This window comes from Myodes glareolus, chromosome 19 (genome assembly GCF_982192425.1).
Source record: "Myodes glareolus chromosome 19, mMyoGla1.1, whole genome shotgun sequence".
Lineage (NCBI taxonomy): Eukaryota > Metazoa > Chordata > Mammalia > Rodentia > Cricetidae > Myodes > Myodes glareolus.
Genome location: NC_142044.1, coordinates 61,895,401 through 62,036,173, shown reverse-complemented (window position 1 = coordinate 62,036,173; position 140,773 = coordinate 61,895,401). Strand labels below are relative to the sequence as shown.

Sequence of the window (140,773 nt, the reverse complement as noted above, 5' to 3'; positions counted from 1 at the left end):
AAACCAACTCCCACAAGTTGACCTCTGACCTTCACACCACTCACACATAAATAAGTATAAAAAAAAAGGTAAAAATTTCTATGAATGGTCGTGTAAGACTTTTATGTGGGAATACCTTTGGCTGGAAAGAGAATCTCCCTCAACAAGAAATCAGGGTGTTACAGGACCTGGAAAGTCAGTGGTTCAAAATACTATCAGGAATCAATTACCTTTTTATTTTTCTGCTGTGTCATGGTTAAGATGTTAGCTTCCGTTTGTTCCCTTTTGGTCACAAGATAGTTGCAGCAGCAGCAAGCAGCTTGCACAAGTATCATACACCCACACGCTCTCCAAAGGTGCAAGCTAGAGAACCCTTCCTCTGGCTCCTTTCCAAGAACAAGATTCCTCCAGCCCCTCCCCCACACCAGTAGACATTACCTCATCTCTCATTTCCATAATGACATCACTTGCTGGTTGCTTAACCAATCCCTGGCAAGGGAACTAAAATTACCTTGATTAGTTTAAACAAAGGTTTACCCTGGTGGTGGGAGGCCCTGCCTCTGGCTCACTGAAGGTCTAGACCCTTAACAGAACCAGTTGTGTTAGTAATGAACAATGCCCTGGAGCCAGGCCAGTTAGCCCAGGTCTATAATCCAGGCACTCCAGAGACTGAGGCAGGAGGATTGCTGTGAATTCAAGGCCTGCGCTAGTGTGATACTCTATCTAAGCCTAAAACCAAACTGTATGCCTGCACACTCAAGTGTGTGTTCTCACAACACTTCTGTAGTGGATTCCGCTGCAGTGTGTAATGTTTGGGGCTTTGTCATTGCTTTTTGAGACAGGGTTTTTCTGTGTAGCCCTGGCTGTCCTGGAACTCACTCTGGACCAGGCTGGCCTCGAACTCACCAAGATCCACCTGCCCCTGCCTCCCAAGTGCTGGGATCAAAGCTGTGAGCCACATGGCCTGGCGACCTGGACTTTCTATGTACAACAGTCCCCTGCCCTGTTTCCAGAGGGCTTGGATGGCAGGCATATGGCTCCCCTTCTTTAACTTTTTAAAATTAATTTTACTTATTTATGTATTTTTTTTAGGTATGAGTGCACTGTCTGCAAAATGCCAAAACAGGGCATCAGATCCCATTATAGGTGGTTGTGAACCGCCACATGGTTGCTGGGACTTGAACTCAGGACCTCTGGAAGAGCAGACAATGCTCTTCACTGCGGAGTCACCTCTCCAGCCCCCGTGGCACCACTTCTGGCCCTCAAGTTTATTTAATTTCTTATCAGATAGGATGTTATTTTAGTCCAGGCTGGCCTGAGGTTCACAGCAATCCTCCTGCCTCAGTCTTCCAAGTGTGTGAGCCACCTTGCTTGCTGTCTGTACCAGTTATAAGAAGAAATCGTCTGGAGGCATGGGAGGTGGCTCCCAGGAACCAGTTGTCCTCTGACTGCCACATACTTGCCATCGGCACATGTGCCCACACACTTACATCACGCAGTCATACACATAGTTAAAAAGAAACAGCCAGGGCTGGGGGTGTAGCGAGTGATAAAACGATTGTCTAGCTGTGTGCTAGTTCTACATCCAGCACTATAAAAACAAGGAAAGTGGAAGAGAGGAAGGCGGTGGGGATGGGGAGGAAGGAAGGAAAGAAACTGGTGGTGGGACAAGTCTCTCAGAGCACTTTCCGTCTGTCTTAATGAGATGTGTCCAAGGGCCAGAGAGATGGCTCAGTGGTTATGACTCATTCGAGATCTCCTAGAGGACCCGAGTTCGGTTCCCGGCACCCACACAGGGTGGTCCACAGCCACTTGTTACTCTAGCACCAGGAGACCATCCGCCCTCTTCTGGCCCCCATGGGCATACACAGAACACACACACACACACACACACACACACGCATACACACACATGCATACACATAAATAATTTTTTAAAGAGATGCATCCTGTTCTGTAAGGCAGTAGATTCCCTGCCTCACCCAAAAGGGACGTGTCCAGTTCCGCCAGATGTTGGCTGTGACACTTCGCTCCAGCTGCAGACTTCCGGAGCACGGGAGGAGGAATGAACCATTTTTCCCAAACCTGCGCAGGGTTGACCAACTCTGAACACAAGTTCCCGGAATGAACAGGGTGGTGACAGATTGAGATGCCAGCAAAAGGGACCAGCAGCCTACTCCACAAGCTGCCCACAAGCAAACAGGGCCTTCAGCGTCTGCTGCCAGGTCTCCTGGATGTGCCCCAAGCACCATCTGCCAAGGTCATCCCAGGATGCCCCATCTGGTGACCCTGGCTAGGGCGATATTCTAGACCTGAGTGTCAGCGTGTCTGCTGTCTTTTCGGCAGCGGGCGTTCAGGCGGGTGTCAGAGTCCTCTCGCTAGAACACCATCTCTCCCGAGATCTGAGCATTTACTCACAAAGATTCAGAGACTAAGAAAACAAACCCTGCTCCCTGCGGAGGCTTCATCTCGGGTGTGGGCCCCTGGATTTACTGCTTTCTCTTCGCCTCTATCCTGCTGCCGGGGCTGCTGGGATGGACAGTGACAACCAATGACCAAGTTCAATCCAACACTCCAGGCTGTGACACTGTCCCCGACCTGGAAAGGCTGCTGGGTACAAGGATGACTTTCCCAGGTGCTTCTCAGAAGCTACTTCAGCCAGAGTTTTGAGGACAGGTGTCAGTTGTGTTAGTCGCTCTGCAGCTTCAGGCTAAATATTTAATCCCTCCGAGCTTTATCTATTTCAACCCTCGAAGTTCAGGTGAAGAACACCGAGGCTATGAATGCAGCCTCTCCGAGTCCCACAACCCCTCCGGGGTGCCACACAGAACATTCCAGAAGTCAGAGATCTGAAGACTAGTCTCTTCAGGCTGAATTTTTAATTTGAATTTTACATGCGTGAGTGTTTGTGTGTCTGGAGCCCACGGTGGCCAGGAGCCAGCCCTGGAACTGGAGTTACAGATGATTGTGAGCTTCCATGACGGGAACCAAATGCTGGTCCTCTGCAGGAACAGCAAGGGTCCTTAACTGCTGAGCCATCTCTCCAGCCCCGAAGCTGGATGCTTGGTTCTCTAACTTAGAGCATCCCATGACCCGACAGACCACTGGTGTACAGACGTTAGCTAGCAGCTTCCTGCACACTAGTGCGTAAGTGCACAGGCAGGTTCTCCCCACCCTTCCTCTTTCTGCTTCTCACATTAGTGTTTTGTCTCAGCCCACTTACCCCTCAGCCATCATGAGGGGCGAGCAGCAGGCCAGGTGAGGGTATGAAAACCCGGGTCCAGACGGTGAGGATGTGAGCCACAGCCCACCTCAGACACCAAACCAATTCATCTGTCCGTTTATCCCATCAGCCCTCCAAAGCAATGCTGAGACCACACTTTCTATTTGTGCTCAAGGGCAGATCATACACGGTGTGGCAGACCTTGGGGTATATTTGTTCTTGCTGCAGGCTAACTTCTGGGCACTCTCCCACCCACACAGGGGGAAATTATCATTACAAGGACAGATTCCTCCCCAACCGTGGCACTTTGCTCTTCAATTCCCCAGGCTCTCCTCTGAGACATTTGTTCCTCAGCAAAACTATCTTTCCCTCACCTTTCTTCACCCCACGGCCTCTGGCAGCTGAAAAGTTTCCCAGCTCCTTACATCTTGACTCATGTATAAAACTCATCCAAAGGCTTACTGAGGGAACTGGTAAGGGCTGCTCCTGGCTAGGGGTCACTGCTGGGCATGAGGGTGGGGGCTTCAGGCTTCACCAGGTCCTTCATAATGCTGAGGGGACCACATAAGGGCCTTTGAGAACTTCCTCCAGGCACTTTTAATGGGAAAGGCAGACTTGGAAAATGAACCTTTTAGGCAGGCTGGGGCTACCCTAAAATTGATTTATCTGTTCCTCTTACTGACTCTCCCATTCTCTCCAGTACAAGCATCTGGTTGTCATTGTAGCTAGCTCACCCACCTGTGCCCCCAAATTTCAGTCTGATAGGTCACGCTCAGCTCAGCAGTAGGCTTGCCTCTTGTCAACACACAAACCACAGATCCTGTGGTTTGTCATAGGGACGCAGCAAAAATGTCTCAGGCAGAGATAGATCAGGAACAGAAAAAAGCTGTGCTACCCTTCCCCACGGCTTGCACTGTGTTAGGGTTTTTAAAAGAGTGTGTATGAATGTGTGTGTGCAGGTGCCTGCAGAGGCCAGAAGGTGGCGCCAGAGTCCCTGGAGCTGGGGGTTACAAACCAATGTGCCATCCTTTTGGTGTGTTTGGGGGAGGCTAAGAGCTCACTTAAATGCCTTCGAACTCAGTAGTCTGTCTGCGTTGGCTTTGGATTCAGCCTCCAGTGCAGGACGGCAGACATGAGCCACCACCCAGCACATGAACAGCTTTTAAGGCATGCTTCCTCACAGGGCCATGGTAAGGCTTACAAAGATGCCTGGTGAAAGCTGGTAACCTGGTTCCAATGGAGTAGGTCACTAGACAAAGGTGGCCATACCAGCAAGTCCATCCCACCAAAATCAGTTCCTTTTGCACAAGGAATTTAATTCAAAACCTACCAACATGACTGGTCCCTGAATTAAAACCAGGTAGTACGACCCATACCCTCTTCATGCTGGGCAAGAGAGGAGCATGTGTTTCTAAGACTACCAGACTATTCAAACAACAAACCCCAAAGAGTTAAACTTCTGCTATATTATGAAAAGGGCTAGTCTGATGCCCTGCTGCCAGAACTCACCTTCCAGTTTCACACATTTCTCACAACTTACAGGACCACCTTGATAGCAGATGAGCTGGAACAATGTTGACCAGTCAATGATAGGTCAGTTAGTAGCTGGGTGGTAGTGGCACACACACTCGGGAGGCAGAGGCAGGCGGATCTCTGTGAGTTTGAGGTCAGCCTGGTCTACAAGGGCTAGTTCCAGGACAGGCTCCAAAGCTAGAGAAATCCTGTCTCGAAACACCAAAAATATGATGGATAGGTAAGCCAGTTAGTAATACCTTCTATTTAAGCCTAACCCCAGGGGCTCAGCCATCACAGGACCTGTTTATTTGCTCCTCTTCCCAATGTAGGAATATTGAATGTTTTGACTATTCATCTTTTAAGGCAAGGTCTCCTGTATCTAAGTTGGCTTTGGATGATCTTGAACTTCTTATTGCCCTGCCTCTACCTCCAGTATTGAGTGACAGGCAGACCTGAGGCTCTGTGCATACTGTCTGACCCCAACCATATTAACTGGAGTAGCAGGATCACCAGTCTAGATCATCTGGGTCCAGAGTGTAGTCTCTAGCAACCCCACCTTTCCAAGACAGTTTCTGTAGTCCTGGCAGTCCTGAAGGCCATCCACTACCTCTGCCTGCTAGGTGCTAGGATTAAAGGCACGTGCCACCACCATCTGACCTCTACTAACATTTTTCTGCTCAACACTGCTTGCTACAGTGGCTTGGGTTAGAGGGTTCCCCTCAAAAGTCCACAATTATGAAGGTCAAGCTCCATACCCTGCCAACCGGGGTAAAGATCGGAATTGTCTCAGCCAAACGTACCTTCCCCAACCAGAAATTATAATTAGTACATTTGTACTCCTAGGTTCTGGCACATGAATAAAAACCTAACAAGTCAAAAAAAAAAAAATTGGATCGTGGTGGCGCAAGCCTTTAATCTCAGCACTTGTGAAACAAAGGCAGCAGGCTCTAAAGCTACAGAGAAACCCTGTCTTGAACTCCCAAAACCAAACAAACAAGTCTTCTAGTAACTAGTAAAGCAGAGCCCTCAGAGCCAGTCATTCTGCACTTTAATATCTGTGATCCCATAGCTGCCCTTGAGTTCCAAGTGGCAGAGACTCTGACCTTTGACCTAAAATCAGAATTATATCTAAATGAAACAAAAACTGCTAAGCACAGAACACTAGGTAAGTACTTAAAAACAGTCAAGCTAACCTCAAATGGACCCACTAAAAGGGTCATGAATCTGCGATTCAAATCAGGGACAGTGACAGTTGTAATGACATCATGACAGCACTCATGGAGGCAGAGGCTGCAAGCCGAGGGAGAAGAAACTGAACCAAAAGCCAGTTTCCCACTTGCACTGGAAACATTTTTATTGACAGTTTAGGACAGTTACACACAGACAAAGAAAAGACAATGAAGGGTAGACAGTGCACCACGGGGGCTAATATTCTTCACCCTCATCATCTCCTTCAGCACTATCGGCCCCAACCTCTTCATAATCCTTCTCTAGGGCAGCCATGTCTTCACGAGCCTCAGAAAACTCTCCCTCCTCCATACCCTCACCCACATACCAGTGCACAAAGGCACGCTTGGCATACATCAGATCAAACTTGTGATCTAGGCGAGCCCAGGCCTCAGCGATGGCTGTGGTGTTGCTTAGCATGCACACAGCTCTCTGGACCTTGGCCAGGTCTCCACCAGGTACCACAGTGGGAGGCTGGTAATTAATGCCAACCTTGAAGCCAGTAGGGCACCAGTCCACAAACTGGATGGTACGCTTGGTCTTGATGGTGGCAATGGCAGCATTGACATCTTTGGGAACCACATCACCGCGGTACAGCAGGCAGCAAGCCATGTATTTACCATGGCGAGGGTCGCATTTCACCATCTGGTTGGCTGGCTCAAAGCAGGCATTGGTGATCTCTGCTACTGTAAGCTGCTCATGGTAGGCTTTCTCAGCAGAGATGACAGGGGCATATGTGGCCAGAGGGAAGTGGATGCGAGGGTAGGGCACCAGGTTGGTCTGGAATTCTGTCAGGTCAACATTCAGGGCTCCATCAAATCTGAGGGAAGCAGTGATGGAGGACACGATCTGGCTAATGAGGCGGTTAAGGTTAGTGTAGGTGGGACGCTCAATGTCGAGGTTTCTACGACAGATGTCATAGATGGCCTCGTTGTCTACCATGAAGGCACAATCAGAGTGCTCCAGGGTGGTGTGGGTGGTGAGGATGGAGTTGTAGGGCTCAACCACAGCTGTGGAAACCTGGGGGGCTGGGTAGATGGAGAATTCCAGCTTGGACTTCTTTCCGTAATCAACAGAGAGCCTCTCCATCAGCAGGGAGGTGAACCCAGAGCCAGTTCCCCCGCCAAAGCTGTGGAAAACCAAGAAGCCCTGTAGACCTGTGCACTGGTCGGCCTGTAAGAAAGAGAAAAGTTCATTTAATGTTGAGAGACTGGTGCAGGAGAATTATCTGTATTCTGTCAATCATATTTTAATAAAACGCTGATTGGCCAGGCAGGCAGTATAGGCAGGAAAGCCAGACAGGAAGTAGGGGTGGAGCAAAGAGACTGGGAGTATTCTGGAAGCAGAAGCTCTCTCTCAGCCACTCCTGCACAGATCACCGAAGAGGCAACATGTAAGCTGTCACACTGAGAAAGGTACAGAGCCCATGTGGCTAAAATAGATAAGGATAATGGGGTAATATATGTTATAAGAGCTAATAAGTAGCCTGACCAAATGGGCCAATCAGTTTATAACCTAATGTAGACTCCGTGTGATTTTCCTTGGGACTTGCTGGCTTGTTGGGGTACCGGGCGGGACAGAAACCCCAACAAGCCGGCCCTCGTACTACAAGAGACATCTTGTGAAAGTTGCCATGGGTGTTTACGAGTCTGTGACTAACTACTGATAAAGTTCTGGAATCAAGAGTAGCAGGCCAGAGCAGTAAGGAACTGCTCAGTGACTCAGGGACTTTGGGGGTTGAGGACACATTTCCTAAAACTGATTTTAAATCAACTACTTCCTTCCATCTTCATTAGGACAATTTAGATCTGAACAGACACACAGCAGAGGTTTTAGTTGCTGGGAAGCCTGGCTCTGGTGACCATGCTGTGGGTCAGATCACAAAGGGCACCTTGAAATAAGCTGGAATTTCCAGAGGGCTGGATTCAGACCTCATGTGTTGCCAAATCTGTGTGAAACATCTAAGCTGAAACACAGGATGGTCAAGTTTCACTACCGAGGGTAGTGTCAGGCCATAGGTGGGTGGGTCCCACCTCATGTGGGACAAATTAATCTATCTCACTTATTAAAATAGTGGCCTAGCTCAGGTTGCAAATTAAATGAGTACTGGGAATAATGCTCGGCACAGTCACCACTCAGTATGAGGGGGGATAAGGTGCGTCCCTTTTTATCAGCACTGCACTAGACCTAGGACACCAGGGCTCCCCTCTCCAGCTGGTCTATCTGACTAGCAAATTGTTATACAACAGCAGGCCAAATTTGACCCTCACACACTTTTTTTCTGGTAGTGGAGACAGACCTCGTACATACTAGACAAGTACTGTGCTGCTTGGCTCCCTCCCTGTGGCCTTGCAGATAAAGCAGGCCACTGAAACTCTTAAGTCTGCAGACATTTTACTGACCCATCCTATGGTCCCAGTCATACCCATCGTGCCTACAGACAGAGGCACCAAGGTCAAAGGCAATTCTAGTAGTGATCATCTCAGCAGGGTAGTGGCTTTCACTAGGTTTCCGTGCCCCTCAATAGCTACCCAAGTCAGTGTAGCTCAGACTTCATTTGCACTGGAACAATTAACCCAATCCCAAAGGGAAATCAAGAAAAGCATGACGTTGTGAGGCAAGCCCTGGCTTTTTAGAGACCAGTTGTGGTTGGACTTAGCATGTGATTTCCCCAGTAAACCAACTTGCTGGCCTGCGGGCCTGTATCTGTTAATCACTGACAAGCCTCACAAAGGGTGGTCATCTGATTAGGTGGCTCAATAAAGCACATTTACCAGCTTTCCTGATAGGACTAGAGTTGCTTAGTTCCTTTCAGCAGCAGCCAGTTGGCTGCCCTGAAAGCTAGGCAACACTTCTCTGGGATTACTGACCTTAGACCCTCAGGTTCCAGCAATTACCTGCTTCCCCAGTAAGGAATCTCTTGACTCCATCTCGAGCTTTGTTGGAGACTCTTCAGCAAGCTCTAATTTTACTTCAGGTGTGTGGTACCCACAGAGAAAAGAGGGCACCAGACTCGAGAGACAAGAGTCGCCCAGACTCTTGGACAATTGTGAGCCACTATGTGGGTGCTGGGAACCAAACCTAGATCCTCTCTCTGGACAAGCAAGCTAGTGCACATGGGCTTCTTAGACCTGAAACCTTGTTCCTTCTGTGATGAGGACTGAAACCAGGGCCCTTTAAGTGCCAGGTGACCCAGGGCTGCAGCCACAGCTGAGCCTTCACTGCTAACATGAAAGTCTACAGATTTCCAAATGAGCTTTATCAATTAGTCACATGGAAGTGTCAGCCACCTACTCAATGTGACTCAGAGGATCTGAAGATCCTCTGAACTGGGAACGTCTGAGCTGGGAACAGAAGCTTAACATAGTCCTCACTGTCGGAGGAATGAGAAAGTTGCTGGTTCTCTGGTTCTCACCTGGACAGCTGAGTGTCCTCACTGAATTAGCATTAACACCCCAAATCTTGGTAAAACCGTCCATAGAACACACTGTACTTACCAGCTTGCGAATTCTGTCCAAGACGAGGTCAATGATCTCCTTGCCAATGGTGTAGTGGCCACGGGCATAGTTATTGGCGGCATCTTCCTTGCCTGTGATGAGCTGCTCAGGGTGGAAGAGCTGGCGGTAGGTACCAGTGCGAACTTCATCTGGAAAAGGAGCACAAGTCAGCCACCCGCCACCAACACCAGCTCATTCATCCTTCAGTGTCTGAAGAGAGGTCTGAGGATGTGACCCAAGCAGAATGCCCCACGGAAGCCCCTGGTCCACTTACCAATAACCGTGGGTTCCAGGTCTACAAACACTGCCCGGGGCACATGCTTGCCAGCGCCTGTCTCACTGAAGAAGGTGTTGAAGGAGTCATCTCCTCCCCCAATGGTCTTGTCACTTGGCATCTGGCCGTCAGGCTGGATGCCATGTTCCAGGCAGTAGAGTTCCCAGCAGGCATTGCCGATCTGGACACCAGCCTGGCCGACGTGGATGGAGATGCACTCACGCTGTGGAAAAGGGAAAGAAAAAGTCAGAACAGGAGGGCTGGAGAGATGGTTCAGAGGTTAAGAGCACTGACTGCTCTTCCAGAGGTCCTGAGTTCAATTCCCAGCAACCACATGGTGGCTCATAAAAACCATCTATTATGAGAAATAGTGTCCTCTTCTGACATGCAGGTGTACATGCAGGCAGATACTGTATAATAAACAAATAAATTAAAAAAAAAAAAGTCAGAACAGGACCAGTGAGGAATTAGGGATGGCTCACATCTAAAAGACAAATTCAAAGACATCATTGCTCCTGTCTAGGACTATTCACAATCAAAAGATCTAACTCAGGGAAAAATGCTCTCAGGTAGGCATTAATGCTATTGACCTATGAAGCAAGGCCAGGCCTGTCCACTGACTGGATTCCTAATAGTTCAGTTCAGGGTCAGTTCCCACTGCTGTAAAATGGCACACAAGATGATGCTAGAATCCCCAGCTCCTGAAGCAGGCTGCTGAGTCCTTGAACCTAGGCAGAATCCGCCCTTCCAGGGCTGAGTCACTTGTCAGGTCACTCTGAGCTCATTGTGGTTCCTCTTTAATCCAGTTCTTTAGGAGACAAAACTTCCTCTCCGCTTTAAAACCAGCCTAAACCAGCCCCATGACTCACAGAGAAAATGCTAGATAGGCAGTTGACTCTGCGTTAAGTGTGGACAGTGGCAGCCTTTCCACACAGTGAGACTCTAATCTGTAAGGAAAGCATTTTTCCTCCACTGTCAACCCATCTGCTGGGAGGAAAAGATGCTGTAAAGGCCAGACGGCTCCCGAAATTTCACACTAAGAAATGAGGCTGGAGGGTGGGGAGAGAAAGGAGAAATTAGTCGTTCCCCAGGAGATGATGATATTGTACGTTTCTGGCACTATGGAAAAATTGTAAGAATTTAACAGTGGGGGAATATTTGTTTTTCATTCCTTCCTGATCACTGTAATTCTGAAGCTACCAAACCCATATTTGATTAGTCAGTGAGGCAGCCCTGGACTCATAGGATGAAGGAGGAACCCATGCTCATAATTCCTGAGAGGAGACTTGGAATCTGGCAGAAAACCTCATCGTTCCTACTAGGACTTTCATGCTTGTATTTATTTATTTTGGTTCTTTAGAAACAGGGCTTGTGTAGCTTTTCCTGTCCTGGAACTTGTTCTGTAGACCAGGCTGCCCTTGAACTCAGATCCATGGGACTCTGCCTCCTAAGTGCTGGGACTAAAGGTGTGTGCCACCACTGCCAGGCCTCTGGGTACTTCTATGAAGCCGTTTCCGGAAAGGCTTGACTGAGACTGGCTGGAAGGCCATCCTGGGTGGGTAACACCATTCTATGAGCTAAAATTCCAAATTAAATAAAAAGAAGAAAACATGCAAAACACCAGAGTCAACTCCCGGGCAGGAAAACGGTAAGTTTCACAGCCCAGGATAATGAAATAAGACATTACTCACAACCTTTGACCTGGCCTTTCCTTCTGTGTTTCCCATAAAACAATCAAGGGTTCTGACCACAGTGAGTTCAGTGTCTCCTGCCCTGAGGACTGTGGCGGAAGTGCAACTCTTGGTCAAATGACCTTCACCTGGACTTTTAGAACCTCCAACAGTTCCGGAAGCTAGAGGGAATTGCCTACAGGCCCAGGAAGCAAGGTCTGAGAGTCTTTTGGTCCCCAATCAGTCTGTACTGCCTCCAAGCCGAATGATCTGAGTTCAATCTCTGGGACCTACTTAGTGGAACAAGGGAACCAGCTTTCCCATGTGGCCCATTAACTCCACACGCAAGCTGTGGTGCACATACATCCACAGATAAATGCAAAACCTGGTCCTGGAAGCTGAAAAGGCGACATCACCGTCAGATGAGTCACTTGGCCTAGTCCAGCCTCAACTGGATAAGCAGCTTGTCTTTCACAAAGCCATTCACTTAAACAGTGCTTGCCCAACAGGTGAGCCCCAGGCTTTTCTGAATTGCATCTTTTTGGCCGAGCTTAGTCAGAAACATTCAAGCACCCAGTTACTGACTGAATCCCCCTTTTCAGGATACAATCTTAAAAAAAGTTTCTTCTTCGGGTGTGGAAGAGGAGCTGGCCCATTTGGTAAACGGGACTTACTTCGGAGCCTCAACCCCAGGGAAAGTCGCCCACTCCTGGTCCACAAGCTTACTGAGGATTCTAAAATCACAGCCACACAAGTTAAGTGAAACGAAAACCACCATCAGCTTTTGGGCTGGGGATTTAACTCAGTTGGAAGAGGTCTTGCCTCTGTTCCAGCTCTGCAAGACCTAGACGTGGTGGCACAGGCCTGTAATTCCAGCCCTAGGGTGACCTTCCCCTCCCCCAAAACTTCCATAGACCTTTCATTATCCCTGGGATGCGCTAAGAACCATACTTTGCCAGGCGGTGGTGGCACACCTTTAATCTCAGCACAAGTGGCAGAGGCAGGCCGATCTGAGTTCGAGGCCAGCCTGGTCTACAAGAGCAAGTTCCAGGACAGGCTTCAAAGCTACACAGTGAAACCCTAACTCGAAAAACCAAAAAGAAAACAAGAGAACCTGATGCCCCTGATGTAGTGGTGGGGCCCTTGACAGATTTTGTTTTGTTTTGTTTGAGACAGGGTTTTTCCGTAGCTTTTGGAGCCTGTCCTTGGATTAAAGGCGTGTGCCACCATCGCATGGCCTTGGACAGATTTGTTTTCAACTGGATTTGTCCTGCAACATAGACCAGAGATCTATGCCTCCCTCTGCCTCCTAAATGCTGGGGTTAAAGGCGTGTGCCACCACCTTTGACCTAAACAAGCTTTATGGGAAACGTGGGAAGGAGCTAGGCCAAAAAGTGGTTAATGGAGTTGTCACCCTGAATTATGAAACTGTGCCCTTCAAAAGCAGTACCGGTATGAACTTTTAAATCGTTCCCTTCTCTTCTAAGGTACTGAATATGAACTCGGTGCCTTCCAGGCTAGGCAAATGGTCTCCTAAAATATTAAACTTAGCAAGGAGGTTCCTTTTTTAAAGATTAGTTTACTGCAGGTCACACTAGCCTGGGACTCCCTAGGGAGCCTGAGAAGCCCCAAACTCATGAACAATCCCCCTGCCTCAGCTCCCCAAGTGTTCCAGAAACTACCCACTCAGGGTCTCACTGGCTGACCTAAACTCTGCCTCCAGAGCCCAGAGACCAGCCCCCCCCCCCGAGTTTCTATTTCTTTAAAACTGAACATGACCCATGAGCTACATGGTAACTTGATAATTGTTTAGCCCAGACTGGTCTTGAACTCACAGCATCTTCCTGCCTCAACTCTCAAGCTCAGATAACAAAAAATATTTGTTGAGCAGGGCGGTGATGGCACACGACTTTAACACAGCACTCGGGAGGCAGAGGCAGGCAGATCTGAGTTCGGGGCCAGATCACTTTTACAGAGGTAGTTCCAGGATAGGCTTCAAAGATACAGAGAAACCCTGTCTCGAAAAACCAATTAAAAACAAACAATATGTTTTTAATAGTACTTTGCTCTACCTTTATAAAAAAAGGTCTTATGGATGTGTTGAATTTAGCTTAATATACCACTGAACTAGAAATAGGCTGGATTAGGGGATATTTGACGGCTGACTGTTCCCTTTCACGGAGGAGCTCGCCTTCCCAGGTGCACAGCTGCAGCTGGTAGGTCCCGGGATTGGCCACAGGTGACTCAGCAGCGAGTCACAGGGCGTGGGGACGGTGCCCGGAAGTGTTTGCTCAGTCTGTCCGGAGCGCACGAGGTCCTCTGGGGTACCCCAGCAGCGAAAGCGACATCATTTGAAAAAAGGAGACCCTTTAGTCTCTCCACTCTCTTGTGGTCAATGTGAAAGCTCCCTGCCTTTCCAGGGACGGCCAGCAGACCAGACGGGACATTCTCCCAGTGCCGTCAAGAGGGAAGCAAGCGACTCCAGTCTGGTGGACTAGGCTTTCCCACTCCGGTCGCCAGAAACCAGCCTAACTGGAGGCGGCCGTCGGGGGCTGTCGCAGACACAGATCCCCGGGCAGTCCGCAGTTCCTGCGGTCCCTTCAGACGTTCCCATCCCTGCCCCACAGCCACACTCACCATATTTAGTCCTTGAAGTGGTCCGCGAAAACTGAGTCAGAGAGGGTGATAAGGACCTCCCACTAGCAGACTACCAAGGAGTCCGGGGGAGCAGCAGTGAGAGGTCCGCCTCCAGGAGAGGTCTTATATACCCTGGCCCAGACCACGAGCCGGGAAGGCGGACACCAGACCCCGCCCCGGGCCGCACCGAGGGCGATGATTGGCGAGTTCGAAAGTTCAAATCAAACTCTGTAGATGGTGTTGGAAAGGAGGAGAAGGGGTGGAGACGTGTAGGGTCGAGCCAGGGGCCAGGTGGGGCGGGGGCGGGGCAGGGAAGGCGATTGGACTTTGAAGGACAGGGAGATCTTTGTGTAGCTCTGACCGGAGGAAAGTCCCAGGTAGAGGGGGTGGCCAGGATCGCAGCCGGTCGCCCCACCCAGCCCTGGGAGTCCGGAAGAGTGAGCCGGCGAGCCGACCCGGAGATCAGCGGCCGCGGGCAGGGTGGTGACTGCGACAGCCTTGGGGGCCCAGGCTGGAAACGCCCAGTTTATTTGACGGCACAGTGGGAGGGGCGGAGCTGAACTTAGCGGCCGGCCGCCGAGGCCGCGTTACAGCTGCACCGGTGCGGCACCTGAAGACTATCTTGTTTCCTAATCTTACCGCCACTGGGTCCTAAATACTTCACGCATCCTCCCTCCCTTCTCCCTTCTCCCTTCTCCCTTCTCCCTTCTCCCTTCTCCCTTCTCCCTTCTCCAAGTACTGAATTTCTGCCCGCGCAACCCCAGCGCCCTTTCCACAAGTTTTATTTTGAAGACCGAGTCCGCCTCAGCCTTCAGCTCTATGTTCTCTTGAAGTGAACCCTCCGGGTCTTAGAGCCTTAACTTCGTAGGTATAAAGAATTATTCGGTCCATTATAAAAGTGACTTCTGAGCCGAGCACAAATCCCAGTACTCGGGAGGCAGAGGCATGCGGATCTCTGTGAGTTAGAAGCTAGCCTGGTCTACAGAGTGAGTTCAGGACAGCCAGAGAAACCCTGCCTCAAAAAACAAGCAAAAAAAAAAAAAAGAGAGATTTATGGGGCCTCAGGAGATGGCTCAGCGGTTAAGAGCACTGGATGCTCTTCCAGAGGACCCAGGTTCAACTCCCAGCCACCACGTGGTAGCTGACAACCATCTATAGCGGGATCTGTCATGGAGGCATACGCGTAAAGAGAGCGCTCACTCTCTTGAAGGATAGGCTCCAACTGTGGTGCTCAATCTGGTCTCAGGTGACCCAGACTAATTCCTCTCTCGGATTCTGTGGGATGCAGAGTTGACTGTTTACTCCGCATTACCCCATTCTATCTGGTCTAAGAACCTGGAGGCAGTTGTCACCATTGTACAGATGAGAGCTCAGGGAACTACGGTTGATTAGTAGCGCTTTCCTACAGCACTAAGCTGACTTCCGAACGACTCTGCAAAGCGGATTCTCAGAAGTACCATCTAGCCGAACCGAGGAGAAGTGTGAGGACCTGAATTCAGAACCCTGGCCACTGCAGTGGGGCCTGCCTGTAGCCCTCACACTGAGGAGTGAGAGGCAGGAAGACCCTGCAGCTCAGCGACCAGCTGGTCTTGCAGTATCAGAGGACTCCAAGTTCAGTGAAGGACCTTGTTCAAAAAATAAGGGTGAAGATTCATAAGAAAGACAGCACAGATTGACCTCTGGCCTTTGAATACACCTGTGCACACACACAAGAATGTCATACACTCACACACACATATGTATCACAAAGTTAAAAACCAATCTTTATTTGGGTGTGGTGATACACACCTGTATTTGGGCACTCAAGACAAGAATGGAAAATTCCATCCAGGTCAATGAACCCTATAGACTATTCTGTCTCAGACATGCAGGCAAACACCAATGTACATAAAAGTAAATCATTTTTTTCAAAAATGTTCTCGGGTGAACTCAATTGCTCCTTGGTTGCCCATGTTACTGATGTTCACTGCCAAGTGTGGTGATCTAAATTCAAACCCAGTACCCACATGGTAGAAGGACAGGCCATCTCCGGCAGTCTTTCCTCTGACCTCCACATCCACACTGTGGCCTGTGGGTTTCCAAGCACATACACAATAAATCAATAGGGAAATTGTTTAAACATAATCTTGTTTGTCATCCTAGTATGCAGGATGTGGAAACAGAAGGCTATCTGAATGTTCAAGGTTATCCTGGTCTGGATAGTGAGTTTTAGGTCAACCAGTGGTTTGCAGGAAACCCTGTCTGCCCCTCTCCAATACAAAACTACTCTCCCGCTGGGAAAAGATTGAGATACATGTTTAAATTTGCTGCCCCCTGCTGAAGATTTTTGGATATTGGCTGGTAGAGTTTTTCTTAGCATTTCTCAAGACTCTTGTTCCTCCACTTGGCCTTTTTCAGCTTCCCTAGGAGCTCCTCTCAGGTCCAGATATACAAAGGAGCAGCCTGGGAGCACCGAGCAGCATCCTCCCTGAGAATTCTTCCAGACACCAGATCTTCCCGTTCCTGCTGTTCTCATGGACAAGGTTGGGGACAGGCCTCACCCAGTCTTTCAAGAACCCCATTCCTCAATGTAGTGCCATTTCAACTGCATTTTAATAAATAAAGACTGCCTGAATATTTGTGCGTAAAACAATCCCACTGGTTAGCTTTACAGACCAGATTATGGTAATACACGTCTTTAAACTCAGTAGTCATAATGACACACACCTTTAATCCACACCAGACACACCAGTTGCCATAGAAACTAGGCGGTGCATGTCTTTAATGATGGTGGTGCAGGACTTTAATCCCAGCCCTAGAGAGGATTATAAAACGGGGAAGACAGATCTCAGACGTATCATTCTGAGATTTCTGGAGGCAGAAAAAAAAAATCACATTTCTCGCTGGGCAGTAGTGGCTCACGCCTTTAATCCCAGCATTCAAGAGGCAGAGCAAGGTGGATCTCTGTGAGTTTGAGGCCAGCCTGGTCTACAAGAGCTAGTTCCGGGACAACTGTCTCAAAATAATAATAATAATAATTTATTATGTGTAATGTTCTGACTGCATGTGTGCCTGCAGGCCAGAAGAGGGCACCAGATCTCATTATAGCCGGTGGTTGTGAGCCACAATGCTGCTGCTAGGAATTGAACTCGGGACCACTGGACTGTTGAGCAATCTCTCCAGCCCTCGCATAGATGAAGAACTAAGATTCCATCTTTAGGCAGCCAGTGGCTGGTCACCATCTTTGCTAGGGTTGGAGAAGATGGATGTCATGTGACTTCACCGCCATCTTAGTTAAAGGTGGCCAACATGGAATGGGCCTACCAAGGAGGCAGCAACAGGTCTCCAAGATATTTTTAACTAGGATAGATTTTTTTAATGATAATTCCTGTCTTGCAAACGAGGTTTATGAAAGATAGGATTTACAAACAATGTGTGTGTATAGTAAGTTCTTAAAGCTACACCTGCAGGCATTCCTATGCAAGAACGTACCTTGCCCTGGCTGTCGAACTTTGTAACATTAGGAGTCCTCTAGGTGAGATTGGTTTGAAGACATGAAGGCGGCATAGGAAACAGCCGAGGTCTGTTAGTGCCTGGCAGGGTTAGAGTTCCTAAAGAGAGACGAGTTACAATGAAGCTTCTAGCAGCTTTGAAGATGTTGCCATATGATTGTCATTACAAAAGCCAACCACACTTAAATGGAGCAGGCTGGGATCTAGAAGGCAGGCTGGAAATGCTGCCAAGGCTAGGGCCAAGGGTGACCTGAGCCCCTTGGGAAAGACTGTTTCCACTATTGGAGCTTGGTTTTGCCTGGTGTGGATTGTGGTCATGCCCTATGTTTTCCTATTGAAATGAAAAAAAGGGTGCTTTATTTTTGAGAGATTTTAAACCGAGACAGGGTTTCTCTGTGTAGCTCTGGGTGTTCTGGAATTCACTCTGTAGACCAGGCTTTCATCGAACTCACAGAGATTCCCCTGCCTTTGCCTCCCAAATGCTGGGATTAAAGGCGTGCGCCACCACTGTCCAGTTTAATATGTGATCTTGATTGACAGGTTGTTGTAACAGCAGCAAACACCCAGCTCCTTTCTCCCCACGGCTTCAGCTGCCTTCTCAAGTCTCTTCTATTTCTTTAACTCGCTTTACAATGACTATTAGCAGTAATCAACCACTTGTGTCTTATGGTAAAGTTTGTATAACATAAAGTCTAAGTTGGGAGGATCTAGAAAAAATGTTTTAGGGTCTAAGAAGGTGTTTTAAGGTATGTATAAAGGTCTGAGGACATGAAGAATGCGACTTAAGGTGTGAAAATGCAAGTTAGAAAGGTCTGAGGGCAGGAAAGCTTGCGCTGTGAGAATCTGAGAATTTTTTTGTTGTTGGCTTTTTGTTGTTGTTTGGTTGGTTTTTAGAGACAGCATTTCCCTGTAGCTTTGCTGCCTGTCCTGGAACTCACTCTGTAAACCAGGTTGGCCTTAAACTCATAGAGATCCGCTTGCCTCTGCCTTGCGAGTGCTGGGATTAAAGGCGAGCACCACCACCGCCCGGCCCTCACAATGTTCTGAGGTGTGTAAATACAACTTGTGAAGGCATAAAACATGGCTTAAGGTACACGAAAAATGGTTCAAATTGTTTCCACACTATGCTAATTTTACATTGGAACTTCAAACCTGGTAGATCAAGAAAGCAACTGAGGAAAGACTAGCTGACCTTCTCTCTTCACCTGCCTAGATCAAAAAGACAGGGAATCTCTCCAGGCCCCTCCCTACCTCTTCCTCTGCCTCTCTATCTCAGTCTTTCAAAATCTCTGTAACCAATTCCAGTCAGTTAGTCAAGGACTCCAACCCCTTGATTCAAAGTTGAATTTTATTAACAGTCTGGGTGTGTCACAGTACTATCCGACGTCCCGGACAGTCTTCTTTGCTTTGAGCGGTAGTTTGGGACCTGCCCCCTCTCATTAGGAATTTGTATAGACCATACTAGCTCTGGTCTTGAATTTGAGATGTTCTCGCCTAGGCCTCCCTAGTAGCTGTCCCACCAAGCCTGACTTTGCTAGCTCCATTCTGGACGATAACTACAGAAAACCAGTTTTCATCTTTGAGGACACAATGTCTTCTCGTTTCGTGTTCTAACACAGTAGACAAGCTTTCTTCCTCAGGACTTCTAGTTAGCATATAAGAAGACCTTAGGTTTAATCCTGAGAACTACTAACCACCACCACCAATGGGAACCCCTTTGACCCCTCATCCCTTTAGGCTGCATGGTTAAAATTCTTTTGCGGAAAGTTAAAAATACCTGCTCACATTTCTCAGTTAATCTGCATTATTATTCCAGTAAGTGTACTGTACCCTGGGGTCTGGAAACTTCCCTATTTATAGCAATGTTTATTTAATAATTGTATTTATTCCCATCTGTAGAAAGTACCCAGGCAGCCCAAAGTGGAATGCCCCTGAGGGTTTTTGTTCCTCGTATAACTGATCGATACCAACAGAAACGGGGCTGGTTTTGAGGGTCCTTAACTCTCAGGATAGCTTTCCCCTTTGTAGACACAGGAGTGTCTCAAAAAACTGTGCTTTGGCCAAAGGTAGTTTATTTCTGTGAACATTAGTGCCCAGTCTTGTAGACACAGGCTATTCTCAGCATCCAGGAGCCGCTTCTTAAGGAAAGTGGGTGTCTGACACTTGGCCCGGGCAGAGCAGCCCAGGGTGGGAATTTCCAGGAGGCCCCGTTTTATAGACAGCCTGGGCTGAATGCATGTCTTTCCCACAGCCTGAAGCCTCTGCTGCCCTCTTCACCCCCTCCCCAGGGGCCTAAGCCCCGGAGCCTTCTTTTAGTTCCACCATCTTTAGTTCGGCCATCTTGTTGCTCTCTGATTTTCATGCTTTGTTTCCAACCTTCGTACTTACTCACAAGTGTAAATAAAGTGTATGACCAACCCACCCACATCTGTTAATCCCTGTATTGTCAGTTCACCTCACAGCTTAAATTCTAGAACCTTCTGTAGGGAAAAGCAAATGAAAAAAATCCCTACAGCGAGCGTATCACTCTGCCCCTACTTCTACCCTTGACCAAGTTAGTTTATTCTTCTTAGTTCTTTTGCTATTTGCATCAGTGGTCTTTTTAGTTTCAAAACCTGGTCCTCTCACTGGCTTCAGGTTGAACCCCGTTTTCACAGCCGACTAAAACCGGAAGTCCAGGTTGCTTCCCTCCTGAAGTGGCTTCATCTTCTTAGCCCCTTCCTCCTAATCAGCTCCTTCGTGAGTGTGTTTTGGTTTTGGTGCTGGGCATTGAACCCAGGGTCCCCACATTCTAAGCATGTGTTTTGGTGCTGGGCATTGAACCCAGGGTCCCCACATTCTAAGCATGTGTTGCTCTGTCACTTTGCTGCTCCCCCTTCCCCCTAGCCCACCACAGTAGTGCTAACATCACCCCACTGGGCCTCTATGCCCCGATTGTTTAGATTGTTTATTCTCGTTTTATTTATTTTGGTTGTTTGCATGTTTGTTGACAGGATCTCGCGTAGACCAGAGGCTTGAATTTCTCAGTAGCCCACGATGACCTTGAACCCTGACCCTGCTGCTTCCACCTTCTAAATGCTGAGATTACAGGACTGGCCACCATACAAAGATTTTTTTTTCTTTTTCTTTTTTTTTTTAAAGATTTATTTATTTATTATATACACAATATTCTGTCTGCATGTAACCCTGTGGGCCAGAAGAGGGCACCAGATCTCATTACAGATGGTTGTGAGCCACCATGTGGTTACTGGGAATTGAACCCAGGTCCTCTGGAAGAGCAGTCATTGCTCTTATCCTCTGAGCCATCTCGCCAGCCCCAATTTTTTTCTTTTTTAAAATGATTCATTTATTTTTATTTTATTTGTATTGGTGTTTTGCTTGCATGTATATCCTCTGTGAGGATGTGAGCCTGGAACTGGAGTTACAGACAGTTGTGAGCTGTCATGTGAGCTCTCTTAATTGCTGAACCATCTCTCTAGCTACACCCCTTTTTCCTCTTTCTTTGCTTTCTTCCTCTACCCTTTACCTTTCTGGGGGTGGGGGGACAGGTCTTGTGACCTTGAACTCTAGACCCTCCTGCCCCTAGCTCTCAAGTTCTAGATTATTTATGATTGTGGGTCGCCACCACCATGTGGGTTTTTATTTGGGGGGCAGTCACTCATTGACCTTGAACTCACTATACAGACCATGCTGGCATTGAATTTGTGGTGATCCTCCTGCCTCTGCATCTTGAGAGCTGGAATTCCATACATGTGCCACACAGTGCCTGGCTGAGATCAGGTTTTCCTATGCAACCCTAGCAGTCCTTCTGCCTGAGCCCGTGAGCTTCAAGGAGTAAGCTAACACCCAGTGTGGGTAATGCCAGAAACGTAAGTGCAGGCAGGTGTAGTAAATGTGTCCCAGCATTTATGAGGTACATGCTGGAGGATCAGGAACTCAGAGCCAATTTTAGCTACATTGTGAGTGAATTCACGGCCAGCCTGGGAACATGAGGCTCTCTCTCAAAAACCCTAAATGAGTCCAGGAATATGGCTTGCCATAAAATCCAAAGCCTTGAGTTTGAGCCCCAGGACCCACATGATTAAAGGGGACGACCGACTCCCATAGTTTGTTTTTTTACTTCCACAAGGCGTGCTGTGGCAAACACACAGATATACCCCCCCACACACACACTTTACATAAATATATCAAAACAGTCAGGCGGTGGTAGTGCACTTGGGAGGCAGAGGCAGGTGGATCTCTGTGAGTTCAAGGCCAGCCTGCTCCACAAGAGCTAGTTCCAGAACAGGACAGGATCCAAAGCTACAGAGAAACCCTGTCTCAAAAAAACAGAACAAAACAAAATATATCAAAACAACAAAAAAACATTAGTATAGATCCAATTTTATATGTACAACTGTAACCACATCCATTTCCCCAATCATCCAAACCTAGAACGGTCCAGCCCCTCACAAGGTATGGTGAATGAAGGAGCCTTTACTTTGAAAACTCTTGGCTGTTTTATCCTGTATGGCAGTTTCCTTCCCCTTCAGTATATTTTGTTCCAACCGAGTCTGGAATATAAGCTATTTAGAAACACTGAGAGGTCTCATGTTTCCGGTAGATCAAGATTTCCTCATTTCCAATGCCATAGTTCTCTGTTTTGGTAAGCCGAGGTCCCTGGTGATCTGTAAATAGTTGATGTGAAACAGCTTGGAACCACGAAAATCAACTTACGCGGGTCCCTCGGCAGCTCCGCGTATTTGTATGGAGCCCAAGGGACAGAGCCTGGCTCACAGACTGTGGAGGGAGAAATTTTCTTTGTTTTCAAAACAAAGAAACAAGCTTAAAATTCAGGTTGCTTGGCCATCTCGCGCTTTGTCCTGACAGAGGAAGAGCAGTGAGTCAAGTTGTTTTATGGCGAGAAGAAAATGAACCTGGACTCTAGGCCACTGACAACCCTGCTTTCTTGGCGCTCATTCGCTCCTTTGTTTGGGGTCTTGACGGTCTCTCGGCCCACTGGCCCAACTCCAAGCACATTGTTAGGGAATTGTAAAAAGGGAAGGTTGATGGGGAAGGCTGCTTTCCCACCTGACTCTTCTGTCCCTGAAGACAAGGCAGGGACAAGCACTGTGGGGAAGAGAGAAAGGAAGGCAGAGCCAGAGGCCAGGGGAGGTGGCTACAGTGAACACTTTCCCAGCATGCATGAGGTCTTGGGCTCCAGCCAGGTATGGTGGCACACACCTGTAATTCCAACAAAGAGGCCGAAGCAGGAAGATTTGAAGTTCAAGGTCATCTTCAATTATATAGTGTATCCCAGGTCATTACACTCTCTCTCTCTCTCTCTCTCTCTCTCTCACACACACACACACACACACAGTGAAGAAAAAGATGGCTGAGCAGTATGTGAAAGAGAAAAGAAGATGATGGGGCCATGATTATGTAGATTCTGTGAGATTGGGGCATTTTCTGTCATAAAACCGGAATCTAGCTGGGCGGTGGTGCACGCCTTTAATTCCAGCACTTGAGAGGCATAAGTAGCCGGATCTCCGTGAGTTCGAGGACAGCCTGGTCTACCGAGTAAGTTCCAGGACAGGCTCCAAAGCTACGTAGAAACCCTGCCTCGAAAAACAAACAAAAAGACAGGAATCTAGTGGAAGGTTCTGAGAAAACACAAAGGCTGTTGTTTCAGCGAATTCACACTGATTTCTGCAGGTGTTCAAAATACCAGCAGACAGAAATCTGCTGTCTAGATTTAAAATTTAGAACACCTAGAACACCAGCACACAGGAATCTGACGCCTCTGGCTTCCGAGGCTCCTATGCTGACATGCACATTCTCATACTCATAATCAAAAACAAAAACAAGGGGCTGGCGAGATGGCTCAGCAGTTAAGAGCACTGGCTCTTCTTCCAGAAGACCCAGGTTCAATTCCCAGCACCCACATGGCAGCTCACAACTGTCTGTAACTCCAGTTCCAGAGGATCTGATACCTTCACACCAATGCACATAAAATAAAGTTAAAAAAAAACCAAAAAACAATGTTGTAACAGATGCAACAGATGCTCTAGCACCCAGGAAGTTCTGAGCAGTTTAGGAGTTCAGTACCAGAAACTTGGCAGAGAGAGAGATTAAGTATATATTTTCTTTCTTTTTCTTTTCTTTCTTTTTTGGTTTTCAAGACAGGGTTTCTCTGTGTAGTCATGATTGTCATGGAACTCAGGCAGGCCTTGAACTCACAGAGATCCACCGCCTCTGCCTCCTGAGTGCTGGGATTAAAGGCATGTGCCACCACCGCCCCGTACTTTTTACTGTGTTTTGTTGTTGTTGTTTACTTTTTAAATCTTTACTTATTTATTTATTTGGGTGTGTATGCATAACTTAAGTATGAATGTCATAGGGCAACTTGTAGGAATCAGTTCTCTCCTTCCATCAGGTGGATCTTAGTGATCAAACTCAGGCTTTTAGGCTTGGTGTCAAGTAAGCGCCTTTCTTTTTTTTCTTCTTTTTCTTTTTTTCATTCATCTTTTTAGACAGGGTCTAATGGTCTCCTTTTAGATCTGACTGGTCGTGAACTCTCAGAGATTGGAAGACCTGCCTCAGTCTTCCAAGTGCTGGACTGAAGACATGGAGCCAACTCTTTTTTTTCACTTTTTATTTGAAACAGGTTCTGATCAAGCACTCCTAACTGGATGTAAACTTACTGATATACCAGGCAGACTTTGAACCTGTGAAGCTCTTGCCTCAGTAGCCCAAGTAGACATGATTACATGCGACACCAGGCTCAGGATGTTTTTTTATTTTGTTTCAGAGATGGATGACTTGTCTGCTGTTCGGGGAGTCCTTCAACTCCTGCCTCAAGTGATCTTCCCACCATGGGTTTCAAATCATACTTTTCAGAGAATAGCCATAAACTCTCAAACCCTTGTTACAGAATGAACCAGACGTCAAGGGAAAGGTCATCTCTAAAAACATTTTCCCGTGTTTGTTGCCAAGCACAAATATCTGACTGTGAGTCCAGTTGCTGAACCTTTTACAGGGAGTCCTGCAGACGTGGTGCAGGGAGCACTCCTGGGGCTTCGGAGGGACAGTGATGGGCAGCTTGTGTGGGTGTGGTTTATTTCCTGGGGCATGTGAAGGAGAGTGACGGACATCTCCTGTGGGTATGGCTTGTTTCTTGGGGCATCTGGAGGAGAATGATGGGCAGCCCGTGTGGGTGTGACTTGTTTCCTGAAGGAGAGTGACTAGCAGCTCCTGTGGGTGTGGCTTATCTGATATGGAACAGAGATTTTGGAGGAATCCTTTTAAACAAGTGTGCTTGGGTCTAGAGGAAAGGAAGCCACACCCTAACTCCAGAGTCAGTTTTGTTTTTGGGGGTTTTTTGGGGGGGGTTTTTTGTTTGTTTGTTTGTTTTGTTTTGTTTTTTCGGGACAGAGTTTCTCTGTAGCTTTGGAGCTTGTCCTGGAACTAGCTCCTGTAGCCCAGGCTGGTCTTGAACTTATAGCGATCCACCTGCCTCTGACTCCCGAGTGCTGGGATTAAAGGCTTGAGCCACCATCACCCGGCCAGAGTCAGCTTTTAATTGAAGTGGAATAGCATAAAACGCTCTAATGCTACTCATTCCTAAAAGACACCCGAATCCAGTAAGCTAAGACCAAAGAAAGCTTAAAGATAGGAGATTTTAAGCCAGGCAGTGGTGGCACACTCAGGAGGCTGAGGCCGGTGGATCTCTGTGCGTTTGAGGCCAGCCTGGTCTACGGTGGCTAATTCCAGGATAGACTCCAAAGCTACAGAGAAACCCTGTCTCGAAAAACCACAGAAAAAAAAAATGGAGATATTTGAGCCCTAGACACAGACACTGCCGGAGGGAGCTGAGAGATGCACCAGCCAGAGAGGTGTGCCCCAGATGTGCACATGCACTGGCCTCCCCTTCTGGGTCCAGCTTCCCCCTCCCACTTTGCAACAAGTTTACAGATCCATCCATGGCAACTTAGTAAAAGATAAGTGCGTTGGGGAGGGGAGACAGGGAATGGGAAAGATCAGATAAAAAACAAACTGGAACCCGGCAGTGGTGGCGCACACCTTTAATCCCAGCACTCGGGAGGCAGAGACAGATGGATCTCTGAGTTCGAGGCCAGCCTGGTCTACAAGAACTAGTTCCAGGACAGGCTGTAAAGCTACAGAGAAACCCTGTCTCGGAAAAAAACAAAAAACAAACAAACAACAAAAAACAAACAAAACAAACAAACCTGGGCTTGGAGTGGAGAAAAGAGAAAACTTGAACATAGGGAATGGGGAATCTCTTTCCATTTTCCCAATCACTCACTGTATATATAAAAGTGCCGCTAGGCGACCATTTGGATTGATTATCTAAGGGTGCCGGGTGTAGAGGCTGGGGATTCCCTAAGCAGCAGCCCAAAGGGAAATGAGAGGGTATGGAAGACACGACCCGTGACAGAGGGACAGGAAAACGTGACTGAAGCATGTACTGGTGGATGTCCCCAGGACTCAGAGAGAACCAAATGATGACTAAGCCATTCAGTGGGTCAGGGTCTTACCTGACTCAGCACCTGGTATCAGGGATTTATAGAGACCAGAAGGCGTATACAAAAACCGAGCCCTCCGGAGGAGGGGAGATCTCATCCACAGGAAAGGGTCAGGCAGGAGGTGAGCTGTGAGATTGTGGGCAGCTCCAGGGGAAAGGTGGGAGAAGAGAGCAGGAAGGGGCACAATAGCCCAGTTGGGCCCAAAGAAACTGCAGGATTGCTGCTCCAAGGGTGGGGGATGGGGTCAGGTGACTAGGGCTGGTTGTACCTTAAAGACTGTGACTGGGGGTACCTCAGTAGCAGAGTATCAGAGGAATGTCCTCCCTATACTCAATGGTCACTTCCTTGGACTCAGGGAAACATTTATACTGACCAAAGGAGAAACTTACCCAATTGGTGAATGGGGTGCTGAATGATCAATGAGCCAGATGAGCCTGTTGCCAGTGAACTGGGGATGAGGGACAGGGTCCAAGAGCAGCTCAGACCATAGTGGGGAGCACAGGCACCAGGAGAGCCTATCAGACTCATGACACCAAGTGTGAGGACTGCAGCTCAGATGGAAAGGTATCCCAGCAGTCCGGAGCCAAGAAACACCACAGAGTCACTGTAAGTAAGGCAGCTGATAGCCCTGCTCCTCCAGGGAAAGGTTTCTGAGTCTGAGCCAGCCTGGTGTACAAATCAAGTTCCAGGACAGCCAGAATACCCATCTCAAAAATAAAGAAAGAAAGAAAGAAAGAAAGAAAGAAAGAAAGAAAGGAACAAGACGTGAAACTGGGTGATGGTGGTGCATGCCTTTAATCTCAACACTTGGGAGGCAGGTAAATTCTGCAAGTTCTGTAAGTTCAAGGCCAGCCTGGTCTACAGAGTGAGTTTCAGGGCAGCCGTGGCTACAGAAAAATCCTGTCTCCAAAAAAACTAAGAGTAAATACATTAAAAAAGAACAGGAGGGGAGCACACTCTCCTGCACACACATAAGGATGTCATGTACACACCCAATTTTTTTCTTTTCCTTTTGAGACACAGTTTCTCTGTGTAGCCATGGCTGTCCTGGAACTCACTCTGTAAACCAGACTGGCCTCAAACTCATTAGAGGTCTGCCTGTCTCTACCTCCTGAGTGCTGGGTTTAAAGACGTGTGCCACCACCACCCAGCCACACACAAATTTTTAACTGTAGCTTATTTCTGTCCTTGTGCAAAGCTACGACTCTCAGGAGACAAGAATGGTAAATTCCAGGCCAGTCTGGATTTGGCTACCATGTTATAAAAAGAAAAGTGAATAGAGTAGAAGTCAGTGGGCAAGAGCTGCAAGAGAACAGGCAGTCAGGACTAGCTGCGAAGTCGGAGATTCAAATAACAACTTGAAGGTCATGGCAGGGGGAGGAGACAATGTGATAGAAGAATAGACTCAGAAATCCCCAGTCACAAAGAAGCTTCTAGTTGTTCGTGATATAAAACAAGTTGTCTAGAAAAGATGAGCAGGCGGAAGCCGGGACCTGAGCCTGCCTTTCACACAGCTGCTCAAAGCCTGAGGCAGCCGAGATTGCGAGTTTAAGGTCAACCCAATCTAAGTGCCTGGAGTGGCCTCAGCCACTGTGTGTTGTTGACGTGAGCATGGCCACATCAAGGCTTGCCAACACCTTAGACCACTGGCATGGCAAAGGCTTCCCCTGGCTGGTGTGTGTACAGATGCATTAGCTGCAGCTTCTTTCTCCCAGGTGTTTGCGTGCCTCATTTGCAGGCTGCTGCTGGTGGTATAGGTCTCCAGCAGAGAGTCTGGCCCATTTCTTTTGTCTATATGTCTTTCTTCATTCCCTTGTCTCCCGAGTCAGGTTCCCAGGACCCATTTGGACAGGTCCAGACATTTAAAGAGATCCACTTGTGTGTGTGTGTGTAAGTATGCTATGTGTCTTAGTTACTTTCCTATTGCTGTGAGGAGACATCACAACCAAAGCAGCTTCAAAGGAAGGCAGTTAACTTGGGGTCTGCTTACAGCTCAGAAAGCTAGCTCATGATGTCATGGCAGGGAGCATGGCAGCAAGCAGGCAGGCGTGGCACTGGGGCAATAGCTGAGAGCTTACATCTGGTCTGCGAGACGATGGAAGGAGAGAGAGAGAGAGAGAGAGAGAGAGAGGGAGAGAGAGAGAGAGAGGCTGGCCTAGTTAGTATAGGCTTTTGAAACCCTGAAGCCCACTAACAGCGACACACCTCCTCCAACAAGGCCACAACTCCTAATCTTCCTAAACAATCCACCAGCTGGGAACCAAGTATACAAACGTCTGAGCCTGTGGGAGTTTTTCTAATTCAAACCACCACATCCCACTACTCCCTGGCACCCGTAGGCTTGTAGCTAAATCACAATCCAAAAAGGCTTTCAATCCAACTCCAAACGTTCCCATAATCCTTTACAGTCTCTATTTCAAAGTCCAAATCCTCTTCTGAGACTCAAAGCAATCTATTAACTGTAACCCCCAAGTAAATTCCATTCTGCCAACATACAATGGCACGGGGAGGAAAGGGGCACAGTGAAGAACTCCTGGGACTAAACCCAGCAGGGCACACTCCTGCACGGTTTCTGTTGCAGAACAAGCTGTTCCGTCCTCAGCAGGACAGTTGTGGCTCCAACAAGACTGCGCCAGTTTACACTGCCCCATCCAGACTTCGGTCTCGCACCCTCCTGGGCACCACCTCCAGCTGCAGGGGATGTGTACAGAAAATGAAAGGTTCACTGAAGCTACACAGCTTTCGGGAGGCTGGCTCAATGGGAGGTATCTTGGCTGGCTCAATGGGAGGTTTATGAGACCTTGAAGTTCCTCTCCAAAGTGACACCCTTCCTCCAATAAGACACACCTACTCCAAAACGCCACACCTCCTAATAGTGCCACTCCCTTTAAGGGTAATTTTCTTCCAAGCCAGAGACAGTCCTTCCTCTGCTTCCCAAGTGCTGGGGTCACAGGAGTGTGCCGCAAACCTGCATGGTTTTTTCTTTTTCCTTTTGTTTTTGAGACACGGTCTCACATAGCTGAGGCTGGTCTTCACCCTGCTGGGGTAACAGAGGAGGGTGCCACCGTACCCCTTTCCCCAACATTTCCTCCGTTCCCTTCTCCCCTCCCCTCTCATTTCCTTTCGTACGTGAGATTAGATCATAGGGCAGCTTCTGAGGAGCCTGGACAAGATTATAGGTCGATAAGATAAAATATAGGTCTGGTCGTGTGGAAATTCTTCTTTTAAGATTTAATTTGGGGTTGGAGAGATCTCTCAGTAGCTAAGAACACTAGCTGCTTTTGCAGAGGACCCAGGGAATGAATCCCAGTTCCCATATGGTGGCTCACAACCATCCTTAATTCAGTTCCACGGAGTTCAACCCCTCATCTGACTGCTCTGGCAACCAGGCACACACACGGTCCACATACACGCATGCAGGCAAAACACTCGTAGCATAAATAAATCTTTTGTAATAAAGCACTCTTATACTGTAAGACAAGTGTAAGCTTTGAGATCTATGCTTATGTTTGGCTGCCCCCTGCTGGAATCTTTTGGAAGAAAATTCCTGGTAGTGCATTCAGATAAAACTAACAGCTGAATTTTCCAGAACTCACCATAAGCCTGTTTGTTATTACCGAGATGGGAGACCTGCTCGTGTTTTTCACTTGACCTTTTCAGCTTCCCTAGGAGCTCCTGTCAGACCCGGGTTTCCACAGGAGCAACCTGATGGCACCGGGCAACATCCTCTCTGAGAACTGTTCCAGTCTGACATTCTGGGACACTGGGCCTTCCCGTTTCTGCTGTTCACATGGGCAAGGGTGGGAAGGGCTCATTAAGTCTTTGAAGAATCATACTCCTCATTAGGCAGTGGTGACCTATGCCTTTAATCCCAGCACTAGGAAGAGATCTCTGAGTTCAAGGTCAGCCTGGTCTACAGAGCGAGTACACAGAAAAACCCTGTTTTGAATACCTCCCCCCCACACTTAAAAAAAATATCATACTCCTCAGAAAACCCAGATAAGTTCTGGAACCTTCCAGTCTCTAGTGAGAATTCTGACAGACTTACTCTGCGCAGGTCCACAAGGCAGGGGAAAAGACTTTAAACCAATGGTTCTTGACCTGTGGGCCTTGACCCCTTTGGTGATTGAACGGTAGGTATTTATTTACATTACAATTCATAACAGTAGCAAAATTACGGTTGTGAAGTAGCAACGAAAATAATGCTATAGTTGGAGTCAGCATGACAGGAGGAACTGGATTAAAGGGTCATAGTATTAGGAAGGGTAAGAATCACCAGTCTAGAAAAAACTGAGACAGAAGGATCACAGCAAGTTCCAGGTTACCCTGGGCTGCACAGAGAGTTTGAGGCACACAGTCTGAACACACAAAACGAGTTTCTTCCAGCTGTCCTGACCCAGTGAGACTCAGGCCAAGCCCCTGCCTGGGTGGCCTACTAGAGACTCTGGAGGAGTCTGGGGACACCTTGGAAGACAAGGCCCAGGCCAAACAGAAAGGAATTATAGCCAAAACCCAGAAGTGTCTTTCAGAGACTTTCACCAAAACTGAAGGACAAGTTCAAGCCATTTTCTTCTAAGCACCTGGGGACCAAGACCTCCCTGTGCTGCTGAAAATCCCTCCTCGCTCCACAAAGGGGACAGAGCAAAAATAAATCAGATCTCTGCTGTCTGCAGTCTAGCTCCTGGTGCCTGAGTGTCCTGAGCTGGGACCCTATTGACAGAGAGCTGTGCTCATGTACAAGTTACCTGTCACAGCAAGGAAGGACAGGGACACCTGGGGAGTCACATGTCCAGATATTTGTTTTTTCTTTTGCTTTATGTGGTAGTTTGAATGTAACTGGCCCCCATAAGCTCATAGGAAGTAGCACTATTAGGAAGTATAGCCTTGTTGGAGGAAGTGTGTTACTGTAGAGGTGGGTTTTGAGGTCTCATATGCTCAAGCCTTGTCAGGTGTCTCAGTTCACTTCCTGTTGCATGCAGGCTCAAGATGTAACTGCTTCATTCAGCTCCTTCTCCAGCACCATGTCTGCCTGTATGCCACCATGTCCTGTCATCATAATGGACTAAACCTCTGAAACTGTAAGCCACTCAGTTAAATGTTTTCCTTCATAAGATTTGTCATGGTCATCCTGTCTCTTGACAGCAATAGAAACCCTAACTAAGATACTTTATTTCATATGAACATGTATAACAGCCAGGTGGTGGCGGTGCATGCCTTTAATCCCAGCACACACGAGGCCAAGGCAGCAGTAGGCATATTTCTGTGAGTTCAAGGCCAGACTGGTCTAAAAACGTGTAAAAAAAAATTTCAAGATATATTTTAAGTTAAAAAAAATCTGTGTATGAGTGTGTGTTTGTGGGTGGGTAAGTACTTGTGCATGCAGCAGCTGCGTGGGTCAGAAGAGGGCCCTGGATCCCATGGGACTAAAGTTACGGGGTGTGTGAGCTACCCTCATGGGTGCTGGGAACTGAGCTCTGGTCCTCTGGGGAGCAGCTGTTCACCTCTGAGTCATCTCTCCAGCCCAAGATTTATTTTGCTTTTAATTTATGTACCTGGGTGTAGGCATGTAGTCATGGATACAGAGGTCCTCAGAGGGCAGAGGCATCGGAGCCCCCGGATCCAGAGGTGGTGGTGGTTGTGAGCCATCTGATATGGGTGCTGGGAATGGAGTTTGAGTTTTTACAAGGGCAGCAATTGCTCTTAACTGCTGAACCATCTCTCTGTCCAAATACAACCAAATATATTCTATTCTAACAGTATATCCTTTTTTGTGTGTTTGGTTAGTTGGTTGGTTGGTTTTTCAAGACAGGTTTCTCTGTAGCTTTGGCCTACCCTGGAACTAGCTTTTCTCTTTTCTTTTTTTTTTGGGGGGGGGGGTTGAGACAAGGTTTCTCTGTAGTTTTGGTGCCTGTCCTGGAACTAGCTCTTTTAGACCAGGTTGGCCTTGAACTCACAGAGATTTGCCTGCCTCTGCCTCCTGAGTGCTGGGATTAAAGGCACCACCACCACCCGGCCCCTTGATGTTTTTTTTAATTGTTTGTTTGTTTTTGATAAACTCTCCTTAGACTTAGACTGGCCTCTAAGTACAGTAGATAGTGGAAGATGACCTTGGACTCCTGACCCCTCTGGCTGCCCCCCTAGCACCACAGGCGAGCACACCTTTCCACACCTGATTTATTTTGTGCTAAGGATCTAACTCTGGTATTTGATCGCCGAGTCACACCCTAGTTTTCCTGCTAGAGGGTTCGTGTTTGTTGCTTTGTCTGGAGTCTTCTTTTTTTTTTTTTTTTTGAAATGCGTGTGAGTGATTTGTTTGCCTGTGGGTCAGCACCATTTGCAATCGCTGTAAGAGGAGACCAAAACAAAGTGTTGGGTCCCTTGAAACTGGAGTCATGGATGGTTCCGAACTGTCTTGTGGGTGCTGGGAACAGAACTTGGGACCTCTGCAAGAGCGGCAAGTTCTCTTAACCATTTGCCATCTCTCCAGCCCCATGACAGAGTTGGTAGTTAGTAGCCTTGTTAGTAGCCCTGCCTGTCCTGGAACTCGCTCTGTAGATCAGGCTGGCTTCAAACTCATGGAGATCAGAATGTTGGAATTAAAAGTATGCATTTCTGCTGCCTTCCTAACTGTGACCCTTTAATACAATTCCTCATGTTGTGGTGACTCCCAACCATAAAATTATTTTTGTTGTTTCTTCACAACTGCAGTTTTGGTACTGTTACGAATCATTATGTAAATAGCTCATATGCAGAATTCACACTCACAACTTTCAAAGGGGTCACAACCCACAGGTTGAGAACCTCTGCTCTGCAGAAACCAGGGATGTGAAATACACAGTGTTAGCTCTTCTTTTTTTTCCCCCTTTCGAGACAGGGTTTCTCTGTATAGCCCTAACTGTCCTAAAATTCACTCTTTAGACCAGGGTGACCTCGAACTCAGATCCACCTGCCTCTGCCTCCTGAGTACTGGGATTAAAGACCTGCACCACCACTGCCCAGCTAGGGTTGTCTCTTCAAAAAAAGAGATTTATAAACTGTTTTCAGCCCAGAAGGCCGAAATGTTAACAAGGTGACCTCTGCCCTATCTGTATGACTGAGATCACACCAGATCCTCCCCAGCCTTTAGGATGTTACACGCAGTCTATCCATAGAACACATCCTTACCGTGACACGTACCTTGAAGAGTTTTATTATGTGCACAGAATTGTGTTACACCAGGAAATCTTTTTCTAAATTGTACTGTACACAAACATGCCTGAAATAAACTGCCTGGGGTCAGACTCTGGAAGTTTGAATCCTGCTAAAGCCGACTTTCTTCTTGCCTCCCGGGGACAGTGTTTGCAGAGACACCCCTCCCCCCAACACACACACCAGTTCATCATGTCCCACAAGTCCAGATCGCAGGAGCCTGAAACAGGGACATTGCATGCACAGTCAGGAAAGCGCAATGAATGCAGGCTGCTGTTTGGTTCCTTTTCTCCACTAACACAGTCCAGCATCCAGCCAGGGAATGGGACCACACACACACACGCATGCGTGCACACACACACACACACACACACACACACAGTGGGTTGGCCTTCCCACCTCAAAGCAACCAAGATAATCCTCCAGAGGCATACCAGCAGACCTATCTTTTAGGTGATTTTAGATTCTACCAAGTTGACAGTTAGCATTAACCATCACAATGACATTTGTATATTTATTTATTGTGGTACAAAGAATGTGTTTTATCAAAACCTCAGAAAACAAGTGGGCTTTTGTCCATCTTTCTTGTTTTTCTATTTGAGGCAGGGTCCCACTCTATAGACCAGGCTAGGCTTGAATTCACTCTGTAGCCAAGGACGGCCTTGAACTCCTTATGTGCCAGTGTACATGGCTTGTGTGATGTTGGGGCTCAAACCCACACCTTCCTGCATGCCAGGCAAACTCTCTACCAACTGAGCCCACATCCAGTCCACCCAGTAGAGTCCTTAAAAGTTACCATTTATAGTGGAGCAGTATTTGTTAGGAATTTGCATGGACCACACTAGCTCTGGTCTCTGTGGCCAGGCAGGTCTTGAATTTGAGATCTTCCTGGTTTAACAGGGCCACAGACCTTAACACAGTTGATTCCATGATGGAAGAACCATTCAGGCCAAAAAACTCAGCATATAGACAGTACCACCTGCCAAAACAAAAACAAAGACCTAATCTATCAAAGTCCATACATAGTTAAGTCTCTAAATGTATAATCCTTGTCTTTTGGCTTCTATAGTTCTGCTTCTGGCCTAACTATTCTTGTTAACTGAAGTATATCAACCTAGAACATGGTTTTTGTGCTCAACCATTCACCCTGAGAAAGGCTTGGTGCTACACAGGGATCCCAAACATCAAGTATGAGCCAGTGGTGGTGACGCACACATTTAATCCCAGCACTTGGGAGGCAGAGGCCAGCCTGGTCTACAAGAGCTAGTTCTAGGACAGGCTCCAAAGCTACAGAGAAGCCCTGTCTCGAAAAACAAAAACAAAAACAAAAATCCAGTATAGTAGCCAGGTTGCTAATAAAGATTTTCTATTGGCTTAAATCAATGTCTGAGCAGTATTCTCTGGTGGATACCCTGCAACACTGCCTCAGCCTCCTTAGTAGCAGAGACTAGAAGCCTGCCTAACAAGGCTTGGCTTCGCTAGCTCCATTTCAGAAAATAACCAACCACACAATCACCTTTCATCTCTGAAATCGCATGCTTTATTCCCAATGAGATGTCATTTGACTTAGTTCTGATCAGTCCTGTATCTCCCCAAAACTCGATGCTTTTGGATTCAGTCTACAGCGCAGTAGACAAATCTTCCTCAAACCTGACACCTTCCCTGGAATCAAGAAGCACTCCTGGGGTCTGAAGAGACAGTACAGCAGATAAGAGCACTGGATGCTCTTCCAGAGGACCCGAGTTGAATTCCCAGCACCCACATAGTGGCTCACAACCATCTGTAACTCCAGGCCTAGAGTGTTCAACGGGTGAATAAATAATAAAATGAAACCTTTAAAGGAAAAAAAAAGTCATTTCAGACGGAGAGAGGTCAGTGGCACTTGCTGATCATGTAAGGTTCCTAGGTTTGACCCCCACATCATAAAGAAACAACAAAATCCCTCTCCTCCCTGTCCCTTTAGGGCACAGAGGTAAGAGTGTTGAAGAAAACTGAAAACACCTCACGTTCTCAGTTATCCGCAGCATTATTCCAGTAAGTGATGAAACTATAGAGTCTGAATCCTTCTCTACTTATAGCAGTGTTTATTTATTCGTTTGTTTGTTTTGGTTTTTCGACACAGGGTTTCTGTGAGTAGCCCTAGTTGTCCTGGAGTTCACTGTGTAGTCCAGGCTAGCCTCAAACTCAGAGATTCACCTGCTTCTGCCTCCTGCATGCTGGAATTAAAGGCACGTGTCACCACTGCCTGGCTAGCAGTGTTTATTTAATAACTGCATTTATTCCCATATGTGGAAAGAACCCAGGCAGCCCACAGTGGAATGCCCCTGAGGGTTTCTGTTCCTCTTATAGCTTCTTGCTGTCCACGGAAACAGTACTGGTTTTCTGAGCGTCTCTGGCTCTCAGGATAATCTTTCCCCTTTCAGTTTTTCTGGCTACCTCTATCTGCTCCATACTCCCACGACACAAAACCAGCCACTTTCAAGCTCACTATGCGTTTGCTGTCCTCTATATCATACATAGAATAAAGAATTGATACAAGAAAGTATCAGTGCATAATTTATATAGTTAGACAATATATGTGCATATATATGTGAGATATGCATAAATACACATATGTATATTTGTGTCTGTATGTGTAGAATTTATGAGGCTGAAGCAATAGTGCCCCAAGTTTGAGGCTAGCCTGAGCTACACAGAAAGACCTTAAAAAACAAATGGGGGTGGGGGCTGGAGAGGTAGCTCAGCAGTTAAGAACACTGCCTGCTCTTCCAAAGGTCCTAAGTTCAATTCCCATCAACCACATGGTGGCTCACAACCCTCTGTAAAGAGATCTGGTGCCCTCTTCTGGCCTGCAGGCACATATGCAGACAGAATATTAAAAATACTAATACATAATAAATAAATAAATCTTAAATAAAACAAATGGGGGGAGGTGTGAAAAGAAGAGGAGAGGAGGGAGGGGAAACTGCAATCAGTATGTAAAATAAATGAAAAAAATGTTATTTAAATTTTAAAAAATCAACAAGGGGTGGAGATATGGCTCAGAGGTTCAGAGCACTGGCTGTTTCTTCATCTACAGTGAGATCTGGTGCCCTCACTTGATGTGCAGGCAGAACACTGTACATGCAAGTAAATAAATAATATTTTAAAAATCGACAAAACCATGCTCCATTTTCTGACGCAGTCCATCCAGGACTTTCTATAGGGGACTTTCATTTCTTTGTTTCCTTGGCTGCTATAGTATCTTCTCCAAGCACCCTGGAGACAGCTACCTCTTCTAGCAGTAGGACCAGACAGTCTCTCCCTGGAGGGCTTAGTTATTGAAGAAATATAGGAGGCCCTTAGAACACACTGACTGAATATGGAAGTCACCTGACATGGACCCCAAGGATTTTGTAATCAGCCAGGCTCCCATAGGTCACATGGTTGATCAAGCCCTTTCATCTCTTTCAGGAAAAACCCTGAAAGCTCATTCCAGAACACAAAAACTAGTTTTGTTAATAGCTCCGTGGGGTCAGAGCTATGTTTTGTTAATGTATTTCCATTACTAAGGCTTCTGCCGTGGAACCGGATTTTCCCAGGTGGGTGGGCCAGTCGGACTCTGGTCTTCAGTCTGCTGTTGGCCAGTTCCCCCAGAGACTTCAGAGTGCGGTGCGGGTTGTAGCATTGCTACAATGCTGAATGGACTGTTTCAATAACTGTTTCCAGCAAACAATGTTTTTTTGAAAGGACATCTATAAATGTGTTTGCAAATGGGGTTAGTCCCTCGTGTGAAAAGGGTCTGCAGGTGCTAAATAGAAAAACCTTCAAGTGAATCAGAAGTGACTGAAGAGGTTGGAAAACAGTGGCAGGGTTTCGCCATCTCATATCAAGCCTGCCAGGGCTACATCTGAACACCTTCCAGCTCCCAGATCGATTTTTGTTTCGGTCACCTTTCACCTTTTGAATCATTTCCAGTCAGCAAAAGCAGTCCGTTCAGGAGATGGACAAGGATAGTGTGGCTTCTGTTCCTGATACCCTGTGTGCAGTGATGGGAAACATTGTTTTAGTTTTTAGCTAGTGCCCAGCATGGTGTAGGTAATGAAGAGAATTCTGCCTTTCCATAGCAGACCTGGGCTTTCTGTGTGGCCATCAACCCCAGTTCTTTCAGATCCAAGTGCTTCTTCAACACGGAGACTCCTTTCTAGCAAGGGGTCTGTTTAGTGGTTTTTTTGCTTTTTTTGTTTGTTTGTTTGTTTGCTTGCTTGCTTGCTTGCTTGTTTTTTGGATGAGCAGATGGCATGTATTCTTGCCTTGGCACTAGTTCCTGGGCGAAAAGCTAGGTCCAACCCGGACACCTTTGTTCAACCTACGGGTTCCTGAAGTGTCTCCGAACGTCCAGCAGATGGCGGCGCAGCTGAATTTTCTGGAGGTCTTGCGCCTGCCACGCTGGCGGAAGGCCGGGGGAGCTGGGGGAAAACCAACAAAACAGGAAGAAGACTTTAAAAAAGAAATTCTAATTTTCGACATATATTGCCTGTTGTTGTGTCAGAGTCTCTTTTTATTAGAATTAGTGGAATTAAAGTTGAAGTCTTTAAAAAAGTTGATTACAACTCAAATATATGTGTAGGACCCAGCCAGGATGAGGTCAGTAGAGGCCCCTCTCAGTAGTTTCTTTTTGGGGGGGGGGTGTGGAAGCTCGAGACAGGGTCTCTCTGTAGCTTTGGAACCTGCCCTGGAACTAGCTCTTGTAGACCAGGCTGGCCTCGAACTCACAGAGATCCACCTGCTTCTGCCTCCCAAGTGCTGGGATTAAAGGCTGTGTTACCACCACCCGGTTCCCTCTTGGTAGTTTACCCTGAGGCAATACTGGTTCCAAGAAACATCACAAACTGAGGCCACCCAGGCACCACCCAGGAACAGACCATCCAAGGAAATTCCTAACATTTCAATTTTTGCAGATAGGATCACCTGCCAGCACATACCCATTGCTTTCAACAGGACATCCCGAGACAAATGTCAGCCAATCAGCGGTCCTGAACCTTAGAAATCCCTCACCCTGACCTTTGCTATTATGAAAACCCCAACTGAACTCAGGGCTCTCAGATCAAGCCAATAGGATGGACACACGCAGAGTCTGACTTCGACCTTGAATAAGAGTAAAGCTTCTTTGCTTTCACTTACAGGACTCCTAGTGAGTTTTGGGGGAACACTGTGATCTGGGCATAACAATATGCAGGCTAGTTTTGGTTTGTTTTTGTTTTTAAAACTATTAGCTCTTTGTTCATTAGGTTTTGCACTTTTTATAAAGGGATCTATTCAAAGCAACGCCCAACAAAATCCCAGCAAAATTCTTCAAAGACCCTGAAAGAACAATACTCAACTTCATTTGGAAAAGCAAAAAACCCAGGGTAGCCAAAACAATCCTGAGCAATAAAAGAACTTCAGGAGGCATCACATTCCCTGACTTCAAACTCTACTACAGAGCTACAGTACTGAAAACAGCCTGGTATTGGCATAAGAACAGACAGGTGGACCAATGGAATCGAATAGAAGACCCGGATCACACATCTTCGAACACCTGATCTTTGATAAAGAAGCAAAAAATATCAAATGGAAAAAAGAAAGCATATTTAACAAATGGTGCTGGCATAACTGGATATCAACATGTAGAAGAATGAAAATAGACCCATATCTATCACCATGTGTCCCGCGCTACCGTCTCGCCAGCAAGAACCACGCGGTACACATAGGATCCTTCTGCAGAAAAGCTTTATGTCTCTTGGGAGCTAGAGCATAAGCCACATGGCGGAGACCCAGATAAGATGGAACCCATCCCTTATAAAGGAAACAGACCCTGCTTCGGACGTGTCACTCTTGGATTGGTCCATTGTCCATAATCCCAGGTGAATGCCTCGGGAGTAGGCGGGGACTCAGTGGGAAATTACCGAGCACATGTGCGTTCACCTGGCGGTGAAGCCGGATGTCAGCGCCATCTTGATAATGGAGAATGTGGCTGCGGCCTTCTACAACCATGCACCAAATTCAAGTCCAAATGGATCAAAGACCTCAACATAAAGCCAGCCACATTGAACCTTATAGAAGAGAAAGTACACTTGAACGCATTGGCACAGGGAACCACTTCCTAAATAGAACCCCAGCAGTACAGACACTGAGAGAAACAATTAATAAATGGGACCTCCTGAGACTGAAAAGCTTCTGTAAAGCAAAGTACATGGTCAACAAGACAAAATGACACCCTACAGAATGGGAAAAGATCTTCACCAACCCCACATCAGACAGAGGGCTGATCTCCAAAATATACAAAGAACTCAAGAAATTGGACACCAAAAGATCACATAATCCAATAAAAAAAAATAGAGTATAGACCTAAACAGAGAACTCTCAACAGAGGAATCTAAAATGGCTGAAAGACACTTAAGGAAACGTTCAACATCCTTAGTCATCAGAGAAATGCAAATCAAAATAACTCTGAGATTCCATCTTACACCTGAAAGAATGGCCAAGATCAAAAACACTGATGGCAAATTATGCTGGAGAGGTTGTGGGGAAAAGGGAACACTCCTGCATTGATGGTGGGAGTGCAAGCTGGTACAACCCCTTTGGATGTCAGTGTGGTGATTTCTCAGAAAATTAAAAAACAACCTTCCTCAAGACCCAATAATACCACTTTTGGGTATATATCCAAAGGATGTTCAGCTGTGCCACAAGGACATGTGCTCAACTATGTTCATAGCAGCTTTGTCATAACCGGAACCTGGAAACAACCTAAATGCCCCTCAACTGAAGAAAGGATAAGAAAAATGTGATATATTTACACAATGGAGTACTACACAGTAGAAAAAAATAAATAAATAAAATAATGACAGCTTGAATTTTTTGTTGTTGTAAAATGAATTTTGCAGGAAAACGGATGGAGCTAGAAAACATTCTTTTGAGTGAGGTAAGCCAGACACAGAAAGACAATTATCACATGGTACTCACTCATAGGTGGTTTTTAAACATAAAGCAAAGAAAGTCAGCCTACAAACTACAATCCCAGAGAACTTAGACAACAATGTGGACACTAAGAGAGACTTACAAAGATATAATCTACATGGGAAGTAGAAAGTAGAAAAAGACAAGATCTCCTGAGTAAATTGGGAGCATGGGGACCTTGGGGGAGGATTGAAGAGGGAAGGGGAGAGTCAGGGAGGGGAGCAGAAAAAAATGTAGAGCTCAATAAATATCAATAAAATAATAATTTTTAAAAAAGGATCTAGCCGGGAGTGGTGGCTCACGCCTTTAATCCCAGGACTCAGGAGGCAGAGGCAGGTGGATATCTGTTGAGTTTGAGGCCAGCCTGGTCTACAGAATGAGACCAGGACAGGTTCCAAAGCTACAAAAAGAGACCCCGTCTCAAAAAAACATTTTTAAAAATTATTTATTTATTATTTTTATTTATCTGTACGTAACCCTGTGAGTTTATGTGTACTACCTGCATACAGTGCTTCCAGAGGCCAGAAGGCATTTGAAATCTTAGAACTGGAGTTACAGGCAGTTGTGAACCACGTGAATGTCGATGCGGGAATTAAACTTGGTCCTCTGCAAGATCAGTAAGGACTCTATACTGCTGAGTTTTCGCTCCAGTCCTAAGTTTCTCTCTTTTTGAAAAGCACCAACAGGCAAGTTTTAAATCTACCTGTCTGTCTATCTGTCTGTCTTATTAGGGTAGGCAAAGTACTTGCAATATCAGTAATCTCCTTCCAAGTGTATTTCAGGAATCAGTCTCAGTCAGCAGGCTTGAGCTGTTAAGTACTTCTATTCACTGAACCATTTGGCCTGCCCATGTTTTCAAATAGCAATCGCCATGAGAGCACAATGGGACTGGAGATACAGGTCAGTGGTAGAATCCTTGGCTCTGGTGAACAAGGCTCAGGGCTCAGGAGCTACAAAACCCACAAAGTAAATAAGATGAAAGGGAGATAATGGTGGATAGATACAACGAATACATGTTGTATAAATGTATGAAACGTTAAAAGAATAAAATGTAACATTTTTAAAAAGGCAGGCTGCTTCGGAACTAAAGAAAACGGGATAGTGACTTACAAGGCGTGGCGGCGGCGGGCTCACCCGCTGCGACGGAAATGGCCTGGGTGGACGCCGGGCGGTGGCCGCAGCGTCCGGACAGCGCCGCCTGCTGGTCAAAGCGGCAAAGAGCACCTCGCTGGGCAGATGCCCGCAGGGCGTAGACCCTGCGCATTCCAGAGAGCCCACTCTTCACTAAGCAAGAACATAAAAAGCTGGGGTCCTTCTGCCGGGAAGAGAAAACTGATGCCTGCTATAGTTTGGGAAGGCAATGTCTTAGGGCCTTAGCGGCTTTAATGCTTCCAATAGTTAAAAAGGATGGGTTTGATTTTTATGGTAACAGTGTCATTTTAGACAACTCTAGTGGAGAATGGAAAAACGGAACCTGATAGGGGTCTGTTTTAATTTTATTTTACTTTGTATTAATGGGACTTACTATTAGAAGAGGTTATAAGGCAAACTTGAAATATGAACAGGAGATGGCATTCTAAAACGTCGAAGCGCTAATCATTTCTGCCTGTCATCTTTATTCTAGGAACGGTGCGGTGAGATTTCTGGAGTCCCGCCTCCTCTCCCCACTTCCGTTTTCTCCTCACTCATTTGACAGGAGCCTCCGCACTCATCTCCTTAGAACACGTCATCACCATCCACTGGAAGACTGGATTGTGGTACCACCTTTTCCCCCTATGGCTGAAGCCGGCAGAAAGATGACAAGCTGCTATCTGCTCTTGAGCCTGCCTGGTTGTCGGGAACCCTGCCGGATGATGCCAAATGAGCTCTTCCTTCTGTTGCCGTCATTGAGCAGGTGCCATCTCAAGCACAGCTTTCGCCTGATCCAACGATTAAGTTTTCCTCAAAGCCTTCCACTAGGAGTTTTGAGTTTTAAGAACCTTACACAATTCCGTTTTAGTTCCAGTAAGAGAATGCATACACACAGATGGGCGCTTTCATAGGACACTAGAACCTGAAATCATCCACTTGGCCAGGTCTGTCAGCAATATACCAGGGATCCGGGGAGGCCCCTGAGGCCATACTTCCCTGCTGAACTCTGACCACAAATGCAGCCTGGAGGAGCGGCAGCGTTAGCTGTGTACCCACGCGGTCCACAGTGTTCCAATGAAAAGCAGCAAACGGTTTGGGTCGCAAAGGCAGCGCTGGTTAACCCAGTGGGCCAGAAAACAGAACCAATAGACAAAGGTGTGGGAAAGGGAGGGATTCTAGGGCCTGAGGGAAATCGAGGAGGTGAGGAGAACCTAAACAGGATACACTGTGTACATATAGAAAACTGGTTTTGTTTGAGACAGGGTTTCATCCTGTACCTCTGGCTGGCCTGGAACTTGGTATGTAGAGCAGGCTCAGGTTGAATTCAGAGAGATTAATGCATCTGCCTCTGCCTCCGGGAGTGCTAGGATCAAAGGCATGCGCCACCACTCCCGCGGTATGAAATAACTAAAGAACAAATTCAATAAAAGGAAAAAAGTAAAAAACTCCCCTAAAAACGGGGAAATAAAAGGAATGATGATGTGTTTCCCATCACAGTCCATCTACAAGCATTCACTATATAGGTTCTTATTCACAACAGCAGAGCCAGAAAAACCCACATTAGGAGCTCAGCAGCAAGACAAAGTTGGGTTAGTAGGTCCCCTAGGTGAGTGTCTTCCTTGGCTGCGCTATACGATCCCGATCCAACCAGGAGTCCTTTGTTTGGAGGACGAAAGTGGATATTTAGTAACTTTTAGTGAAAGGGCGGATAAACTTTTGTTTATCTGCAGAGAGGAAGAAGGGAATGCCTCCCTGTCACTCTATTGAAAGCGTCCTTCAGGGAGAAGACAGGAGAACAAGAGCAGCTAAAATCTCGAAGATAAACGCAGGCGCACGTCTCCTGATGTGACCCTGGACTACTGAACCAAAGGTCACTAAACTAAGGCAGGGACGCGGCTTGAGCCTCCCTGGAGGAGTCCCCAGAGGAAGTCGGCTCACACAAAGCCAAGCCCTTCTTCTCTGAAGCGGGGGAGGGCAGCTGCTTTTTCTTTGTTGTTGAAGAAGGTCCCTTCCAGGACACCCTGGTCTACAGAGCGAGCCCGAGGACAGCCAGGGCTATACCGAGAAACCCCGTCTGTCTCGAAAAACAAAAAACAGGAAAAAGAAAGAAAAAGAAGAGTTTCTTTCTTCTCTGTCTCTCTCTTCCTCCACCCTTCCCCCTCTCTCTCACCTCCTCCTCCTCCACCACCAGCTGCTCCCAAGAAGGAAGGCAAAATAAATTCCTCACTGATACCGCTCTGAGCCTCGAATCTTCCGGAGCTCTGAACTCTGACAAGCAAGGTCTAACCATATTTAGAATTCTAACCTGCTGTGAGTTCTGCTTTTCTCCTTCAGGAGTGCAAAACCCAAGGCCTTGTGCTCACTACGGCAATTTTAATCTCAGCTTCCAGGCAAATTTTTCTGTGTCCTTTCTCCTTAAAATTAAGTAAAATACAAAGCTCACCTTTAGGAAGAGGCAATTCAGCCTTGATCGTAACTTGTAGCCGCAGCAGGAGAGAAAGACCCCAGCTATCACACTCATTCCTTTCTCCATGTGCAAAATTAGTGTGTTGAGGCGTATAGGAGCCTAAGCGAACCTCAGAGTAAAACCTGTTACACCAGGGAGAGCTCTGCCGGCCGCAGAGTGGGTGGGGACCCTATACCACACAACTATTTTCTTTTTGGAAACAGGGGCTCTTTAATTTTTTTTTAATTTGGCTTATTGTTATTGTTTGTGTATGATGTGAATGTCAGAGTAAAAAAGAAAAAAAAAAGTTAAATCTCCAAAATCCCAGTTAGGGCTTGTCAGGTCATTTAGCCAAAAACCACTTCTTGGCCACACCTTAGCTGTGATAAAAAGACAGAAATCATAATTTAGTGAGAATTCATGTCCCTAGTGCAGAAGCTTGCAGGGTTGGGCCACCAGTCATGTATTTCTGAACTGTTCTTGAAAAGCTGCCGGACAGTTTTTAATACACCTTTAATCCCAGTATTTGGGAGACAGTGGCAGGTGAATGGATCTCTGTGATGTTGAGGCAAGCCTGGTCTACAGAGTGAGTTCCAGGGCAGCTGGGAACCCTGTCACAAAAATAGATAGATAGATAGATAGATAGATAGATAGATAGATAGATAGATAGATAGAAATTTAAAAATGCCCAGTGAACCATCTTCACAATCCTGGAGTAACTGGCAGCCCCTTTAGGGGCTCTCAATCTCCTTAATAAAATAACTTCAGAATGGACTCAATTGTAAGCTCGGGAACAGTTTTATTTGAAGTTACAACCGAAGCAAGGCCAGGCAGAGAAGTTGTAAATCTCCTGCCTAGAGAAGAATGGAAAAAAAAAAACAAGAAAAAAAATCCATTTGCGTTCAGCTGACAATGGAGGTCAGAAACAGCAGGGAGGCAGACACTTAGAGCAAGAGAGAGGAGAAGAAAAACTACCTTTCCTAAATTCAGAGAAGCAGGTAGGTTTTGAAAGGAAACGTGGCAGCTCAAAACCCCAAGACCAAGTTCTCAGCACAAAGGAGATTTGCCCCAGAGGGACAGAGGGCAGGGGTAAGGGATGGACAGGAGATACAGGGTAGGGGGATGGGGGGGGAGGGGTATTTATCCTGGAGGGGACAAAGAACTGCCTCTGGATAGAGAGGAAACTGGTGTGGCTCAAGGAAAATGACCCTTATAAAAGGTATGAGGGGAAACCCTGCCCCCTAAATGAGGTGTTTAATTTTAATTGGGCATGTTAATTAAGTGAGCCAAAGGGGACTTCTGATTGCTGGATTTCAATGCTTTGATAGCTGGACCTTGGTAGTCAGCCTCAGGAGGAAGGATTGGCCAAATAAGGGAATAGACCCTGAGGCTAGCTAGCTTCAGGAAGGTAATCTAAAGGGTTTTTAGCAACACAGAGGGAACTGGGGGAAAGGGCAAGCCTGCCAGAGCCACGTGCTCCTGTGGGATAGTGAGTGGGGTAGGAATTCTGGGAAGGAAAGGCACATTATCTCATTAAGGTATATTCCATCTTCTCTTTAGAATGGCCTCGGGTGACCTGCCTTCCTAGAGGTGGTCCTGGAGCCAGGCCATTGGCCCACTCAACAGAAAGGTCAGGTCTCCAGTCAGGCCAGAGATTTCAGCCTCTTTGGTTCTTTCTTATTGCTACCTCACTGCCTCAGAATGGAGGATCTCTGTATCCCCACATCCTTGATCCAGACTTAAATTCAAAATTGTCTCCCAGCCGGGCGGTGGTGGCGCAAGCCTTTAATCCCAGCACTTGGGTGGCAGAGTCAGGGGGATCTTTGTGAGTCTGAAGCCAGTCTGATCTACAAGAGCTAGTTCCAAAACAGGCTCCAAAGCTACAGAGAAACCCTGTCTCAAAAGACAGACAAAAAACACTGTCTCCCTAACCAGGAATGGGACATTATGAACAGACTGGTTAGCGTTCTCATGGTTATATTACACATGGGGATTTCCTGGCTTTCAGTTCTTCTCTGCTGGAGGAGAGGGTGTAGAAGCCAAACAATAACATCCACTTTCCTTTACCAATATCTTTGGAGTATAGAGGAATAAAGCATTGGTTTGTGGGCCTACGTACCTTACAGTAGTTTAACCCAGTAAGTACACTCTGTACACCTTGCACTTAAGAATCTATTCTTTCTAGATGTGTGGGTCAATTAAACTTGGCTGCTAAGAACTCTCTTCAGCTGGGATTGGTGGTGCATGCCTTTAATCCTAGCACTCGGGAGGCAGAGGCAGGCAGACCTCTGAGTTTGAGGCCAGCCTGGTCCATAAAGCAAGTTCTAGGACAGTTAAGGCTGTTACACAGAGAAACCCTGTCTCAAAATAACCCCCACCCCGCCAAAAAAAAAAAAAAGAAAAGAAAAGAAAGGAAAGAAAGAAAGAAAAAAAAAGAAAAGAAATCTCAGTGTAAGAAAGAGGCCCCTCTTCTCTCTTAGAAATATCACCACCTGGGTGGTGGCAGCACACACCTTTAATCCCAACACTCAGGAGGCAGAGGCAAGTGGATATCTGAGTGTGAGGCCAGCCTGATTTACAGAACAACTTCCAGGACAGCCAGAGCTACAAAAGGAGACCGTGTCTCAGAAAAAGAAAGAGGGAGATCCCCTTTTCACATTATAAGATTTTTTTTTCTTATAAAAGTAATTTAGGCCGGGCGGTGGTGATGCAAACCTTTAATCTCAGCACTCGGAAGGCAGAGGCAAGATATCTGTGAGTCTGAGGCCAGTCTGGTCTACAAGAGCTAGTTCCAGGACTGGCTCCAAAGCTACAGAGAAACCCTGTCTTGGAAAAAACAAAACAAAACAAACCAAGTAATTTAAACTGGGCATGATGGGGCACACCTGTACCAACACTCTGGGGGCCAAGGCAGGAGGACCTCAAGCCAACCTGACTACAAAGTAAAACCCTGTCAACAAAACAAAAGAACAGAGAGTGCTTGGTGGGTAGGACTGAGCTCAATCTCTAATACTTCAAATAAATAACACACAAAACCAAAAAACAAAACAAAAAGAAAAATTTAGCACTGCCCCTTTAAAAGAAAAGCATTCCACATTGTTTCTCTCTGAGCTAAGCCTGGAATTAAGGCAAACCGGCTGGCTCAGGCCTCGGGAGTCATCCATCCCAAGCTCTCTGCCCATCTGCTGCCTGACTGGTTTTCAGGCCGAAATTCACATGTGGCTTCCAACAGCTGAAGTGATCTTTTTTTTTTTATCGAATTGGAATTTCACTTTGGGGCTGGGATGAGTCCGCTTACACACATCCTAAAAACAGGTTCTGTAGGTTAGAGAAGGAGCTCTCTGGGAGGAGAGGGATAAGCAGCCAGTTGTGAAACCACACAGGTTAATTTCCCCGAACCTTACCCACAAATCAGGCTCTTTGCATGAATAACCCAGCTCCTTAATATAGTCTTCCTGGATTTCATCTGCCAGCTAAATATCCGCTTGTGTTGTGCTCAAAACAATGGGATATCTGCATACTGCTGGCAGGGCTGAAGGCGGGGACAGAGCAGATGCTTGGCAGCTGCCTCAGCCTCAGGCAGCCCCTGAGACCTGCTGGTTAGCCCTGGAGAGACCCTCCAAAGGCTCCCTTTCACGGTGAGGTTCAGCTAGAGCAACCGGGCAGATGTCATGGGTTTATATTTACCTTTGTAGTTAAAGGAAAAAAAATTTTTTTTTTTGTTTTGTTTTTCAAGACAAGGTTTCTCTGTAGCTTTGGAGCCTGTCCCAGAACTAGCTCTTGTAGACCAAGCTGGTCTTGAACTCACAGAGGTCCACCTGCCTCTGCCTCCCAAGTTTTGGGATTAAAGGCATGTGCGGATAGATAGATGGATGGATGGATATGGATGGATAGATAGATAGATAGATAGATAGATAGATAGATAGATAGATAGATGGATCCAGCCTGTGCTTTATATTTTGTACATATACAGCAAGGCATTAGATACACAGCAGGCACCCAAAGAATTTATGCTTTGTGAAGACACATTAGCCAGGTGTAATGGCACACACGTGTATTCCCAGCATTCAGGAGGCAGAAGTAGGAGGATCAGGAATTCAAAGACAGCTTCAGTCACTTGAGACCACGTCAAAAGAAATAGAGTAACTAACAAAAGCATTAAAGGGACCGTGAATGTGCTCTAACCCAGAGTTTACAGCACACGTCTGCGCAGCCTAGCAGCACATACATCGTTTACACCCAAACTGTGCTAAGTACTTTCCGTTCCTGTATCCTCTCTTTCAGAAATGCAGTCCACAGAGGGCAGCTGTGAGGGCTGAATGAGGTGGGGCTTGGAAAAGGCCACGCATTCCTGTTACCCTTATATTATACGAGACAAACATCACCCCGGCCACAGAGCTGATCCACAGTCACCGAGCTGCCAGTCTCTCGTTCCTTCAGTTTAGTTTTTGTTCGTTGCTGTTGTTCTTGCTGCAAGTGAGTGGCGTTTTGCTTGGTTTTGTTTTAGACACGGCTGGCTTCTTCGGTCTCCCTCTCCCGAGGGCTTGGGTTACAGGTGTGCATCACCAAGTCACCTTTCCAGGGCTTCCAGGCCACTGGTCACACCCATAGCTCCGTTTATTAGCCAGCCTTCTTTGAGCCACCTCCAAAGCAGTTCATTTGAATGGCCATCTCAAAAGAAGTGCAAGCATAATTCAGTACACCAGGCTTGCTGGTCTTTCTGGGTGCTGCTTCACGCCAGCTCCTCAACACCACCCTTGTGAGTCTATTACTAACGTCTCAAACATAAGGAATAAATGACTGGGAAGTGGTGGGCTAACGATTGGGAGGCAGGGGTATAACAAATGCACTGAGACCACAGGCCTGGGGCTCAGGGTGCTGAGATGGGTTCCTTCCGTTCTGGTCTGTTGCTAGTAACACTCCAATCAGCCACAAAGCCTGTTCCAACCTGCCCTGTGAATACAAACCCAGTTAGGTGTTGACTTACACCATGAAGTCATTTCAAGAGCACAGGAACAAGGTTGGATAAAACCAAGTGAGGGTGGCCACCGACACCCTGTGCGGCAGCCAGAAGGAAAGAGATGCAAACATCCCATGAAAGGATCTCCAACGGAGCAGACGGAAAAACAGCAAGTCAAACAGAAAGTTCGGCACGGAGCCATTTCTGTTTCTAAGAGTCACACAAAGCGACGAGGGCGCGGCACGTATGCACATACATCCTTGACTGCTGAAACCTGGACAGGCTTGCGTTTATTAATAACATTACGGCTGTGTAAAAGAAAAGGAACAAAGGATGGGGGTGGGGAGCAGACACTGTCAGAAAATAAAAGATCAAAATGCATAAATTCTAGTAAACTTTTTTAAAAAAGAAGATAAAAGATCACCCACACGCAGTAAAGGAAATGGTGTGAACACACCAGGCTAACAGCCTCTGCCTCATCCGTATCCATAGAGACCGAGAGACCAGAAGACAGATGTCAGGTTAGCACCTTATTATGAATTCAGTGGTTTTGAATATTTAGTGTTTCTTATCTGAACCGGAGGAGTTCTGACATTCTGGGCTCTAGGAACCGGAGGGCAGCCTGGCTGCATTTCTTTGTGTTGCTGGACTAATCTCCTTAACTACTGAGTGGAGAGAGCAGAAACACAGGCCACCGATGCCGTGACAATTAGCTGAGAAAATCGATAGGTAACAACAGGGACAGGCGAGTTCCAGTCTGCTGCTTACTCTTCCCGGCTAGCTCTTCCACCCCACAGAAAATTCTCTTTACCTTTAGGACACCTGTACGCCCCACACTACCCTATACTTTGCTCATTACTAAATTCCCACACCAAGGATGGCCACATTAAATTAGTAAAGCATTGGAATTTGGTATATTAGCTTAACAGACAGGCCTTGCTTATTTGAAATGTTAGATTGTGCAAATGTATATTTTTAAGCATAAATTGTCTAATTCATTTTTAATTTAAGAAAGACACTCAACGGGACTTTAAAAAATAGATCTCTCCACCCCCCATGAAATCCAGTTTTGATACAAGAGATAAATCACCCTGATGAGAGAGGCCATTTAAAGTACAAATCAAAACTACAATTAAATATGTTTGCATCTTACAATGTGTTTACTCGTGACTAATAAAATTTCAGATGGCTCTAAAGTTTCAGCAGCAGAATGGTAAGCCTCGTATTACAGGACTTCAAAGAGAGAAATGCTAACGTCACTGGGATACCTTCATACAAAGAAGAAACCAGCAGCGTGCACACATCGCCACACCCAAGCCACTCACGATGGAACCGAATCCTGCTTCAGCCTCACTTCGGAAACAGACCCAGGCTCTCTTCTACCTTTGCTGGACGCACACGAATTTAGAAAGCCAAGAGCGCTGGAGATTTTTGGTGCGGTAAATGAGAATCCAGTTAGAGATGTCTTACACATTGAGTTGAAGAAAGAATTGATCTGAAGGACCCACTTTCAAGCACACGAAACGCACATCCCACCTGACTCCTCCACCTCATTAAATGGACTGTCAGTTAGAAGCTGGGCACCATTGTTCGCTTTCTTCTCCTCTAACTAGATTTGACAGATTGCTCTTTCTGGCATGGCAGGCTGCTGCCAAGAACAGGGAGAAGAGACGGGGCTGACCCCGTCGTCATGTCCTTGGGATCAGAACCCCTCATCCTAGTCAACAGATGATAGAAATATCCCCATGGGCTTCCAACCTGTTCCCTGCTTTCTTTGGCTCTTTTTGTAAAAGCTCCTGGCAGTCTGAGTTTCCTTATCCTCAACATTGTGAAGCCGAGCGCCTGAACAGGCTGTGGGACTATTGTTTCATGATACTCTATGTTGTTCGTAGTTAACACTGTGACGTTTGCTTTTTTCTGCAAGCCTCCGAGGGAGTCGGTGGGCACACTCTCCCCGCTTCTCTTCCTTCTGTCTTTCCTTTCTTTGTGTCAGCAGGGTCTCCTGTACCTCAGGTTGATTTCCAGCACTGCGGCTGAGGACAACCTTGAACTGGGAGTGTATGCACCACATCCAGTTTTATTCAGGCCGGGATCTAACCTAGGGATTGACCATGCTAGACAAGCACTAATCTAGTCTCAAACCTGCACGATGGCTCAGTGGGTAAGGTCACTTGCCCAGACCCCACATGACGGAAGAAAGAAAAGAGAGAGAAAGAAGAAAAGAAAAAGAAAAGCAAACAAAGAAAAACCTCAGGAAAAGGAGATCGGTGAAAATCTGAAAAGAGTGGAGGGGTCTGACTGGGGCCTCATAAGAAGCAAACAAGTAGATGATCCAAACTGGTTGTTTGGTTGTTTCCTTTCTTATTTATTTTGGGGGGTTGTTTTGTTTTGAATGTCCTGGAACTCACTCTGTAGACTAGGCTGGCCTTGAACTCGAACTCACAGAGATCCTGTCTCTGCCTTCCGAGGGAAGGGATTAAAGGATTGTGACGCAACACCCAACTATAGTTTTTTGGTTTTGTTTTTTACTTTTTTCCCTATTTTAATCTATGTGAATAAATGTTTTGTCTTCATGTATGTACGTGTACCATATGTATGTCCAGTTCCTTGGGAGGCCAGAAGGTGCATCAGATCCCTTAGACAGCAGTTAGTAGCATATACCACCATGTGGGTGCTGGGAACCAATCTGGCTCTTCGGTGAGAGCCCGTTCTCTTAACCATGGGATCATCTCTTCAATCCTTTAAACTGCATTTTTAAAAGTGTACATTTGTTTATTATTTTAATTTAATTTTATTTTATTATGTGTATATGTATGTGTGCATGTGTTTATGTGCATCACACATATCTGGGAACCCTTGGAGGTCAGAGAGGTGTTGGGGGATGGGAGAGATGGTTCAGCAGTTAAGAACTGGTTCTCCCAGAGGGCCTGAGGTTCATTTCCCAGCACCCACATAGTTCTGAAGGACCTGAAGCCCTGTTCTGGCCTCCACAGGCACTACGTACATACATGCAGGCAAAACACCCATACACATAAAAACAAATATATATTTGGCTTTTGAGACAGGGTTTCTTTGTAGTTTTGGAGCCTGTCCTGGAACTAGCTCCTGTAGACCAGGCTGGCCTCGAACTCACAGAAATCTGCCTGCCTCTGCCTCCCAAGTGCTGGGATTAAAGGCGTGCGCCACCACCACCTGGTTTGTTTGTTTTTTGTTTTTTGGTTTTTTTTAAAGAATGAAGACGAGCCATTTAATCCTCCGGGACTGGAGTTAGACAGTCCTGGAAACCAAACCCAGGTCTTCTGCAAGAGCCTTTCCTGCAGGCCCTGAAGATCACATCTGTTTCTCTGTATGTGTGTGCACAGCATATACCACAGTACATGGAGGTCACAGAACTCCCTGAGGAAGTCAGTTCTCTCCTCTAAACATGTGGAGCCCAGAGAATGAACTCAGGTCATCAGCTTTGGTAACAGAGCTTTTATGTGCCGAGCTGCACATAAAACTGCACCAAACTGCATTTCAGAACATTCTGGCGGTAAGGCAGGCCATGGCTTAGGAGCCTGGCCAGAAAGGGACAGCCACAAGGCAAAGACTGAAAGAGAACAATGCCGAGATAACTTTTCTATTTTCTTTTCTTTTCTTTTCATTCTTTCTTTCTTTCTTTCTTTCTTTTTTTTTTTTTTTAGATGAGAGTCTTACTGTGTTGTTCATGGTATTCTTGAACGCCTGGGTGCAAATGACCTTTCCCTTCTATTTACCAAGCAACAGGGACAGCAACCAATGCCACGTGCTCAGCTTTGATACCACCATTTTTGTTTTATCTGTTGAGACAAGAGTCAATCTGTGTATCCTTGGCCTGGAACCTGATATGTAGACCAGGCTGGCCTCACATTTGCTGTGTTCCTGTTGCCTCTGCCTTCAGATCACAGGCCTGCACCATCATGCCTCGTTCTGACTGAGGAGAAAGAGACCTGAGAGTGGCTCAGTGGGTAAAATAATTACCTAGCAGGCACAATCTCCTGTTGCAGAATATTCTTTGTGTGAAGATGTGTCATTGTGATTGGTTTAATAAAGGGCAGAATGGTCAACAACTCGGTAGGAAGACAGAAAGGACTCTGAGAAGAAGAAAGGTGGAGTCACCAGCCTGGTGCCGAGGAAGCAGGGCATGCAGGAGGAGAGGTCAGAGGCAGGAGCCACACGGCAGCACAGAGATGACGAGAAATGGGTTAATTTAAGTTCTAAGAGCTGATGGGACAAGCCTAAGCTATAGGCTAAGCTTTCATAGTTAAAAATAAGTCTCCATATCATTTTTTTGTGAGCTGTTGCCCCCCCCCCCAATCCATCTACGAGCCAAGCAGTGGTGGCGCAGGCCTTTAATCCCAGCACTTGGGAGGCAGAGGCAGGCAGATTTCTGTGAGTTCGAGGCCAGGCTGGTCTACAGGAGTTAGTTCCAGGACAGACTCCAAAGCTACAGAGAAACCCTGTCTCAAAACAAACAAACAAAAACAAAAAAACAAAACAAAACAAAAAAGTCCATCTACAATCCCTAGTACCACATGAAGGTGTGACAGTAAATTGTAACCCAGAATGAATAATTACATTGGGTTCAGAAGTCTTAAGATACAGTTGTTCTATGACCTCTGCATGTACACTATGGTTTACATGTGTTTGCATGACACACACACACACACACACACACACATTGTAATATTAAATACTGTTCTGGGGCTGGAGAGATGTCTTTGAGGTTAAGAGCACTGGCTGTTCATCCAGAGGTTATGAGTTTAATTCCCAGCAACCACATGGTGGCTCACAACCATCTATAATGAGATCTGGTGCCCTCTTCTGACCTGCAGGCATGTATATATAATAAATTAAAAACATTAAATTTAAAAAAAAAATAAACTATTTTCTGGCTGAGGTCTTCTACCTAAACTCAATTATTTGTACTTAGGTATCTTTCTCCCTCTTCCTGTGCCCTCAGCAACAGATTGATCTTCTTGAGCTCAGCCTGGCATGCAGGATTCTCTCTAACACCAGACCCAGTGCCTGGGCCAAGGTGACGACATTCACTAAGAAAGCCAATTGTGTCAGAGACCAGCTCGTGTGTCACCTCTTCAGGGCCTTTCCTTTCCCCCACTCTGTGGTTTCAGGCTGGCCTCGGTTTGCAGCAACCCTCTTGGGTCAGCTTCCTAAGTGCTGGGTTACAGCTCTGAGTCACCAAAGCCAGCACACAAACCCCCTCTCTGTGAACACCCTTCTGTCCCTTTGCTCCACTGCTCCAGGTCTCTAATGACGGTTTTCTTGTTGGTACTGTAAGCTTAAACTCTGCCTTAAAGGCCTTCGAAGCCGGAGCAGCCAGTCCCACCAGCTTCCCCCAGCCGGGCAGGATGGCAGGATGGCTGCTTCATCCTCTACGACAAGGTCCTGGTCACTCCTCTCCTAACGCTTTCTTCAAGTACAGCTCAGAGGTCATTCAAAGCCAGCTTCAAGGTCATTCCTCCCTAAGATCTTGTTTTCCCAGTCCACGCCTCCATGTTCTCCTGAAGCGCTCAGTCGACAGCATCTAATTTAGCACTTAATTATATATATATGCTTATGTTACATAATTTACTGGGCTTCTGAAAATGTGGCTTAGTCATGTTTCCCTCAACTAGATTATACATTTATTGAGAGTAGGAACATAATGAAGTCATCTTTAAGTCATAAGTTCTGGAACTCAGCTACACTCGGGTCCCGGCTATTCCACAGAACTACTTCTCCGTCATCAAGCAAATGGCTCACCTCTCTTGTCCATGTCTTAACACCCAAAATTAACATAGAAATAAAATTTCAAGCCAGCCCAGGCTATATGGTGAGGCTCTATCTCAAAAAGAAAAACTAACAGAAACATAAAAAAATGTCAAGTGTCTGCTCCTTATGAACGGCATGTAGTGCTTTAGAGAGGTCCCAGGACAGTCCCAGGCCAGCCTGGGCTACAGTGGGAGATTCTGCTTCAAAAGGCAAACTATAATTTTCAAAGTAATAACAGCGGAGTATATAGCTCAGCGGTAGAAAGCTTGCTTAATATTTTTGAGGCCCTAGGTTCAATCCCTAGGATTACACAAAACACACACACACACACACACACACACACACACACACACACACACACATAGTAATAAAAATGACAGGTTCTTTTCAAATAAGTAAGAGATTTGGAAACTTGGCTTGAAGCAAGTTAGTGTATCTGGGGGCTGAGGATCTAGACGACTTAGCTGTTAAAAGCACTTGCTACTTCAGAGGGCCCGAGTTTGGCTCCCAGCACCACACCAGGAGATTTACAACTGCCTGTAACTCCTGCCAGGGGCTGGCAATTCAGATCTCACTTCTGGCCTCTTTGGGGACACACATCCAAGTGCACAAAAGCACACACTCACACACATACGTACACACCCACACAAATAATAAAATCTTAAACAAACAAAACCCTAATGTGTTTACATAGATAATTATTATAAAATATTTACTGGGAAAATTAGACTCCCCAACATTTGAGAAGCACCCTAGAACTTCCTGTGGAGCCCAGGTGAGGAGCCATGAGGGATCTCTTTGACAGTGTGGGTCACCAGAAACAAGCACTGATGAAAAAACAGAACAGAGGCGCCTCATCTGTGTGCTGCTACCAGTAACTTGCCAAGAACCAATAGGAGAAAATCCCCGTGGCTCAATGGCCAGGCGCACTGGCTGCTTTTTCAGAGGTCCCAGGTTCAATCCCCAGCACCCATGTGGTGGCTCACCACTGTAACTACAGAGACCTGATGTCGTCTTCTGACTTCCTCAACGACCTTGCATACACATGAAGCACACACGTACAGCAGGCTAAACACTTATACACAGAAAATAAAACGTTAATAAACCTTTTCACAAAAAGTTCCCATTTGCGTGTTTTTTCTGCCTTTGAATGCATGTTCTCAAAGGACAAACAAAATTCCTGCACCCAAAGCTCCGTAGCTGAGGCGACAGTGTGTCTAAGACAATAATAAAGGTGAAGAGAAAGTAATTAAAGACCCAAGGCCAAGCTCCAGACACCCTGTTATTACATTTTACATTAAGACAGTTACCATGGCCCTCTCCTTATTACTTTAAGTGGCGTCAACCAGCTTGTTATGAAGGGCAGAAGTCTTTGTGTCCCATGTGGTTCCTGGACTGTATCCTACGAAAATCTCTGGGTCTCCGGGGTTGCTGTGGAGAAGAAGAATGACTGCTGTCTCCAGGAAGATGTGACTGCGGCAGCTGACAGTGCCTAGAAGGCCGTCAGGCCGTGCAGCACCCACACCACCATAGGACTATAGGAAGCTACTTGCTTATCTGTGTGATAATCCACCCCCATGCCTACTTTCTAGTATGCTTAAATATCATATTTCCAAAGGAAAGATTAAAAATTAAGAGCTGATTGAGAAACAGAATGAATGTGTGGTTTTAGGATGGGCAAGACATTGCACTGAGTTCCAGCATTCCCTGCTCTGTGATTTCCTTTGTCCAGACCTATAGCATGCTGTAGCGAGTCAGTTACAGCTGAAGAGCGAACATGCCTTGCTTCCAGTCTCTCTCTGTCACCACCAGATTCCATCTCTTTGGACTCTGCTTTTCTGATCTAAGATTTCTCATTGATAAGATGACCACTGAGGATTAGTGAGGAAAACATCTCGAACTCTTTCTTCCTTGCCCTGTGTGCCCACCCACCCTTGCCTCTGACTTTCAGTTCTGGCTATACAAAAACAATGGTGTGTGTGTGTGTGTGTGTGTGTGTGTGTGTGTGTGTGTGTGGTGGTTTTTAAGACACGGTTTTCTGTGTATCTGTGGCTGTCCTGGAACTCCTGTAGACAAGCTTACCTTGAACACAGCCAGCGATCCACCTGCCTCTGCTTCCGGAGTGTTGGAATTAAAGGCATACACCGCCACCGCCCAGAAAAGCATTGTTAAACCTAAATTTGCTGACTAAAACGATGTGTTCTTTATATCTTCCCCACCCCCATGAAGTATCTAGGAAGCATTTGGGGGTGTTTGGATCCAAATCAGTCATTTCAAAGGCACAGAGAGAATGGTGACAGCGAATGTCTGGCCATGCGGAGCTGTCTCAAGAAATGTCCCACCCAAGCCAAACAGTCCTTCCACAGAGAGCCGATGGATATACCACCTCTCTTTCCCTTCTACTATTTTCTCAGAATTCAGATTGCTCTGGAGTCACCATGATAGCTTTAAAGCATACTGGGCCTTTCAATGCAGCCCTCCGCTAGACCTTCGGAGCCAGCAGTCAGCGGTAAGAAAAGGCTAGGTCAGCTCTCTGTGTGCTGGTTGCTTGGCAGCACCGTTCCCCTGGGACGTCTCCTGGCACCCACCCAGCCTCGCTCTCAACATCAATCTGCTCTCTGTGCTTCCAGTAAGTTATACGTAATCCTCTCCCTTGCACCTCTTTTCTGGGAGACCTTCGCCCACGCCTCTCAAGCCACGATGGAAAGGAAACACACCCGAAGCTTTAAGAAAACAAATTTTAAATGCCCACCAAATAATTGTCTCTTTTCATTGTTCCCAACTCACACCATTTAGAGCCTAATTTGAACTATGGCCCCTTCAGTTTGTGAGGCTTCCTTACATTATGTTAATTGCCTTTTTAAAGCTGCCCAGCCCTAAGCGACTGGCCTCTGTGGAGAGAGTATTCTGTTGAGGAATGGAGGGAAGGTATGCCATTCCTGGGGCAATGCCACATGAAGGGTACTGGTAGTGACTTGTCTGGCTGTGGCTGCAGGAACTCAAACAATGTCCCCCAAAGGCAAAAGGACCAGACTGTCCGAGAGTGCCAGGCAACAAGTCAGCACTAAAACAGAGCAAAACAAAGTTCCTATTTAACCAAACAAGAGAATAGTTAACCTGGATAGCAGTCCAAACAGACACGATATTGCTGACAGGAAAACCTCTGAAACGCCGGGCCTCTAGTTACAGTCCGAGGGAACACAATCCCACCTCCCAGAAATACGCAGGATGAGGTCAAGCATGGTGTTTTCTATGGCAGTCACCATTCCAGTCACAGCCGCAAGTGTCCTAGGGCTTTAAAATTAAAGTAGGGATTTTCCCTCTCATATTCTACTGGTGGAGAAAGAGACCCGGAAGGGCCAGAAGTGAGTACAACCAGAAAATCTCAGGCTTTGACTTCGGTCCCTGTCAAGCAAGAGAGGTTCCTCTTTGGTGATAAACGCCTGTAATATCAGAACTGGAAGCCCAGGTATTCAAAGCTAGCACCTGCTTCATATGAAATTAGAACTAACAAGAGCTACGTTACATAAGATCCTTACTAAACACAAAAACAAAACAAGGGCGGGTGGGACGGTTCACCGGGTAACAGCTTGTGTCACAGAACTTGAGGAGCCGAGCTCCATGCCCAGAATTGACATGGTGGAGAGAACCAGTCCCCAAAATATGTGCATTTGAGATGAGGGCTCATTAAATTACCAAAGACTTGTCTTAAGACGCCAATCTTCCTGCTGCAGACCTCTGAGTACAGCGGATTGTACCACCCTGGGCCTGGCTGGCTGTTATCACACACAGCGGCAGGCATGGTAGGTAACAGACGTCAGCCCAGCCTCAACTTTACTAAGTAGCCGAGAACGACCTTCACTTTTGACCCTCCCATCCTACCTCTGAGTGTTTGAGCAACGCCTGGATTTGTGTGTGTGTGTGTGTGTGTGTGTGTGTGTGTGTGTGTGATAGGAGGTTGTTTTATTTTTTTGAGACAGGCGCACGCGGGGGTGGGGGGTGTCTCCAAGTTGGTGTGGTAGGTAGCACACATCATTAATCCTAGCAAGTAGGTGGCAGAGGCAGGCAGGTGCAACCTTTGCTACGGAGGAAGTTCCTGGACAGCCAGAGTTACTAGTAAAGAACACATGTTCAAACAAACAAATAAAATTTAAAAGGAAGGGAGAGTCTCTTCTTAGCCCCGGCTGTCCTGAAACTTACTGTGTAGACCAGGCTGGCCTCGAACTCATAGCTTCTGCCTCTGGGGTGCTAGGATTAGATGCATACACAGACCACCATTCTGTGCCTCATGCATACTAGGCAAGCACTCTACCAAATGAGCTACATCCTTAGCCCTAAATGTAAATCTTGAATTGAGTTTATTCTTTATTTAATATATTTAGGATTTTTGCTGTTGTTGCTGGTGGGTTTTTTCTCATTACCTCATCTTCAAACTCTTTCTTATACTTTCAGTTAAAGCCGGCAGCAGCAGAACATGTATCGTGTCTTAATCAATCTCCTTCCCAACATCTTCCTATCACTCTGCAGTGAGGACTTACATTAGGGACGAAGATGTTGATGAGCCATTTATGTGAAGCCACCGTTTTACACAGATTGTCAGTGAACACAAACTAGATGGCCCGCATAAAGCCACCGGGAATAACAGAAGCTGGATGTTTTGCAATGATTTTTATCTCTGGTGCTTCTGACACTGGCTCTGGGTTTAGGCAAACAGAGGCTCTGAAGGACCTTGCAACAGTATCCCAGAGCTTCCTGATTGCTAGCAACAGTAACTACAATAGAGCCCCAAAGAGCCAGTCTTTTACAGGGTACTAGAAAGTCTGGAGCTGGGTTTCTTATTTCAGACACAACTGAGGTAGAGCACAACAGCTGCTTCCTTCCTGTTTTCTTCGCATTCATTTGTTTACCTACTCATTTACTTAATTATTTATTCATATGTGTGGATGTGGAAGTTGAAGGATAACTTTGGTGAGTTGATGGTCTCATTCTACCACGTTGGATCACTGAATTGAGCAAAGGCTTGGCAGCAGGTGACTTTATCACTGACTGAGCCATCTTGATTTCCCCTACTCTTCTTTTTAATTTTAAATAGTTTTTTGCATATGATATATTTTGATCACGTTTTCCCTTCCCCCAGTTCTCCCCAGGTCATCCCTACCTACCCAACTTTATGTTATTTCTCTCTTTCCAAAACAAAAAGCAAATAAAACCAAAATGCCAAAACAAAACTATTCTATTTATAAACTTTATTATATTTATATACTTTATCATATTTATAAAGTGTCCCCCCACAAAAACAAATAGGAAGTCCATGTTGTGTTGGCTAACTATTTTTGGGCACCCTGAGTGTGGTTGACATACCCAATGACAGGCCATTGGAGAACACTGATTTTCCTTTTGCCAGCTATTGACCTTTGCAAATAGCTTCTTAGTTAGGGATGCCATCCAGTGTCCACACCCCCACCCCTCTCTGTGCTAGAACCCTGTGTGACTTGAAGCTATGCAGGCCCTGGGTATAGATAGTCACATGTTTCCCAGGAAGGTCTCAAACTCAATTTGTATCTGCACCCCAGCTACCTCCCCCCTCTCCTTCCTACCTCCCCCCTCTCCCTGCTGCCTCCCCCCTCTCCCTGCTGCCTCCCCCCTCTCCCTGCTGCCTCCCCCCTCTCCCTGCTACCTCCCCCCTCTCCCTGCTGCCTCCCCCCTCTCCCTGCTACCTCCCCCCTCTCCCTGCTGCCTCCCCCCTCTCCCTGCTACCTCCCCTCTCTCCCTGCTACCTCCCCTGCTGTCCCTACTGCCTCCCTCTCCTGGGTGTATCTTTAGTCTGGTTTAAATGGTGCTGTGGATTGAGCTGGTCAAGCAGTCCATGAGCCAGGCTGCAGCCTCTGGACTTGACTTGGGCTTTTTAAAGAACCGCGAACGCTTCTGTAACTGTCAGTCTTCCATGATCTCTACTCTCCTGTATACATTTAGGAATGGGAACTGGAAGATTTCTCCCACTTTCTTCCTAATTTGTTTTTCAGATAAGGCAGAAGTATGCAGAAGACGAAATTCAGAGTGGCAGTTTAAGGTTTTTCCATGACTCACGCAAGGAAATTGCACTGGAACCTCTCCGTGCAGCCCAGGCTCTCCCCTCCAATTCTCCCTAGCTGCTGCATTTCATTCCCAGGACCACCGGGCTCCCGGCTCTCCCTAACCTTTTTATCTGACATGAACTATTTTCTCTTTTGCCTGAAGCTGTCAAGTCAGGTGACAAGAAAGGTGGTGATTAAATTGAGAATTACCCCCAACCTTGCTAGCTCATCTCCTAGCAACTGTATGGTTCGTTGCTTAGCAACATGAGAGGTGAGAGAGCAACGGCTCTTACACATCTAAAAATACAGAAAGCAGCTTTTAAAAAGGTTCAACAGTGGGCTTCTTTACTAAAATATCCTGAATACAGAGACCACCTTAGGAGCTTGGCTGGGGAGAACCTCTGTGCCTCTTACGAGGTTCACCCTGGAACAATCTGCTGTTCACAGATGCAGGGGACAAACATGCAGCCATTTAGAGTCTCTCTGCGTCAGTGTGTCTGCAACCAGTGCTTCTGAGCCTGGGAGGGGAGAGCTGCTGAGATGGCTCCCAAGGTAAAGGCACTAGCCACAAACCAGAGAGAGGACCAACCCCCACAGCTGTTCTCGGATTTCTGTGTGGGTGCTGTGCTGTGGGACACACATGAAACACTAACACATTAATTAAATAAATTTATTTATTTATTTATTTATTTATTTTTGTGTGTGTGTGTTTTTCGAGACAGGGTTTCTCTGTAACTTTGGAGCCTGTCCTGGAACTCGCTCTGTAGACCAAGCTGGCCTCACACTCACAGAGATCCGCCTGCCTCTGCCTCCAAGTGCTGGGATTAAAGGCCTGTGCCACCAGCACCCGGCTTTTGTTTTGTTTTTAATTCAAGTTAGGGGGCTGTAGAGATGGCTCAGTGATTAAGGTCACTGGCTGCTCTGGAACCTGAATTCAACTCTTTTGTTTTGTTTTTTGTCTTCCGCCCCCCCCCCCCCCCTTGAGACAGGGTTTCTCTGTGTAGCCCTGGCTGTCCTGAAACTCACTCTGTAAACCATGCTGGTCTCCAATGTAGGAGCCAGCCGTGATAAACTAAATAGAAACAGACCGCCCAAAGGAAGTTCTTTACTTCCAACCATTATCACCTGCCAGTGTAGGACTCAGCCATCCTGAGTCTCAGTAGTTTATTTACCCTGAAGCAATACCTCCTTGCAGGAAGAACCACAAACTGAGATTACTCGACCCCCACCCAAGAACAGACAATTCAAAGAAATCCCTGGCATTCCAAGCACTGTAAATAGAAAACTGCCAGCATTTCACCAGGACACTCCTAGACAAATGTCAGCCAATCAGGGGTCCTAAACCTCAGAGACCCCTCACCCCCACCTTTACTACTATAAAAACCCAACCCTAACTGAGCTTGGGGCTCTCCGATTACTCCAATACATTGGACATGTGGGGAGGGGGAGTTTGCAAACTTGCATAAAATAAAAGCTCTTTGCTTTTACACATGGGACTCAATCTCCTTGTTGGTTTTTGGGGAACTTCAGCTCACTGAGATTCTTCTGCCTCTGCCTCCCAAGTGCTGGGATTAAAGGTGTGTGCCACCGCCACCACTGGGCCCAGCTCCATTCTTAATCTAAAAGAAGATGGAGAAATATTTTTCTTAAATATCCTCTTAAGCTGATGCAGTGACTCATGTCTATAATCCTAGCATTTGAGATGTAGAGGCAGGAGGGAAAGTGGTTCAAGATCAGCCTGGACTACATGAAACTGTGTCTCAAAAAAAAAAAAAATCAGGACCTGATATGTGGTTTAATAGGTAAAGAAACTGTCCATCAAGCCTCAAAACCTGACTTTGAGGTCCGGGACCCTGATAATAGAGAGAACTGACTCCTTAAGTTGTCCTTTGACTCCTGGAGAGCTCCATGGCATGTACATACACATGTAAACACACAACAAATGGATGCATGTAAATAAACAAGCCCCTAAGGCCAGCATCACTGGGAGTTGTAGATTATGGGACTGTTATCAAAAGGGGGCTGTAATGGTCTGCTCTGTCCCTTTAAGAGACAAGCCACGCCCACTCCCTCCCAGTCCACCAAGGCAAGGCTGATCTTCAGCTTCTAGTCTGAGTCCCTTCCTTTTCAGTCTCTCTCCCTGAGAGGTAGCTGCTGCTATGGCTCCCCACCACCCCTGTTGTTCTCTCTTTCTCTCTCTGCCCCTCTCTCTGCTCTTCTCCCCTTCCGCCCTTTCCCCTCTATAACCCACTAAATAAAGATCCAACCTCACTCTGCATGGTGTGCCTATCCGGCTGTCTCTCACCCGCCACATGGCTCCCTGCCGGATCAGCTGCCTTTGGAGTCCTATGGTGTGGTCTTGTGGTGGCGTGCCCATCTGTCTGTCTCTCCTCGTGGGACTGGCTGCCCCACCGAGGTCTCTCACCTACTACTCAGCCCCCTGCCTGGGACTAGTGGCCTGCTGCAGGCACTAGGGGACCTGCAGCATTTACTTAAACCATAACAGGGGCAATTTCCAGTCAATTTATCAAAGAATTAATCAGAGTTTAGAAACAACAGACAGACCCAGCTGGACAGTGGTGATACACACCTTTAATTACAAAACTTGGGAGGCAGAGACTGGTGGATCTATGTGAATTCAAGGCCAACTTGGTCTATAGAGTCAGTTTCAGGACAGCCAGGACTAAACAGTGAAACCCTATCTCTAACCACCCCTCCCCGCCAAAAGAAAGAAAAAAAACAGACCCATATCAATTATACCAAAACTTTAAAATTTCCAAGAGAGTAAGCTGCTAATTCTACTGTTAATTCTAAAAGACTCTGATTGGCTGAAATTGCTCCAGTGAGGAAGGACTGGCACTCTGGACCACTCCAACACCATTCAGAAGCTTGGCCACTGTTTGAATTTACATATTGGTGGAGGTTGGAATGACATCCAAAAGCCTCAGGTATTTGAACTCCAGTCCCCAGTGAGTTTGGCTTTGGCGCTATTTGGGGAGGTTATGAAAACTTTACAAGTATGGCCTTGCTATAGGAAGCCCCTGGGCTTTGAGCCTTGCCCCACTTCCAGTGTGCCCCGCTTCAAGTTTGAGGTTGAAAATGTGACTTCTCAGCTTTGGTGTCTGCTGCTATGCCTCCAGGTCACTGGGGCTCTTCCTCTGCAGCTAAACCAAAATAAACCCTTTTATCTATGTGTTACTTTTGGTCCTGGTGTTTTTTTCACAGTACCACAAAAGAAAACTAACACAATGTTTAAAGAGGTCAAATATTCCGCCACATCGCGTCTTCCACTGGGCCCTCTGACAACCTGGCACTCGCTCTGTAGACCAGGCTGGACTCTACCTCACAGAGATCCACCTGCCTCAGCCTCCCAAGTGCTTGGATTAAAGTTGGGTGTGCCACCACCACCCAGCTCCGCAAGTGTTCTTAAGGTGATCTTCAAATATAGCTGACAGAACTTAATGATTGGTTGGGATTAATTTAAACAAATAAAATGACATATTTTCCATAGTGCAAGGAAGGGGCTGGGGGACAATTCAGACAGTAATGTGCTTGCCACACAAGCATGAACACCTAAGACCATAAAGCCAGGCACAGTGGCACATGCCTGTAATCTCAGCACTGGGGAAGTAGACACACGGCAGGAGAAGATCTTTGGGGATCATTGACCAGGCAAAGTTTGGGGAGAAATGTGAGACACAGGTACTGGGTGTGTGGGGGAGGGGAGTCTGGCCTTGCCTTTGATTACGGTTAAATCCCTGTAGCCAGAGCACCATGGCAACCTTCCCAGTCTGCCACCTAATTTCCATCTGCTTTGCAGAACAAAGGGAGCTGGACAAAGGTGGTTCAACATACATTCTGCGAGAGTGTGCATAATTTAAGTCAATGAAGTGCGACTAAATTATAAATTGTGTTTTCCCAACTGGGATTCCAGCTGGCTGGGGAAGCGGCTCAGCTGGTGAGGTCCTTGCCTCTGATGCAGGAATCTCTGAATTTGATTCCCCAGCACCAAGTAAAACTGGGTGTGGTAGTACAAGTCTGTGATCACGGCACTCAGGATCAGGAGCGCAGACAGAAGGTTCAGAGTTGTCCTAGGTTATCCTCGGCAACACAACAAGTTTGAGGCTAGCTTGAGGTACGTGAGGCTTGCCAGAAGACAAGAGGGATGGAGAGGACAGAGAGGGAGGGGAGGAGGAAGAGAAGGAGGAGTGGTTTAGTTTATAAACCAAAAGAAAACAGGGAACAGTTTAAAAGAATAGAGTGGTTGCCGCCAGTAGTGCTGCGCGCCTTCAATCCCAGCCCTCGGAGGCAGAGGCAGGTGGATCTCAAGTTCGAGGCCAGCCTGGTCTACAGAGCGAGTTCCAGGACAGCCAGGGCTACACAGAGAAACCTTATGGGGTGAGGGGGGATTAGAGTGTAGTTCAGTACTGACTGCACCTCAGTAAGTGACTTTAAAAGAGTCTTTTTAATTTTTATTTACTTGTTTGTTTTGGTGAAAGGGTCTAGTCCAGCACTAGTATGATCCATAGATGACAGTTTCATTTTGTGCTGGGAATGGAACCCAGGGCATTGTCATGGAATATTAGCTGTTGAAAAAAAAAAATGAAATCATGAAATTTGAAGGTAAATGGATGGGACTAGAAAAAATCATTCTGAGTGAGGTATGTCAAACTCAGAAAGACAAATATGGTATGTATTCACTTATACGTGGATTTTAGCTATTAGGTCAATGATATTCAAGCTACAATCCAATCCACAGAACCACAGAGGTTAGGTATAAAGGACTAGAGGATGAGGTACAGACACATCTCATTAGTAAAGGGAAATAGAATAGTTGCCATGCGGGTGGTGGCACACACCCTTAATCTCAACACTCGGGAGGCAAAGGCAGGTGAATCTGTGTGAGTTCACGGTCATCCGGAACTACAGAATGAGTTCCAAGACTGCCAGGACTGTCACATAGAAAAATCCTGTCTTGGGCTGGAGAGATGGCTCAGAGGTTAAGAGCATCGCCTGCTCTTCCAAAGGTCCTGAGTTCAATTCCCAGCAACCACATGGTGGCTCACAACCATCTGTAATGAGGTCTGGTGCCCTCTTCTGGCCTGCAGGCACACACACAAACAGAATATTGTATACATAATAAATAAATAAATAAATAATTTTAAAATAAAAAAATAAAAAAAAAAAGAAAAATCCTGTCTTGAAAAACAAAGAACAAAAACAAATAAGAAGGGGCTGGAGAGATGGCTCAGAGGTTAAGAACATTGACTGCTCTTCCAGAAGTCCTGAGTTCAATTCCCAGCAACCACATGGTGGCTCATAACCATCTACAATGAGGTCTGGTGCCTTTTTCTGGCCTGCAGGCATAAACCTCTGTAGACATAATACATAAATAAATCTTAAAAAAAAAACAAATAAAAAGGATAGTTATGGACGGATGGAGGACAGAGCACGGGGTCAAGAAGGGAGGAGGAGGGGTTAAGGGAGATAATATGGGGAGAGGTAGCTAAAATTAAGGGTCATTTGAAGAGTAGTATGGATACCTAATACAGTAGAAACTTCCTAAAATATATACCTATATGAAGACAAGGTAAATGAAATCGCCATAAAGAGGGAGCCGACCTTCTACATGGATATCTTTTGTCACAAATGAATCGTCCAGTACCAGGACTGGGTTACATCTAACTGAGTTGTTGGTCAAAGGGGTTCCATGGGACTCCCCTTACTATGTGACTAAGACTGACGACGAGGTCCCATTGCTGAAGACAACACCTACACAACTCATTGAACATGGAGACGTCAAGCTGGTGCCTACATAGAGCCTTCATCCCTACGTTCTAGCATCTTTGATACAGGAAGGAACCCTTTACACTCTCAAAAGAGACATGAAAACACCAACTAGCGCCACAAGCCCTTTGATCTACAATGTTGTCCTGCCTGCAAGACAACCTCGCTAATGCTTCAGCCCTTTAATACCGTTACTCATGTTGTGGTGACCCCCAACACAGAATTATTTCTGTTGCTACTTTATAACTAATTAGCAACTATTATGAATCATAATGTAAACATCTGTGTTTTCCAATGGTCTTAGGTGACACCCCTAGGCAAGGATCATTTGACCCATGGGTTTAGAACCTCTGTGCTAGGGCAATAGTGTCACAAAGCTTGAGGAAGTATCCAACCAGTATCTGACTTTACTTAAGGTCTACTCCATGAGATGGCATCCATACCAGACACTGCTTAAGAAATCAAGAACCTGGGATTAGATAATCCAAGGATGTAGGGTAAAACCAAATACCACTGGTCTTGAACAAAACAAAACCAATAGCAATAAAATGACAGCTAATTTTGTCATTTGTTGGCACAAGCCTTGACTCCCAGCACTCAGGAAGCAGAGGCAGATGGATCTCAGTGAGCTCGAGGTCAGCCTGGTCTACACAGAACGAGTTCCAGGACAGCTAGGACTGTCACAGAAAAAAAAAGACCTCTAATGATACTTTGTTATATTCATACTCAGTGCCTTGCTCAGCCATCATCTGAAAAGCTTCCTCCTGCGGCTGAAGGGAACAAAGACAGACAGACATTTTGTGGATTGAGAGACCTAGGAACACTGAGTCAACAGGATATCTCCATGAACTCTGTCCCCTCAGGGAACCCCCACGGAAGAGGAAGAGAGAGAGAGAGAGAGAGCCCAGAGGGGATGATGGAGGACACCAAGAAAACAACGACCTTTAAATCAACATGACCAAAGCACACTGGAATTCAGGCAGAACTGCACAAATGCTGCTTATTGGCTTGCTCCTTCTGGCTCACTCACTTACCTTTCTCCTGCCGAGGAATGGGACCACCCACAGTAGGCATTAGCCATTAACTAAAGGCCTCACAGATATAGCCTCTGACCAATCTGATTAAAGCAATCTTTCAGTTGACATTTCCTCCTCCAGCCTGACTCTAAGTCTGTATAAGTTGACAGTTGAAGACAACTATGACCTTCCACCCCACTCTCATCCCAGTCAACCTTGACACACAAACACGTCACTTCAAACCATAACCTTTCAACACTTTAAAAGTCTAAGATCTCCAAAAGAGAAAAACAATTTTTAAAAAAAAAGCCCAAGATCTTTTTAAAATTCTAATGTCTTATGCTCAGCGGTGGGGGCACAAGCCTTTAATCCCAGCACTCCGGAGGCAGAGACAGGCGGATCTCTGTGGGTTCTAGGCCAGCCTGGTCTACAGAGTGAGTTCAAGGACAACCAGGGCTGTAACACAGAAAAACCCTAGCAAATTCTAATGTCTCTCAACTGTGGACTCCTGCAAAATCATAGAGAACAAAACGAAACAACAACAGCAAAAAATCAAGCCTCCTAACTCACGCCTTTAATCTAAGAATTTGGGAAGCAGAGGCAGGTAGAACTTTGTGAATTCAAGGCCAGCCATGGTCTACAGTGAATTCCAAGATAGTTAATGCTACACAGTGAGACCTTGTCTCAAAATGATATGCTTTCTTATTCTAACAGGGAAAAACAAGAGAAAATTATAATCAGAGAAACATAAAACCAAACCCCAACTATATAAAAAGCTCAGTGTCCAGGATCTGGGGCTCACTTATGAACTTCTGGGCTCCAAAGGGCTTGGGCAGTCTCTCTGCTCTGATTCTGCCATCCACAGCACACTGTGTCTTATTCAGGCTGGATCCATTCTGCAATTGCCTGCCACTGTCCTTGGTGAATGCCCCATGGTCCCAGCATCTCCAATACCTTGGAGTCTCCACTGCAACTGAGGCTGTGCTTTCACCAATGCCTATTCTGGCCTCGCACAGGGCCAAGTCTCAGATCCTTTCCACAGCTCCTTCAATTCTCCGTCCTCCACTGCACCTACCATTTTTCACACCAAGTTCTAGAACATTTATTTAAAATTGAGTGTAATTTAAACTCAGTGTGTGCAGCTAGGGATGCAGCTTTGTTGGTAGAGTGTTGGATTAGCATTCATGCAGCCCTGGGTTTAAGTCTCTAGCACCACTTAAAAACAGGCCTGATGAGCAGGGCAGTGGTGGTGTACACCTTTAATTCCAGTGCTCGGGAGTTCGAGGCCAGCCTGGACTACAAGAGTGAGTTCGGGGGGTTAGAGAGATGGCTCAGTGGTTAAGAGCACTGACTGCTCTTCCAGAGGACCCGGGTTCAATTCTCAGCACCCACATGGCAGCTCACAACTGTCTGAAGATCCAGTTGCAGGGGATCTGACACCTTCACACCAATGCACATTAAAAAAAAAAAAAAAGTTAAATAAACCTTTAAAAATATTAAAAAAAAAAAAGAGTGAGTTCCAAGACAGGCTCCAAAGCTACACACTACACAGAGAAACCCTGTATCAAAAAAACCAAAAAAAAAAAAAAACCCAAAAAAACCAACAGACAAAAAAAAAAAAAAAAAAAACCAACCAGACCTGGTGTTAAAGGCCTATTGTCTCAGCACTTGGGAGCAAGAGGAATGTTGAAGGTTGAAGGTCATTCTCAGCTGTATTGAAAGTCTGAGGCCAGACTAGAATCAATGCGACTTTGTCTAATAAATAAATTGTCTTGGGGAGATGGCTCAGTAGAAAAGATACTTGCCATGAAAGTGTGAGGACCCAAGTCTGGATCTCTAGAAACCACATAAACCTGGGAGGTTAATAGCAAACAAGACAGAAATCCTGTCCTAAAGGTGGAAGGTGAGGCTCTCACACTTCAGGTTATCCTCTGACCTCTGCATGCTTTTATGGGTCATTCTTATTCAAATCACCAGTCCAGTGTGTGTGTGTGTGTGTGTGTGTGTGTGTGTGTGTGTGTTTGGTAATTTCATACATGAGTACATTCCAACTCTGGAAAAATTGGAATTTCTTCTTACAAGTTCACACACACACACACAAAGAAATATGTATAATAAATGCAGTAATTTTTAATTGTGACAATATTTTCAATAAGGTATTTATCATGTCCTATCTTCTCTATGCCATTTTTTAAATGAAGCAGAGTTGGGTTTATTAAAGGGCTTTAAAACAGGTTTTAAACATAAGAGTAAGGAGAGAAGCAGAAGCAGTCAGAAAAATACCCAAGTGCATGGGTGTGGCCTTCTTAAGAGAGAGAGCAGGCTGTGAGCTGTGGGCTTCTCTAAGACACAGCTGCTGTCATTTAATTCTTATCTTTGCTAAATGTATTTACAGAGTAGAAGCAGTTAAATCGTCTTTGCTCCTTTTTCTTTACTAAAATACACTTTTATTTCCTAAAATGATGGACAGGGTGGGGGATTGTTTCTCCTATGAAATATGCAAGAAGTAAACAAATGATTTGCGTGTGGGTTTTATTGATATGGAGATTTCCACAATACATTCAAACAAGAAAAGCTGAGCTATGGAAGGCAGGCTGGAAGAATTCGCAGCCACCATTGTTACTTCCCAACCTGCAGCTGCTCTCTTCCCAAGGCTCCCTCCCACCCCTGCTCCTTGCCAGCCCAGCGGGAATGAATGGGCTCCATAGAGCAGTGGAAATGGTGCTGCGGAAAACCAAGGCTCCGCTACTGAAAACTAAAAGGGAAGTCATCTGTCAAAATCCAAATTTTAGCTTGGCGCCCAAACAAATATCTCTTTACCTCTTAAATTTTATCCAGCAAATGTTCAGTGGTCTGCAGCTCAGAGCCTTTCTATAGATGATCCTCGCTGATAATGGAGGCTTTCTAAATAGCAGAAGAATGCCACTGTAATCCATTTCCTAGGGGTGAAAGCAAGGCATTTTTGTCCCAAGAGGCGACTGAGCAACAACCACAGTCTCCAGTTGAATAGCAGTGGTGTGAGGAGGCTACTGTTCCCACAGTTGGGTTTCTAACCAACTGCAGAAGCGACTATTTACGGAATTTAGGGAACTACGGAAAAGGAACTGCAGTCGGGCTGACATTGCACAGTTGTCTGGGGATGGAAACCACGTTACAAAATGGTCTCCTTTTATATTATATAATTCTCGTCTTTTTAATTTGTTGTTTCAGCTATTTTTTTCTTGATATCACCCTTCCCGCAAAAAGAGCAATACAGAAATAAAAGCCCACATAAAGAAAGAGCTAGTTTTTAAACTCAATTCTTTCTCCTTATACTTTCTGAATCTTGTGTTAGAAAGAATGGCTCATTTCTAGGGATAAACCATCACAGGCTGGGGTGGGGGATGGGGTGGTGGGAGTGGGCATGGAGGAGTGATGGAATACTATCGGTAAAGAAAGTTCTCTAGTAAACTATTAAATTCTGTTTTGTATATTATTTCTGTTTTGTTCTCTTTTGCTTTTTGAGACATGATCTAACACTATAATCCAGGAGGGCCTCAAACTAGCTGCAATCCTCCAGCCTCAGCTTTCTCAAGGTTGGGATTTATATGCTTGAGCTGCTAAAGCCGGTTAGGATGGCCTTGAATTGCAGATCTCCCTGCCTCTGACGCCCAGGTGCTGTTGGGCTTACAAGCGTGACCTGTTCATACTGGGCTTCTGAATCTTGTTCAGATAACAGTGATAATTGTAAAAATCAGCATTTACCAGGCCATTTTGACCACCGTTCCCATCCTCTCTGCTATTTTTTAAAAAAGCAATTAAAGATATTGGATCCTGATAGAATGTAGTCAAATTTAGTGTACGATGAATGAAAAACTGGAATTTTCCATTAAAAAAAATCTCAATATAAATTATGTGATTAAGCGTTGGGAAAAACCTTAGATTATTTTAACTATAGTTTAAGGTTTAAACCATGTATAATCATCCAGCCCCAATTTTCTTTCTTCCCTTTCCTCCCCTCCCCAACCCCACCCCATAATGGATGCTCGGCTAGTTGCCTTTGCTCAGCCTTTGTCTGAAGGATGCAAAGTCTACGGATGCTAGGGGGAAGGGGTGGGGGAGAGATTACCTCATACCATGTCGCTTGCACCAATCACCACTCTCCTGTCACGGCTTCTCTGGGCAGACAGAGGGGTCTGGACCAACAGGAAAAGGCCAAGGCCCATCCCCATGGTGACTGAGCTGTATATAAGGAGCTGCATCCGCCCATGTGCCGCAGGTTCTCTTACATCGACCGCCTAAGAGTCGCGCTGTAAGAAGCAACACCTCCTCCTCGTCTCCGCCATCCTCCGGGAAGCCGCGAAGCAGCAACCATGGTGAGCCACCTTCCTTAACACTCGGTAGCGGGAGGGAGTCAGTCGCCCGAGATCTACAAGTAAAAGCCTAAACCTTTTGTCACTCCTGAGGGGAAGGTGGTCTCCACGCCTGTTAAATTGAGCATGGCACGGAGTCCGTAAGTCCCGCCGCCGCAGTGCGGGATAGGGAAACGCCCAGACCCGGGGAAGAACAAAGGCGCCGGCGAGTGCTGACTCGCACAGCCTGGGGTCGCCGGAGCCAGGGCTCAAGCGCGGGGGGTGCGCTGCGGCGGGCGAGTGGGCAGGGCGGCGGCCAAGCCCGCACTCCAGAAACGCCGCCCCACTTCTGGGAAAATGGTTAGTTTGCATCGGAGCCATGGCAGCCGGTGTCAGGGAGGCGCAGGGGCGGGGTTGTTTGTCTCCTGCTTCCGTGGCGTTTTGGGAGGGGTTCACCCTCTTTAAACTTTCCTCGGAAGCGGATTTGTATTTTTAGTTTTTAAAAAATTGTTGTGGAACTGTAGTCTTACAAGAGGTTTTGTTTGCTTGAGTATCAAAAGTATGATTTACTTAATAACGGGGACATCTCTCTTGGGGGAGGGGTCTGGATGGTTGGTGGAGGGACAAAGCCCACTTTGTGAAGGTTGGAGGACCCTGATTGTCAGAACCCAGGGAAACGCCCTTCCCCGCCCCCCCCCCCCCCCCCGGCCCACAGACAATGAAAGCAGTAGCTATAAAGGCGATAGAATAATATCTCTACAGACTGAAATAATAGTAATATTTTATGTGGTATGTAAAGATTAATCGAATAAAAATACCATTTCTAGTTTTAAATGTAATCTTTATCGTTGGCGCTTGTTATTAACTTAGCTTCAAGGATATTTCTGTTCTATACAGTAGAAAAGAATCTGAGAAGCCTTCAGAAAATGATGAAACTGCTGCAAAGAAAAAAATTATAGCTTGTATCCAACTGTCTTTTGTTCTAACACATTTCCACTAATTCATTAATTCAGGCAACTGGCCCAGACAGGGTCAGGAGGGCTAGGAGACTGAAAGCAGCGAGGATCGTATAGCTGCTGGAAATAGAGCTTTCTCTGTTAAATAATGAAACAAAGAGCGCAGACTAGCACCAGGCACAGAAAACGCGCAATGCAGAAGTCACACTTTATCTAGCTTCTAGCCTCTGATGGGTTCTGAAGATACTCTGCAGAAGGGCGTGGCTCCGGCCTCAGCCGCAGTACAGATTCCATGTTGAAACACCATACCCTATAAGACAAAACATTCATCTTTACTCATCAGGAAAAGAAGCAATTAAAGTAATTCCAGACAATAATCTCATTTTACAGAATCTGTACTTTTAATATTTTTAAGCTATGAAAACTCATCTATTCAAGTATGGTTGTGGGAACAATGGGTCTGCAGCACGTCTTAGACAATATTAAGGTGACATTACTCAGACCACACCCATTTGCATTGTTTGTAGCAGGTACTCTTATTGTTTCTGTTATATTAGGGATATGACTCCAAACAAATTTCAACACTATTTGTATTTTTAGAAACACTTTAGAATTCTATTAAAATCTAAAATAGAAATACAGTTTAATTTATTTTTTTTCCACAGCGTGAGTGCATCTCTATCCACGTCGGCCAGGCTGGTGTCCAGATCGGCAATGCCTGCTGGGAACTCTACTGCCTGGAACATGGCATCCAGCCTGACGGCCAGATGCCAAGTGACAAGACCATTGGGGGAGGAGATGACTCCTTCAACACCTTCTTCAGTGAGACAGGCGCTGGCAAGCATGTGCCCCGGGCAGTGTTTGTAGACCTGGAACCCACGGTTATTGGTAAGTGGACCAGGGGCTTCCGTGGGGCATTCTGCCCTGGTCACATCCTCAGACCTCTCTTCAGACACTGAAGGATGAATGAGCTGGTGTTGGTGGTGGGTGGCTGACTTGTGCTCCTTTTCCAGATGAAGTTCGCACTGGTACCTACCGCCAGCTCTTCCACCCTGAGCAGCTCATCACAGGCAAGGAAGATGCCGCCAATAACTATGCCCGTGGCCACTACACCATTGGCAAGGAGATCATTGACCTCGTCTTGGACAGAATTCGCAAGCTGGTAAATACCACAGATGGATACATTTAAGATGCAGTGAGAGGGTTGTGGTGTTGGGTGTGCCAGCCAATTCAATATCTTTTCTTTTGTTCTATAGGCCGACCAGTGCACAGGTCTTCAGGGCTTCTTGGTTTTCCACAGCTTTGGCGGGGGAACTGGCTCTGGGTTCACCTCCCTACTGATGGAGAGGCTCTCTGTTGATTACGGAAAGAAGTCCAAGCTGGAGTTCTCCATCTACCCAGCCCCCCAGGTTTCCACCGCTGTGGTTGAGCCCTACAACTCCATCCTCACCACCCACACCACCCTGGAGCACTCTGATTGTGCCTTCATGGTAGACAATGAGGCCATCTATGACATCTGTCGTAGAAACCTTGATATTGAGCGCCCCACTTACACTAACCTAAATAGGTTGATAGGTCAAATTGTGTCCTCCATCACTGCTTCCCTCAGATTTGATGGAGCCCTGAATGTTGACCTGACAGAATTCCAGACCAACCTGGTGCCCTACCCTCGCATCCACTTCCCTCTGGCCACATATGCCCCTGTCATCTCTGCTGAGAAAGCCTACCATGAGCAGCTTTCTGTAGCAGAGATCACCAATGCCTGCTTTGAGCCAGCCAACCAGATGGTGAAATGTGACCCTCGCCATGGTAAATACATGGCTTGCTGCCTGCTGTATCGTGGTGATGTGGTTCCCAAAGATGTCAATGCTGCCATTGCCACCATCAAGACCAAGCGTACCATCCAGTTTGTGGACTGGTGCCCTACTGGCTTCAAGGTTGGCATTAATTACCAGCCTCCCACCGTGGTACCTGGTGGAGACCTGGCCAAGGTTCAGAGAGCTGTGTGCATGCTAAGCAACACCACAGCCATCGCTGAGGCCTGGGCTCGCCTAGATCACAAGTTTGATCTGATGTATGCCAAGCGTGCCTTTGTGCACTGGTATGTGGGTGAGGGTATGGAGGAGGGAGAGTTCTCTGAGGCCCGTGAAGACATGGCTGCCCTAGAGAAGGATTATGAGGAGGTTGGTGTGGATTCAGTTGAAGGAGAGGGTGAGGAAGAAGGAGAGGAGTACTAAATTAAATGTCACAAAGGTGCTGCTTTTACAGGGAAGTTTATTGTGTTCCAACATAGAAAATGTGGTCTGATCAGCTAATTTGTATGTGGCAATATGTGCTTTCATACAGTTACTGACTTATGCTTTAAAATATGAAGGATTTGTCATAGACCCAAGCTGTCCATTTCACTGATGGATTTTAAATAAAATATTCCCTGTCTTAAAAGTTGTCTTGTGTTTTACATTTTGAGTGTGTCCTATTTTTCACTCTTGCTGAGATAAACATCTTGACCAAAAGCAACTTGGGGAGGAAAGGGTTTGTTGTCTCATACTGACCCTTAAGAGAAGTAGAGGCAGGATCTGAAGCACGGGCAATGAGGGCAATGAAGGGGTGCGGTGCTGCTTACTGGTTTTCACCCATTACTCTGTTGCTGGTTTATTCAACCCAAGACCCTCTGTTGGGGTGGCACAGTTTGCAGGGCCTCACCAGTCGGTAGGTAATCAAGAAGATGCCCTCAGATGACCTCTGGTGGAGGCGTCCTCTCTTCCCATGTGACTCCACATTGTGTGAAGTTGACAGATAACCACCACAGGGTATGAAAATTCAGTACTTTGAGAAGACAGAATAGTGAACAATATAAAAAAGATTTGGTATACCTTGCTCATCCTAGACAGAGGGGAGAGGGCCTTGGTCTTGCCTGGAAGTGAAGTGTCGAGACTTTGACTGCCCATGGGAAGGAAGCCTTACCCTTTCTGAGGAGTGGATGAGGTAAGGGGAAGGTCGGGGGAAGCGAGAGGAGGGGAGGAGTGGGAATGGGGATAGCTATGTCAAATGAGAAAAGGTTATATTAAAAAATTCTTAACAAAAAAAGATTTGGTGTAGGCCTGAAACATTAACACTTGGGCGGCAGAGGCAGGAGGACTAAATGGTGACCTGTATAACAATTGCAGGCCAGCCGAGCTCCATGAAACCTCACCAATAAGGTTGGAAAATATATAAAATAAAAACAAGCAGATGTGGTATACACCTTTAATCTCAACACTTAGGCAGAAACAGATGGGTCTCTGAAGCCTGCCCACTCTACCTAGCAGGTTCTAGGCCATCCAGTTCTGCAAATGAGACCTGACTTTTAAATATAAATGATAGAATTGCTGCTGGTATCTTATGTAAGTGCTACAGTTATTTTTAAGTTATCTTAATATAACATATATGTGTGTGTGTGTGTGTGTGTATGTGTGTGTGTGTATATGTGTGTGTGTGTATGTGTGTGTGTATGTGTGTGTGTGTGTGTGTGTGTGTGTGTGTGTGTGTGTGTGTGTGTAGTGATTACCACTAGAAGGGAAAGGAAAGGAAATAGCTAATTGGGAACACAGGGCAGCGAGAACAAAGTGTGTGGCACGTGATGATGAAAATGCCAGCAGCAGGCACACCTGGTGAGTTCAAGGTCAGCCTGGTCTACAAAGCAATTTTCAGGACAGCCAGGGCTGTTACGCAAAGAAACCCTGCCTCAGCGAAAAAGAAAGAAGGAAGGAAGAAACTAAAAATGCCATCATAAAGGTTAAAAGGTTATGATAAATAAAACATTGTTTTCACCATTTACATTTTCACTTCATTAAAGTTACATAAACCGGCAGGTTTGGTTTCTCCTCCCCAGTCATTCTAGGCAGCACAACTGTCCTGCAGGTGTAGGTCTGGACGCCTCAGGCGCCTCAGGCACACTCTCGAGCAGTAACTTTCTAAGTTGAAAGTTGCTAATTTACAGTCAAGGTATTTGGTTAACTGCTGACCTTATGCCACTAACAGATAAATAGTGACTTTTGCAAATGTGTCCTGGGGTTTTATAAGCTATTTTCCACACTCCCAGGATTCCTCAGCATGTGTCTAGTGCCACATGCTTCTGCTACCCACATTTCCCAGAAGACGCCTCTTCTCCAAGCAAGCGCCTCTTACATTTGACCCAAGTCTTTAATCTTTTTTTCCCAAACCCATCTCTAGCTGAATATCATGTTGAAAACCTAATGAATCTATTCAGTCTATTGTTAATTAAATCTGAATAACTCTCTAAGGATGTTCTTTTTGCAATACAGGCCAATAAATTCAAAGAAGAAAAGTACTGCGAAACTTCAGGCGTCAGCATCACCATCCCCAAACAGCTGTGTCAGAAAATGACATTTTATTCATTTTGTGTGCATGGGGCTGTGATGTTCATGGTGCAGCAATGTGGAAGAAGGAGTTCTCCCTTCCACTATGTGGTTCCAGGGATTGAACGCAGGTTGTTGGGCTTGGTGACAGACATCTTCATCTGCCGAGCCATCACACAATCCTAGAGACAGCTTTAGAGTAAGGATTTCTCCAAAAATTGAGCCCTACTGTCTGTCCAACTGGGCAGAAGAGCGTGCTATCCCTAATACTGTTACATTTCTTTCTGCCCTGAGATATCATTCAGTGGGAACAAAGTGTATTTTTGCATCAACTGCCTTTTTAATGTACTTTTATTTTGACTCTACCAACTAAGAGGGTATAATTGGTAACTACTGTTACTCAACTTCTCAGCTGTGTATTCATTGGTGAGCCCTTGGGGATCCAGTAGATAGCTGGATTTTGTTTGTTGGTTTGCTTGTTTTTATTTTCTGAGACAGGACTATCTTGAATCTCACTATGTAGAACAGGTTGGGCCCAAACTCACAGCTATCTGTCTTCCTCCACTTCCTGAATCCTGGGATTAAAGGTTTGTGCTACGATGTCCAGCCCAAAGGCTAGTTCTGAAGCAACAGTTATACAAATGGCCTTGGTTAACTTCAGTGGGACACAAAACACAACACATAGATGTGAATGTGAGGGCCAAAGAGGTGGCTCAGCAGGTTAAGGTTTTTATCACAACTCTGGTGGCCTATGTTCTTTTCTCAAGACCCATGTGGTGGAAGGAAAGAGCTGACTCCTGAAGATTGTCCTCTGACTTCCACACCTGCCCACATACACACAAAATAATTAAAGTGCAGAGAGGCTGAACATGGTGGCGCACACCTTTAATCCCAGCACTCAGGAGGCAGAGGCAGGTGGTTCTCTGTGAGTTCGAGGCCAGCCAGGTCTACATAGTGACTTCCAGGACAGCCAGGACTTTATAGAGACCCTATCTCAATAAAACAAACCAAAACAAAAAAAAATGAAGAACAATGAAAATGGGTTTGCTAAATGGATGTAGGAAAGGGATTTGAACAAAGAAAAAGGGATTGACGGGGTGGGAGGGAGGTATATGAGGGAAGAGAGTAAAGTAATTAGAATGCGTTATATACAAAGGACAAATTTATTGACACTCTTCTGAGAAGCCCACACCCACACTCTTGGGTGTGCCTTACTTTCTCTGGGAGCACCCTGTACTTGAATCTATGTTAAGGAAAAACCTCCTATTAATAAATTTCAGTTCTGTTTTAACAAAAAGAAAAAAAAAGAACAATTTTAATGTTGTTTGTTTTTTGCTCTGTTGTTGTTGCTTTTTTGAGGCAGGGTCCTACTAGGAAGCTCTGGCTGGCCTAGAACTTGGACCCTGGCTTGGACCTTACTGTTTGAACTAATAGAGATCCACCTGCCTCTGCCTCCTGAGTGCTGGGGTTAAAGGTGTGTGTCATCAAGCCTGGTAAGAACAATTTTAATAAACAACAACCAAAAAGGGTTTGTTTGTTTGTTTGTTTGTTTAAGCTGGGAATGGTAACACACTCTTTAATCTCAGCACTTGTGAGACAGGGGCAAGTTGTCTGTGAGTTCAAGATCAGTGTAGTGAATAAAAATAATATCAGTAACAAAAATGTAACATTACTCAAGTTTAAGTTTAATCTGTCAATATAAATATTGTAGTAGCCAGGTGTGGTGGTGCACGCCTTTAGTCCCAGCACTTGAAGGATAGAGGCAGGCAGATCTCTGAGTTCAAGGCCAGCCTACAGAGTGAGTTCCAGGACAGCCAGGACTACACAGAGAAACCCTGTCTTGAAAAACAAAGCAAACATAAAGTAATGCAGTCTAAGAAGTAGGCTGAAGTGAAGCGAGGTAGTGCTTGTAACTGTGTGTGCCTGGTACGAAGGAGAGCAGAACTGGAGCTAGGGATGTTTGTGAACCACCATGCAGGTACCGGAAACTGAACCCAGGTCCTATGCGAGAGCAACAGGTGCTCTTAACCTCTGAGACATCATTATAGCTCATCCAAAAAAATTCTCTTCTTTGTATGTGTGTGTGCCTGGTAAATGTGTACTACATGCATTCAGAAGCCTGGAGAGAGCAGGGCAGTGGTGGCGCTTGCCTTTAATCTCAGCACCTAGGAGGCAGAGGCAGGCAGATCTCTGTGAGTTTGAAGCCAGCCTGGTCTACAGAGTTCCAGGACAGGCCCCAAAGCTACAGAGAAACCCTGTCTCGAAAAACCAAATAAATAAAATGCGGAAGCCTGGAGAGGTCAGAAGAATGTATTGGATCCCCTGGGAAAGCAACGTTTGTGAGCCATCGTGTGTGTAATGGGAACCACATACTTCTTAGAGCAGTAAATTCTAAACTGCTGAGCCAACTCTCTAGACCCTTTTAAAATTTAACTTTGGTTTGTTTTGAGATTGATTTCATTCCTTTAGGCCAGGTTAACCTGGAACTCACTATGTAATTCAGGCTAGACTCTAACTGGAAGCAATCCTCTTACCCCCAATATCCTGAAATTAGCAAACTAAAAATTTTAATAGATATATGATAATTGTACATGCTTATTCAGTACAGTGTGATAGTAAAAGTCAAAAGTGGGCGTGACAGCGGTAATGCATGCCTTTAATCCCAACATTTAGGAGGCAGAGGCAGATGGATCTCTGTGAGTTCAAAATCAGTCTGGTCTACAGAGTGAGTTCCAGGACAGCCAGGGCTACCTACTGGTGGGGGGACAAAACCTGTCTCAAAAAAAAAATCAAAAACAAAAACAAGCCAATAAATAAATAAAAGTCAAATGTAGGACTAAGAAGATGTGGATAACATGCTTGTGTAAATATGAGGACTGAATTCAGATCCCTAGAACCCATATAAAAAAACTGGGTACAGTGGCATATACCTGCAATCCCATTAGATCCCTGAGTTTTGCCTGATGGCTAGTCAGTACAATGGAACCAAAGAACTCCTGGTTCAGCAAGAAGCCCTGTCTCAAAAACTAAGGTAAGAAATGCTAGTCATGGTTGTTTTGTGGATATGAGTACACTGTGTGAAGATGTGCTGCTGTGATTGGTGTAATCAAAAACTGAATGACCAATAGCAAGGCAGGAGATACAGGTGGGACTTCAGACAGAGTGAGAACTCTGGAAAGAAGAAAGGGGTCACCAGCTGGACAGAGAAGAAACAGAAGATGCAAGATGCAGGAGAGATAAGGTCACATTGCAGAATGTGAATTAATATAAATGGGTTAATTTAAGTGAGAAGAGCTAGTTGGGACAAACCTAAGCTAAAGACCAAGTTTTCATAATTAGTAATAAGTTTCCATTTCATTATTTGCAGACTGGCAGTTCCAATGAGAAAGTACTGTTGCACGTGGTGGTGAGGGCCTCTAATCCCACCACTATGGACTCAGAGACAGGTAGATTTCTGTGAGTTTCAGGCCAGTCTGGGCTACAGAGTGAGATACTGTCTTTTATTTTCATTTTGTGTGTGTGTGTGTGTGTGTGTGTGTGTGTGTGTGTGTGTATGCATTGTGGGCATATGAAAGCCTGCAGAAGGCAGATTCCCCTGGGATTGCAGTTACAGGTGACTGAGTCACCTTCTGGGCTATGGGAACCAAACCCAGTTCCTCAGCAAGAATAATAATTTCTCTTGATCACCAAGCCATCATCTGGCCCCATGAGAGCCTGTCTTAAACACACACACACACACACACACACACACCTGAATACACATAGGCAACAAACATACAGCTAACAAACTAAAAAGTAATGAGAAAAAGGGAGGACCATGGTTAAAAAAAAAAACTTCAGGATGTAACTTGCATTGCTGGCCACTCCCACATTTTGACTGTGGTTCCAGGAATCAAAGGGTGCTGTGGGTTGTTTTACTCTTTTGACTTTTTGGGGGGCCTGCCACCCAGCTCCCAAGTAAACACACACAGAGGCTTATTATTACTTATAAACTCTTAGCTCGGCATGTTTCTAGCCAGCTTTCCTTCCCAGCCTTAGCTTTACTTGCCGGCTTTACTTAAATTATCACGACTACGTTTTGCCTCTGGACTTTTCTCTTCCTCTGTTCTGTATATCTTTCTTCACTTCTTCCTCTGTGGCTTGCTGTGTAGCTGAGTGACTGGCCCCTGATGTCCTCCTCTCTTTGTTCTCTTGCTCTTCCTCTTCCTCAGTTCTTCTATTTATAGTCTCTGCCTGCCAGCCCTGCTTATCCTTGCTTCTGCTTTACTATTGGAAGTTTAGTTGTTTATTAGACCATCAGGTATTTAAGACAGGCAAAGAATCACGGTTTCCCAAGTCAAACAAATGAAGCGTAAACAGAAACAACACACCTTAAAATAATATTCCCCAACAGTAGATAGCATAGTTTTTTTTTATTTGTTTGTTTTTTCAAGACATCTTTCCCTGTGTAACAGCCCTGGCTGTCCTGGAACTCACTCCGTAGACCAGGTTGGCCTCAAACTCACTGAGATCCACTGGTATCTGTCTCCCAAGTGCTGGGATTAGAGGTGTGTACCACCACTGCCTGACTTGGATGCTGTTGTTTTGATTCGGAATGTCCCAAAAAGGTCTTGTGTCCTCAGTCCACAGTATAGGGAAGTAGTGCAAACCTAACAGGTCAAGAGGTATAAGAGGGGTTTTTGTTCTTTGTTGTTGTTGTTGTTGTTGTTGTTGTTTTGTTTACTATGTTTTTTTTTTGACATAGGGTTTTTCTGTGTAGTCCTGGCATTAGAGGTGTGCACCACCACCACCTGGCTTCTTGTTGTTGTTTTAATACAAAACATTAGTGCGGGGCGGGAGAGATGGCTCAGAGGTTAAGAGCATTGCCTGTTCTTCCAAAGGTCCTGAGTTCAATTCCCAGCAACCACATGGTGGCTCACAACCATCTGTAATGGGGTCTGGTGCCCTCTTTTGGCCTGCAGGCATACATACAGACAGAATATTGTATACATAATAAATAGATAAATAAATAAATATTTTTTTTAAAAAAAAAAAAAACATTAGTGCGGATGTGTTTGTGCACGAGTGCGGTAGCCATGGACACCAGAAGAAGATGTCAAATCCTCTAGATCTGGAGTTACAGGTGGTTGTGAGCTGCTCGGGGGGTGCTAGGACTCAAACCCATGTCCTCTGAAAGAACTGCAACTGTTCTTAACCAGTGAGCCATCTCTCTAGTTCCCTCTCCCCAAATAAGAGGTTTTATTAGTTGCTTTTCTTTGATGAAATATTTAACACAAGCACTTTAAGGGAAGAAGGATCCATTCTGGTTCACTGTTAACAGAAAAGTCTCTTATGTTGGGGAGACACTGAAGTAAATGCAGCTTGTGGCTGAGCAACAGAAGTGTGAGGCATTTGGTTAAATCACATGGATGATCAGAAAGCAGACATTGGGCTAAAATCAGAACCAGTTTGTATCTGCCAATTCCCACACCAACAGCTCCATGTCTGCTGGGCAGATGGGCCCTGCACCCAAAAGATTCCACAGTCTCCCATGAGGTGCCACCAGGTGGTGACCAAGTGCCCAAACATATGAGACTGTGGGGAACATTTTAATTCAAACTATAAGAAGGTGGCTGTGGCTGTGCCCTTGAAGGGAGTAATGAGACCTAACCCCTGCTTCTTTTACTTCCTAGCCATGAAGTGGAAAGTTTTGCTCTGTCTCAAAGTCACCAGCCATATGCTGCCTCACCACAGGCACAAAAGCAATGGGACAAGTGAAGGATGGCCTGAAGTCTTAAAAACTTTGAACTAAGGAAGTTATACTTACAGAGTTCAGTTTCAGACAGAGGGACTGGAGAGATGACCTAGGTTGGGTTCCCAAGCACCCATCTGAAAGTCACTTATGACAATGTTAAACTAAGAGCTAAAGGGTCACAGATAAGAGGGTTTGGAAGAACTTTCTGGCTAACCAATTGCAGAAATGGCAAGCTCCAGGTTCAGTGAAAAAATCTTGCCTCAAAAAACCAAAGTGGGGTGGGGGGGCTGGAGAGATGGCTCAGAGGTTAAGAGCACTGACTGCTCTTCCTGAGGTCCTGAGTTCAATTCCCAGCGACCACATGGTGGCTCACAACCATCTATGAGATCTGGTGCCCTTTTCTGGTGAGTAGGCTTATGTGCAGACAGAACACTGTGTACATAATAAATAAAAGCCTTTAAAATAATAATAATAATAATAAAAGCCAAAGTTGGGGGGGAGACTGGAGAGATGGTTCAGCAGTTAAGAGCATTGCCTGCTCTTCCAAAGGTCCTGAGTTCGATTCCCAGCATCGTGGCTCACAATCATCTGAATTGAGGTCTGGTGCCCTCTTCTGGCCTGCAGGCATACATGCAGACAGACTATTGTGTACGTAACAAATAAATAAATATATAAAAAAAACAAAGTTGGTTTTGACTCATATATTTGAATGCTTGGTCATTAGGGCACTATTTAAGAGGGATTAGAAGGTGTGGCCTACTTGGAGGAAGTGTGTCACTAGGAGTGAGCTTTGTGGTTTTAGAAGCCCAAGCCAAGCCTAGTGTCTCTCTCTTCCTGTTCCCTTGCAGATGTAGAACTCTCAGCTCCTTCTCTGTCTGTTTGTTGCTGCCATGCTTTGGATCATGCTGATAATAAATTAAACCTCTGAAACTATAAGCCAGCCCCAGTTAAATGTTTTCCTTTATAAGAGTTGTTGTGGTCATGGTGTGTCTTCACAGCAATAGAACACTGACAAAAGACATTTTTTCACCAAGATGGTGATAAAAGAGGGAGACTTGTGTTGCCCCACTGATCCCAGCCAAAGTTAAGCAGAAATTAAGACAGTGAAGGCAAAACAGACAGTGCAGAAAGGCATCCACAGTCACAAAGGATCCCCACCTTCTGGTGACTTACAGTCCTGTGACTTGAGAGACAGCCCAAATACCCTCACAAGACCTCGCAAGAGTATCCCAGAAAGACAGGACTGACCGCTATGTCATCACCAAGTTCCCCTGACCACTCAGCCATAGAGAAGACAGAAGGCAGCATGCTTGTGTTTATTGTGGATGTAAGGCCAGCAAACACCAGATCAAAGAAACTGCAAAATATCTGTGACACCAATGTGGCCAGAGTCTACACTCTGCTCAGGCCAATGGCCCCTGACTATGGTGCTTTGGATGTTGCCAACAATACTGAGATAATCTAAACCATAAACTAATAATAATAATAAATACAAAATTTAAAAAAAAAAGCCTTTAATCCCAGCATTTGGAAGGCAGAGGTGGCTCTCTATGACCCAAGTCTGGTTTACATAATGAGATGGTCTCAAAAACAAACAAACGAATAAACAAAGGCTGGAGAGATGGCTCATCCGTTAAGAGTACTTGTTGGGCCTGTAGAGGAACCAGGTTTGATTACCCACATGGTGGTTTAACTCCTGTTCTAGGGGGGTCTGATACCTTCTTATGACCTCCTTGACGACCAAGCACATACACTGCCCACATACATACATGCAGGCAAAACACTCATGCATATAAGACAAAAATAAATCTTTGATAACAAAGCAAGGTTGATGCAGGAGGTTGGCAAGCTGTCTCCGTGGGTAAAGGCCCTTACCTGCAAGTCTGATGACCTGAGTTCAATCTCTGGAACCCATGTAAAGGTGGAAGGAGAGAACCAGCTTCACAAATTATCCTCTGACCACATGTCCCCACACACAAACAGCATGTACACACACACACAATAATAAATTAGAAAAATAAAAATAAATAACTGAATAGAAAAAGAAAACAAGCAAACTAGAAAAGCAGAATCTATCCCTCTCTCTTTGAATCCAGACTACTTTGGAACATGGTGGCGCACGCCTTTAATTCCAGCACTCTGGAGGCAGAGGCAAGAGAATCTTTGTGAGTTGAGGCTAGACTGATATATATAGCAAGTTCTAGGCCAGTAAAAGTTACATATTGAGACACTGTGTCAAAATAAAGTAAAATCCACCTGCCTTTATGGTTGCTACTTTGTTTGCAGTTTCAGGGGCGGAGTCTCGGCTTCAGCAGCACCAACAAGCACAACACCCCTACCCGTCCCAATATGCCAACCAAAGTGACAAAGAATGTGAAAATCAGAGAAGAGACTTAATGGATGCATTGGGAAGAAGGAACAAACTTTTGGTTCAAATAGAGGAAGAACTGTTGGGCTATAAGCAAAAAGTATGATAATTAAGCAGTCTTGATGAAGGTGTGGCCCCATCTGTATCACCTTAGCTCCAGTCCAGGAGGGTGGTGGATAAACTGTTAATCTGCATCACTGTTTTTCACAAGATGATTATTTTTGCTCCAGAGTGCAGCTTACCCTTATAAGTAATTGCTCTCATCTGTGTAGAAGGGGAGCGGGGGTGGGGGTGGGGGGACTGTTATAATTCCCCTTGTGTTAGAACAGTTCTCAATCTCGAGGGAACTGGGATAGCCGCTAACCTGGCTCTCTTGGTTCCTTGGTGTAAGCAGAGACTGCTCATTTGTTTCCAGGCTTCCCAGACCCAAATAACCACACAGAAAGTATATTAATTACAACACTATTCGGCCAATGACTAAGGAATATTTCTAGCTAACTCTGACATCTTGAATTAACCCATTTCTATTAATCAGTGTATCGCCATGAGGCTGTAGTTTACCAGGTAAAGTTTTGGCGTCTGTCTCCTTCAGCAGCTACATGGTGTCTCTTTGACTCTGCCTACTCTCTCTCTATACTTCTGTTTGGTTTTTCTGCCTGGCTTTACTCTGCTAAGCCATTGGCTGAAACAGCTTTATTCATTATCCAATAAAAGCAACACATATACAGAGGGATCCCACATCACCTTTGACTGGTGATAAACTAGGCCACAAGGAGGGGACAGGTCACAGAGGCTGAAGCACAATAAGCAAATAAGAAAGTACTAATTACAGGAAGTAGAAACATAAAAAGATTTATTGTTCAATTTTGTATGATAAAAGTTTAGATTCAAGCTTGCCTGAGCAAGCTTACACGAGTTGCATGAACCAGGTATGACAGAGCCAGAGAAATGGCATTCGAGCCCCTTTGGAGCCCAGAGGACTGTGTGTGGGTCCCAGGCACGAAGACCGGAAGTTTACACGGTTCCTGCCCTGATTTCCCTGGATGACAGACTACAAGCGGTTGCCTTTGGTACCAGCATTTGTCACCGAAGTAGAAATGAAACAAGAGCAGCTGACTTATAGGAACACACGTGAAAGCTAGTAAAAGACAGGATCCGTTTCTTGCTCCCAGAAGATTGTATGGCCATGTGCGTCACAGCACCCACCACCGCAGAGCAAATGGTGAAACTAGGAAGAAGATGACAGGCGTCACCATCACCGATAAACAGTGGCTTTCAGGTTTTTCACGAGGAAGGAGGCTTTGAAATGAAAAATTAAAAAAAAAATTCAGATTCAGCCAGGTGTGGTGCTGCTGACACTCCCCTTTAATCCCAGCACGCAGGAGGCAGAGGCAGGCAAATCTCTGAGTTTGAGACCCATGCTCCCCAAAGAAAAGAAAGAAAGAGAGAGAGACCTAGCTGCTTTAGAGAGCATAAGATTCTAGTTTTATATCAGTGTCTGTCAGCACACACACACACACACACACAAAACAAAATGAAAACAGAGCTTCCACCTCAAAGTGAACAAGAGTTTATTCTGAAGCCAAATATGATCTATTATTGCACAGGAATATGGATTTAGGTTACCCCAAATACCACGTTCCAATCTGGTAACAGTATCGTCAAAGTTTTACAATAACACAACCAAAAAAGCCATAAATAGAGATTCATCCAGTCAGGTGGTGATAGTGCACACCTTTAATACCAGAACTTGGGAGGCAGAGGCAGGTGGATCTCTTATTTAGATGCCGGCTACAGAGTGAGTTCTAGAGCAGTCAAGGTTACACCAAGAATCCCTGTCTGGAGAACAAAAAAGAAGGAAAAAGAGAAGGAAGAAGTAGTCCCTATAATAAAAGTAGTGCTGACTGGGCCTGCCGTGTGTGTGTCTGTAAGGCCGCCGGCTCCTTTCTGTCTTGCTGAGCCAGCTGGAGAGTCACCATGAGCAAGGCCCACCCTCCCATACTGAAGAATGAAGTTAAATGGTGGCAGACATGTACAAGGAATACTTCGGGGCTTTGATCCTTTTATGAATCTTGTCACTGATGAGTGTATGGAGATGGTAACTAGTGGGCAACAGAATGACGTCGGCATGGTGATCATATGAGGAAAAGCGTCATCATATTAGAAGCCCTGGAAAGAGTCTAAATAATGGCTGCTCAACAGAAATTCACATCCTTCCCCAAAGAACTGTGCTTGGATGTAGAATTGGGCAATGTACATTTTCATTTAAAACAACAACAACAACAACAACAACAACATCTTTTTGCCAAATAAACTTTTGTGATACTCAAAAAAAAATAAAATAAAAGTGATCCCTACATCTGTATGGACCCATTCAATCGTCCCCAAGCATTTAGGACGACGTGTTACTAATGGCTTCGCTGCGAGGTATGTGACTCGCCCAAGCTGTAAGTGGGGTTTTAGAGCAGAAGCCTCGGCTCCAGCAGCTCTAACAAGTCAGGCTTGGTCACTCATCCCAAAGTAGCAATTAAGGTGGTGAACAAGGGTGTGAAGCAGAGCAGGAAGATTTCATCGCTCTTAGGGAAAGGAACACATAAAGGGGGCCATGGCTCCAAGTTCATCTTCAGGGTACTATAAAAGCTTTGCTTTAAACCGAGATCTGAGGCAGGAATAAAGATACATGCAGAACTAAGAGTCCTGGTCAGGTGTGGCCCTTGTCCCTCACTGTCTCAGCTCCGTTCCTACAAGACAATTGGTAAACTGCTAACCTGATCTTTTGTTGTTAATCTGTGAATCACGGGTTTCTATGAGATGATTGCTACCAGGAAGTAGCACTGCCCTCATCTGATCTGGCGGAGGGGGCTCATCTTCAACAGCTTTGTTCTTCCTGGAGCCCAGGGTGACTGCAGGTGTAGGACAACGACCATCCCTGTGCCCTCAGCCTTGAGTCTAACTTGAGCAAAAGCAGCTTCCAAGCGCTTGGTGCGCTTGACTTAGATGGCAGCAGAAGAGAATGTGTGCCAGATCCAGGTCAAGCCCCGAAGTCGCCTGGTGGCTTCATTTTCATTCTTTTAAAAGCAAGCCACCCTACAAAGAAGCTCCAGCTAGATTAACAATGGATAAAAGAACATGTGGAGAGAAAGAAAGGTCATGTGGAAAAGAAGCACCGTATCTCACCCAACAGAAAACAAAGCCCAAGCTGTCTGTCATTCTAGACCTCCCAGCCGGGTGCAGCTGCTGAGGAGGCCAGAGGACACCACGTGGAACCCAGAGAAATCAAACACTTTTTCTTGTTATAAATCATTGTTTGAAGTTGTAAGTTTTCGGGTGGTTGGTTACATACACAGACTAGGTAGCTGAAAAGGGCTTACACGCATGAGAAGAGACAATAAACACACTGATACCATAGGTTCTCCAAAAATTATTTCCACTAATCTAGATGGAAATTATTTAGAAAAGAACTCTTTAAAATGAAGTGCGCTCTCTCTCTCTCTCTCCCTTTGGTTTTTCAAGACAGGGTTTCTCTGTGTAGCCCTGGCTATCCCAAAACTCACTGTCTAGCCCAGGTTGAACTCAAACTCAGAAATCCATCTTCCTCTCCTGGGATTAAAGGCATGCAGTACCACCACCCAGCTTATATTAGTTTACGTTTTTGAACAATGCTTTATTTAATATTATATTTGTGTGTGCTTGTTTTAAGGGTTTTGCTTAGTTTCTGTTTTTTATTGGTATCAGGTCAGGGTGCAGAGGAAGATGCCTTTATTAATCCCAGCACTTGGGAGGCTGAGGCAGGTGGGTCTCTGAGTTAGAAGCCAGTCTGGTCTACATAGTAAGTTCCAAGACAGCCAAGGCTATAGATAGATATTGGCTCAAAAAAAATGTTGCAGCATGAATAATAAAAACCCAGAGATAGATATTGGGGTTCAACCTGAAGGTCAGACAAGCAAAACAGTCAGTCTCTGGCTCTTGCCTCTACCTCAGTCTGAAATGGTGATCCTGCCTCCAGGAATCTCTGTCCTGGACTAACTCTGTAGACCAGGCTGGTCTGGAACTCACAGAGATCCACTTACCTCTCTGTCCCGAGTGCTGAGATTAAAGGCATGCACCACCACTGCCTGGCTCTCCTCCCATTTTATATTCCTCTCCAGGGCTGGGATTTTCTTTCTTTTTCCTTTTTTTGGTTTTTCGAGACAGGGTTTCTCTGTAGCTTTGGAGCCTGTCATGGAACTAGTTCTTGTAGACCAGAATGGCCTCGAACTCACAGAGATTCGCCAGCCTCTGCCTCCCGAGTGCTGGAACTAAGGTGTACAATACTACTGATTGGTTGCTATGGTGTAACGCCTGCGCCTGTGTTACTCTCAGTACAGTCTGCGTGTCACTGTACCGTCTGCGAACTGGGCAAGGGCCTAGAGATTGAAAGAACACACAAAAGACCTGGGTCATTCCAAAGGAGACAGTCCAATGCCATTTATTCAAATTTAGGGAAAACCTTAAACACCTAGCGGCTGCACAATGGAATACTCCCAGGCAGGTGGGATATCACCACGCCCAAGGTGGAGTCAACAATGCCCTACAGCTGATCACCAGGTGTGGCAGAGGGAGCACAGGAATGAACAGGATGTTTTAGCTGGCTGACCAGAAACTGTCCTCAAGAAGAACCCCAAGAGCAGGGGTAGGGGTAGGACCCATGGGCCCTACACTATGGCAAACTAGTGTGGCTATGGGGATTAAAGTGTGCGTCATCACTGCCTGGTCTGCAAGACTGACCAGTGGGGCTGTTTTACTCTCTGATCTTCAGACAAGCTTTATTTGTTAAAATACAAATAAAATATAACTATACTATGCAGTTTTGGATGGCTAAGAATTATGTGACCAGCCTGGTTTTGAACTCATATCTATTCTCCTGCTTCTGCTTTCTCTGTGCTGACATGATAGAAATGAGCCACAGTGAACTATACACTGATGAATTTCAATTAACTACAAATAACAGAAACATACCCCCTCCCTCTCTCTCTCTCACACACACACACACACATACACGTCGGTAGTCTGGCAATGCAATGTCATAAAAATATCTTTTACAGTATAAGACTCAAACTTTGGTTGGATCTTACAACTAGAGTTAGTAACACACCTTGAGGTCACTTAAAACTTAAGTCTGACCCCCTGCTGTGAACTCAGCCTGTTTGCTTAACTGCCTTTAAGGAACAATGTTACAATCAAGTTTTCTTGCCTTGGACTTTCCATATGATCATTTTTTTACAACCTAAATCTTCAGTTATATGCTCTTCCCTGCTACTGATTCATGGATAATGCACGTGTGTGTGTGTGTGTGTGTGTGTGTGTGTGTGTGTGTGTGTTTTATAGTAATAAGTGCTGAAGACAGAAAATAGGCAGATGTAGCAGAAAATTTGTTTACACTGTAAAGATGTATCACTGTGATTGTGACTGATTTAATAAAGAGCTGAATGACCAATAGCTAGTCAGAAGAGAATAGGTGGGAACTGTGGGGAGAGAAACTGGAGGAGGAATCCAGGCACACAGAGGACACCAGGGAAACTTGGTACAAACTGACCGTGCAGAATGGAAAAAAGATAAAAAGCCACATGGCAAAACATAGATTAATATAAGCAGGTTAAGTTATAAGAGCTAACTGGGAACAAGCCTAAGCTAAAGGCCAGCTTTCATAATTAATTATAAGTCTCCTTGTCATTATTTCCAGGCTGGTGGTCCAAAGAAAGACTGACTACAAGCAGAAAGCAATTTTATTTATTGTTTTTGTTCCCACACAGAGTTTCTCTGTGTAGCTCTGGCTGTCCTGGAGCATGCTCTGTAGACCAGGCTGGCCCCACACTCAGGGATCCACATGTCTCTGACACCTGAGTACAGAGGTAAAGGTGTGCAACCCCCTCAACCTCCTAACCCTGGCTAGAAAGCAAACTTCACTAAACAAATACTCGCCATAAATGCTGAAGCAGCATATGGATACTGCTTGATAGCTAGCATTTATTATCTGGGTCAGTGATTTAATTCCTGTAACACTCTTAAAGGCTTCTGTGAAGAGCCCTTCATTCCTTTCCCATGTGATGTGATGTTGTCTGAGCAGGCCAATAAAAGAGGGAGTAAAGCCCTTTGTTAGGAACAAACACACATGGGCACACAGACACAGGGGCAGATCCCTGAATTAGCATTTCAGCAAGCACAGATTCAGTTTCATATGACAGATAAGGTGTTTTTTGTTTGTTTGTTTTGGTGGTTTTATTTTGTTTTGTTAATTAATTAATTAATTTTGTTTTTCAAGACAGGGTTTCTCTGTATAGCCTTGGCTGTTCTGAAACTCAATCTGTAGGCTGGTCTTGAACTTCCACAGATCCATCTGCCTCTGCCTCCCGAGTGCTGGGATTAAAGGTGTGGGTCACCACTGGCCAGCTGCATTAAGGTGTTTTGTCATCATGGCTGTCATTGCTCCACATTCTAGGCAAGAAAAAAGAGAGATATGTGTTAGAAACTTTTTTCCTTTTTGTTGTTGTTTTTTTTGAGACAGGATCTCATTACATAGCCCTAGTTGTCTTGGAACTTGCTGTTGTCTTGGAGCCAGACAGAACTATATCTGCCTCTGCCTCCCTCCTAAGTGCTGGCCACCCTACTTGGCTCTCAAAATTTTCTTTTTCTTTCTCTTTTTTTCCCCCTTCTTTCAGAGACAGGGTTTTTCTGTGTAACAGTTCTGACTGTCCTGGTACTCAATTTGTAGCTGAGGCTGGCCTTGAACTCAGAGATTCACCTGTCTCTGCCTCCTGAGTGATGGGATTTAAGGTGTGTGCCACCACAGCCATCCTCTCCCTTTCTTCTTACTTACTTCTGACTTTTCAGTTCTGTGTATGCATGTGTCTCTGTGTGGGTCTAGACACACGAGTACAGGTGCCTTGGAGGCCAGAGGCATTGGACCACATGGAGCTGGAGCTATTGGGCAATTGTGAGCCACACTCAGGTTTTCTTAACCACTGAGCCATCTCTCCAGCCCTATCATTATTTTTTAGGCAAGGTCTCTCACTGAACCTAGAATTCATAGATTCAGTTAGTATGGCTACTCAGAGAGCACTAGAGAGACTTCTCCCCCAGTTCCTGCTCCCACGCTGGGGCTTTCAGATGCATACTACCAGGTTCAGCTTCTATATGAGACTCTTAGAGCCTTATGCCTGCTGAGCCATTTCCAGGGTCAGTGCACTTTACTTGAAATACATACATACACACACACACACACACACATATATATATATATACTTTATTCTATGTGCATTGGTGTAAAGGTGTCAGATCCCCTGGAACTGGGGTTACAGACAGTTGTAAGCTGCCATGTGGGTGCTGGGAATTGAACCTGGGTCCTCTGGAAGAGCAGCCAGTACTCTTGACCACCGAGCCATCTCTCCAGTCCCTGAAATATATATTTTTTAAAACATTTATTTAGAGTCTGTGTGCAAGGGAACTCCAGGGAGCAGTTTTTGTGGGACTTCTGTACTTGTGTGTGTGTGCAAATGCTTCAGTCGTCAGTGTCTGGAGCTAGCAGAAGTAGCTCATGGCAGTCAGGAAGTGGAAGACACAAAGCCTATGTCCTACTATCCACTTCACAGACATGAAATTTCCTTCCACGAGTTCCTACCTCCTGAAAGTTCCACTACTACCCCATGCTGCACTGTTGGGGATCAAGCCTCCAGCACAGGTGCCTGGGGGACATTCAAGGTCTAAGCCACTGCAAGCATCTATGATGACCTTCTTCCCATTCTTCCAGTTGAGAGACAGGTACTCAGTGCTCATTCCCAGGGGTAAATTTAAAGCAGACCCTTCCTCTCCCAGCACTTGCCTTTCTAGCCCCCTTCAGACTTGAACCTGACTTTGACCAATGGGATATAAAAACAAGTCATGGGGGTGGAGTTTCTGATGTTTCCCCTCCCTGATGGTGATTGTTCCTGTAAAGGACTCATTTCACCCCCCCCCCTCCATTGATTTTGGTCACTATATTGCTTAGGCCGGTCCCAAACTTATTATCTCTCTGCTGTAGCCTTCTAGGAAACTGAGAATAAAAGTGTGTAACTGGTCCTCTCACTGGGCCAGGAAAGACTCGGCCTGACCTGAGTGGGGTAGTGGTGGTGCTGCTCTCTGGTTTGCATTATCTCTCCTGCTTCACCAATGGGTCATGATGCTGCGCTGAACGATTCTGGCAGCATAACAAGGAGGACATGCTTCCCCTTCTGTCAAAGAGAAGGGTTTTGGAGGGGAGAAGTCTGATTAAAAAAATATGCTTTTAATCCCAGCACTCAGGAGGCAGAGGCAGGGAGACCTCTGTGAGGCCAGCCTGGTCTACAAGAGTTAGTTCCAGGACAGGAACCAAAAGCTACAGAGAAACCCTGTCTCAAAAAAAAAAAATGCAGCTTGCATGTATTTGTTTATTCATTTGTGTGTTTTGTCTTTTGCCTGCATATCTGTTTGTGCACCATGTGCATGTCTGATACTCCTAGAGGTCAGAGGGCACCAGATCTCCTGGAACTAGAGTTGCAGATGGTGATGAACCACTATGTGAATGCTGGAAACTGAACCAGGATCCTCTGCAAGAGCAACAAGTGCTTTTGTTGTTGTTTTATTTTTCTGTTTTTCCAGACAGGGTTTCTCTGTGTAGGTTTGGAGCCTGTTCTGAAACTCGCTCTGTATGAGAGAAAAAGGAAGAAGAGAAGTGAAAGGAAGCAAGGGAGTCGGGGTGTTGGGTCATCTCGTAACCCCAGCTCTGGGACACACCCTTACAAAATGCACACATGAGCCGGGTGGTGGTGGCGCACACCTTTAATTCCAGCATTTGGGAGGCTGAGGCAGTTGGATCTCTGTGAGTTCCAGATCAGCTTGGTCTACAAGAGCTAGTTCTGGGACAGGCTCCAAAACTACAGAGAAACTCTGCCTCGAAAAAACCAAACCAAACCAAAACAAGCCAAAACAAAAAAAACCCAAAATACACACATGTATCAACAGTATAAGCTTGTTGTTTATATGAAGCAATGGGTGAAGACTTCACCAAATCTGAATAAAGTAACAACTTAATATGAACTAGAATTCTTTCTGTTATATTTACCCTTTTAAAAAAAAGATTTATGTATTATGTACACAGTGTTCAGTCTCCATGTATGCCTGCAGGCCAGAAGAGGGCACCATATCTCATTACAGATGGTTGTCAGCCACCATGTGGTTGGTTGCTGGGAATTGAACTCAGGACCTCCTGTACTGAGGAGGTCAGGAGTGCTCTTAACCTCTGAGCCACCTCTCCAGCCCCTATACCACCACTTTTGAGGAAGGAGAAAAGACAGGAAAAGGTTAAAGGGATATAGGAAAGAATTTTTCATCCTTTCCGACATGAACCTAAAGTCTCTATATGACTAACTGGAGACTGCCCTAGACAGAAACTTTTCTCACTCGTTTTATGTTGTTTTGTGTGCATGCATGTCTATGTGATGGTGTTGGATCCCCTGGAACTAGAGTTACAGACAGTTGTAAGCTGCTATGTGGGTGCTGGGAATCGAATCTGGGTCCTCTAGAAGAGCAGCCAGTGCTCTTAACTGCGGAGTCGTCTCTCCAGCCTCCCTACATAGCAACTTTACACAGAAATTATATTCCCTTCCTAAAAACATAATGAAAAACATATTAAGACAGACAAAAAAGGGGCTTGGAGGTTAAGAGCACTGGCTGCTCTTCCAGAAGTCCTGAGTTAAAATCACAGCCACCACATGGTGGCTCACAACCATCCATAATGAGATCTGGTGCCCTCTTCTGGCCTGCAAGCACACATACAGACAGAATACTATACACATAATAAATAAACCTTTGAAAAAAAAGATAGACAAAGAATCCTGCTCATGCTCAGGACCACAGATAACGACAGGAGTAAGGCACGCCGGAACTGCAGAGCCTCGGGGGCATGGGGTACGGTCCAAAGTCTGAGTGTCGATTGTGTATGCAGAAAATGTCCAACACAGCTTCTTCTACCATGATATTTATGTCCTAAAGACTGCTCCCTCCAGATACTGCTCCTATGAGATTAGCTAAGCTTGTCTCCTTGATCCAGCTGTACAGCATAGACCCTGCCCCTTGTCACCTGTACGTAATAACTCAAATACTCTGTTCATCTCCAGAGTGCTGCGGTTTCTCTAGCTAAGAGCCTACACCATCCAGTCACAGCTTTCTATGTATGTCTTTGCCCCAGTCAGGTCTGTCCCTGGAGCTATGTTGGATGTGGCACAGCAGGATGATCAGCCATCTGCCAAACCTAACAGCACCTGCTGCCAATCCTAACTTGAGCTGGATCCTGGGCACTACAAGGTAGAAGAGACAGTAGATTCCTGCAAATCTCCACAGTTCTGTGGCACACACCACACATACAAATAAATATAATAAAAAGTTGTTTAAAAAGCTTGCCTTTGCTGGGTGGTGGTGGTGCACGCCTTTAATCCCAGCACTAGAGAGGCAGAGGCACGCAGCAGATCTCTGTGAGTTCGAGGCCAGCCTGGTCTATAAGAGCTAGTTCCAGGTTAGCCAGGACTGTTACACAGAGAAACTCTGTCTCAAAAACAAAAACAAAAACTTACCAGGCTGGAGAGATGGCTCAGAGGTTAAGAGCACTGACTGCTCTTCCAGAGGTCCTGAGTTCAATTCCCAGAAATCACATGGTGGCTCACAACCATCTATAATGAGATCTGGTGCCCTCTTCTGGCATGCAGGCAGACATGGAAGGAATGTTGTATACATAATAAATAAATAAATCTTTAAAAAAATGTTAAAAAAAAAACAACTTACCTTTGAGCTGGGTGCAGTGTATGCCTTTAATCCCAGTACTTGTGAGTTCGAGGCCAGTTAGCCAGTTAGGGCTACACAGAAAAACCCGATCTCGAAAAAAAGAACAAAACAACAAAAAGTTTGACTTGGTTAAGATAGTTCAGAGGGTCAAACATTTCCTTCATAAACCTGAAGACCTGAATTTGCTTCCTGGGACACACAGAAACCTGGAAAGAGAGAACTGTTTCCCCAAAGTTGTCCTCCATCTGCCACACATGCACTGTGATATCTGCACATGCCCTACCTGTTGTAGAATATTACTTCAGCTATGAGAAGGTGTGGTACATTTCCGTTACAGACTATTACTTCAACTATGTAAAGGTGTAGTACAGTTGTTTCCACTACATTTGTTTAATTATATAAAGATAGCTTGTTAATTTACTTTTCCTGGATAAGGCACCTGATTGGTCTAATAAATAGGTAGAAGGCCAATAGCTAGGCAGTAGAGGGAAAGGCAGAGAGAATAAGTAGGAAAAGAGAGGAGATGAGAGGAGAACAAGAGAAAAGAGAACGAGGGTGAAAGGGGGACACCCAGGGTCAGCTAGGCAGTCGGCAGACGACACAGTAGAACATACAGAATGAGGAAAAGGTAAAAATCCCCTCCCTGAGGCAAAACGTAGATGAAGAGAAACAAGTTAAATTAAATTACAAGAGCAAGGGATATAAGCATACACTAAGGCCAAGCAATTGTAACTAATAAGTCTCCCTGTCATATATTTGGGAGCTGGTTGATGGCCCAAAAGAAAGCCTACCATTCTGACCCCATAGTTAAATTTAAAAAAAGTTTCCAAACAAGGTAGCAGATGCAGATTCTCAGTACCTGGGAAGCAGAGGAGGCAGATCTGTGAATTTGAGGCCAGCCTGGTCTACATGGCTAGTTACAGGAGAGTTAGCACAACATAGTGAGACCCTGTTGAGAGAATGAGAGAGAGAGAAAGAAAGAGAGAGATCAGTAACCACTATCCACACTTCCCAGATAGGATTTCTCTGTGTAGCTCTGGTTGTCCTGGAACTCGCTCTGTAGACCAGGTTGGCTGCGGACTCATCTGCCTGCTTCTGCCTCCCAAATTCTGGGATTAAAGGTGTGCGCCATCACACCTGGCCAAACACCCTTCTTTCTACAAGGAAATGAGATAATGAGATCATATTTTCTTCTCCCTTAACTTTAGTTACATATTACATTTTATTTATTTTAGTGTATGTATATGGCTGTGTACATGGGCACATAAGTGAGCACACGTGTGTATGAGCATGTATGTGATCAATTTTCAGAGTTTTTTGGTTTTGTTCTAAATTTATCCCATTTATTTATGTGTGGGTGTATTTTTGTGTCCACCTTGTTTGTTTTTGATATATATGGCTTCACTAACCTGGGATTAGCCCAGAAAGGTCATTCTGGGTAGCCACTAAACCTCACGGGCCTGCCCAGATTACCTCTTTGAAACACTGTAACTTCAAGAGTCCCCCTCTCCCTCCCCGCCCCCATGACCTACACAGTAGCTGCGGCTGAAGCACTTCCGGGCCTTCGTTTTCTAACACTAGGCACCTCACCTCAAGTGTTTGCTCTTTCTCCTGATAACTAACTAGCTGAGGCATTCCTTCACTGGGACTCTTGGAATCTGCTCAGCCGCACTATGTCAAGAATCCCGGGGCACCTGACTAGGAGGCGCCTGAGGCTCTGAAAGGGGGAGTCTCACACTGAGCAGCCTGCACAGGATCTGTGTTCCCGGCCACCACTGCCAGGAAGACATTTTGAATAGTTTGGTAATTGCAATCCGTTCAGTGAGGCCATTTTAAAGCCACATGCTAGCCCTTGTACCGTTAACGTTATGGATTCCTAAGGTCAGTAGTAATTTATGGCCCCGGAATAAAAGGGGAGTTTATTGGTTATAACCTGGTCATCACGGAGCTCAACACAACGTCACGCGGTCCTTTCAGAACACTTGCACGGCACGAGAAACCTTGTTTCCTAGATTCTTCAGTGAGACATTTTGCTTTTAGTTTCTCCTCACTTCAATTCTAGTTACCATTTCATACTTTTAAAATCTTTTGAAAGACGCCTTACTTAGGGTTATTCCATCAAGCTGGTAGCTTAAGGCTAAAATGGGGCCTAGTCAAACTTATTTTAACATTTGGATGATTCAAGTTGCGTCCAGCACTTGCTTGGTACCTTTAGTTTTGAGAGTGAGCCATTACAACATATCCAGTACAGCTACTGGGCTTTAAAAAGGGCTTTCACAGTAGCCGGTAAGGAGGGAATGCACAGACGTTAAAGCAAGGAGAAAAGCAAAACTCACACATCAAGTGTGGTCACAAGAATAGAATCAGCTGGGCTATCCGGACCACACGTTTCTGCATTTTAGGATGCTTCACCTTGAAAACCGGGTACCTCGCAAGTCCCCGGGTTCGCCCAGATTGCACCAATTGCCCCAAGCTCCCACAACCGTTCGTCTGGGGCAGGGCCCGCTCGCATCCCGCAATGCAGCGGCGCGCCCAGTCTGCAGCACCCGCGCGCGCCCAGGCGGCGGGCCCGCCCCCGCGGGTCCACGCAGGGAGGGGACGGCGAGCCAAGCCCGCCTCTGCGGCGGTCAGGCCGGGCGCCCAATGGACGCGGCCCGCCGGGGGAGGGACCGTGGTCACCCGGCCGCGCCCGCCCCTCCCCGGCTGCTACTTAAGAAGCTCCGGAGCCGCCTCCTCCGCCTCATTGCGTTACTTACCTCGACTCTTAGCTGTCGGGAACGGTAACCGGGACCCGCTGTCCGCTGTCACCCTCGCCTTCTAACCTGTAGCTACCATGGTGAGCGCATCGGTGTGGGGTGGAGAGGAGAGGAGAGGAGAGGGGCGGCTCTCTGGGGCCTGCGGCCAGGGCGTGTGCGAACGGGAGAGCTTGGGGCCCTGACTGCTGGGGGCGGTCGGGGTCTCGGGGAAAAGGGGCTCTCCCGGGTCGCCCTAGGCGAGCGTGAGAGCGTGGTGCTCTGGCTGCCGGGGTCTTGAGGAGAATGGGGACTCCTTGGGTGAGAGTGGGGCTCTGGCTGCCGGAGTCTCAGGGAGAAGGGGGTCTCCCTGGGTGAGCGTGAGAGCGTGGGGCTCCGGCTGCTGGGGTTTGGGGAGAAGGGGCTCTCCAGGGTCTCCCTGAGCGAGCTAGAGACCGCCGTGGTCTGGGGGAGTAGGGGCTCTCCCGGGTGCCCCTTGATTTCCGTCTGCATCCATCCATATCTTGCACAAGACCTACAGCATGGCGCTTTAAGACTACAGTCTTCCCGCGCCCGCCCTTCCCCCATCCCTCCCTTGCTTTCTGCTTTCCGGGAGCGCGCACACAGCCTTTTCCCCGCCCTCACTTCCTCTTTAGTGCGGAAAAGGCGGGGGCGGGGAGACAAAGACGCATGCGCGACCGTTACATTCCCGCCTGAGAAAGGCGGGAACAGCCTCTGCAGTTTGCGCGTGCGCGCTGAGGCACTGCGGGTTTAGGGTGTGTCTCCTGTTGGGCCTTGTATTTTTTTGGGGGGCGGGGGGGGGGGGCGACTGAGAGTCAAACCCAGGGTGTCGCGTTCTAGGCCAGCCCTCTACTAACGAGCTACAACCTCAGCCTCGACCTTCCTTTTACTTTTAGTGAAGGCAATAAAGGATAAGGGGAAGATTTCCTCAACTGTGTTCCAGAATATGTAACTTACCAACCGCATGGATTCCCAGCTGTCTTGTGTGGGACCAGGTGGTGACATTGACTGGTTTTTGAGGGAAATAGAAATTGGATCTGGGCAGTTTATAATCCCCTGCTGAACCCGGGCAGGTGCAGATGAGCTGAGCTCAATGCCTACAAATAGAGAAAGTGAAACTCGATCCGGGTGCCTCAGGGTCGATGCTGCCCATTATCATTCAACAGAGCCCTGCCCCTTGTCTCTGCAGTGAGATGGCTCTCCTCACTGTCCAAGTCACGTCCTTCCTTTGCTTAGAATGGTCTGGAAATCAGAACACAAATCAAAAGTAGAATTTGAGGGAAGTGGGTAGGTGAAGGGCCTTGGTTTTCAAAGAAGGAAGTATGACTAAGTACTCCTAGGTGTGAAAAGCCTAAGTTAGTTATTCTTTTTGTTTTAAGAAATGGGAGTTTTAAGGATTTGTCGCATTGGGCACTGAAAACTCTGACTGCTTGTTGGCATTTACTATTTTTTTCCTCTTTCCACAGCGTGAGTGCATCTCCATCCACGTCGGCCAGGCTGGTGTCCAGATCGGCAATGCCTGCTGGGAACTCTACTGCCTGGAACATGGCATCCAGCCTGACGGCCAGATGCCAAGTGACAAGACCATTGGGGGAGGAGATGACTCCTTCAACACCTTCTTCAGTGAGACAGGCGCTGGCAAGCATGTGCCCCGGGCAGTGTTTGTAGACCTGGAACCCACGGTTATTGGTAAGTGGACCAGGGGCTTCCGTGGGGCATTCTGCCCTGGTCACATCCTCAGACCTCTCTTCAGACACTGAAGGATGAATGAGCTGGTGTTGGTGGTGGGTGGCTGACTTGTGCTCCTTTTCCAGATGAAGTTCGCACTGGTACCTACCGCCAGCTCTTCCACCCTGAGCAGCTCATCACAGGCAAGGAAGATGCCGCCAATAACTATGCCCGTGGCCACTACACCATTGGCAAGGAGATCATTGACCTCGTCTTGGACAGAATTCGCAAGCTGGTAAATACCACAGATGGACACATTTAAGATGCAGTGAGAGGGTTGTGGTGTTGGGTGTGCCAGCCAATTCAATATCTTTTCTTTTGTTCTACAGGCCGACCAGTGCACAGGTCTTCAGGGCTTCTTGGTTTTCCACAGCTTTGGCGGGGGAACTGGCTCTGGGTTCACCTCCCTGCTGATGGAGAGGCTCTCTGTTGATTACGGAAAGAAGTCCAAGCTGGAGTTCTCCATCTACCCAGCCCCCCAGGTTTCCACCGCTGTGGTTGAGCCCTACAACTCCATCCTCACCACCCACACCACCCTGGAGCACTCTGATTGTGCCTTCATGGTAGACAACGAGGCCATCTATGACATCTGTCGTAGAAACCTCGACATTGAGCGCCCCACCTACACTAACCTTAACCGCCTCATTAGCCAGATCGTGTCCTCCATCACTGCTTCCCTCAGATTTGATGGAGCCCTGAATGTTGACCTGACAGAATTCCAGACCAACCTGGTGCCCTACCCTCGCATCCACTTCCCTCTGGCCACATATGCCCCTGTCATCTCTGCTGAGAAAGCCTACCATGAGCAGCTTTCTGTAGCAGAGATCACCAATGCCTGCTTTGAGCCAGCCAACCAGATGGTGAAATGTGACCCTCGCCATGGTAAATACATGGCTTGCTGCCTGCTGTACCGTGGTGATGTGGTTCCCAAAGATGTCAATGCTGCCATTGCCACCATCAAGACCAAGCGCAGCATCCAGTTTGTGGACTGGTGCCCTACTGGCTTCAAGGTTGGCATTAATTACCAGCCTCCCACTGTGGTACCTGGTGGAGACCTGGCCAAGGTCCAGAGAGCTGTGTGCATGCTGAGCAACACCACAGCCATCGCTGAGGCCTGGGCTCGCCTAGATCACAAGTTTGATCTGATGTATGCCAAGCGTGCCTTTGTGCACTGGTATGTGGGTGAGGGTATGGAGGAGGGAGAGTTCTCTGAGGCCCGTGAAGACATGGCTGCCCTAGAGAAGGATTATGAGGAGGTTGGTGTGGATTCAGTTGAAGGAGAGGGTGAGGAAGAAGGGGAGGAGTACTAATCTGTTCTTTCAGCCCCTGGATCATGTCAAACTCCCAGAATGTCAGCTTCAACGTTAGCCGACAGTCATTGATGCTTTCGTGTTAACATTGTTCTGTGATCATGTCTTTTCCATGTGCCCCTGTATGGTTTATTTCCATCATGTCTCAAAGTAAAAGCTTTAAGAAAAATTGTTTCTGTATGCTTTTTTTTGTTTGGGATAATTCTCCTGTATCCCAGACTAACCTTTACCTGACCCTTCAGTCTTGATGCCCTGGATAATAAAAGGTGATTCTTGTGTGGTAGAGGAGCACTTAGACAGGAATGAGCAGTTTTCCCTAATTTAAAGCTGTCTTGATTATAATTCATCAAATGATTGAGGCTATTTTGATAATTATTTAATAATTATACTGAGGATGCAAAACCAATCAGGTCATTGGAGTTACAGGCCAGCCTGGGTTACATAGGGCTGGGAGGCTCTGTGTATGTATGGCCTGGGAATGTTTTAGGGTGCTATGGCAGCAAACAAAAACCCAGACACTAGAGACCTTTTGCCAAATCTTAAGACAGGAAGGGCAAGTTCTTTTCCTCATATTCCCCATACTCCTGTCTCCACCTCCTCAGTTTAAAGATTTGCGACTCCCGAACACTAGGATTAAAGAAGTGAACCACCACTACCTGGACCTGTTTCTGGATCGATCTTGTGCAGCCCAAGGTAGCCTCGAACTCAACAGAGATCTGCTATCTCCTGAGACCTGGGATTAAAGGTGTGGCCATCACTGCCTGGCTTCCAGTGGCTTAGCTTTGTACTCTGGTCTTCAGGCAAGTTTTATTATTAAAATGCAAATATCACTATTCAATGCTCAGTGCCAAAGTCTACAGAGGTAGAATTTAACTGCTCATTTCCTACTAAGAAAGAAACCAAAGAAGAATACAGAGTCCACTTTGACTGTTAAGGATTGCATTGCAGGAAGTGGGAACAATTGTTAAACGTTAGAAGGATTCAGTTTGCACCACTAAGCATGAGGATGATAGGTGCTTGAGATTGAGCAGAAGGACTCAGACACGCTAGACAAAGGATGTACCACCGGTACACTCCTGTCTCTCACTTTGAGATGGTCATGCTGGTCTTGCTATCCACTCTGTGTAGCCTAGGGCTGCTTCCCACTCCTAAGTGGGACTAAAGACATATGCCTGTCAGAAGTAAAAATTGGAAGGTCAGGAAAACCAGGTCAATCTGATCTACAGAAGACCCTATCCCAAGAAAAAAACAAAACCACACAAACTGCCAGGCGGTGGTGGTGCATGCCTTTAATCCCAGCACTCGGGGTGAGGGTGGGGCAGAGACAGGCAGATCTCCGAAGATGGAGGCAGGAAGATCTGACATCCAAGTTACAGTACCTGGTAATGACATTTAACTCTATTCTCTTGACTCAGCTTCCCAGACGCTAGGATTCCAGGCAAGCAAGTGGCAATCTTAGGATCTTTATTGTTTAGTCAACGTAAACTTCAACATTGAATAAAACACACACTCTGCTTACAGCCCTGGTCCTCTGTAAGAATCCCGGAGAAGGTCCAAAAGGCCTGTCCCTAAGGACCAGAGACTTGACTTTTGTACTGTCATGAAGCCCCCAAGACCTTCCGGGCCCATTTGTTTGTTTGCACTACAGATTTTCATAATGCCTTGCTCATGGGGATGGACCCTGTTAGGTCCTGTAACTGTAGAGTAGGAGATAACTCCTTCTTTCTAACATGTGGATTCTGGGGATCAAACTTAGGTGGTTAAACTTAGTATCTCCTTAGCCACAATATTTGCTAAACAAAACAAATAACAACAACAAAAAAAGCCACAATACTAAAATGCACTCAAGATTTATTATTCTTTACCTTCATGAAGTCACTATTAAAATGGGAAGACTTGCTGGGCGGTGGTGGTGCACACCTTTAATCCCAGCACTCCGGAGGCAGAGGCAGGCGTATCTTTGTAAATTCGAGGCCAGTCTGGTCTACAAAGCAAGTTCCAGGACAGGTTCTAAAGCAACACAGAGAAACCCAGTCTCGAAAAAAATGATAGCACAGCTTTTGTCCTCCTGTTTGTTAAGAGATCAGAGGGACGACTGACCTTTCAGCCTCAGGGAGAATCCATACTGCAATCCAGGGTAGATACCCAGTAAAAGATTTAATGGAGGAAGGCAGGAAGAATATTTTAGCTTGAGATGGCATTTACCACTCCCAATCCCAGAAAATGCCTAGCAAATTCCTTAATGCCCTGCAGATGGCACTACCGACAAGGAGTTCTCTATTCAGGAGAGCCAAGGTGAGCCTTGTGAACTCTGCCCTTGCCGTCACCTTGAAAAAAAAAAGCAACAAACAGGAAGTGACTGGCAGGCATCCCTAGCATTCACAGGCTTGCCAATTTTTGTTCTGACAATTACTGGAGGGAGCTGTGCCTGATGTTACTTTACCTCACTGTGAATCAGGCAGCCGCAGGCAACTCCACACCCAAGAAGTTTCTTGACCTGAGCCCCAACCTATACCCCCTACTCCAGGACAATAGTAAAAGCATGGCCTTGGGGTCAACAGGAACTAGGGAAGAGAATGTTGCTACATTAACCAAACTCGATAATGATACAAAGTAATAATCACTGAGAATCATCTCAGGCTATTGCTATTGTCATTATGTTGCTAAGACTAACTTCTTTCTCTCCGCTACCTGGTCCATAAGCCACACCCAAGTGACAGCTTGCTGCAAGCTACTGTGTTCATATGTTCCAAGTAAAAAGCTTAAAAAAGGAAGACAGAGTCATGGGACAGTGGTGGTGCAATATTTGGTCCCAGCACTTGGGAGGCAGAGGCAGGTGGATCTCTCTGAGTTTGAGACCAGCTTGGTCTACAGAACGAGTTTCAGGACTGCCAGGGCTACACAGAGAAACCCTGTCTTGAAAAATAAGAAAAAAAAAATTAAAAAAACAAAAAACAACAAAAAGGAAGGCAGAATTATATTCATTATATTGTTGTGTGTGTGTGTGTGTGTGTGTGTGTGTGTGTGTTTTCTAGTTCCCAAGGCCTTGTGATAACTGCTAGGCTGGCAGTCCAAAAAGACCTCCTACAGGTTAGAGAAGAAAAGGTCTAGATCATAGATACAAAATCTGGACTGACAAAACAAACAGAAAATCCAGTGATGTGTGGAACTACATGATGGGGTGTGGACCAGTGTACACATCAGACCCATCTATAGAACCATGGGCCCAATCCCTCTGTTCCCAGATCTCAGTTTTTTGGGACTTTTGTTGTTGCTTTGGTTCTTCAAGACAGGGTTTCTCTGTATAGCCCTGGTTGTCCTGGAACTCACTCTATAGACCAGACTGGTCTTAAACTCAGAGCTCCACCTACCTCTGGAGTGCTGGGATTAAAGGCATGTGCCACCACCACCAGGCTCAGATCTCTCCTTAAGAAACATTGATCTCAGCACTACTGCCTGTTAAGCCCCAACTACAGTATGAAACCATTTCCTAGTCCAAAGTCCCAAAGTTTTCCATATTCCTCCAAAAAATGGCATTGTCAGGCCTGTCACAGAATTAACCCACTTCCTGGTACCAATTTACATCTTAGTTACTTTTAAATCACAGTGAGGGCTGGAAAGATGGCCCAGCCGTTAAAGGCTAGGCTCACAACCAAAAATTAAATTGCAGTGATAAGGCTCTATGACCAAAACAACTCATAGAAAAAGAGTTTATGGGAGCTTAGAGCTTAGAGGGTGAGACCATGGCCATCATGGTGAGAAGTATGGCAACAGGCAAGCAGGCATGGCTGTGGAGCAGAAGATGAGAGCCTTCATCTGATCCACAAACATGAAGCAGATAAAGAGGGAATAGCCTGGGCTTTTGAACTCTCAAAGTCCATTCCCAGTGACACATCTTCTTTTTTTTTTTTTTTAAAGTAATTTTATTAAATTATAAAAAGTTTCCATTTATGCCCCTCCTCCCAACGCCCTCCCACTTCCCCGCTCCCTCTCCTCCTCCCTCTTTGTCCCCAAGGGCAGTCAGGGTCTCCTGCCCTGTGGGAAGTCCAAGTTCCTCCCCCCTCCCTCCAGGTCCAGGAAGGTGAGCATCCAAACAGACTGGATCCCAAAAATTCAGTATATGCAGAGGAAACCAGTCCCAGTGTCATTGTCAATGGCTTCTCAGAAAGACTGCAGGCCAGCCACATTCAGAAAATCCGGCCACATTCAGAGAATCTGGTTGGATCACATGCTCGTTCAGTCACGGTCCATCTGGCCTTGGTAAACTCTCATTAGATCCGACCCCTTGTATCAGTGGGTGATAGTATCCCTCGCAGTCCTTCGTCATTTTCTTCCTCCTTCTGCTCCTCATTTGGATCTTGGGGGGCTCAGTTCACATCTTCTTTAACAAGGCCACACCTCCTAATCCGTCCCAAACATTTCTGTTGTGGAATAATCTTTTTGTATACTGTGAAGATGTGTTACTCAGATTGGCTTAATAAAAAGGGGAATGGCCAATAACTAGACAGGATTTGGGGGGCAGAGAGAGGGAAGAAGAAGGGCAGAGTTGCAGTGAGATTCAGAGGAAGCATGGCATGTAGGAGAAGAGGTAACAAGCCATGAGCCACGTGAGGCATGTAAGTTAATAAAATAGGTTATGTTATAAGAGCTAGCTAGAAATAAGTCTAAGCTATGGGCTGAGCTTTCATAATTAATAATAATCTCCATGTGGTTATTTGGGAACTGGCTAATGGAACAGAGAAAGACTCCCTACAAAGTTCCATCACTTGGGTACCAAGTATTCAAATATAATGAGCCTTTGGGGCCTATTCTCATTCAAACCACCACAGTGTGTGTGCCTCTACGTGGGTAAATGCACATGAATACAGGTGCCTCATAGGCCAGGAATATCAGATCTCACTGGAGCTAGAGCCACAGTTGGCTGCAAGCTCCATCTCACTGTTCCTTGTTACTACAGGCTCTAAGCTCTATGACAGCGGGAGTCCCATCCTTTATTTCTGTCTACTACCCATGCCTAGCCCTTGGCACATAATGGACCTTAATTTTATACATGCCGATTAAGTAAATGTGAGTGAAATATTCTGGTTTTGTTCTAAGTCTTTTAGTTATTTTTGTTTTATTTTTGAGACAAGGTAGCCCAGGTTGGACTGGAACTCATTAACCCAAGCTGGCCAACTCACATCATTCTGCTTCAGCCTTCCATATGCTGGGATTACAGGCATGTACCAACATACCCAACCTCAACTTGATTTGCATTTCAGTACTGTCATTAAAGCACAGTGCTTTTCATAGTTGAAATAAGTGTCTGAGGACTCAGATGGCCTGGCCTGTAAAGGCACTTAGTGCCAAGTCTGATACCTCGAGTTTAATTGTTGGACACAGTCACACACATACACACAGAGAACACATGTATATTAAGTAAATTTAAAAATGGTGTAGGGTGTGGCATGGTGGCACATGTCTTTAATTCTAGTACTCAGGAGGCAGAGAAAGAAGGTCTCTGTGAATTTGAAGCCAGCCTAGTCTAAATACCGAATTCCGGAAAAGAAAGCCTAGAGGAATTTGCATATAATTTATGCATATCCCCAGGATACTTTAAATCATCTCCAGAATATCCATAATCCTTAATACAATGTAAATGCTATGCAAATAGTTATTATACTATATTGTTTAGGGAATAATGACAAGAACATAAAAGTCTATATGCATGCTCAATACAGACGTGATTTTGCTCCCAAATTGTTTTCTTCATGGTACTGGGGACCAAATCCAAGGTCTTGCACATGCTAAGTTCTTTACCACTATCCCCAGCCTCAACTGTATCTTGCTGTTGTTTTTGGAGACAGATTCTCACTTTGTATTTCAAATGTTTTTTTAGACTTGACCTGTTGCTAGGCCCTGAGGCTACATCAATAGGGTATTGGGGATTCTACTATCTGCATCTCCTCGCCCCAGTGCTTGGTTCACCAGTGTGAACTACTAACTGTCTACTAGGGATGAAACTTAGCTCCTACCTGCAGGACAGCACTTTACCAACTGAAACATCTTGACAGGTACCTTTTATTTTTCTTTTCTTTTTTTAAATTTGAGGGTAATTGCTCTCACAAATGTGGAACTCAACAATGTGGAGGGCCAACTATGTATATATATATATGTTGTGGAACAGTTGTTTATATTGTGTGAAGATGTGTCACTGTGATTGTTTTAATACAGAGCTAAATGACCAATAGCTAGTAAGGAGAGAATGAATGAATGGAGGAAATTCCAGGCAGAGAAGAATTTGGGATGAGTATAGGAGCATGAGAGAGGACAGCAAGACACTGAAGAAGTCAGACATGTGGTACAAAGGAGAGGTAACCAAGCCATGTGGAAGAAATAGATTAATAAAAATGGGTTAAAGTCGGGTGGTGGTGGTGCTCACCTTTAATCTCAGCACTCTAGAGGCAGAGGCAGGCAGATCTCAATAAATTCAAGGCCAGCCTGGTCTACAGCAAGTTCCAGGATAGTGAGGCATGTTACATAGAGAAACCCTGTCTCGAAAAACCAAAATAATAAACAAACAAGAAAAACAAACAAATAAATACAGATTTATTTAAGTTATGAGAGCTAGTTGAGAAAAAGCCTAAGTTTTCATAGTTAGTCTTTGTGTTGTTATTTGGGGGTTGATGATCCAAAGATAGGCCAACAAGAAAGCTTGCTACATACATATGCATACACAAGCAAATGGTTTTCTTTTTGTTTTGATTTTTTGAGATAGATTCTCATCATGTCACTTTGGTTGGCCTGGAATTCGATATGTAGAACAGGTTGGCCTTGAGTTTAGAGATCCACCTGCTTCAGCCTTCCTAGTGCTAGGATTAAAGATACCTGCCACAATGCCCAGCTAGAGTCTAAGGCTTTTTTTTTTTTATGTGCATTGGTGTGAAAGTGTTAGATTCCCAGAAACTGGAGTTACAGTTGTGAGCTGCCATGTGGGTGCTAGGAATTGAACCTGGGTCCTCTGGAAGAAAACTCAATGCCCTTAACTGTTGAGCTATCTCTCCAGCCCGCAATTCTAAGGCTTTTAAAAAATTATTTATTATTTTTGTTCTTCAAGACAGGGTTTCTCTCTGTGACAGCCCTAGGTGTCCTGGAACTCACTCTGTAGACCAGGCTGGCCTTGAACTCACTTGCCTCTGCCTCCTGAATGCTGGGATTAAAGGTGTGTGCCACCACCAAATCTGGCCTAGATCCCAAGTCTTAAGTAGGAACATGACAATCTCTACTTTCTAGTTTCAAATTCCTGCTATGATGTTAAAATTAGATAAAGGCTATAAAGAGAATGGCACATAGCAGGTAGGTAGTTAATGTTTGGTAGTTAGTTAATGTTTGGCTCAGTCTGCTCACCAATATTCCCTGTGGACATTTCCTCACAGGGTTTCAGGATAGCCCGGGCCTGGTAGAACATGCCTATATCATCTAGCAATCAACTGGAAGGTTGAGTAAGATCGCTGAGAAGTCAAGGATAGCCTGGTTTGCATAGCAAGACCTGTCAACAAAAGTTTCGTGACCTTTTATTTTTGGTTTGATTTTTCAAGACAGGGCTTCTCTGTGTAGCTTTGGGAACTGTCCTGGAACTCATTCTGTAGACCAGGCTGGTCTCGAACTCACAGAGATCCACCTGCCTCTGCCTCCGGAGTGCTAGGATTAAAGGCGACCGCTGGCTTTTTTTTTTTTTTTCTTTCTCGTGACAGAGTGCCTGTGTGTAGCCCTGGCTGTCTTGGAACTCACTCTATAGACCAGGCTAGCTGGAACTCAGAGATTCACTTGTCTCTGCCTCCCGGGATTAAAGACGTGTGCCACCACAGCCTGGCTTTCCTATCCAAATTTTGCTTTTACTATTCGTTCTTTAATAGCCTAAGCCTTCCATAAAAATGATTGAGTGAAAGCTTTCAGGAGTGGCTGGGGAAATCTCCAATAGTAATACACTTCGAGAAAACGCTATAGGCCCTTGGGTTACAGGGCCGCATGGTGCTCTTACATCTCGACTGGTTGTCCTGATCCAAACCATTCATTTAAACTAAAATCGTGGCTGATATTAATATCCTGGAACCAGCACATCTCAACATCGGATCAAGTGGATTCTTTTTACAACAGCTTCGACAGGCCAAAAATATCCCGCCTCCTTTCCCAGAATATCCTATCAGCGCACCCTTTACGATGAGCGACAGCCAACAGGCAGCCAATAAATTCCGCTGTTTGAAAGAAACCCGCCCAGGCCTTGTGTCGTCACCGGGCCTCTTAAAAGGCTAGCACCGAGCCGGGAGCTTCCGCGTAGCTGGGCGGCCGGTACTTGCGTTGAAACGTGACTGTGAGTGACCCCCACCTTAAAGGGGAGGGAGCCGCGGAGAACCCGAGCCCTTTAAGACAAAGCGGGCTGGGGCCTGCCCCTTTAAGGGCGTGGCGTCCGACGGCTGAATCTGAGCCCCAGATTACCTTGAGTTTCCGTCACGGGCAGCGAGGAGCAGCTCCTAGGCTGGGTCCGGGTGCTTGGCGGGCGGCGGCGGCCTCATCCCCGCTCGTCCTCCCCGGACCCGGAGACAGCCCCGCCCCAGTCATGCTGAGCAGAGTATGGAAGCAGCTGACTACGAAGTGCTATCCGTTCGAGAGCAGCTGTTCCACGACAGGGTCCGCGAGTGCATCGTGAGTGAGGGACCTGGGCGGGAAGGGGCCGGCCGGGCCGAGGTGGGAGGGGCGCAGGCAGCTGTGGGGACAGGAAGTCCTGCTGCCCCGGCTTCCAGCACCTCGGTCCCTGGGAGGACCGGGGCCGGGATGGCGAACTCCTGAGTCGGGTATGCTGGGTCTCTGAGTCGTAAACAAAGCCGCGGGGTTTCCGTTCCTCGGCTGCTCGCCCCTCCCCCAGCCCCCTTCGACTCCTCCTCGGCGGGCGTTCCTGGCGGTCGGTCTCTTGTGCGGAAAAGTCTGATCCTCCACTTAAAGGATGGATTTGCTTTGGGACAAGTTGATGTGCGTATTCTCCTTAAAAGTAGATGAAGGGCAATCATAGCTGATGTTGGGATGAAGCGAGACCCGGTCACACTGAGCAGTTAACAAGGGACGTGCAGTGGTGGCGCGAGGGAAGAGTAGAGGATACGGTGGGTCCCCGCCACTAAAGAAGAAAAGTAATCCTGTCCGAGATGGAGAGACACCGAAGTTTCCGCGCCTATTTTTTTCTTCCCTTCAATGATGGTGGTTTGTTTTCATTCGTGTTGTGATTGAACCCTGGGCCTTTGGCATGCAGCATGCCAAACACAAGCCAACACAGTGACGCACACCCCACAACACTTCCTGATAATTTATTTGACACCCTGGAAGACTGGAAGACTAGCCATTCTGGGAGTTGTTCTGTGTGTGTGTGGGGGGAGGGGTTACAGTAGTCCTGAATACATCTAGCGTGTTTTTTTGTTGTTGTTGTTTTTTCGAGACAGGGTTTCTCTAGCTTTTGGAGCCTGTCCTGGAACTAGCTCTTGTAGACCAGGCTGGCCTCGAACTCAATAGATATCCACCTGCCTCTGCCTCCCGACTGCTGGGATTAAAGGCGAGCACCACCACCGCCCGGCCCTCTAGCGTGTTCTTATTCCTTCAGGGTAGCCTGCAGGAACCATCTCTCTGTCTGCTGTTTCTTCATAGAACTCTGAGCATACTAAATGAAAAGGGAAGGGTTTGGAGGAATGGAAAGAAGTCTTGGCATGCTTAGGTTGAAGAAAAGGTAAAGGGACACAGCATATACTGAGGTCTGCCTTTATCAATGAGAACTGGAAAGTACAAGTGTAGGGCCTCAGGGGTAGGACTCAAGTAGCATCTTGTGTGTCCTTGGTGGAAAGGTACTCATTGGGGCATTGGGCATATCATGGAGGCACATCTAGGCCTTGAGACACAGTATAGGGACTGACAACCTGAAGGGATGAGCCCTTAGAAACTGCTTATGTTTCTGCCTTCTAAGCTGTTAGCTTAGGACATCAGCACCGGCCAAGGACACCTGAAGGTCTCATGTACATCCTCCTCATGGCTTCCGTCTAGAAGTTAGAAACAACCTGGGATGGATGGTGGTGGTGATACATGACTTTAATCTTAGTATTCTGGAGGCAGAGACAGACGGATGTCTGAGTTCGAGACCTGCCTGGTCTACAGAGTGAATTCCAGGGCAGCCAAGGCTACACAGAGAAACCGTGTTTCAAAAGAAAAAAAAAAAATAGAACAATCTAGCCTCTCCTGGAAGTGGGTAGAAGTCCAAGCCTGACCTTCTAAGCTCTCTACCTTCTTGAGTATTGCGCAAGTTCAGGGCAGAATGAGCAGAACCCAGCTGTAAAAATGCAGCTGCAATCTTGGTGACTGCTTTTATGGGGGTTCCTTAAGTCAGAAGCTACAGCTATATTCTAGATTCAGGACTTCTTGGCGTCTTCTCTCCTTGTCACTGAACAGATTTCGTATAAGGTCAGTTCCTCTTGGAGACTAGAAGACACAGGAGACTGATCATGTCTTTGCCTCCTCAACTGCAGTGACATCTTTTTTTTTTTTTTTTTGGTATTCTCTGGCTTTGGGGTAGTGTCCATATGTAACCCACGTACTAATTAATCTGTCCACGTTTTGTCCCTGTCAATTGGAGGTCTAACCACTCAGGGCCATGGGTAGGTCCTAAGAGCCCCTGGCCCTGAAGTTGAAAGTCACTTGTGGAAGAACCTGAGGATTTTAAAGTGGCAGATAACCAACTCTGGAAATGTTGGGCCTGACTAAAGCCTTGCTAAATGATAATTAAATGGGCTCTAGTTTGCCACAGAGCAGACCTGATGTTTCAGGTCCTGAACAACCAGTAGAAGTTCAGATTTGCTCTGTAGACGTGATTCTGACATAGCAGATCATGGAGTATACTTTCTCAGACAGCAAATGGAGTTGGCTAAGAAGAATACGAAGACAATGCAGACAACTTTTTCTCAAGCCTGTTACTTTCCTGGAATGTTGTCAAAGTATAGTTAGTCTCTCTTGCTCTATGGCCTGATTTAGGGTATGGGATATGTATATGCATATGTATTTATATTTCTAGAAGTTTCTTTGTTCACCTTTAAAGATATGGTTGAAGCTTGTGACTCCAGCAAAATGCCAGGAGTTGGTTGGCACTATTTCCCAGGGACTTGGGATAGCCTCTGTTTGGTCCTGCTTGGAGCCCCCGATATTTGGAACCCTTAGGCTGTGGAATGTGCTAGAAACTAAAGAACATATCATTCCAGCTTGTTTTTTTTTTTGCCACAGATCTCAATACTTCTGTTTGCAACGCTCTACATCCTCTGCCATATCTTCCTGACCCGCTTCAAGAAGCCTGCTGAGTTTACCACAGGTACTTTTGACCTCCCTGCCTTCAGCCAGAGTTCCAGTTGCCATAGAGCCAGCCCCAGAGGAGTGGGCGACGGTGCCTGTTGGGAAAGGAACGGTGGCTGTGCTGGGCTGTTTGAAACCTTTGCTGCTCAGCCCCGTCCTTCCACAAGCAGAACTACAGTGGCTGCTAGAGAAATAGATGGAAATAGCTTTCATTCCTTTCTTGTTACTTAATTACTTTATTTGTATATATTTTAAGTTAGAGTACAAAATAATGACAAAATAATGTTTTATTGTGGCATTTTCAAAATCAGGTACCCCTTTCTTGGTTTTATTTTGTTTTATAGACAATATCTCATATAGTCCTGGCTGGCTTCAAACTCCTTGTAGCTAAGGGTGACCTTGAACTCCTGTCTCTACCTCTCACCTCCCACCTCCCAAGGTGTATTGGTGTGTGCTACCATATCCTTATCCATGTAGTTTTTTTGTTTTGTTTTGGTTTTTTGAGACAGAGTTTCTCTGTGTGTAGCCCTGGCTTTCCTGGAACTTGCTTTGTAGACCAGTCTGGTCTTGAACTCAAAGAGATCTGCCTGCCTATGCCCCCAAGTACTAGGATTAAAGTCATACGGCATTGCTACACGGCATCCATGTAACTTTTCTGATCCTCAGTTTCACCCTACAAATTGGGCATAATTAGTCCACCTGGTACTTTGTCACTGGGAGGACCAAGTGAGAGCCGTTTGTGAACCTGAAGTAGGTAACTGCATGCCATGGGCATGTGTTTTGTGCCTTCTCCTTCCTAGTGCTCTCCCACAAGGACCAGGCACCTCCCAAGATTTGGTGGCAGTAGTCTTTCTTTTTGTAGAGAGGCTAAGTTTTCTTTGGAGTGTGGCTTTGGGTCCCATGGATCTCGATGGGGTTAGCGGACCATTCCCAGCACTACATCAGTGCTGTCCCCTGGGAGACTTTTCTCTGTGAAGTCCATCTTCCCCCTTTGCACGTTTCTTTTTCCTTCACCCAGACACTGATGTGAACAACCTCACAGACTGCAGTCTGAGCCTCTCTAAAGAGGAACCTGTTAGTGACAAGGAGGAAGGAGAAGAGCGTGGGGATTAGGGGCTTCTACTCTGTGTACCTAGGCCCACTCTCCTCAAGCTGCCGCCTTGGTTGGGGAATAGGTTGTGAGGTTCATAATGTAAGATCTCCCAGAGCCTCTTTTTCAGCACTGTCTTCAATGACGGGGACAGGGTAATAAGTTTGGCTCGCAGAACCACCCACTGATGTCCTGCTGAGTCCCCTTCCTGTCTGTCTCTTGCAGTGGATGATGAAGATGCCACAGTTAACAAGATTGCGTGAGTGTCACTACCTTCAACACCCGGATCCAGTGCCTTTTAGACGCTGGGATCTAGAAAGTCCTCTAGGGCAGCGGGAGAAGGAGCTGTCATCCATCCAAAAGGAGTTCCTACTTCCACCCTATTTCTGGCTTCTTCCGGCTTTACCCTATACTTGGGATGTTCAGAAAAGCTGCTGTTCCTGTCTCCCTGGTTGGGCCAGCAGCTTCATGATGTGAATATTGGCTGGGGCCTGAGTCATCAGGAAATGGCTTCAGCTTGGCTTCACCTCCTAACAGTCAATGTGGGTGGGGAATGGAAAGGGGAGACAGGCTAATGGAAACAGGGCAGGCTTTGGTGAAGATCGAAAATCCCTGAGGGATCCGAGAAACCCTGTCTTGAATACCCCACCACCACACACACAGACACGCACAAAACACCCTAAAGACAAAGGTGCTTGGTTGTTAGAGAAAGGCCCTTATTATGGACATTTTTTAAAAATCTTATTTATTTTTATTTTATATACATTTGTGTTTTGCCATGGATGTTGAGTCCCCTGGACCTGGAGTCATTGATACCTGTGAGCTGCCATGTGGGTGCCGGGAATTGAACCCAGGTCCTCTGGAAGAGCAGTCAGTGCTCTTAACTGCTGAGCCATCCATCTCTCCAGCCCCCATGGACAGTTCTCATTCACTAGCAGCACATATAGAGGAAATACAGAGCTGCCCCCTCTGGACTGACAGACTAGAAGGCAGCACTCTCCTTTTCTGAATGTGTTCTCAGCTGGCACAGCCTGTGGCACAGGCCTTGCTTATGAAGATTGGTTTTAGCTTATCTTTATCCTCTACACTAATGCCTTCTTAAAGGGCATAGCCATATGGAGACTGAGCTCTTATCCACCCAGAAAAGGCAAGCTCAAAGTCTGTATCCCTAAGCAGAGAGGAGGAGCCACGTCTCTTGCTTTGTTAGCATTCCTGGCATGCCCTATAGGCATGAATGGGAAGATGGCATTCCTGGGATAGTCTAAACAAGCTGGTGATTAGGTGCCTATGACTACCTAAGGTGGCATCCGTCCCAGCTGCCAAGGCTACTCTGTAGGTAAGGACTAGGGTGGGATGGCAGTGGGCAGAGCCCAGCTGGACAGCTCCCTCCCATCGCTCCTGCTGGTTCTAGAAGTAGAAGTCTTGGGGGAAAGTGGGGTTTGTGGGGCAGTAGGGCAGTGAGTGCTGGGCTGACCCGTCCTTTCCACTTGTCAGGCTGGAGCTGTGCACCTTTACCCTGGCAGTCGCCCTGGGTGCTGTCTTGCTTTTGCCCTTCTCCATCATCAGCAATGAGGTGCTGCTCTCGTTGCCAAGGAACTACTATATCCAGTGGCTCAACGGCTCCCTCATCCATGGTATGTGGTCTGGGATGGAGCCTGGGGTAGGGAGTAGGGCAGGTAATTAGGCAGGCTCAGGCAGCCTTGATTGGCCCCTTAATGACCAACTCTGCTCTTCCTTTTTGGCTCTAGGTCTTTGGAACCTCGTTTTTCTCTTCTCCAACCTGTCTCTCATCTTCCTTATGCCCTTTGCATATTTCTTCACAGAGTCTGAGGGCTTCGCTGGCTCCAGAAAGGTGAGTGAGGAAACATAAGAACTCAGGCCAGAAGCAGAACTCTACTCTAGATAAATTGCAGACTTCAGGGATGAAACAAGGAGTCTGAGGCTATAGCAGCATGAGAAATCATTGTCACCCCAAACCTTTGGGGTGCTTCTAGAACCACTGGTAGTTAAAATTGAGAATAGGAGCTCATTTAGCAGAAGAGTTAACTGTCTTATGTAGCTGCTACTGGAAACCAATATGCTAAAGGTGAGAGAAAGCATAGGAAACCCCAGACGTGCTCCGCCCCTTTCACTTCCCTGCTGACCCCTGCATGGAGCAGGCTGCACCAAAAGGCAGAGAGCCTGTGTGATGCTGAACTCACGGCCATCTCCTGGGAGCAGACGAGACTGAATGATTTGAGGGTGGGATTTCAATGAATCCCCAGAATATGGAATGGCCCAGACGAGTAGGACGGCAGAGTGATTCAGAATTAAAAAGAGAAACACTCCCTCTTGTCTACTGAATCCAGACCTCCTTGGTGCCTCAAGCCCAGGCCTAGCTCTGATGTCTTCTTCCTTCCCCACACTGTTGTGTGATTGACCCCTGTGCTTTACCCATCTCCTCCTCCTGCAGGGTGTCCTGGGCCGGGTCTACGAGACAGTGGTAATGTTGATACTCCTCACTCTGCTTGTGCTGGGCATGGTGTGGGTGGCATCAGCCATTGTAGATAATGACAAGGCCAGCAGGGAGTCACTCTATGGTAAGAGTTAAACTTTCTGTCACTGTGATTCAAAGGAGGAACAGTCCTGAGTTCAGAGGCTTTAGTCTATGGTCATTCAGCTCTGGTTTCTGGGCTGTGGTGAAGCAGAACCTCATGGCAAGGGGCAAAGCTAATAAACCCATGGATGGCCAAAATTCTAGCTCTAATCATTTCCTAAGAGCACGCCTTTGTGCGTTGTAACAGAGACCAGGCCTTCAATGTTCACATTTTGAAAGACTATTTTGTATCCAAACCGTAATAGAGCTCCAGCTTTTTCCTGTTTTTTGAAGATTTTTGTTTGTTTTTTCTGAGGCAGGGTTTCTCTGTAGCTTTGGAGCCTGTGCTGGAACTAACTTTTGTAGACCAGGCTGGCCTCAAACTCACAGAGATCCACCTGCCTCTGCCTCCCGAGTGCTGGGATTAAAAGCATGCGCCACCACCACCTGGCTTTTTTGAACATTTGTGTGAATGGATTTTTTCCTGTATGCATACCTTTGTACCACATCTGTGCAGTAGCGACAGAGACCAGAAGAGGGCGCCAGATCCTCTACTTGGAGTTATATGGAAGGCTGGAGCTGCCATTTGGGTGATGGAAAACAAACCTGGGTTCTCTGCAAGATCAACAAGTGCTCTTAACCAGTGAGCCATCTCTCCAGGCTTCCCTCCTACCTCCTCTTTAGAGTTTGTAATTTGAGCACTCTGGACTAAGTAAGGGCAATTGCCATGAGTTCGTATAGTGAGTGTAAGGCCATCTTAGGCTATGGAAGAAGATGTTCTCTCTCTCTTTTTTGGGGGAGGGGGGTTTCAAGACAGGGTTTCCCTGTGTAGCTTTGGAGCCTGTCCTGGAACTCGCTCTTGTAGGCCTTGAACTCACAGAGATCCACCTGCCTCTGCCTCCTGAGTGCTGGGATTAAAGGCATGCGCCAACACCGCCTGGTTTCCCCCCACACACAGTGTTTCTTTGTTTACTCCCAGAGATCTGCTTGCTTCTGCCTCCTAAGTGCTGAGATTAAAGGTGTTTTCTACCATCACCCAGCTAAGATTCTATCTTAAAAAGAAAAAAAATGCTGGCTCTTGAGTTGGCAATGTGCATTTGATCAGCTGTGGAAAAACTGCCACCATTTCTATAGATTGAAGTTCCAAACTGATGGACTTTGGACACATCTGACATATAGAAATATTCCCCTGGGTCCATGCAGTGATTTTAAAAAATAATCAGCCAGGATGATAGCATGTAATTTTAATTACACCATTCAGGAGACTGAGGCAGGTGGATCTCTGAGTTCAAGGCCAGCCAGAGCTACATAGACATTGGTTAAAAATAATAGATAATAGGTAACCAATTGTTCACTGTAAAGCCCAGGCTGTCCTTGAAATCTTCTGCCTGGACCTCCTGATTCTGCTGGGATTACAGGCACATGCCACCATACCCAGCCTCCCATTTTAGAATCTAGGCTCTGACTGTACTTAACCCTACTCACCTGGACCAGAAAGCAGCTGTGCCTTTCTGAGGATCTCTAGTTTGCTCAGCTCTCCACTTCTCACTGGGGCCAGCTCTCCGCGGTCGTTACTTGCCTAAGCCTGGAGGTGTTTGTATTGTGTTCTTGTGTGAACTGAGCCCTGTCACTTCCTAGGAATCAGGAGAAGATAAGCTGACGTGCTTTTCTTGTCTTTAGACTTCTGGGAGTACTACCTCCCCTACCTCTACTCCTGTATCTCCTTCCTCGGAGTGCTCCTGCTCCTGGGTGAGTGCGGAGTCGGAGAGAGAAAGAGCATCCTGGGCTCCAGAAGTCAGGGTGGAAGGAGAAGGGCTGGGGAGGGCTGGGGAGGGAGAGGGAGTGAAGGATCTGCGAGGTGACTGACATGCTCCTGTCCCTACAGTGTGCACTCCACTAGGTCTTGCCCGCATGTTCTCCGTCACTGGGAAGTTGCTAGTCAAGCCCCGGGTACGTGGTGCTCCTTGCCTTTTGTACAGGGTGGATTTTTTTGCATCTGAGGCCAAGCTGCAAAATGAGTCCACGGTTGTGTTGTGCACAACTCGCAGAAGGCCACACCCTTGGTTGGCATCGTGTCCTTTGCCCCATTGTCTGGAGCTGGTCAGAACACGAGGAGCTGGAAGGAATAGGACAAAGCTGGCCATGGGGTGGTGAAGCAGAGTTAGACCAAGACTGGGGCTATAGAGGGCTGTTGGGGTCAGAGAGCCTCTGACAGCCTCCTGTCCCCTGTCCTCAGTTACTGGAAGACTTGGAGGAACAGCTGAACTGTTCGGTGTTTGAGGAGGCAGCTCTGACTCGAAGAATCTGCAGTGAGTTTAAACGCTCCTTTGGCTGGGTAGTGGGCTGGCCTCGGCAAGCACTGAAGGGAAGTGTGTTCTCTGCCCTCAGATCCCACCTCCTGCTGGCTGCCTTTGGACATGGAGCTGCTGCACAGACAGGTCCTGGCTCTGCAGACCCAGAGGGTCCTCTTGGGTATGTGGGCTGCTGCTTTTCCCCGGGAGACTAGTTCCTTGTTTCAAGTACTCGCTAACCACCTCCCACCCCTGCACAGAAAAGCGGCGGAAGGCTTCAGCTTGGCAGCGGAACCTGGGCTATCCTCTGGCCATGCTGTGTCTGCTGTTGCTGACGGTGCGTTTGCTAGCCTTGGTGGGGCGGGGCGGGGAGTAAGTGGGTTCTCAGGGAGGACAGAGATGTGCGTTGACATGGTTGTCATCCATAGCAGCAGTTGCTTCTCAAAGGGCCTGCTTTATGTCCTGTGCTCAGAGCATTAATTCCCATTTTGTGGATGAAGAAATACAACTGGCTTGCCCCAAGTCACACAAGGTCATTGAGAAAGTACACAGAAGGAGAATAAAGATTGAAATCTCATGTCTCTCCTGTGCTGGATTAGGACTTCAGGAATAATTTTAGGGGAACCGGCACCTTTGCCTAGTTCATTTCCTTAGAGTGGGGGGGGCGGAGAGTGGGGGAGGCGGCCCAGCTTTGCACACATGAGGTGCCCTGCAGAGCTGCCCCAGCCCCACAGGTGCACTCTACAGGTAGTCCACCCTTTGGAAGCGGTTCGTCCAGTAGTCTCCTCAAAGTGCTGTGTTGCTCACAGCAGCTCTAGGCCCCTAAATCTGCTCAGAAGCAGAGCTACTCTTACAACTGGAAACATTGTACTGAAGGGAATGCTCTTAACTTTGAGCTCAGATCACACTGTGGGCTGGAGCAGGGATGATGGGAGTTGGTGACCTTGCTCCACACAGGGCCTGTCTGTGCTTATTGTGGCCATCCACATCCTGGAGCTGCTCATTGATGAGGCCGCCATGCCGCGGGGCATGCAGGTACAGGACTCTCTTCCCACGCTTCTTTTGGAGAGGGCTTAGTTAAGAAAGGCTAGGGAAGCTGGATATGCTGTCACATGCCTGCTACCCTAGCACTTAGGAGGCTGAAACAGGTGGGTTTCAGGACAGAATGGGCTACACTGTGCTACAGCCTAAAACCCTGTCTTAAGGGATGGGGGGAGTTTGGAGAGGGAGACAGAAGCTGAGGACAGAGGGAAGACTGGGTGGGGCTGGTGGTACTCATAGTGGGAATGTCGCTCAATCATGTCACCCCACCTCGACAGGATGCCTCCCTGGGCCAGGTCTCCTTCTCTAAACTGGGGTCCTTTGGTGCCATCATCCAGGTTGTGTTGATCTTGTATCCTTCTGGAAACCCCTGTGGCTTCTGCTTACCAAACCTGCCTCCCTAGGACTCGGGAATGCTGAGGTGGGGAATAGTAGGGAGTGCAAATCTTCATCTAACTTGGGTTCAGACAAGGAAATTACCTGATTTTGAGGACTGGGGAGATAACTCAGTCAGTTAAGAGCATCTGCCTATAGTCCAGTGCTGGGGAGGCAGAGACAGGAAGATCCAGGTAGTGTGTTCAGGAGCCAGTATAGCCAAACTCCTAAGTTCTAGGCTTGAAATGGCCTGTCTCAGTAAGTAGTGGGTAGTGGGCTTGCTGGACGGCCCGGTGAGGGCCGAGAGAGGACTCAGCAGTTGGGGTGTTGATGCTCTTGTAAAAGCACCCAAATTCAGTTCCCAACACCTGGGTCAGGCAGCTCACAACCATCTTGTAAGTCCAGCTCCAGGGTATCTGACACCCTCTTCTGGCCTCTGCAGGCATCCACATTCATGTGCCCACACCCCACACATATACACACAGTTGAGAAAAGTTATTTTTAAAAGATGGCTCAGTGGGTAAAAGTGCCTACTATGTAAGCCCGACAACCCGAGTGCCATCCCTGGGAACTCACGGGTGTGAGAACTGACCCAACACAGTAGTAAATAAAGTTAATAATGTCGGAGAAGATGCCCATCCTTGACCTGTGGCCTCTGCATACACATGGACATACGCCACACAGCAAAACTTAGCTTTGAAAAGAGGTCTGAGGAGTCCTTTCTCTGAGGCAGGCAGTCCCTCTTAGAGGCTGGCCAGTTCTTCCCTAACCCAGTTGCAGTTACCTGATGGTGTCCTCGGTCATGGGCTTCTACAGTTCTCCACTCTTCCGAAGCCTGAGACCCAGATGGCACGACACAGCTATGACACAGGTATGGGAGGGAAGAGGAGAAGCCTCCTGGGGAATGGGTGAGTTGGGTGTTGGTAACCCCCGCCCCCACAACAGGGTTTCTCTCTATAGCCCTAGCTGTCCTGAACTCGATTTGTAGACCAGGTTGGCCTCGAGCTCAGAGATCTCCGCCGCCTACTTCTGCCTCCCAAGAATGCTGGCAACTCTTGCTACTTTTACCTCTTCTTCCTTTACTTTTTGGTTTGGTTTTTTGTTTTGTTTTGTTTCGTGGGGGGGTGGTTTTGTTTTGTTTTGTTTTGTTTTGTTTTAGTTTTTTTTTTTTTTTTCCAGACAGGGTTTCTCTGTGTAATAGTCTTAGCTGTCCTGGAACTAGCTCCTGTAGAGGGGCTGGCCTCAGACTCACAGAGATCCACCTGCCTCTGCCACCGCCTGACTTGCTTCTTTCTTTTCTCTCACCCAGATAATTGGGAATTGTGTCTGCCTTTTGGTCCTAAGCTCAGCACTTCCTGTCTTCTCCCGAACCCTTGGTGAGTACTGAGAGTGGGATGGATCAGCTTGTTTCACAGCTTCAGAAAGTGAGATTCTCGCCAGGCAGGGCGGGCACGCCTTTAATCCCAGCACTCGGGAGGCAGAGGCAGGTGAATCTCTGTGAGTTTGAGGCCAGCCTGGTCTACAGAGCGAGTTACAGGACAGGCTCCAAAGCCACAGAGAAACCCTGTCTTGAAAAACCAAACAAGGGCTGGAGAGATGGTTCAGCAGTTAAGAGCATTGCCTGCTCTTCCAAATGTCCTGAGTTCAATTCCCAGCAACCACATGGTGGCTCACAACCCTCTGTAATGAGGCCTGGTGCCCTCTTCTGGCCTGCTGACAGAATACTGTATACATAATAAACAAATAAATATTTTTTAAAAAAAGAAAAACCAAACAAACAAACAAAAAAAGGGGTTTACAGCCTACAAACCACAATCACAGAGAACTTAGACAACATGGGAAGTAGAAAAAGACAGGCTCTCCTGAGTAAATCAGGAGCATGGGGACCTTGGGGGAGAGTTAAAGGGAGGGGAGAGGCAGGGAGGGGGGCAGAGAAAATGTAGAGCTTGATAAAAATCAATTAAAAACATGAGGTTTAAAGACCAGTCTGGGCTTCATGGGAGTGTCAGACAAGCCTCTGCTACATAGGGGTGTATGAGTGCTTTGCCTGTATGTGTGTTTGCGTACCTCTTGCCTGCATGGTGCCTGTAGAGGTGGTCAAATGCCTCCGCTGGGGAGATATGGATGATTCTGAGGCACTGTGGCTGCTGGGCGCTGACTCAGGTCCTCTGCAAGGGCAACAAGTGCTCTTAACTACTGAGCCATCTCTCCAGCCCTAGAATTTATTTATTTATTTATTTGTGCATTGGTATTTTGCCTGCATGTGTATGCCTGTGTGAGGGTGTCAGATCCTCTGGACCTGGAGTTATAGGCAGTTGTGAACTGCCATGCAGGTAGTGAGAATTGAACCTGGGTCCTTTGGAAGAACAGCCAGTCCTCTTAACCACTGAGCCATCTCTCCAGCTCCCTGGCTTTTCTTTTCATTTTCTTTTTTTCTTTTCCTCTCTCTCTCTCTCTCTCTCTCTCTCTCTCTCTCTCTCTCTCTCTCTCTGACCTGGTAAAGGCAGTGGCCACCATCAAGCCTGTTGGTTGGAGTGCACTCCCTGGAGCCCTCACACACTCATGCACACAGAGAACGAAAGGGAAAATGCTCTGTAATTAGATATGCTCCCTAATTTCCACAAACACCCACGAACATCCGCTGTCCCACATAGAGATGAAAACAGTGTAGCTTCATAAAGGCCTGCACTGAGCTTTTGGTGTCCGTTTTTGGTTTCCTTTGTTTTATGTGCATGTTTGTCTGCACCATTTCTGTGTCTGGCTCCAGAAGAGGCTAGAAGAGGGCAGGAGCCAGGCAGTGGTGGCGCACACCTTTAATCCCAGCACTTGGGAGGCAGAGGCAAGCAGATCTCTGATTTCGAGGCCAGCCTGGTCTACAGATCGAGTTCCAGTACAGCCAGAGAAACCCTGTCTCAAGGCGGGGGAATCACAAGTTCTTATTCATCCTCAGCTATATAATGCAGCCTGGCTGGAACACGGGAGACTGTCTCAAAGGAGGGAAAGAAGAGGAGTAGGAGATTGTAACAGTGCCTGGGACAAACAAGTAAATGTGTGTTTGCCATAATTATTATAGCCCCCTTGTTTTCTCTGTTTTAAAATTGAGAAAATTGAGGCCCAGAGCATTTAAGGAACTTGCTGTGCATCACCCAGCTATCTAGAAGTGGAATTGAAAAAACAACAAGCTGGGCGATGGTGGCGCACACCTTTAGTCCCAGCACTCGGGAGGAGGGCAGAGGCAGGTGAATTTCTGTGAGTTCAAGGCCAGCCTGGTCTACAAGAGCTGGTTCCAGGACAGTTAGGACTGTTACACAGAGAAACCCTGTCTAAAAAGAACAAAACAAACAAACAAAACAACAGCATGATGACAGTTTTCAGGCTATGCTTAGTCTCTGAGCTACTAAACTGTACACTACTGAAAACTTAATAGCAAACTTGTAGATTCTTAGCTTCGAAGCACTTGCCATACTGGGAACTCCTAGAAGTCCCCAAGGCTAGAGGCAGCCCAGCTGAAGGAAAAGATTCAAGTCTCTGGAAGGAGGAATAGGAGCAAATTTAGCTGCTGGTGCATTTAATAGTCCTGAACTGGCCTCGGAATGGGCTTGAGAGTAATAATACATGCATAGTAATGCTAGACGATGTGATGTTCAGATGTGGCCACCAGGGGGCAGCAGAAAGTTGGGTTTTGGGGGATTCCTCCTTCTCATTATAAATTTTGTACTTCAGGGCTGACTCACTTTGACCTGCTGGGTGACTTTGGACGCTTCAACTGGCTGGGCAATTTCTACATCGTGTTTCTCTATAATGCAGCCTTTGCTGGCCTCACCACACTCTGTCTGGTGAAGACCTTCACTGCGGCTGTGAGAGCAGAGCTGATCCGAGCCTTTGGTAAGAGGGTGAGACGCCTGGCTAGGGAAGTTCATTCAGAACCGAGGGTAGCCCCAGCAGGGAAGGAAATGCACTACCTATTTGTAGATCACCTGTCTCATTTACCCCTTGTATGCTCTGATTGACTCACCTCTGAGGAGCTAGACCCGTGTCCATTTCCAACTGCTTGCCTTCTCTTTTCCAGGGCTGGACAGGCTACCCTTGCCTGTTTCTGGTTTTCCCCGGGCTTCCAGGAAGAAACAGCACCAGTGACCTCCTGCTAGGGGTTGAGAAGGAGAAAACTGGACACTGCCTAGTCCTGGAGGCAAGCCAGGGTGGTTGGACCTCAGGACCTGGAATCTGAGAGGGTGGGTGGAGGAGGGAACTGAACCACCTGAACTGCTGTATAATCTGAGCCAGAGTTTGGGACCGGCCTCCTGCCTTTTCAGATGTAGCTGTGGCCTCAGTAAGAGGTGAGCTGAGGGACTGGCTCTATCTAGTTCCTGGTCCCAAATCCGTTTACACATCAATCTGCCTCAATCCTGTTCCAGGCCATGCCTGAAGCCTTGTTTACATAATGATGTGCAATAGGGTGGGTGGGAGTGGGAAGAGCTAGGCTGGGCTGGGGTGGAGACCCTGTCTTCCTTGCCTCTGGCCCAGCAGAGCCTAAGCACTGTGCTGTCCTGTGGAGGGAGGGGCTTTGGACCACTGGAAAGACCAAGGTGCGGTGAGGGAGAGCTGCACCCATCAGCAATAAAGTTGATCCCAGGGTTCTCTTGGTTTTTTATAAAGAGCCTGTCTCTGTGTCTATACCACCTGTACTGGCTGGTCCTGAGTCTACCCAGGAGAAGTCTTCCTTCCCCTCTATGCTAGCACCCTGTCCTGGCTAGCTGGTCCTGAGTCTACCCAGAAGCCTTCCTTCCGCTCTGCACTTCCAATGCAGAGATGATATTCTTCCCTTATCTTTACTTCAAGTTGGCCTACACCTTTAACCCCAGCACTCAGGAGTCAGGTTCTCTGATTTTTTTTTTTTTAAGTTAACCTAGTCTACATTGCAAGTTCCAAACCAGCCAAGATTACATGGTGAGACATTAAAAAAAAATGTTGACTAGTCTCCTGGATGCACCCTATTACTTGGGGTTTTGTTTATATGCCTGGGGAATTAGGGTATTAGGGAATGGGCACTAATAGGAGACCCATCCTCTGTTGACCTTTAGCCCTGACCAGGACCCATACTTAACAATTAGCTGTAAAGTGATTGGCTGGCAGTTTTTTTAGTTTAGTTTTGTTTTTTGAGATAGGGTTTCTCAAAAAGAAGAGCCTGTTCTGGAACTAGCTCTTTTAGACCAGGCTGGCCTTGAACTCCTGCCTCTGCCTCCCAAGTGCTGGGATTAAAGGCACGCCACCACCGCCTGGCCTGGCTGACAGTTTATTTCTACTCCAGAAAAGGACCTGACTTCAGTTTTGTAAATTCTTTGATGTCCTTGATAAACAAATCTTCAGATTATACATGGCATACTTCAAAAGTGGCCATATCCCTCACAATTATTTGAAATTACTAGTTTTTGTTTTGTTGGACACAGAGTCCCTATGGAGCCCCTGGATGTCCTGGAACTCACTGTGTTGATCAGGCTAGCCTCAAACTCACAAAGATCCACCTGTTCCTGCCTGTTTGGTGCTGGGATTAAAGGCATGTGCCACCACATCTGGCCCTAGAATTTTTTGTTGTTTTTCGAGACAGGGTTTCTCTGTGTAACAGTCCTGGCTGTCTGACATTCTCTTTGTAGACCACGCTGGCCTCAAACTCAATGAGATCTGCCTACCTCTGCCTCCCAAACGCTGGGATTAAAGGTGTATGCCCCCACCGTCTGTCTTGGCTCTAGAATTTTTAAATATTCAGTTATTGGGATTGGAATATCATGGTGTGCGCAGAGTTCACAGGTAACTTAAGGAATCAGTTCTTCCAGTGTGAAGATTCTGGGGAACCAAACACAGCAAATCTGTCTGCTGAGCTAGCCCTGCTGACCTTTCCAGCCCTGGGGCAGAAGGTGTCAAATCCAGGACCTCTTACTTGCTAGGCACTTGCTCTGTCATTGAGCTACATTGCCATGGCCGTGACCACTTCCTTGTGAGCGGAAGTCAGATGTCAGAAAGGAGTTTTTCTCCTCCTTTTGTTCTCCTAGTTCATAGAAAGTTGTCCAGTGCTAGCCTTGGAACTGGGTGAAGGGAGGGGGAGCATGGAATACAAAAAAAGTGTAGATTCCACAAATACTTGCCAAGTTCAAGTTAAGCTAGACGGCCTTGGAAATACACGATAAACAAGCTTGTGCTAAAGAATTGCTTTGTCTGAAAGGATGCAGTATTCTAACACTTGAAGTACTGTAGCAGTTAACTGCTGCCCCACAGGAGCACATAGGTCACAGTGTCAGGACATCAGGAAAGGTTTTTTGTTTTTAGTTTTGTATTGTTTATTTAGCACGTGTGTACATGTATGCATGGGCGTACTATGGTGTAAGTGTAGAAACCAGAGGGCAGTATGTTTTGGTTCTCTCCTTCCACCATGTGAGTTTGGATTGGAATCGGGCTTGGTGGCAAGTGCTTTTATGTATTAATCCACCTCCCCAGCCCTGTTTTGTTTTGAGGTCTCATTATATAGTCCAGGTTGGCCTCCAAATCACAGCTGTTGCTACCTAGCCCCTTTAAAAAAAAAAAAAAAAAAGGCAAACAAAAACAATCTGAGCAGGTATACTGGTCCACACTTTTATTTTATTTATTTTTTTAAAGGTATTTATTTATTTAGTATACAATATTCTGTCTGAATGCCTGTAGGCCAGAAGAGGGCACCAGACCCCGTTACAGATGGTTGTGAGCCACCATGTGGTTGCTGGAAATTGAACTCAGGACCTCTGGAAGAGCGGGCAATGCTCTTAACCTCTGAGCCATCTCTCCAGCCCCTGGTCCACACTTTTAATCTCAGCTTGTGGGAAGCAGAGGCAGGTAGATCTCTGAGTTCAAGGCTAATCTAATCTATATAGTAAGTTCCAGGACAGAGACACGTAGAAAGACCCTATCTTAGAATTTTTGTTTATCTGTTTTTTTTTAAGGATTTTTATTTATTTATTAAGCATACAGTATTCTGTATACTTCACACTAGAAGAGGGCACCACCAGATCTCATTATAGGTGGTTGTGAGCCACCATGTGTTTGCTGGGTCTTGAACTCAGGACCCCTGGAAGAACAGCCAGTGCTCTTAACCTCTGAGCCATCTCTCCAGCTCTGTTTGGTTTTTTTGTTTGTTTGTTTGTTTGTTTTGGGTTTTGGATTTTGGTTTTTTGGGGTTTTTTTTGTTTTTTTTTTTTTTTTTTTGACAGGGTTTCTTGGAACTCACTCTGTAGTTCAGGCCAACTGCCTCTGCTTCCCAAGTGCTTGGATTAAAGGCATGCACCACCACCGATGCAGGGTTTGAAATTTGTTTGTTTGTTTGTTTGTTTTTCGAGACAGGGTTTGGTTTCTCTGTAGTTTTGGAACCTGTCCTGGAACTAGCTCTTGTAGACCAGTCTGGTCTTGAACTCACAGAGATCTGCCTGCCTCTGCCTCCTGAGTACTGGGATTAAAGACGTGCGCCACCACCGCCTGACCTCAATTTTTTTTTTTTTAAGATATGCTTTTAGCCTGGCAGTTATGGCGCACACCTTTAATCCCAGCACTTGAAAGGTAGAGACAGGCGGGTCTGTGAGTTCAAGGCCAGCCTGGAACTACAAAGAGAGTCCAGGACAGCCAAGGCTACACAGAAAAACCCTGTCTGCTTATAGCTCTCAAGTATGAATGTCTGTGTGCAAGTATGTGTATGTACTGTGTGCATGTGTGATGCCTCCTAGTGTCCAGAAGGGGGCATCACTGGAATTACTGAAAGTTGTGAGCCACCAAGTAGACACTTAAGAGCCAAACACAGGTCTGCAATAACTGCAAGTGCTCTTAACTGCCTAGCCATCTTTCTAGCACAAAAGCTTGGCTCTTATTTATTCGGGTGTACATGTGTGTACATGTGTCCCAGAGAGGGAGGGTGCTGCCATGGAGACAGAGTTACAGTTCGTTGTGAGCTAGGAGAAACTTGGGTCTTCAGTAAGAGCAGAAAGTACTCTTACATGCTGGAACATTGAAGCACGATTAATAAAAGCTCAGAGACTGATAATTGGGGTTCAACCTGAAGACCAGAAAAGTAAAGCGGCCAGCCACCGGCTCTTACCTCGACCTCAGTCTGAAAATAGCAATCATGCCTCCAGGAGTCTCAGAATGAGAGCTCTCTCCTGTTTTATAATCCTCTATAGGACTGGGATTAAAGGCATGCACCACCCGATTTCTATGGCAACTAGTGTGGCTACTGGGATTAAAAGTATGTGTTACCACTGCCTGGTCTGTAAGACTGACCAGTGGGGTTGTTTTTCTTACTCTCTGATCTTCAGGCAAGCTTTATTAAGATACAAATGAGATTCCATTCTCTCCAATTACTTGCGTTTAAATTTTTATTTATTTAATTTTCGGTTTTTTGAGACAGGGTTTCTCTGTAGCTTTGGAGCCTGTCCTAGAACTAACTCTTTTTTTTATTTTATTTATTTATTTATTTATTTATTATGTATGCAGTGTTCTATCTGTGTGTATGTCTGCAGGCCAGAAGAGTGCACCAGACCTCATTACAGATGGTTGTGAGCCACCATGTGGTTGCCAAGAATTGAACTCAGGACCTTTGGAAGAGCAGGCAATGCTCTTAACCACTGAGCCATCTCTCCAGCCCCCCTAGAACTAACTCTTTAAAATGTTTTATTTAGATTTTTTTTAATGTCTTGAGTGTTTTGCCTGAATGTATATCTGCACACCACATGGGTTCAGTGCCTGAGGAGACCAGAAGAAGATATTGTATCCCCTGGTGTGGGATATGGACTGCTGAAACAGCTGCCAAGTGGGTGCTGGGAACTAAACCTTGGTCTTTTAGAGAAGCAGGGACCCATCTCTCCACCCTTAATTATCTTCCAGTAGCAAACACAACGCATGTTATTGTCCTGGTTTTGTCAGCTTGACACAAATCTAGACATACCTGGGAAAAGAATCTAACTTGAGGAAATCCCTCTATAAGATTTGCCTGTAGGCAAACTTGTGGAGCATTTTCTTTAATTGATGTAGAAGGGCCCAGCCTACTGTGGGCAGTGCTACCCCTAGGCAGGTGGTCCCAGGCTGCTGAGAAAACAGGCAGAACAAGCCCCAAACTCCTCCAAGGCCTCTGTTTTGGGTCCTTCTTCTAGGTTCTTGCCTTGAGGCTTTTGCTCAGGATTTTTTTTTTTTAATATGAGTGTTTTGACTGCATATATGTATGTTTACCATGAGCGTGCCTGGTCCCCCGGGAGGTCAGAAGAAAGTGTCAGATCCCCTGGAACTGGAGTTCTGGATGATTGTGAACCACCATGTGGGAGCTAGGAACAGAATCTGGGTCCTTTAGGAGGAGCAGCCAGTGCTCTTAAGTTCTTGTCCTGACTTCCCTTCATGATGGACTGTGATTGGAGCTTGCAAGCTGAAATCCTTTCCTCCCCAAGTGGTTTCTGGTCTTTTTTGTTTATCAAAACAACAAAGCCCAGCAGATAGCTGTGTGGCTGAGGATGAGGAAGTCTGTCCATCTGCAGGCTGCAATCCTCAAAGGAGCTGACTTAGTGATAGGAACTGGTGGGTAAGTGTCTCTGAGAGGAGGTCTGGGGAATTGGAACCAGATCCAGAGGGAGGAGATAGAGGACACAAGGTGAAGAGAACTGATCCCCATCCTCTTACAGACCAAGATCTTAGGTGTCCACTGCCTTTCAACAGCTTCAAAATGCATTGTACAGGATGAAGTACATACTTGTAATTCAGCACTCAGGATTTCAGGGCCATCTTCTTTGGTTGGTTGGTTGGTTGGTTGGTTGGTTGGTTGGGTTTTTTTGAGACAGGGTTTCTCTGTATAACAACCATGACTGTCCTGAAACTCACTTTGTAGACCAGGCTGGCCTTGAACTCACAGAGATCCACCTGTAACAGTGTGTGTCACCACCACCAGGCCTTGGGCCAACCATCTTAACATAGCAAATTTGAAGCCAGATCAGCTACAAATGACTGTCTCAGACAAAACAGAGAAATAGGGATATATATCTCAATTGATAAAGATCAATTGTGTGCCTGCCTAGCATGCTTGAGGTGCTGGGGTTTTTATTTTTATTTTAAAGGTTTTATATGTATGGGTGTTTTGCTTGCATATCTGTGTACCAGTTGCATGCCTGGTGTCTGAGACCAGAAGACAGCATTGACAGCACCTTCTCCCCTCCCCCCGCAACTGGAGTTACAGAGAGTAGTTAGCCACCATGTGGGTGCTAGAATGCTAGAAACTCAGGTCCTCTGGAAAAGGAGTCAGCACTCCTAACTGCTGAGCCATCTCTCCAGCCCAAGGCCCTGGTTTTGGCCCCCAGCACATAAACCCAGTGTGGTGGTAAATCCCATCCCTGGGGAGCAGCTGGAGACAAGAGGGGGTAAACTTTTCAAGGTCAGCCTTCTGTGATGTGAGTTCAAGACCAAGCCTGAGCTACATTAGATTCTGTCAAGGGGGGGAGGGATGAAAAGTGACCCTTGAGTGCCTGGCAAAGATTGGACTGGCAAGTTGGATGAGCAGGTCAAAGGTTTTGCCACACCTGATGAACCCGAGTTTAATCACTAGAGCCCACAGTGAAGACAAAGCTGATTTTCAAAAGTTCTCCGACTTCCACTGTTGTGTTGTGGCGCTCACGCGCACATACACCACCCCTAAGCTGGCTTGTGAGTGTCCAGCTCTGTTCCTCAGAAGATACAAATTCACCAAGGAAAATGATGCTCTGGGATCCACTCCTGGTCATGGATGACTGTGGAGAGAGAAGAACCAGGGAGACCTGAGGACCACAGAGGAGGGAGGCTTTGATTGTATGCCCAAAGGGCTTGGATGGCCTTGAGCAGAAATTGGAACTCAGACTTCCTGGATGACAGCAGCGGGCATGGTCTGCCAGAGTCGACTTTGGGAGCAAAGACTAGCAGAGGAAGATAGTTTGGTTCCTAATTTAGACTCGGAGGTAGAAGGATGCTTATCCAGGCAGCCAGGACTGTAAAGCTGCAAGGATTTCCTAAGCAGGTGCCTGCCTGGTTTCCAGGATGAGACACACTTCAGTGAAGAATGGAACAGTGGTGACCGCTAGATCCCCCGCCTGGGTGGGAGAGGGCGGGACAGTCCTGGGAGAAGGGCGGAGGGCGGGGCCAGGGACCACTTAAGGCGGGGTCAGGGCGGTTCTGGGAGCACCGGAGCTGGGCAGCAGGGGCCGGTTTGGCCGGCACTCACCCTCGACCCACCTGCCCTGTAATGGTAGTCTATCAGTGGTAGGTTCCAGGTTCCCCGGGGCATGTAGGCAGAGTCAGTGGTTGCCAGGTGTTCGGAGTCACCAGCGCTCCAGGTACTCTGGGGGCTTGCTTCTCTATCTGCGGTGCTGGCTCTCGTGGAGATGCCCAATTGACAGGAGAGCTAGTGAGGACCAGAACGCTCCCCTTTGACCCAATTCCACTGTGCCCATGGCTCTGCGGGCCAGTCTGTTGCCCCTGTGCTGCCTGGCACTCTTGGCACTGTCTGTCCAGAGCTGCGGGCCGGGCCGGGGACCGGTTGGCCGGCGGCGATACGTGCGCAAGCAGCTTGTGCCTCTGCTGTACAAGCAGTTTGTGCCTAGTGTGCCCGAGCGGACCCTTGGTGCGAGTGGGCCAGCGGAGGGGAGGGTAGCAAGGGGGTCCGAGCGCTTCCGGGACCTCGTACCCAACTACAACCCCGACATAATCTTCAAGGATGAGGAGAACAGCGGGGCTGATCGCCTGATGACAGAGGTAAGGAGCGCTTCTCCCCACCTGTTCTCGTGCACATCAGTAACTCCTCCTCGGTTTTCCTACCTGGAGTATGAACTGTCACTTTATCGCCTGAGACCTTAAACTAAAATAAAGTAAGACCTCCTTCATCACATCCTTCAAGAAAGCAAATAACCTGCTGGCTGGTAGTGGTTTGGAGGTATCCAAACGGCAAAGGCTGGGATGGGGAGGGGGAGGAGGAACTGACTAGTGAGAGTGAATCTGGGAGAGGCTGGAGTGAGGGCGGGGAAAGGAGGATGGCGGCAGGCGAGACGGGAAATGGCTGAGGCGTGGACCGGGGGTCAGCCACCGAGCCAGGCAGGAAGGGCTGGGGTGAGCTGGGGGCCAGGAGCTGGCTAGGGTAGGTAGCCTACAGAAGGCTTTACACTTAGCCTGGCTCTTGGCCTGATGTCCAAAAGTTCTGAGTCAAAAAGAAGGGGGCTGGAAAAGGAATGAGCCAGAGTCAGGTTACCAGGCAGGCCATCTTCCTGAGAATGGGGTGGTCAAGGATTGTCCTCCGTCTTGAGAGAGGTGTCCTAAACTAGGACAGGCCTGTATTAGGGTCTAAACAACAGACTTTGGGTAAAAAGTAGTCTTCAGAACAGATAGATGAACCTTGAGACCTTTGCCTTGAATAAATAATTAAATTCAATTACCAGTATGGAGCACCTACTACAGATGGGCGCTGAACCTACCTGGAATACGGTGGACAATGACCGAAAAAGAACCCCCACTGGCCATGTTTTGGAATGTCAGAACTGAAAGGAAATTCAGAAGACATATTTTTCCACCCTCACTTTTATCTGAGAGGTGGGCCCCAGGGGGAAAAAGCAATTTAATCAGGGCCTCACAGCTAATTCATGGCGTTGCCAAGACTAGAATTCGGGACTCAGGGTTCCGAGTCCTATATACTTTCCATTACACACCTAATTGTGTGTGCAGTAGGGAGGTGGGGGAGAGGAAGGGGTACGGATTTCCTCTGACTGCCATAGCTTTCCAGGTTACTTTGTTAGGAAAACCTGCACAGGGAAGAAAGATATATATTTTTTTTATGTAGCCCTTATGGGCTAGGAACTTGCTATGTAGAACTCACAGAAATCCTCCTGCCTCTACCTCCTACTTGCTGTGGTTAAGGGTGAGAACTAATCACTCCAGGGATGAAGTCATTCTCTTTCTAGAAATCAGAAAGGAGCATTCCTTTCCACCTTGGCCATGGAACTTTGTGGTGCTTCCCTCTGGTTGAAACCTGCAGCAGAGGGGCGAACAAGGGACAGGCTCAGGAGGCCTCCAGAGGCCCGGGGCAACCCCCCCCAACACACACACACCCAGTCTTGCTTATCTCCCACACCCTGGCTGCAAAAGGACTCTATTGAGTTGGCTCCTCTGTTCTGGGCTACTGCCCCCGCAGGTCAGGGCCTTCTTAGGGGACAAAACGACACCAAGTTGGAAAGAGTACCACTTGTATAGCGCCTCTTCAGAGGTGCAGCTGACTAGAAAAGAGGGTAGGAGGAATGCCCATTTAGCAATCCAAGTTCGAGGTGAGAGATGGAAAGGGACAAAGAAAAAGAAGTTGATCTCTGCGCGCCTCCTGCGCTCCTGCTCCCTTGGTGTCGCGGCTCTGGTGCGCCAAGGTCTCCAACTCCCAGACCGGAGCCGCCAAGATAACCGTGGCCTCCCTCCCCCGGGGGTGGCTCCTTTTCCTCCACTCCCACCCTGCGCGGGAGGTGGAGGTAGGTTCTGCCATTCTCAGGTGCTGCTCCTCCTACGCCTCTAAGGGCGGATTCTGAACCAGAGATGGGAGAGTTGGGGGCTCTCAGAACTGACACAGTGGCAGGCTGGCCACGCTGGGGGAGGGGACCTGCGGGGCGGGAGCAGGGATGTGGGGCGCGGCGTTCTGCCCTTTCCTCTCCCTGAGCCGGGGCGGCTGAAAAGCGCCTTTGTAGCTGGAGCTGCTGAGTCCGCTTCTCCCGACGCGTTCCCGGCCTCGGCCCGAGATTCTCGCTTAGTTAAGTCATCCGGGAGAATAGCCATTGTACTTCATGCAGCCCCCGCCACCCGACTCTTTTTCCAGCAGCCTTGATCCCACGCGGCTCTTCTTGGGCACCTCTGTAGGGGCGCACCCAGACCACCAATGGGTTAATGCTAGAGGCTGAAAGGAGGAGGAGGAAGGAAGGAAGGAAGGAAGCGATGCCCAGTGCCAGGGAAGGCAACCAAACAAAAGATGAATCAGACTGAGGGAGGGCAACTGGGGCCCGGGGCGGGGGTCAGGCTTAAATAGGACTCGATTCGGGGAGCCAGGCCCTCCCTAGCCAAACTTCCATCCTCTCTCCTATGATTCTCTCTTTGATTGGACTGAGGTCTTGGAACAAATAAGGGTGAGATGTAGGCACTGAAAATGGGGGAAATAACTAGGTGTGGGGACACCCTCTCATCTTCAGAGGGGTTAATCCCATGGTTTGGTTCTCTAAGCATGCCCTGGCAATCAAGTACAGATTGGTGACTACACCTATTCAAATTCTCGCTTCCCCAGGACACTGAGAAACCGGGAGGGAATGGAGTTGGTCCAGAGAATAAAGATGCACTGATGCCTTACTGGTCCCTTGCACCTCACCCTGCCCATCGCCTGCCCGGTGGTGGTGATGGTAGTGGTAGTGGGGAAACTGGCTGCTTTATTCCCCCCACTAGCGTTGCAAAGAGCGGGTGAACGCTCTAGCCATTGCGGTGATGAACATGTGGCCCGGAGTGCGCCTACGTGTGACTGAAGGCTGGGACGAGGATGGCCACCACGCTCAGGACTCACTCCACTACGAAGGCCGCGCCTTGGATATCACCACGTCTGACCGTGACCGCAATAAGTATGGTTTGCTGGCGCGCCTAGCAGTGGAAGCCGGCTTCGACTGGGTCTACTACGAGTCCCGAAACCACGTCCACGTGTCGGTCAAAGCTGGTACAGTAGACGCCAGATGGTCCATCCAAAAGGGGTTTTCTTGGGGGATAATCTCCTTACTACGCTCAAGGGACCAAACAGGCATTAGTGTTGTAAACCACCTTTTCCACTTACACTCAAGGTGTGACTAGATCCCTGGAAATTGAACTATATCCCGTGACTAGTGAGGTCTGCGTTGGGCTTCACCCACGTCTTCTAGAATCTGCTCTAGTATTTGCTGATCTGGTCTTAATCCTCCTTATGGCTGTGCCTTGCAGATAACTCACTGGCGGTCCGAGCCGGCGGCTGCTTTCCGGGAAATGCCACGGTGCGTCTGCGGAGTGGCGAGCGGAAGGGGCTGAGAGAACTCCATCGTGGTGACTGGGTACTGGCCGCCGATGCAGCGGGCCGGGTGGTACCCACGCCGGTGCTACTCTTCCTGGACCGGGACCTGCAGCGCCGCGCCTCCTTCGTAGCTGTGGAGACCGAGCGGCCTCCGCGCAAACTGTTGCTCACACCCTGGCATCTGGTGTTCGCGGCTCGTGGGCCAGCCCCGGCTCCAGGTGACTTTGCACCGGTGTTCGCGCGCCGGTTACGCGCTGGGGACTCGGTGCTGGCTCCCGGTGGGGACGCGCTCCGGCCGGCTCGCGTAGCCCGTGTGGCCCGCGAGGAAGCAGTGGGCGTGTTCGCACCGCTCACTGCACACGGGACGCTGCTGGTAAACGACGTCCTTGCCTCCTGCTACGCGGTTCTGGAGAGTCACCAGTGGGCCCACCGCGCCTTCGCTCCTTTGCGCCTGCTGCACGCGCTCGGGGCGCTGCTCCCCGGGGGTGCGGTCCAGCCGACTGGCATGCATTGGTACTCTCGACTTCTTTACCGCTTGGCGGAGGAGTTAATGGGCTGAGCATCCGAGTATAGAAGTACTCCAGGCTCTGGGCGAAACCGAAACCGAGACGTGCTAAGATCTGGGGATGTGGGCAGCAGGTGATGCTGATTGGGAAAGTGGGTATGGAAAGAGACTAGAGAAAAAGACGAGCTGGAACTTACTGGTTTAGGGGCAACTTTTAGCTGAGAGGAGTGCTCCTCCGGTCCTTGATAACTGGGTTTGCTGATAGGCACTCATTAATGAGGACTTTTTTGCGTCTTCCCCAGTGCCCCAGTCTCACCCGATAATTTTATTTTCTATTTATAAATTGTAATATAATGATCTGGTTGCCCAGTCCACCAAGGTGAGGACCTGGAGTGTGGCATTAACACTGTCTGACACAGCCAGTCAATCTGATGCCTCACGTTCTCCTGCAGGTGGCTTAATAAAGGGAAGGTTTATTGGAAACCACCTTCACTCAGGCAATTCACCTCCAAAGAGGAGGAGAATCTGGACTACCCAGAATCAACAGCTAATGCCCAACTCTCCCTTCTTCCACAGCAGGATCTTTCAAACCCTTTTGCTGCAGAGGGTGTCGCAACCCATCAGCAACAGACCAGAAATGCCCTGCCCTGTTTTTGGTGCTGGTCTCACCCCCATCTGGGACCAAAACTGTTCTTATGAGTACACATCCCAACTCGGGGGTGGGGGTGGGGCTTACCGAGGGAGCCTGAAGGCTGATGCTCAATGCATTTGGAGTCTTCTATGAGCTGTTTGGGCCTATCCCTGACGACTATAAAACAGCCCAGCTGCCTCCTGCCCGCTGATGAAGCGGTCTGATTTTCTTTTTTCTGGGATTTGGCTAGGCCAATTTATGAATCATGGGTGTTCCTTACAGTTTACACACATATGTGGCCTAAACAAAAATCCTAGAGTGACCAGGAATGGTGGTACCCACCTATAATTTCAACACTCTGGAGATGGAGAAAGGACAAAACAGGAGAACTATGAGTTCAAGGTAACTTAAGCTGCATTGTAGGAGAGAGAGAGAGAGAGAGAGAGAGAGAGAGGAGAAGCTGGGGCGAGAACAGGTTTTGGCTTGGGTGTATCTGAGGGAAACAGATTCCTGTCAAGTTCTAGCATTACAGTGAGAGTTTCTTCCTTGAGTGCTGCTCTGCCTGCTTCTCATCCTCCACTTCCTTTCCCTTCTGTTACTGACTGTGTTTCTTTGGCTTGGGGGTTGTGGGGAATCTTGGTATTTTAACACAGTAGACACCTGAAATGCAGGTAGATTGATGTCCCTAGCTAGAACTGCACAGGTAGGGACCACTCTGGAAGTGGGGTATGTAGGATCCTAGGGACAGTCAATGTACTCCCAGGGCCTGGGCTGAAACCTGCTACATCTTGTTGCTAGGAAGATTTACTCTGTTCCGAACTTCTGAGCCTAGGCCGTTCTATGAATACCCTGCCCTCTGGTGGCATTCAGGAGAATTCTAAGCCTAGGGACACAGACAAACAGTTCCCCCCCCCCCCCTCTCTCTCTCTCTCTCTCACACACACACACACACACACACACACGCTGGACCAAAGGGGAATGTATTGCATGGTGCAATGGACTTGCTCACAGGAACCATGTCTGAGGAGGCAGAACTGATGCACGGGGCTTGTTAAGCCTTTAGCATTGTTCCAGCGTTGGAAGACCTGAGGGACCTGCTTGCTTTTCTTTCAATCCCTGGCATTTTTTATAGCCTCGTTCAGCTCTGTGGCCCTGGGAATCAGGAGAGATAGGTAATATCTATGTCCCTCACTCTGGTGACTTTCAAATGCTGTGGCTCAGAGGTAAAAGCAAATAGAACTCCAAACAGTGTCTGATGAAGGTCCTCCCATTCACCAATATCCTCAGCCTACATCCTCTGGGTATCCATTACCGACCTGCCTTCTCCTGGCCTCGGAGACACATCCCAAACAATAGTCTTTTCTACTTTCTTTCTTACCCTCCTCTTGTCTGCTTCTCTTAGATCCTGGTACCTTTTTTCTTATCACCCAGGTGATGAGCAATCTGATAAGTTAGTCCTTCTGTGTTGCTGGATGACCTGTGTTTACTACATCTCCTAAGTATTACTTGTATCTAAACTATTGAGACTAAGGCTTTTAACCAGAAAACCATAATGGCTGACTGGGAATATAGCTCAGTAGCAGAACATTAGCCCCCAGGCTCAATCCCCAGTACCTCTCAAATGGTAATATATATATATTTAGGGATAAAGAGAACACATTGGTTTTCTTTTTTTATTATTTTTTAAGATTTATTTTATTTATTATATATACAGTGTTCTGTCTGCATGTATCCCTGCAGGCCAGAAGAGGACACCAGATCTCATTATAGATGGTTGTGAATCACCATGTGGTTGCTGGGAATTGAACTTAGTACCTGTGGAAGGGCAGCCAGTGCTCTTAACCTCTGAGTCATCTCTCCAGCACCCCCCACATTGGTTTTCATTAAATCACATCCTGTAGGTTACTTCCCAGGCTGGAGGTTCACATGCCCCCTCTAACGTCATCCCTTGAGGCCCCTCCCCTCATTCTGTCCCCTTGAAGCTCCTTCCAGCTATCTAAAAAAAAAAAAAAAAAAAAAAAAAAAAAAAAAAAAAAATCCAGCCGCTGTCTACAAGCAGATAAATGCACCACGGTTGAGGCCGGCACACTAACTTGCCACACAGCGCCTTCCAGCTGCAGCAGCTCTTTCCAGCGCAGGAACTCAGCAAACATTGCCCATGCTCTGCATTCTTTTCTCGCTGCTGCACTGCTTCCTGCGGTCACACTCCACTAGGAGCATTGCCAATGCAAGCAGCGAGGGGCTGAGTTTTGTTTTGTGTTTCAAGATGAGCACGATAGCTGGTGCCCATAATCCCAGCACTGAAGGCTAAGGAAGGAGAATAGTCTTTAGTTCAAGGGTAGCCTGGGCTACCTTGTGAGGCCCTGCCACAAACGAACTTATTTTTTAAAAATCAGATGCACTCTGACACATTTGAATTTATTTATTTAGAGACTTAGGCTCCCCTTGATCTTACACTATTTCTGCCTCAGAATGCTCCTGCTTCCAGAATGGTGGGGTTGCAAGTGTCTTAGAATGACAGTATAATTGTGCTGGTGGTGGTGGTGCACACCTTTAATCCCAGCACTCTGGAAGCAGAGGCAAGCAGATCTCTGAATCTGAAGCCAGCCTGATCTACAGAGTACCAGGATGACCAGAGCTACACAGAAAAACACTATTTCAAAAAACTATACAAAAAAGGAAAAAAGAAAGAATAATTACAAGTAATTGTGGCAGGGTACCTTGGTCTGTTAGTTCATGGCTTTAATTCCTACACTTGGGAAGCAGAAGCAGCTGGATCTCTGAATATGAGGCTAGCCTGATCTACTGAGAGAACTCTAGGCTAACCAGGACTACACAGAGAGAACCGGTCTTAGAAACAATAACAAACCTTCCAAGACAAAGATAGAAACATTTTGAGTGAGAGATGGCTCAGAAGTTAAGAACAAATGAACAAAAAATAAAACACACACACATACACACAAAACAAAACCCAAGACTAACGCTCTTTCGAGAATTTCAGACCGTTTTGATATAGCCCTGACAAGATCTCTACATACAGGGCCATCAGGGTTAGGGCCACTACCCAAAGGTTAGCTGACTTTAAGTTCATTCTTTCCTCAAGCAAGAATTGCTGGACACTCACAGTTATACTGTGCTAGGCTTTGAAAACCACACAAAAGACCAAGAAACCACATTCTAGAGAAGTAACCATTAATGTATAAATGCACAGGCTTACTAAAGCAATATTATTATCTAGGAGAAACCCAACTGGCAGCAGACGCCATATTGGTGCAGAGAAGGCCTTGCGGATAGAGAATGGTTGAAAAAGGGTTGCTGATCATTATATAGACAGGCAAGGTTGGAAATGGTGTCTCAGGCAAGAATTTGGCATCTGGGAGGATGTGTGGCCTTTGACAATAGAGATGCTGGGACTATGTGGTTTATGTTTCCTGAGGACTCAGTGCACATTGGACCGTATTCTAGCGTGGTATGTGCATTCTCATTCAGTCCTCACAATATGACAGCAAACCCACAGATGAGAAACCCAGGAAGACACATATTTGTTTGCATTTTTAACCCTTCCAAGACATGGTATTCTTCTGTAGCCTAGGCTTAGAGTTCATGGTGTTGCTCAGATTGGCTTTAAGCTCCAGGCAGCTCTCCCGCCTAGGCTCTGGAGTGCCGGGAGTCCAGGCGAGCCACCAGGTCCAGCTCAAGGCCAAGAGCTGTGAGCCGTTCTCCTAGGGTAATACAGCCAATGCGTGATAGAATGGGGAAGGTGTACACGAATGAGAAGAGTGTTCTGATGGCTGCGTGGGATATGAGGTCTTACGCTGCCATTCATTTTGCTTGGTCCTCTCATTACATCACTATAAAGCCCACACAGCTCCCCCCTCCCCGCCTCACTTCAAAGTAGCAGAGTCATTTTATTTAGAGCGGAGAAGTAGAATACATTACATGAGAGCAGTGGGACACATGGGTGAAGATGCTCAAGGGACACTCACAGCTTAAAGACTTAGCTGTGGTGGCAACGGTAGCTCAGGGCTCAGGGCTTTCATCCCATCACTTGGAGGCAGAGGCAGGCAGATCTATGA

At 46.7% G+C, this 140,773-nt stretch overlaps 5 protein-coding genes, 2 long non-coding RNA genes and 1 pseudogene across 17 annotated transcripts; 5 read left to right on the top strand and 3 right to left on the bottom strand.

Annotated features, from left to right (window-relative positions):
- Positions 1 to 6,045: 6,045 nt before the first annotated feature.
- Positions 6,046 to 14,182, bottom strand: LOC125407243 (tubulin alpha-1C chain). Its single transcript, XM_048444647.3, has 4 exons — positions 14,023 to 14,182; positions 9,716 to 9,938; positions 9,442 to 9,590; positions 6,046 to 7,117 (listed from the first exon to the last, which is right to left on the bottom strand). The coding sequence occupies exons 1-4, from the start codon at positions 14,023 to 14,025 to the stop codon at positions 6,143 to 6,145; spliced, it is 1,350 nt and encodes a 449-aa protein (XP_048300604.1). The 5' UTR covers positions 14,026 to 14,182; the 3' UTR covers positions 6,046 to 6,142.
- A 19,544-nt stretch (positions 14,183 to 33,726) lies between these two features.
- LOC146891009 (uncharacterized) lies at positions 33,727 to 71,658 on the bottom strand. Of its 4 annotated transcripts, XR_014997943.2 has the most exons (4): positions 71,517 to 71,655; positions 70,229 to 70,347; positions 36,499 to 37,674; positions 33,727 to 34,205 (listed from the first exon to the last, which is right to left on the bottom strand). It is a non-coding gene; the product is annotated as an uncharacterized LOC146891009 (long non-coding RNA). The 4 variants fall into 4 exon arrangements; XR_014997939.2 differs by having other exon boundaries at positions 33,727 to 37,674; XR_014997941.2 differs by lacking the exon at positions 70,229 to 70,347 and having other exon boundaries at positions 33,727 to 37,674; positions 71,517 to 71,658.
- On the top strand, positions 71,622 to 75,137 carry LOC148119018 (tubulin alpha-1A chain). The gene is made up of 4 exons (XM_087899260.1): positions 71,622 to 71,763; positions 73,361 to 73,583; positions 73,709 to 73,857; positions 73,952 to 75,137. The coding sequence occupies exons 1-4, from the start codon at positions 71,761 to 71,763 to the stop codon at positions 74,930 to 74,932; spliced, it is 1,356 nt and encodes a 451-aa protein (XP_087755386.1). The 5' UTR covers positions 71,622 to 71,760; the 3' UTR covers positions 74,933 to 75,137.
- Positions 71,622 to 101,948, top strand: Tuba1b (tubulin alpha 1b). Of its 2 annotated transcripts, none has more exons than XM_087899259.1 (4): positions 71,622 to 71,763; positions 100,205 to 100,427; positions 100,553 to 100,701; positions 100,796 to 101,948. In XM_087899259.1, exons 1-4 carry the CDS (start codon positions 71,761 to 71,763, stop codon positions 101,774 to 101,776), a joined length of 1,356 nt encoding a protein of 451 aa, XP_087755385.1. In that variant the 5' UTR covers positions 71,622 to 71,760; the 3' UTR covers positions 101,777 to 101,948. The 2 variants fall into 2 exon arrangements, with proteins under 2 accessions (XP_087755385.1, XP_087755384.1); XM_087899258.1 differs by lacking the exon at positions 71,622 to 71,763 and adding an exon at positions 98,663 to 98,821.
- Positions 87,133 to 87,339, top strand: LOC125407163 (small nuclear ribonucleoprotein G pseudogene; annotated as a pseudogene).
- On the bottom strand, positions 91,386 to 98,551 carry LOC125407245 (uncharacterized). 3 transcript variants are annotated; one of them, XR_014997944.2, is made up of 5 exons: positions 98,322 to 98,551; positions 97,919 to 98,000; positions 96,845 to 96,934; positions 95,986 to 96,075; positions 91,386 to 91,629 (listed from the first exon to the last, which is right to left on the bottom strand). It is a non-coding gene; the product is annotated as an uncharacterized LOC125407245 (long non-coding RNA). The 3 variants fall into 3 exon arrangements; XR_014997945.2 differs by lacking the exon at positions 97,919 to 98,000 and having other exon boundaries at positions 98,398 to 98,551; XR_007234150.3 differs by lacking the exon at positions 97,919 to 98,000 and having other exon boundaries at positions 98,322 to 98,550.
- Positions 101,949 to 110,080: 8,132 nt separating the features above from the next.
- Positions 110,081 to 125,157, top strand: Lmbr1l (limb development membrane protein 1 like). Of its 5 annotated transcripts, none has more exons than XM_048444650.3 (17): positions 110,082 to 110,458; positions 113,063 to 113,147; positions 114,444 to 114,477; positions 115,713 to 115,852; positions 115,967 to 116,070; positions 116,671 to 116,797; positions 118,474 to 118,542; positions 118,679 to 118,743; positions 119,030 to 119,102; positions 119,182 to 119,265; positions 119,345 to 119,421; positions 120,042 to 120,119; positions 120,404 to 120,477; positions 121,281 to 121,371; positions 121,810 to 121,876; positions 124,308 to 124,385; positions 124,570 to 125,157. In XM_048444650.3, exons 1-17 carry the CDS (start codon positions 110,387 to 110,389, stop codon positions 124,635 to 124,637), a joined length of 1,386 nt encoding a protein of 461 aa, XP_048300607.1. In that variant the 5' UTR covers positions 110,082 to 110,386; the 3' UTR covers positions 124,638 to 125,157. The 5 variants fall into 5 exon arrangements, with proteins under 5 accessions (XP_085534823.1, XP_048300607.1, XP_085534824.1 ...); XM_048444649.3 differs by having other exon boundaries at positions 110,083 to 110,458; positions 124,224 to 124,385; XM_048444651.3 differs by lacking the exon at positions 110,082 to 110,458 and adding an exon at positions 110,649 to 110,782 and having other exon boundaries at positions 124,224 to 124,385.
- A 6,511-nt stretch (positions 125,158 to 131,668) lies between these two features.
- Dhh (desert hedgehog signaling molecule) lies at positions 131,669 to 136,549 on the top strand. The gene is made up of 3 exons (XM_048444652.3): positions 131,669 to 132,272; positions 134,976 to 135,237; positions 135,495 to 136,549. Exons 1-3 carry the CDS (start codon positions 131,970 to 131,972, stop codon positions 136,118 to 136,120), a joined length of 1,191 nt encoding a protein of 396 aa, XP_048300609.1. The 5' UTR covers positions 131,669 to 131,969; the 3' UTR covers positions 136,121 to 136,549.
- The last annotated feature ends 4,224 nt before the right edge of the window (positions 136,550 to 140,773 follow it).

What these genes read in the sequence shown, in the direction of transcription:
- LOC125407243 (XM_048444647.3), bottom strand. An exon ending in CCTGGAACCCACGGTTATTG is followed by an intron (nt 9,591 to 9,715) that starts GTAAGTGGACCA and finishes CTCCTTTTCCAG; the next exon opens with ATGAAGTTCGCACTGGTACC. An exon ending in TGGACAGAATTCGCAAGCTG is followed by an intron (nt 7,118 to 9,441) that starts GTAAGTACAGTG and finishes TCTTTCTTACAG; the next exon opens with GCCGACCAGTGCACAGGTCT.
- LOC148119018 (XM_087899260.1), top strand. An exon ending in CCTGGAACCCACGGTTATTG is followed by an intron (nt 73,584 to 73,708) that starts GTAAGTGGACCA and finishes CTCCTTTTCCAG; the next exon opens with ATGAAGTTCGCACTGGTACC. An exon ending in TGGACAGAATTCGCAAGCTG is followed by an intron (nt 73,858 to 73,951) that starts GTAAATACCACA and finishes TTTGTTCTATAG; the next exon opens with GCCGACCAGTGCACAGGTCT.
- Tuba1b (XM_087899259.1), top strand. An exon ending in CCTGGAACCCACGGTTATTG is followed by an intron (nt 100,428 to 100,552) that starts GTAAGTGGACCA and finishes CTCCTTTTCCAG; the next exon opens with ATGAAGTTCGCACTGGTACC. An exon ending in TGGACAGAATTCGCAAGCTG is followed by an intron (nt 100,702 to 100,795) that starts GTAAATACCACA and finishes TTTGTTCTACAG; the next exon opens with GCCGACCAGTGCACAGGTCT.
- Lmbr1l (XM_048444649.3), top strand. Translation starts at nt 110,387, where the DNA reads ATGGAAGCAGCTGACTACGAAGTGCTATCCGTTCGAGAGCAGCTGTTC. An exon ending in GCCACAGTTAACAAGATTGC is followed by an intron (nt 114,478 to 115,712) that starts GTGAGTGTCACT and finishes TCCACTTGTCAG; the next exon opens with GCTGGAGCTGTGCACCTTTA. An exon ending in CCATGCCGCGGGGCATGCAG is followed by an intron (nt 120,120 to 120,403) that starts GTACAGGACTCT and finishes CCACCTCGACAG; the next exon opens with GATGCCTCCCTGGGCCAGGT.
- Dhh (XM_048444652.3), top strand. Translation starts at nt 131,970, where the DNA reads ATGGCTCTGCGGGCCAGTCTGTTGCCCCTGTGCTGCCTGGCACTCTTG. An exon ending in CTGATCGCCTGATGACAGAG is followed by an intron (nt 132,273 to 134,975) that starts GTAAGGAGCGCT and finishes TCCCCCCACTAG; the next exon opens with CGTTGCAAAGAGCGGGTGAA. An exon ending in CCACGTGTCGGTCAAAGCTG is followed by an intron (nt 135,238 to 135,494) that starts GTACAGTAGACG and finishes TGTGCCTTGCAG; the next exon opens with ATAACTCACTGGCGGTCCGA.